The sequence below is a fragment of the Solea senegalensis genome, linkage group LG10 (genome assembly GCF_019176455.1).
Source record: "Solea senegalensis isolate Sse05_10M linkage group LG10, IFAPA_SoseM_1, whole genome shotgun sequence".
In the NCBI taxonomy this organism is placed as follows: Eukaryota; Metazoa; Chordata; class Actinopteri; order Pleuronectiformes; family Soleidae; genus Solea; species Solea senegalensis.
In genome coordinates, this window is record NC_058030.1 from 19,462,821 (window position 1) to 19,605,282 (window position 142,462).

The 142,462-nt window shown below is 41.0% G+C and overlaps 9 protein-coding genes and 2 long non-coding RNA genes across 17 annotated transcripts; 5 read left to right on the top strand and 6 right to left on the bottom strand.

Annotated features, from left to right (window-relative positions):
* Positions 1-3,105: 3,105 nt before the first annotated feature.
* Positions 3,106-4,344, bottom strand: LOC122775557. The gene is made up of 3 exons (XR_006361118.1): positions 4,289-4,344; positions 3,645-3,709; positions 3,106-3,135 (listed from the first exon to the last, which is right to left on the bottom strand). It is a non-coding gene; the product is annotated as an uncharacterized LOC122775557 (long non-coding RNA).
* A 12,766-nt stretch (positions 4,345-17,110) lies between these two features.
* Positions 17,111-18,758, bottom strand: ascl1b (achaete-scute family bHLH transcription factor 1b). The gene has a single exon (XM_044036496.1). The coding sequence runs from the start codon at positions 18,557-18,559 to the stop codon at positions 17,948-17,950; it is 612 nt and encodes a 203-aa protein (XP_043892431.1). The 5' UTR covers positions 18,560-18,758; the 3' UTR covers positions 17,111-17,947.
* Positions 18,759-24,661: 5,903 nt separating this feature from the next.
* Positions 24,662-28,733, top strand: irf7 (interferon regulatory factor 7). The gene is made up of 10 exons (XM_044035817.1): positions 24,662-24,692; positions 24,993-25,146; positions 25,877-26,048; positions 26,135-26,235; positions 26,359-26,410; positions 26,522-26,623; positions 26,733-26,947; positions 27,226-27,427; positions 27,517-27,632; positions 27,723-28,733. Exons 1-10 carry the CDS (start codon positions 24,685-24,687, stop codon positions 27,885-27,887), a joined length of 1,287 nt encoding a protein of 428 aa, XP_043891752.1. The 5' UTR covers positions 24,662-24,684; the 3' UTR covers positions 27,888-28,733.
* A 977-nt stretch (positions 28,734-29,710) lies between these two features.
* Positions 29,711-43,291, bottom strand: phrf1 (PHD and ring finger domains 1). Of its 2 annotated transcripts, none has more exons than XM_044035816.1 (19): positions 43,221-43,291; positions 42,323-42,452; positions 42,073-42,198; positions 40,977-41,173; positions 40,777-40,860; positions 40,522-40,655; positions 38,993-39,084; positions 38,589-38,773; positions 38,120-38,252; positions 37,888-38,012; positions 37,607-37,800; positions 36,977-37,099; positions 36,477-36,643; positions 34,321-36,205; positions 33,009-34,219; positions 32,820-32,896; positions 32,166-32,264; positions 31,368-31,499; positions 29,711-31,286 (listed from the first exon to the last, which is right to left on the bottom strand). In XM_044035816.1, the coding sequence occupies exons 2-19, from the start codon at positions 42,396-42,398 to the stop codon at positions 31,122-31,124; spliced, it is 5,205 nt and encodes a 1,734-aa protein (XP_043891751.1). In that variant the 5' UTR covers positions 42,399-42,452; positions 43,221-43,291; the 3' UTR covers positions 29,711-31,121. The 2 variants fall into 2 exon arrangements, with proteins under 2 accessions (XP_043891751.1, XP_043891750.1); XM_044035815.1 differs by having other exon boundaries at positions 34,321-36,208.
* Positions 43,292-45,005: 1,714 nt separating this feature from the next.
* LOC122775930 lies at positions 45,006-46,444 on the top strand. The gene is made up of 2 exons (XR_006361147.1): positions 45,006-45,243; positions 45,603-46,444. It is a non-coding gene; the product is annotated as an uncharacterized LOC122775930 (long non-coding RNA).
* Positions 46,445-48,195: 1,751 nt separating this feature from the next.
* rassf7a (Ras association domain family member 7a) lies at positions 48,196-83,537 on the bottom strand. 3 transcript variants are annotated; one of them, XM_044036168.1, is made up of 7 exons: positions 83,464-83,537; positions 79,179-79,309; positions 54,968-55,166; positions 52,901-53,820; positions 50,716-50,890; positions 50,513-50,620; positions 48,196-48,482 (listed from the first exon to the last, which is right to left on the bottom strand). In XM_044036168.1, the coding sequence occupies exons 3-7, from the start codon at positions 55,068-55,070 to the stop codon at positions 48,451-48,453; spliced, it is 1,338 nt and encodes a 445-aa protein (XP_043892103.1). In that variant the 5' UTR covers positions 55,071-55,166; positions 79,179-79,309; positions 83,464-83,537; the 3' UTR covers positions 48,196-48,450. The 3 variants fall into 3 exon arrangements, with proteins under 3 accessions (XP_043892103.1, XP_043892102.1, XP_043892104.1); XM_044036167.1 differs by lacking the exons at positions 79,179-79,309; positions 83,464-83,537 and adding an exon at positions 68,729-69,124; XM_044036169.1 differs by lacking the exons at positions 79,179-79,309; positions 83,464-83,537 and adding an exon at positions 58,035-58,098.
* A 4,627-nt stretch (positions 83,538-88,164) lies between these two features.
* Positions 88,165-99,195, bottom strand: lrrc56 (leucine rich repeat containing 56). 3 transcript variants are annotated; one of them, XM_044035266.1, is made up of 13 exons: positions 99,074-99,195; positions 98,659-98,833; positions 97,521-97,608; positions 96,880-96,940; positions 95,752-95,848; positions 95,057-95,254; positions 92,406-92,586; positions 92,080-92,289; positions 91,765-91,832; positions 90,639-90,781; positions 90,286-90,494; positions 89,638-89,965; positions 88,165-88,533 (listed from the first exon to the last, which is right to left on the bottom strand). In XM_044035266.1, exons 2-13 carry the CDS (start codon positions 98,821-98,823, stop codon positions 88,356-88,358), a joined length of 1,926 nt encoding a protein of 641 aa, XP_043891201.1. In that variant the 5' UTR covers positions 98,824-98,833; positions 99,074-99,195; the 3' UTR covers positions 88,165-88,355. The 3 variants fall into 3 exon arrangements, with proteins under 3 accessions (XP_043891201.1, XP_043891202.1, XP_043891200.1); XM_044035267.1 differs by having other exon boundaries at positions 92,409-92,586; positions 99,016-99,194; XM_044035265.1 differs by having other exon boundaries at positions 99,016-99,194.
* Positions 99,196-100,063: 868 nt separating this feature from the next.
* On the top strand, positions 100,064-117,036 carry LOC122775945 (GTPase HRas). Of its 2 annotated transcripts, none has more exons than XM_044036199.1 (6): positions 100,064-100,388; positions 109,614-109,775; positions 111,235-111,413; positions 112,887-113,046; positions 113,652-113,776; positions 114,243-117,036. In XM_044036199.1, exons 2-5 carry the CDS (start codon positions 109,665-109,667, stop codon positions 113,769-113,771), a joined length of 570 nt encoding a protein of 189 aa, XP_043892134.1. In that variant the 5' UTR covers positions 100,064-100,388; positions 109,614-109,664; the 3' UTR covers positions 113,772-113,776; positions 114,243-117,036. The 2 variants fall into 2 exon arrangements, with proteins under 2 accessions (XP_043892134.1, XP_043892133.1); XM_044036198.1 differs by having other exon boundaries at positions 100,065-100,388; positions 114,240-117,036.
* Positions 117,037-118,116: 1,080 nt separating this feature from the next.
* On the top strand, positions 118,117-121,723 carry zgc:123278 (uncharacterized protein LOC641569 homolog). The gene is made up of 6 exons (XM_044037002.1): positions 118,117-118,278; positions 118,384-118,468; positions 118,567-118,632; positions 118,722-118,885; positions 120,991-121,093; positions 121,360-121,723. The coding sequence occupies exons 1-6, from the start codon at positions 118,237-118,239 to the stop codon at positions 121,476-121,478; spliced, it is 579 nt and encodes a 192-aa protein (XP_043892937.1). The 5' UTR covers positions 118,117-118,236; the 3' UTR covers positions 121,479-121,723.
* Positions 121,724-123,736: 2,013 nt separating this feature from the next.
* On the top strand, positions 123,737-129,889 carry tsg101a (tumor susceptibility 101a). The gene is made up of 10 exons (XM_044037001.1): positions 123,737-124,123; positions 125,166-125,253; positions 125,361-125,426; positions 125,674-125,837; positions 126,018-126,144; positions 126,398-126,455; positions 126,685-126,779; positions 128,399-128,601; positions 128,718-128,957; positions 129,448-129,889. Exons 1-10 carry the CDS (start codon positions 124,082-124,084, stop codon positions 129,535-129,537), a joined length of 1,173 nt encoding a protein of 390 aa, XP_043892936.1. The 5' UTR covers positions 123,737-124,081; the 3' UTR covers positions 129,538-129,889.
* A 1,840-nt stretch (positions 129,890-131,729) lies between these two features.
* ldha (lactate dehydrogenase A4) lies at positions 131,730-138,056 on the bottom strand. The gene is made up of 8 exons (XM_044035926.1): positions 137,963-138,056; positions 135,694-135,819; positions 134,779-134,896; positions 134,507-134,680; positions 134,236-134,409; positions 133,982-134,099; positions 133,187-133,310; positions 131,730-133,064 (listed from the first exon to the last, which is right to left on the bottom strand). The coding sequence occupies exons 2-8, from the start codon at positions 135,817-135,819 to the stop codon at positions 132,900-132,902; spliced, it is 999 nt and encodes a 332-aa protein (XP_043891861.1). The 5' UTR covers positions 137,963-138,056; the 3' UTR covers positions 131,730-132,899.
* Positions 138,057-142,462: the final 4,406 nt, after the last annotated feature.

The window sequence follows — 142,462 nt, forward strand, 5'->3', positions numbered from 1 at the left end:
CCCTGTATTATCTTATTGGTTTAACATTAAGCAAACTGTGGCAGCACACCAGACCACCAGCAATTGGTTCCGCTTTACCTTATCATATTTGTATTTACTCTCCTTTACTTCTGCTATCTGGAAGGCAGCTATTAAAGAGGCATCTCTCTTATTTACAAGCAAACAGAGCATGTGTGTGTCTGCGTGTGTTCACATACGTATTTTTACTTAATTGAGATCAGAAGGAATGGAAGTAAGGAGACATAATAACAAGGAATTTTGTTTTTATACGTATGTCATGTACAGAAATTACAGAAACAGAGTTTTTGTGATCAGTGCCACCTGTGCTTTGCCTGCTAAAACATAAGAAAAACAAATCAAAATGCCTGCTGTGCAAAAGGCACATAGGAAGAGGCAATAAAGCTCTCGAAGTGAGCATTCCTAAACAAGGTAAAATGTGAATCAAGTTAGAATATTTGCCTTAATATAGCAACAATGCCTGGTTAGATGGGCGTTATTTGGACTATTAGCCGACTAAACTGCCCAGTGGGCAGCAGATGTGGAATAACCCCCCCACCACGTAACAATAGTTCCCAATCCATGCTGTCCATCAATCTGTATTTGTCTAATACAGTAAAGAATCCCAGCAGGGAAACCAACTGGCATTCTCTTGTTGTCCATTGTGATGAACCTGCAACTGGAATTGATCAATACAAGCTAATTCTATGATCCCAAACCAAAATGAAGGCGAGGGGATGGACTTTGATTGATCAGGAAACAAATGGACCAGATTCTCCCTGCCAGCATTTCCCTGCACAGACCTGCATTTGAATGGCTAACTTCGTTAATTTCCGCGGCCTGTGGTTTTGTTCCTGTCAGAGTCTGATGGAGTGTCTGTGTTCAGTAGTTGACTCTCGTAATGAGCAGGAGGTTCATACATGCTACTGCGACTGCTGTAGGTCTTTGCTGCTGTCTCCCGACATGAGTGAATGTTGACCCCCGAGTAGAGGTGAAAGCAAATCACACATTCCTGTGTCTCTAAAGGAGATTACGTGTCACCTCAGTTCCATTGAAGTGACACCGGACCCCTCTAAGTCAAACATGCCCATGTGACCTCATGCATTGATATTTATTGGTCCTGTAGCAACCAGAACAAGGCAACATCTCAGCATATAATCGTAGTACTGTAATGACTGTATGTGATTTTTATCTGTATATGTTTGTGATGTGATAATTCACCACCCAACAATATCTAATCATCAATTGAAAACATTTTGGTGTGTAGACCTGGTCAAAACAACCTCTTGAAGTTCAAACTGAGCACCAGAATGAGAAAGAAAAAGGAGGGAAAAAAACAAGAAAGTAATATGGTTCTTTTACTACTCCTTTGTGATGCACATTACAAGTATTTATTTTTTTCTGTTTTCACAACTGTGGCTTACAGTGCTGTTTTTGTAAATGTGCCATATTTCTCAATAAAAATATTTAAAACAAAAAAAAGAATGAGAAAGAAAAGTGATGCGAGAGAATTTGAATGTCATGGCATTAAAAAAAGAAAATATCCAGAGAGATGCCAGAGGTCAGACTGGTTCAAGATGATAGAAAGTTCACGGTAACTTAGCCTGTTACAACCAAGGCCTCACTGTGACTCACTCCTGCCACAAAAAAGGTGTGAGTTTACAGTTTCTAAGTTAAAACTTGTCAGAGAATGAAAAACTGTTCATGAGCTGACAAGTCTCAAAACGTAGGTAAGTAGGTAGGATAGGTAGGTAAGCACAGATTGAAGTTCTCTCTGATTGTGTGCAGGATGTTAACGGCAAAGGCTGGACTCTGTGCTTCTAGTTTCAGGCATGAAATGATCTGCCCTTCACAAGTTTGATGAGCTAACATGTCTCAAAATGTAGGTAGGTAGGTAGGTAACCACAGATTGATGTTCCCTCTGATTGTGTGCAGGATGTTAAAGGCTGGACTATGGCCAGAGAACACGACTGGGGAGCGTATAGACGGCTGGGGGAGAAAAAAAAAAGGTACATCCTTTATTGGTCATAAAGATCCCGGAGTGGAGTCACTTGTGTGCAGTAAAAAGTGCTCGACACCTGCTGGGATGTTGACTTAAAATCTTTATCACCAATATCTAATCGCTTGTCTTCTGCAGCTGATAAATCGCCTAATGTCGGAATTTTCTCCCTCCAACAAAAAGATATGCTGAACACAGGTGTATGTGTGCGTTTGGCAGATAGAGAGGATCTGTGAGGGCCTCTTTGCATTTACTCACTTATGGGTGATGTGGTTAATGCTTAAGCAGGTGGAGGTGTGTGTGTGTGTTATACTGTCGGTGTGTTTACCAGTGGACACTTTACATCTGAGGGGGGAAATTAACCTGGACAGGCCATGAAGTGTAGATTGAGGTTATTAAAATGAACAGTGAACAGATTCTCTCCTCTGCAGTACTACAGATGAGGAAAAAAGTAAGAGCAGGGTGTCTGTTATAAAACCAATATTAAAGTTAATCGTCACATTGTGGCCAGTAACAACTGATCAGGAAGTAAATGTGAGTAACTGTATAATTGTTTCCAAGGGGCTCTGTTGCTGCCCATCCAGACTAAAATGCAGCCCCAGAGTTTTCCACCTTTTTCATCAGGTTAGTATGGAAGTCAGGTGTATCTGCATTTTCTTAAAAAACATAAAGGATGTGGATGGAACTGGGGATGTTGTCTCTGTCTTAATCTAAACATTGGTTTTAAGTCTGTGTATGCATCCAGATATGCAATGTGAATAATGATAGAATTGCTGCACTTCAAAAGCATTTCAAAAGAGACACTGCTCTAGTGCTGGTCTTCCTCAGGTCAAAATAGTTTTTTCAAAGGTCAAGGTCCCTCCTTTAGCACCTTTTGTGTTCTGCGAAACTTGTTCCTTCAACAAAAAAGGGGGTGATGTGCGTATAATCCTCTGTTGTCAACGCTGTCAACTAAATTATTTTTTTTTTCATTTATAATGAATACGAAGGGGCCACACGGTTGGTGTAGTGGTTAGCACTCTTGCCTTTGAGGAAAGAAGACCTGGGTTCACAACCTGGACGGAAGAAGGGCCCTTCTGCATGGAGTTTGCATGTTCTCCCTTGGGGGTGCGTGGGTTTTCTCTGGGTTCTCCGGTTTCCTACCAAAGTCCAAAAACATGCAATATGAGGATTAGGTAAATTGGACACTCTAAATTGACTGTAGGTGTGAGAGTGAGAATGTGAGCTGAGATTGGCACCAGCACTGGTTCTCTAACGCATAAGCGCGGTAGAAAACGAGATGAGAGACAAAGTCACAATAACAAACACCAGTAAGAAACGCTGAGAGACACAATCCGCCAATTGCAGGTACAGACTGGGATTTGTTTTGTCAGTGGAACAGAAGCATGGCAACATCATGTGGCAGAAGGACTCCAGGATACCCTGGAGGTCTAGTGTGTGTGTGTGTGTGAGTGTGTGTATGTAGGTCTGACTGTCAGTCAAACTAAAGTGTTGTCACGCCCCAGAGGTGCACAAGACGGTGGCACAAATGCAATGTGATAAGAGAAACAACAAACACACACAACAAATCACACATAGGTGAACTCCACTGTCTCTGAAAAAGTCTAGTTATGAAATGATGAAATGGGATGTAACAAAGTACATTTACCTGAGTGCTGAACTTGAGTATAGTTCTAAGGTGATGGATGTGTTAGAGGCCTCAAGACGAGTCACCTGTTTACAGAAGAAATAAACTGTTTACACAGGAAAAGAAGGGACAGGAGTCATCAGTCGTGTTTCTCATAGCAGGCTGTTAGCTGTCTTTATTAGACAGATTCCACTCTTCATGTGCTCAGTTCTCTATTGATGGTCTATTGAGGGTTTTAATCAGCGTTTTGGTTTGTGCAGTTTTAACACCTTTAACTTCTTTTGTACAGTTTTTACTATACTACTGTCTATTAAACACATCCTTTATATGTAAACCATCATGTAAACAACGTTTCAACATACTCTTTTAACCTGAACGAATAACTGTGGCATGAGCATTCAAACACAACACACATTCATGCACTCTCAAACAACTGCCTATGTACTACTTGTAAAAAATGAAGCCACTCATATAAAATGAAATGAAAATATCGACAGACCGCCATTTTCTATTGTTGTTCCCCACGGGAGAGAGTGAACTTCCTTCCACTTCATCTCTCACAGTTTACAACAGAATTCCTACATCCACCAACTTCATTCATACATCCAAAGGGGTTTTAACACTATTTATACATGGACTGTGGCCAGTTAACACACTTTACTAACCTGTTTCCACAGGAAAAGAAGGGACAGGAGTCGTCAGTCGCGTTTCTCATAGCAGGCTGTTAGCTGTCTGAGGAACGTCAACCTGACGCTGCGTATCACAATTAGCGCTCACTGAAGGCGATACTCCCCCTTGTGGTAGAATTAGAGACGTACTCTCTGCTAAAAGCCATAGAAAACACATAAAATACAATAACTCAAATATGTGTGACCATACATATTTGTGGGTGTCACGGATGTTTTCCATTTTCCATTTCCTTTGATGTTTGTTCCAAATCCACTACTGAATGCATTAGTCGCCTCAAAGCAAGAAGGTTGCGGGTTCGCATCCTGGTCTGGGCCTTCCTGTGTGGAGTTTGCATGTTCTCCCTGTGTGTGTGTTTCTCTGATTGTTCGTCTCTATATGTTGGCCCTGCAATGGTGGACAGGGTCTACCCCACCTTTCACCCTGTGTGAGCTGGGACTGGCACCGGCAACACCGCAACCCTCATGTGGAGGATTGAGCAGTAGACGATGGTGAATGATTATTAGATAGATCATTTTTTATTTATAATAAGTACCTTTACTTTTGTTAAATGGGTAAATGTACTGAGAATACTTCATTACACCCCCTCCAATCACACTGTAATGATATTAAAATGCTGATGTGGCTACTTTTAATCAAATAATGTAGACATTATTTAAAGTTTAAATGTGCAGTGTGTAAGATTTAGCAACACCTGTTGGTGAAGTTGCGCGTTGCAGCTGATAGGCTCTCGCCTCACCCTTCCACCCACCGTTCAATGTGAGTAGGAGAAGCTATAATAGCCTTCAGTTATCTTTAAGACTGTTTAGTCTGTCCATTAAAAACATAGTGGTGGAACATTATCTGCAATAAACGGTCATCTCCAAGTGAAAGTGAGGTCATAATGTATAAATTAAAAAGCAGCCTCGCCACAGAGCAGGTGAGTACACACACACGGACACACACGTTACAAAATGGTCAGCAGATAGGAGCCGTCGGTGAACAATGGAAGCACCGCTGAGGCCGAGCCACTGCTGGAGAGCAGAGAGTCCACAGACTTAAACAGATAGTGGTTGACCTGATAAAAACAGAGAGAGTGAGTGAGAGGGAGAGGAGGAAGACCACCTACCAGCAGGGCCACACATAGGATCAGCCAAGTTATACACATTTATCTGACCCCCAGGCAGCTCCAACTTTGTGTTTGTTTGCTTATTTGTTTGTTTTGTCGGGGGGTGGAGGGGAAAACACATTTTAATGCCAGTGATAGGAGTGAACTGGCACTCTGCTTTCTCTGCGAAGATTGTCTAGTTTCACTTATTTCAAATACTGGGCAAGGAAGTTGCTCACTCCCCTGGCACCAATGAATACGGCTGAAATAGGATTACACAGTGACTTGTCTTCATCTCCTTCCTCTAAACTTTCTCTCTTTTTTTTTGTCTTTTTAGAGTCCTGCTCTGGACCCAGCCCTTGTCTCAGGTCTACAAAGCCACACTGATGAGCCTGACTGGCCCAAGCTCTTAGGGCCAGTAATAATCTCTCTTTAGGAGGCTGAGAGGGTGAAGTGAGCCATAAGAACCCTCTCTGTCAGCTTTAACCGGCCAGGAGAAAGAAAAAGTCATAATTATAGTGCTCTTTCTGGCTGGATTTAAATAAAGCTCATTGGATGGGCCCCTATAGACACACACACTCTCTTGCACACACACACGCATGCACTTCAATAAAGAGGCACTAATCAATCAGGGGTTCCCCTGCCATGGCTTCATTGGAGCCTCGGGCTGAAAGAGGGACTGACAGCCCTCAACCTCCCAGCATTGTGAGACGAGACTGATTAGGCTTCTGACTGACTACCTCAGCCACCAGCTAGAAAAGCACAGAGGTTAAAGGGTCTCCATTTGAAATGGACGAGCACTGAAAAGTTCTGGACACCTGCTTTTTAAAGTGATGCTTGTCTCTGTGCTCCTATCCTCCTGTTTTGTTATTTGCAATTTAAGGGCAGTACAGGAAAGAGAGGAGGGTGAGAGTTGTTAAAGAGAGTAAAAAAAAAGAAAAAGGGGTGAGTATAGAGTTCTCTGTGTGTGTATGTGTGTGTGTGTGGCTTAAGTTTTTGAAGGGGGAGCTTGGCTCTGGGCCCAACGCTGGAACAAAGAGGGGACACTCTTTACATGCATAGCCAGACAGAGCAAACTGGCCAGCGGCACTGCAAGAAAATACAAGGCACAAAAACAGACTTAACACAGAGAAGGGGACAGAAAGAGGAAAACATGAATATCAGAATAACCCGAGCATCGGTTCTGTGCCACCTCTGAAACTTGTTGTCCGTCCTGTTTGGGATAAAATAGCTGTGATAATAGTCGGTGGCATGCTCGTGGGGCATTTGGTGGCACAAGCTGCTCGGCTTTTATTGTGTTTGCTTTCAATATGGAGCTGTGTGGCCACGGGTAAACGGAAGCTATCCCTTCTCAAACACCCACAGGATGAACAAATACAGGCAATTAGTGGAGCACAGCAACAGGGGGACAGGTGGATGGAGAGGAGAGGAGAGGAGAGGAGAAAAGTATTATTTTTATGGATAAAAGCAGCTAAAACAATGTTAAAACCACCATCTATTAGTCAGATACAATTATTTTGTTTTGTGTGTGTGCATGTAGTGCGAGTGTCCTCTTCTTGTTACACAAAACATAACTCCTCAAACATCACAACACTGCATCTCCAGCCTGTGAATGTCCCTGCAGCAGCTGAACAATTCCTCAGTGTCACTACACTTCAACTGGGTTTTTCTGAAGCACAGCTTTTTTTTCCATCACTGTTATTTTTAAGGAGGTGCGGTGGATTCCTTTCCCTTTTATTCACTCCTTTTTTTTTTGCAGCTCAGAAATCAGCTTAAAGCTGTGCAACGATTTCGCCCCTTATAAAGGGGAGCCTCTCCATCAGTGAGGGACAATAGTATATTCTGACAAAAAGTCTGAAGGCGTTACGCCACCCTGCCATCACCGGCTTCCCCTCCATAGAACCTCTGCTGGTGACTGGTAAATGCCACTTTCAATCTTTCTCTTTTCTCCCTTCTTCCCTTTTCACTCCTCCTATTCCTTGCCCTCAATGGGTGTGTTAAGTATTGTGCGTTGTGATGGGGGTGGTGAGTCAGTCAGGATCATTAAAAGCAGCCCAAGCCTTTGGCCAGATCAAAATAATTAACTCAAGAGGTCACAAGCTAATGAAATGAAATGGGGGACTGAAAGGAGCCCCTAAATGGTGCTCACTAATCCTCCCTTTACCTTGTTTTAGGGAGGGGGCAGGACTCTGCATCTATGCTGATAATAGGTTGTGGGGTGCAGGGGACATGGTACTATGGATCTGCATGTGTGTTAGTGTGTGTTAGTGTGTGTGTGTGTGTGTACTCATTCTTGATACCTCTTTGGGACCTCATCTCTTATAAACACTGACTTTTCCTCATACGGACCAAAAGACCTAATCCAGTGACTAAACCAGTCATCCTCATGGAGACTAAAGTTTTGGTTGGCTTGTGGTTAGGTCAAGGTTATGGTTAGGTATTAACTGGTTATGGTTAAGGTTAGGGATAACGATTGAGTTGCGAAACCTGCAAACCTGTGTGTGTGTGTCACATACTGCGCTAGAAAAAAAGAAATCTACAAAACAAGTGAAGTGAAGCAGGATGATGAGATATTTTCGGTTACTCTGATGCAAATGAGCTTTGGATATCCATCGTTTAGGCATCACTGAGGTGTGGAGCATGACAATGCATTCTTCTCATTTCATGAACTGTTTAAACTAAAATAGGAAGAGAAGTAAAAAGTTGCTATAAAGATTGAATATTCTGTTTTAAGGGTTTAATAGTCCAAACTGAGAAAATCTTACCTTTTCTACTGTATATACAGGTTCCAACAGAACTTCATATGGGTAATCCATTTTATATTATTATCCATATCAATTACAAAAGACCCAAACTGCCCACCAAAAAGGTTTCCGTTGTTTTATCAACCAATTATAAGAGATAGTGTTTATTCCAGTGTGAATATGAGGGTGTCAACTAATCCACTGACACCTGTTATAAAAATATTTAGTCCCATGGCTAAATATTATCAATACTGATAGCTTTTCAAAAAGTCACGGCCAACTTTAGAAAACCCTGAACAAAGCAAACAAACTAACAAAAACATGAAAGCACAAGAAAATGATTCATTGCCATCCTTGAATCAAACTAGTTGTTTGTAAGCTAAGTAATTGGAGAAGTTTAGTTAAATGTGGACTGAGGAACAAGTTCAGAGTAGTGCAAAATACAATTCAGTATACAGTATCAATTCTGTTGATCCACTGCCTGAGAGGAAAACAAAAAGAGCTCAAAGAGGTTAAGAAATCAGTGTGTTTATGTCACTTGCTGATTCAAATGGAGCCTTAAGATCAAGGCACAAAAACATGACAAATCAGAAAAAAAAAGAAAAGAAAATCAGTGGCGGTTTAACGTTTCAAAACCCCCGTCGTTGAAAATGCTTTTTTTCTTTTTAATTCTAATCTGCATGTGCTTTCATGTTTCCATTCAGAGTCCTTTACACACAACCCTTTCATGACCAGAGGGCAAGTGTACACTAAGCTTTGATACCAAAATGAAGGCACGTCTATTGTGTCAGGCCGGGATATTTACAAGACATAAAAAAGAAAATGTCTAAGTGTTCCACTGTCTGTTTGAATCCAACAATAGAAGACTGAAGTTTAAAGCTGAGGGCGAAGGCGTGTCAGAGGCTGATGGAGCCGTGGTGTGTCACTGTGAACAGGTTATTCAGGGGCATGCTGCAACCTGCTGAAGACCCCACGACTCTGTGTGTGTGTGTGTGTGTGTGAGTGTGAGTGTGAGTGCGGTTTTTTAAGGTTACAGGTGAGACCTCTGACACATAGAGTATCATCAAATGTGCACACCGGCCCACACAAACGCCATCTTTAAGACGTGACAATGTATTGTTGAGTGAAGGAATGCACCTGATCTCCGTGGAAGAATGGATGAAAGCTATTTGAACAAACACACACACACACACACACAAAGACTGGAGCGCACACCCCCCCACACACACACACAGCAAGCCCACACATAACATGTTTTTGGACAGTTAAAGGGAGTGACCCTTTTTTTCATGTCACAAAAGTGAGGGTAGAAGAGGACAGAGGAGCCGAGGAGACCAGCAGAGCGTCAAACATGTCGAACGTGAAAGTCAAGCAAATTGTAGCTACTGTATAGGCTACGATATATATATAATATATATTTATATATATATATATATGTATATATATACATATATAAGTAATATAGTAACACAATATAGTAACACACAGTTCTGAGTTTGACTTTAGAAGTGTCAACCCACAGTCACATCATCCATTAGATCAAGTTCAGGATTTGGCCAGTGCCATGATCCAGATATAGTCTGTGGTGAGGAGGACCGTTGCCAGAGCGCTGCAAAAGATGAAGAGGACGAGGAAGAAGAGGATAAAAGAAGGAGGATCAAAGAAGAGAGAAGAGAAAAGTGAAGGGGCAGGCCGTGGTGCAGCATTGTGGATGCCAAAAAAAAAGGAATTCAATTGGAAAGAAGGCAGTATTGCAACAACTAATGCCAACTGCTGTAAAACACAGAAGAATTTCTAAACTAAAAATCTCACTTTATTGAGAAGGAAGGACCTAAAATGTGAATGAAACCACAAACTCAGCGATGAGTCATTTTCAGACTTCTTTTAGCAACCTGTGGAGTCGCCACCTGATGGTAGAATACATGTTTTAGACACTTCCTGCTTGACTTCAGTCATTTAAGGACTAAACCAACCCTTTTTGATCTAAATTTGAATGCTGATGGTTTGGGGGATTGATATATTAAAAGACACATTTTGGTGAGTATAATTAAAAGGTCACAGGACACATGCTCCACTGGTCTGAGATGGTGAAAAGCGACATAAGAGAAGAAACGGAACCAACTTTCTCTTGACCAGTGTCACTGTGACAACCATCCCACATCCACCTGCTGTTAGAACACTTTCCCCGGTACCAGGGGCATTAAAACGCACTGAAACACACATTTATCAAAGGCACATTTACCTTTGATCAATATTGACACGATGCGTACCCACAGAAAGCTCAGAATAAACCATGCTTATGTTCACCAAACACAGACTGAACAACAAGTAATCTAACCAACACGAGCCAAAAACACCATAACAGTGTAAACATTTAAAAGCGGCACCGGTGGAATCAAAAAAACAACATGTCTACAATGGTACCATTTATATCACTCTATGATCAAAACTCATGGATCCAGCTGCAAAATAAGCAAAACAAGCTGTTTTCACCGCAACAAAACCGCTACGGAGAAGTAGACTTCCCAGCATGCTTTGGGGCCTGTTCCTGGTCTGATTAGTCATTCCAGACGGCCATTAGCTTGCATTGATTGGAGAAGGGCGAATGTCCGTCAAACTACGTCATACGCATTTGCGTCCTTCTGACGTGTGAACAGAGGAAGCCTAATTCTATTGGTTTAGAGGATTCAAATGAGCTGTCAATCACCCAGATTGGCCAATGCTAGCCAGAGCTATGGCCCTGAACAGGCTGAGTCTCAGAGTTGTCTATGTTCATCGAGACCAAGTGTTTCAGCATCTAGAAAATGTTGTAAATACACTGGACAAGCACGTGTCAGCTCCAACAGGAAGCTGTTTGTTTAGGCGCTTGTTTAGTTCAGACGTATGACAGTGACACAGCAATGGTGAAAAGTAAAAACGAGGAGTGTTAACAGAGGTTTTTAGAATCAATTAGGACGTGAATGCAGGTCACTTTGTCACTGCTCAGCCAAGCTAAAAATGTAGTCCCAATCTTCAGATTCAGATTCTTTGAGGTAGTGTGGATATATCTGCAGCAGAATCTTTGTTTTTTAAAAACACTCAGATCTAGTCCTCTCTACTAATCTGCCCAAACAAGTTTAACAAAAATTAAGAGAAAAAAACATCTCTTGCTCGTCTTAAGTAGACCCCTCCAGGCTGCAATCCCTCAGAACCATCATTACAGTCATTAGGCAAGAATAAGCTCTGTATCACAGAAGTCCACCAGCATCCAGTTTAACCCGGCACAATTAGCACGTCCATTGGAGTTGAATTACCCTGTAAAACGAGAATGCTCTGGACAAAAGAGGCAGGAGAGTTGGAGTTGAAAAAAAAAGAGTGTAAGTGTGAGGGAGAGGGGGAGAGAGGAGAAATAAGGGAGGACGGGGAGAGTTAAAATTGTTTGAATTAAGTCCACGCTCGCCTCTTTCATTTAGTATTCTGTTCAAATCAGGGCTTTTGTTCGGCCTGGCGTAAAGTAGTGTCAATCATCTCGACCCGGTTGTGAAGAATGGGGAAATTTATTATGAATTTGCTCCTGCAAATAATGAGGACTACCCCCTGCCTGCTCTCCCCTTTTTTCCCCTTCCTCCTCCTCCTCCTCCCCGTGAGCCACCTCTCCTCACACCCTCTTGCCTCTACACCCATATCAATGCTGCAGAATAGGCAATAGAGAGTGAAGTTAGCAATCTCAGGGCCACTCGCACTCTGGACCCACATCAAAGTGACAGAGACGTCCAATCAGATTTGTCTTACAGGCATTACATGATGAATATGGTGCGGCTGTAGCACAAAAGCGCCTTTGTGTCTCCTCCTAGCAGAGACTATTCACAGCCCGCCACAGCCAGCCAGAGTGGAAGTAAATGGCCAAAAGGGCCCAGGCCAGAAAAAAAGCACCCAAACTTGTGCAGCACAATGGCCCATGCAAATCACAGCCCCCACCGCCTCCACCCCAGCACACATCCCCACTTCTTGCATCCCTCCACCCATCAGGCCAGAGTTTGGTTCCTCCTCTGCTGGGTCGTCTGAAGTTTAGGAGCCTATTCACACACTTACAGAGGTGTCAGTTAAAAGTGCCGAGCTGCACGTATTCAAACTTCTTTTTATAACGTTCATTTGAAAAGAGAAAGATTTCTCTCTCTTCTTTTTAGAGAAATAAAAGAAAAACATGAGCCGGATGACTTTTTTTGTTAGTCGGTAGAAGTGACTTGGCGGCTGCGAGCAAAACTCCTATTTAGCAGCCTAATCCTCTTGGTGTAGGAAAGAGGTTTTCCAGCACAGCTGGAGTGGTCAAACGATAATGGCCTGCAATGGGAATTACGATGCATCCAACACATGTGTTGTTGTGGTGTTATTTTGACCCACTTAAACCAATGATGAACAACACAGCATTAAGTGGAGTGTTGACTCTCACCCGTTAATAGTTTTACATAATCAGTACAAAGGTTAAAAGCATAGTTTAGGTTGTTTTGAAGTGTGATTGTATGAGTTGTTGATATAATATAATAACACAAATAAAACTAACAAATTAGTCCAACTAAAACCAGACTGAAATGGTACTGAATCAATTTTAGCTTGATTCAACTAGTCTGCACTTTTCTGTGGACCCAGTCTCACCGTTAACTGCGGAGGGGAAAGAAAAAAAAAACAGGTTTTTATCATAAAATCTCTGTCTGCATTAGGTCTATGATATCTTAACACTATGTTTGCCAGTCCATCTTGCAGTGAGACAGCCATTCCAGCTGGAAAGTGAAGTTTGTTTACTATTCAATCTCCCACACCAAACCCCATTGAAAGAAATCTGCGCTTTTAACTCATGGGGACACAGGTGCTGCTTGTCTGCTGCTGCCTTCTTTGTTAAGGCTGTGCCACTGAAGTTAATTTGAACAAAGGATTTGAAACACCAAAGTCACAAGATAACATATTTGAACTTACTGATTGAGGCCCGAGTGGATCAACAACTCCTGTGTGTCAAGATGTAAAATTGATGTTTTTTCTCTTTGGGCTTTGGTGCAGGAGTTTGAGACGTTTATAAACGTAGGTTTCCAGCTGGAAAAGGCTTTGTAATGGCCAAATAATACAGAATACACATTTTTAAAAGAGACTTAAGCAGGTATATAGTTTGTGATGCGAAAAAAAAAAAGAATAGGGAAAATCAGAGTGTGTTTGACCTTTCTCAATCAATAGCCAAGAGGTCACCAGATTTGTCTCTGAACCACCTGCACAGTGTGTGTGTGTGTGTTCAGTAGGTCTTCTGTCTGTGTTGAATATAAACATGTCTGTGCCTCTGCTTAAAAATTAACACTTCTGTAAGCAGTGCTCAAGGTTGTGCTCTATCTCTTCATCTATACACCTCACTGAGCTCCCTCTCTCTCACCCTCTCTGCATCCGTGTCAATGTTTACTATGTTCGCAGATAATGTTATACTGACTCATTAGATGGAACATTGATTGGATTTGTAATTATTGCAATTAATATTATTATTACAGTACATGTCATTTAGCAGACGCTTTTATCCAAAGCGACTTACAATAAGTGTATTTAAACATTTGGGTACAAATAAGAGCTAGAAGTAAATAAGTATATAAACTATGAAGTGCTAGTCATAAGTGCAATGTATAAGTTTTTTTTTTTGGGTTTTTTTGTCGTCGCCGTCGTCTTAGTCGAGGTAGAGAAGGAAGAAATGTGTTTTTAGTCGGCGGCGATAACACTTATAATAAAGAAGCTCTGTGCAGGTTGTGACTGCAGTCTAAATACATTTCCCTGCGCATACTTCACAGTTCAACTGGACAACTGCCACGAGTGGGGAGTGAATTTTTTTGAATGAAGTGTGCCCGCCTCCACTAAGCTGGGTGGCAATGCGCCTCCCTCGCAGCATGTTAGTATTAGGCACTTTCCGGGTTTAGCTGGCGGCTAGTTGTTAGCATGTTGGGCGCCACTCCAAGCCCTCCTACCATCCATGAACTTTAATCATGTTCAATTCTTTCACTTGACTGAGCTTAAAATCAGTCTCCTCGTCTGTCCAACAGATGTACTGGCCTCTGTGCACTGGCTTCTTGTGTTATTTCCAGGTTTAAGCCTGTAGCACATACACAGAACGCCCAGGTCAGCTTGAGTCTGACTCTGGTCCAACAGAAGGTTTATGTACATGCAGAGATCTGAGCTCTTTGGGAGATTCGTGTATTTTAAAAGTACAATTTCAGACTAACAGACATTGGAGCAGAAGAGACCTGACATGTGCTATGCCCAACAAAAACTCAAGCAAGGCATTAAGCATTCTGGCCTTCCCTGCACACGTCCTTGCAGGAGAATGTTCTCCTTTGCCATCTGGCCGTGGTTATGTACCTGCTGTCAAAACAAACTATCACACCAATCTTTTGTCCCTTGGCTCATTGGATTTTTAAATTCACTGTGGGTCTTTCTTATCAACCACTGGCACCTTATTTTGTACTTGGCTCTTGGAGCAGTTGTCTGGTTGTTGACACCTCTCTGCGTGCGGTCTTCTGTGCGTTTGTTGGTTTTACCCTGCTGCTTTTAACTAATTGCCCCTAGAACCTTGATTTTCAAACTGTGGTACGTGTCGCAGTGGTGCGGGAGTTTCCTTTGGTGGTCCTTGGAGGAAAACAGCAAACTGTATAAACCAGGGTTTGTGATCGGAGTGGAGCAGAGTGGAACCCTAACCCTAACCCAACAAATCGCCTTATCTTTCGCTCCATCTTACTCTACTTTCACTATACCAGTATCTGAAGTATATGTGAGGAAGAGGAGGACGATGTGAGAGCAAATCTGCCTCCTGTGAAAAGTCCGTAGCTGACTTTGCTCGATTATATTTACACCACTGTATTTGGATGTTGTTACTATGAGAGCTTAATATTTTCTCAGGTGGTGCTCGGTATAAAAAGAACCACTGCTAAAGTTGTGCCAAAGTTAGGATTCCTTAAAGACTGAACCTCGGGTCTGTACCTGTCACTAAAGTTGTGGGTAACTTACAATGACTTCAGTGAATTGTCTGTCTTAGATATGAGGGATGAACCATAAACGTACTGCATGTATCCACTTCAGCACAAACGTTGAGTCAGATTTACTCAGGTACTCTTTATATAACACAGGAAGGACAAACCCATTTCAGAATTAGGTCACTTATCTTGCATTGTATATGGAAACAAAGCCATATATACAAACAGCTAAGCTAAACTGTTTTGTAAATGTCTAAATGATTTATGCTGTGAGACATATATATTGCACACGGGTCAAAACACAAGCAATAAAGGTAGTTCAGCAATTTAAGTGCATGATGCTCCTGTTCATGCAGAAATGGCAAAGCAGTCATTGTGATGAGTGCCTTCAGAGCAACAGATCTCATCTCTCATCGAGCAACGATTCCCTTATTTTGGTTTATAGCCTATATTATAGTGGATTACACAGCCAACGTCATGACTATGCGTCAAGGGACTTCACTTCACCACTGGAGGGGGGAAACACAATTAACATCAGCAATAAAAGTGAAAATGACCTCTGCATAAAATGACATGAATAAATTTCGTTTTACCCCCTGCTCGTCTCCATATAGCGTTGGAGAGAATTGCATATCCATCTTCTGAGGACAAGAGACAAGCGCTTGTTTTCACTCTGTGCCCTAACCTCTGCCTGACACTGAAGGACATCACACAGATTTCATTCTGATAATAATGGAGCAGCGGGGTGTTTTGCGACCAACATTCATGTGTCTTTTTGTGTCCCGGTGACGTAGGAGGTTATAATTAATGTCATTTATCACTCGTTTGATTTTTTTTTTTTTTGTCACCGCCTGACTCACATACGCGAGCCGTCGGCCAATGGGAGCGCAGCAGTCTTTGTCGCGAGTGCAGGCACGTGGCTTACACCTGCAGGCCTGTGTGTGTGCGCGCGCGCGCGCGCGTGTGTGTGTATGTGTGTGCATGCGACACACTTGCAAACACACACACACATACAATATAACCACATTACAATTACAACTTTTCCTGAAACAAAATGTTCTTCAGACTTAAGTGCCAAATTAATTCACTCAGTATTGGATGTAAAGCACCAGGTGATTTCGAACTATTTCTCCTCCTTCCTTGCTGAATTTGGCATCGTTCTTTACGTACAATGGACGATCTTCCATAATTCGCATAATGAGGCGCAAAGGCGCACACAATGGTGCGCACAATAGGGTGTTATGCTCCCCATTTCGCGAGGAGATGGGCTTTTTGATTGGGCTGTGTGTGCGCCAAGAAAAACACAGTCGGGGATACAACTCGTCTACAAGCCCAGGTTTTTATTTAGATTGATCTCATTCGGGCAATAAGAATTTTGACCCGCCTCATTGTCTTGCTGACTTTACCCGGGCCGTATTTCAAAGTGTCTCTATCCTTTGAGTGAACTGAATTGCACCCCCCACCTCTCTCTCTCCCTCTCTCTCTCTCTCTCTCTCTCTCCCTCCCTCTCTCTCCCAGGCCCCAGGCCCTCCGGGCTATTTGGTAAAAGCAGAGTATGCAAAGAGAAACAATGCAATGCATGAAACGTAATATTAATCTCCCCGTCATGAATGCAGACAAAGCGCAGTCGAAGGTGCACGTCTATAATGGTTATTGAGTGCTCACCCAGCTGCGCAATTTTCCCCCGTGCGCCCAACCAAAGCAAGAAAAGGGTCACGCAGGGGCTTTGAATAGAAGAGGGGCTCTCTAGTTTGCTCAATTACCGCCGACACATACACACACACACACGCACACACATGGTTTTAACCTTTAAACAGGTGTCACGGAGAGTGAGGACCAGCCAAAATGTCCTCACTTCCTATGGTTTTTAAGTTTGTTTTGGTCCTCAGATTCACTATATAAGCACACGCATGCACACACACACACACACACACACACAAACATCAAGTGAAGAATCAGACCAACTGCAGAAGCATGTTATATAAATAGATCCATCTTTATTTATAAAAATTGTATTACACAAAAATATATCTGTTAAAATCAATTATTTACACTTTAGGCTACTGGAAATGGAGAACAAGTGCATACATTAATTAAGGTCTCCTCACCACCTATCGCTATTTGAACTAAAAACAAAACAAACAAACAAAAAACTAGTCTGTCACAGGTAGTAGCCTCCAGTCACTTAAATCCAACTCTCCAAACTCACTGTCTTTGTCTAAAACACTGTCAGGGAAAGTGTCAGTAACTGTTGTTCACTCTCAAAGTACAAAAATATGTCTTCATGTTAAAACAGGTCAGTGTATCATACAGGTTTGTTATGAAAAGAAAAAGGTTGGGGAATGAAAACACCTCGAACAAGAGACAAGTCTGTCGATGCTTCATCTTTGTTGTGTGTCATCCCACAGACATAAGGCAGTCCTGCTCTGATGAAAACACTCATAGAACAAGTTCACGTGGAGCCACAGCACCGTCTCCACAGAACAGAGCCTGCTGCTGCTGCTGCTGCTGCTGTGTCACCTTTTAATTGCACTTATTCAAACATCAACACTTCTCTTCACCTCCAGTGAATCCAGCTCCCTCCTTGTGGGACTTCAGGGTGATTTTAATGCAACAACAGGCTCTCGATCTCTCGCTCTCCCCCTCCCTCTCTTACTATCTCTCACTCTGAGGTAGCAGAGGTAGCCCCGGGTGAGGGAGGGAGGCACTGCATCACGTCCAAGGACGCGGGGCGAGACTGATCCGACGCCTTCATCAAGTCTTTGTCAGCATTTCTTGGAGAAGTCAGCTGCTTTTACGCACAGGCGCCGCCGCCTGCCTTTGACGCGCACAGCCTCAGTACCTGTCGAACCAGGTTGTAAAGTCCAACAGCTCCTGCTCCTCGGAGCTCAGAGGCTCGTAGCCGCCTTCATCTGACGAGTAGGTGGAGTGCGGAGACTCCGGGTCTGCAGAGTAGCTGTTGGAAAGTGTTGGAGATGGCAACCCGCACTGGAAAGCGGCCGAGACCGCGTCATGTTCGTCCAGGAGTTGCTGTAAAGCCCTGATGTACTCCACCGCAGACCTCAGCGTCTCCACTTTGCTCATCTTCTTATTGGCGGCGCCGTTTGGCACATGCTGACGCAGCGTCTGGAAGCCCATGTTCACCTGTTTCACCCGGTTCCTCTCCCTTTCGTTGCGCCGGGCCACGGCCACGGGCTGCTGCTGCGGGATGGAGTAGCCGAGGCCGTTGAAGCTCAGGCGTCGCTTGCAGCGGAGCAGCTCCGGGGAGCTGGAGCGCTGTCTCTTCAGCACCTTGGTTTTGCTTTGGTAGCCTGCAGCGCCGGTGTCGTGGCGCACGACGGGGGCGGCGCAATCCTGTGCCGGTGCGTGCAGGCTGAGGCTGGCGTGTCTTTCTGTAAGTCCAAAGGTGAATGCAGTCTGCGTGGTGGTGATGGTTGTAGTTTCCATCTCGTTGACAGCTCGTGTGAAGTGATGGATGCAGGGGGCGAGTGCAGACCCAAACTGTGGCACAAGAAGAGGAGGAGGAAGAAGAGCGCACAGGGTTTGGCAGTGTACCGCTCTCGTGTCCTTCGCGTGGGGGACCGTGTGGCCAACTCTAGTCCAAGTCTCACCGCTGCTTTACTACACGAGCCGATCTGACCCAAACGTTGGCAGCACTCCTCTTTTTCAACACGCGCCCCCAACACACACCCCACCCACCCCTTTCTGAAGACGCACGCTTCGTGGCGAGGCCCCGCCCCCGCTGTGTGATTCTTCTGCACGTCGACTCCCCCCCGGGCCAGGCGCGTGGCTCCGGGAGCTCAATAAACAATCCCGAGCTTTCACTTCGCCGGGAGCACGCGCTGGGCTCATTTACATTCCAATGTCTCTAAGTTGAAGGCCCATTGGTCGATTCAAACGGCCTGCAACCGTGCGAAAAGAAAGAAAGGAGGGGAGAAAAAAAGTCAGAGAAAGAAGTAGAAAAAAGCCTAGAGAGAGAGAGAGAGAGAATGAAAAAGTGAATGGTTTGGTTCTTTGAAATGCCTTTTGAATTTGACAATGTAACCCTGGCAAGTCTTCAATTTATCAGTCTTCCCCCTCAGCCATCTTTCTCCTCTGGCTCTTTTACACTCACAAATACCAAGGACGCTCTCTCCTGTTTCCAGGCTACAGCTTTACACAACTAAATAAACTGCAAGCGCGTCTCTGGGCTCAGTGAGAGGCGATTATGAAGCTCGTGTATTTAGAGTCACTACAAAGTAAAGCATCATGTTTATGACATTAATCCAACAGGCGTCCCAAAGCCCGAATCCCAAAAAAAAAAAAACATGTTGCAGTGATGCACTGAACCTCAGTGTCCCGAAGGTCCACTCATCACGGGTTAACTCCAAAACCCATAAGTCATTTTAGTCTTATTCTATCGAATCCAACAGATTCCCTATGGTTTTCTTGGGGACCATAATGTGCAGGCGCACGGATGCAGTGTTTCAGCACCACAGCTGACCGGACAGTTAAACAGCATCCTCCAGTTTAGGGTCTGAAGTGATTTCATTTACACATTTTACTGAATCATTCACGCCCATTCACTCAGGTTTGTTTGGATTCGATATTACTAAAAGCCCCGATCCTGGAAAAGTCTGCTGCCAAACTCTGCCAGTCAGAGAAAGAGTGTGTGTTGATTCTGGTTGAATCTTGAAGGCAGAGCAACAAAAAAGAAAGGAAAAAAAAAAGAGAGAAGGAATATAGGACACTTGCGACCTCTGGTGGTGTTAGAAAGCTACTACCTCCTGATGCCCCTATAGTTTGACTTGATCTGTCAAGGGCAGAGGGGATTTCCTCAGTGTCCCATGGTGAGGATACACTCAAAATGTCATGTATCTGGATCATCTAACATTTTGGGCTATAACCTCACATCTCCAGAGTTAAAGCATAAACAACCATTTCAGCGTGTCATCCTCATCATCTGTTGGCAATATTTGAGTCACACTCACTTTCCACATTTACAGAATCACACAGTTCATCATAAAATGTTCCACTTGGAAATGTTCAAACCAAACCAGTGGCTCGAGTTTTAGGTTCTGCAGGACGCAGCATGCGGCGCATGATTCATGTGCATATATGTTATTCCCCTCATTTTGACTGAGCCAAGCATTCTTTAACCACACAATTAAATAACAGACAATTGCATCAGCATGTGTGCTTTTCATTAGTTTGCCTGAAAGCTTGTGTGTGTGTATGGGGGCGGGGGGAATTCCCACTTTTCATCTTGATAAAGAAAGTTCCTCTTCCTCTCCTCCTCTGTCTTGTCAACAGCAGAGGGCGCTGAGTGAAAACACTGTGACAAATCATTTCCTCCTGAGGCTGTGTAATAAAACGTCATGTGACCTGATGTTACACCTGATCTTAGTGATCAAAGTGTTCATGTGATGAAGAAGATAATCTACCCTGATTACGGACGTCTTGTTAACCTGCATTGTCGTGTTTGTGTGTAATATTTTTCCCTGTGAGACTCTGAAGTACAGTGACCGCGTGGAGTCATGTGACTGTGTTAAGGAGCCTGGTTTCAGTTTCGCTTTTCAATTTCTGCAGCAGCCTGAGAGAAAACCACTTTCCGGGATAGTAGTGATTCATTAGACTTTGTTATGAAAATGTTTCCAGATGAGACGCCCTTGAGCCAAGGTCATTAAACACTCAGAGAGCGGCTGTGGTCAGATGTGCAACCTCCTTACATTATATTATGGGCTATGCACAGGAAACTGCAATAATGCTTAACTAACATTGGAACCGGTGTCATAAGCTTACCTCCATGCAGTTTGATGCAGGGTAAGTAAGTAAGTAAAGTGTATTTGTGTAGCACCTTTCACAGAAAGAATTCATTCGTTCAAGTGCTTCACAGTACAAACAGCAAAAAGTAATACACAGCAAATACAACACTCACAGCTACAAGCACACACATAAGACGATAAAAACCCATAAACACCTCACTAAAAGCCTGTCTGAACAACAGGGTCTTAAGCTGCTCTTTGAAAGATGCCACAGAATATAAAGTGCGCAGACACGGAGGCAACTCAATCCATAGTCTGGGGGCCACTGCTTGAAAGGCCTCTCGTTTTGAAGCGGGTGTGGGGAATGACCAGCAAGCATTGATTAGACAATCTAAGAGAACGTGCAGGATTATGCACATGCAGCAGATCAGAACCAGAATCTTGACCATTCACTAAAAGTGAGAACTCATTTTTTAAAACAAAAGGGGGAAGGGGCCCCGTCGGTTCCTATTGCCTGTTGCCTGGGCCCCCCAAAGTCTCCTGAAGCCCTACTGGCTGTGGTTGGTCAAACCTGGAACATGAATGAAACAGAAACGGTTTCACCTGTCTCATGTCTCACAAACAATTCAAATCTTAGACCGAGGTCAGTGTTTATGCCCGAAAAGTTCTTAACAAGGTGAGGAATACAAGTATACACACACACACACACACACACACACACACACTGTCTGGATTCTGTCTCAATCACAGTCCTATTCTCAGTTAAGGGTGTGACTGTTAGAAACCCACATGTACAACCTGAAAAACTGGTGCCGTAACACAGACTATAGTTTACTGTAAGTGTGTGTGCATGTGTGTGTGTGTGTATGTGTGTATGTGTGTGTGTGCATGTGTGTGTGTGTGTGTGTGCGTGTGTGTGTGTGTGTGCTGGGTTGATAAGGAGACAGCGATATTAAAAAAAAGCTGTAATTTCAGTGCTGAAGAATTCTGTGTTGGTGTTGGACCAGCTGACGAATGTCCGCTTTTGTGTTGTGAGTTAGAGCGTGAAATGAGATGTGATCCCACCGTGTGGTCAGTGAGTAACCAGGCTCCATCCTTCCTTTGTGGCGTTTTCGAAGCCTGCATTGTCGACAGGGGCAGCCGACGAAGACTCAGCTTCTACTTGCAGTGTTCAGGAAAAGAGAAGTGATTCATCAGTGCCTGTATCGCTTCTCTATTCAGAACATACACTCTGAAGCTGGGCTTCAATATATGGTGATTGCATTATTGTCACTAACACAGGCTGTGGTCAGCAGTTCTTCCCTGACAGACAGTCTGACCTTATGTTCCGTTACTGTGTGTAAACGGTCGAATAAGAGCCAAGTGAGGAGAAGGAAATAATGATATTTCTCACTTGTGCTTTCCTGTGCAGTGAAGATATGAAATTCTAAAGGTGGAAAGAGGAAATGAGGCTTGCATCGGTGGAAGTGTGTTACTAATAAAAAAAAAAGTAATACATGCTAAAATTGTCTTGTCACTGAGATGAGGGGGATACCCATCGCACTCTCAGCCACCGATTGCGTATTAATGTTCTTTCACAATTCACTGACACTCTCACTCGCAGGATTGTGACTCCGAAAGTCCCACATCTCTGCACATGTACGACAACGTAGAGTCAAATATGTGGTGGATTCAGTTTTCCAAATTCGCTGGAACTGGGTGGTTTCACAGGGAGATATTTTAGTGCACGATACCCACAACGTACAACTCCTGCATCTACTAATATAGCCACATGTCTGTTGTCACACAAAACGTCGTTTGATCTTCAAAACTGTATCATCGGTTTATCAAACCGCTTCAAGATGAAACTCCAGTGGCACGCTGATGATCGTAGAATATACATTTAAACTAAATAAATGTTTTAATGAAATCTCTGAAACTCTGGAATTCATAGTATAGTGTGTTTTCCTTTTGTAATTACTCAATAAAACCTCCATAATACGATATTCACAGAAACAGACCGGTCTTAATATTTGGGTTTAATGTCTACCGAACATCTAGAAAACCATCTATAGTGTTCTACCATCTATACCAGGGGTGTCAAACTCAAATGACCTGGGGGCCAATGAGCATCTAGTCTGGTCAAGCAGGGGCCGACATAGAGGAAAAAAGTGGAAAAAACAACTATTTAGTAGCCGGTGGGCAATATAAGATATTCATTATGATATTAGAAAGAATTGCAAAGTAAAATTGCTTGTTTTGATATAAATTGATTCACAATAAAAACATATTTATGATGCACAAAAACAGAGAATTCAATTGAAAATTTAGCAAATAATGACGGGGATAATTGTGATTAAAACAGCTTAAAAATATGTAATTTCATGTTGAGTGTAATTGAGTGTAACATTTAATAAAGCAATGATTACAACTGAATGTCTTATTACTATTATAAAGAATATTGCCGGCAAATACATTTAGTCTTATATTCTGTCTCTATTCCATGGGAGGGCCGCATTTAATTGATTGGAGGGCCACATGTGGCCCCCGGGCCAACAGTTTGACACATGTGATCTATACTGACACTGTTCAATGTTTTAAATTCAACATTTAATTATGTATAAGCTTGTCTAGTGTTTGTACTACAAGAGTCTACATGTGATTATCAATTTAATCGTTTGATTCTATTGTATTCGTGTCTGTTTTTGTTATTTACAGATGCATTTTGCATCATTCATCTGTTCTTTTTTTCGCGAACTATGTATTAAAACAATTTTTACTTTTCAATAATTTCACTTTTACTTTTACTTAAATTGTGTTGTGCAATATCATGCTGGATATTTTTAATTTTGCAATATCACGATGCATTATCAAGTTACAATTTCAAATTAAAATCACTGAACAGTTCATGGAAATGTTGGTGCCTGGCCACCTCTCCTGTACAGCCTAGAAGTGCACTGGCCCCAAATGGTCAATTGAGTTTGGGGCCCCTGTTCTGGGCACATTTAACATCTTGTTCTATGTAATTAATAATTACTAGACAAGAAAACTCTGGAAGAACTGGTCCATAGCAATACAAATGCTTTCATAATTGTTGGTGTGATGAACCTTTAGTGCTAATGGTAATTTGCCGTGGGAATGTTACACAACTCCTTTTTATGGACATCCTGGGGGTGTGTTTATAGGCCACATATTCAGGCTTTTTCCATCTTCTTATGTGTTGTTAAGTCAAAATGATGATTCATTTTAAATCACATTTCTAGTAGTGATATAAAGTAGCAATAATTGTGCAGGCGTTACAAAATTAGACCGTTTTGTCTTTTTGTTCATAAAAACGAGCCAAGTGAACTTTGAACTGTGACGTATTTCCAAATTGCGATTGTAAACATTTTGAGGCAGGATTTTTCCGGTGTGTTTACATAGTTGGTGAAAATGACCTTTTTTTCTCATCAGATTGTCTAGGTTGTGCTTAAAAAAGGATATAAGACGCTCTATTTTGCACCTTCTTATACCCTCTGTATATAGTGTATGCTAAAAAGGGTTAAGTACACGTTTGAATTGAGTGATGAAATGGATGAAGTGATGAGACAAGATGAGACATGAAACTACAACAACCGGTGCAAGCGACTTTCACTTTCTCTCCATAATTGGCTTGACTGAGAAATCCCTTTCCCTCATGGAAACACCCTCCTAACGCCTGTGTGCCCTCCCCTTCCCTCCCCTTCCCTCCCCTACATGATGTCACAGGCTGTGTGTGTATATACTGTGGCAAGGCTTAGTGACAGAGCAAATGAGCAGCTGAAGTGAGAGCAGACACACACACACACACACACACACACCTGCTGAGATATGCAAAGGTAGGGAGAGAAACATCCTTCTTCCCTCTGCTGATTTATCATCGTGTGTCTTGGCTTTGATTTACTGGGAGTCATGTTCATGTCAACTCGTTTGTTATTACTTGTAATTTAAAGCCTGTGTTGAATGTTGATCCTTTTTTGCTCTTTTTGTGTAACGTGTGATGCTGTGTAGTCAAGAATGTTTGTTGTCATTCTTTCCGAAAGTCTGCATAAGAATCAGGAAAGTGTGTGTGTGTGTGTGTGACTTTGCTCCATTTCCTCTCTTTCTCTCTCTGATTTGTCATGTTTTTTTCTCTTTAGCCTTCAAAAGCCTCAGTTTGCCAACTGGCTCATAAAGCAGGTGGAGACAGGCCAGTACACGGGTCTGTGCTACGTGGGCGAGAACAAGTTCCGAGTCCCTTGGAAGCACAACTCCAGAAGGGACTGCAGAGACGAGGACAGCAAAATATTCCGGGTAAGTTTCAATGAACTTTGTTGCCGTAGTGATAGATCGTTTAATGGGCTCGGTTTCTGGCTGTACAAAGAAAGAAGGTGAAACATGAAAGTATCTTCCATGTGCCTCAAGTTCATAGACCGATTTAGTTAAAAACAAAAATACTGTCAGATTCTTGGCACCAGCTAAAGCTGCACTTCCACAACAAGTGAAACCACACAGATAATGGTTTGAATGCTCTATTACTGCAGACAGGGAAACATGTTTCTACATAATCACTTTAGTGTCTTAGTAACTTTGTACTGGCTTTAAAAGTGGAGGCAGCTACATGATAAATAGAATTAAAAAAACAAGTCTCTTTGTTTAAGGCACTGCCATTGAACTCTGACTCCAGTCACAGCACGTCGTCAACAGTGTCATTAAATCACAGATAAATCAATGTCTCAGCATTAAAAAAAAGTGCTATTACAAATAAATACTGTATCAAAGCAATGGTGAGTGGAGAAAGCTGAATTAATCATGATTGTGTGTGTTGCAGTAAAACAGACTCCCTGCAGACAATGTGTTCCCTGCTGCTGTTGTATTTATTTTTGCAATGAATTTCATGGAAAATGACTAATTGAATTGTAAAAACAAGCAACAGGTTGGCAACCACTGATTTTAAAGCACAGTATTTATCATCTGACATGAAGTTTCACAAAATATGTCAAATCCAAATTCCTCCCTGTGTTTACTCGTGCACGACTCACAGGCATGGGCAGTTGCGAGTGGCAAAATCAGCGAGTTCCCCAACGACAAGGCCAGGTGGAAGACCAACTTCCGCTGCGCTCTCAACAACCTGTCCGTGCGCTTCAAGATGGTGCAGGACAATTCCAAGAACTCCATCGACCCTCACAAAATCTACGAAATCATCAACACTGAGTGTAAGACGAGTTTGAGGGTTTGAATCCAAAGCTTTCACAGGCGACACGCAATATTAAATGTGGCTGTGTTGTCTTGGTTTGTGCAGACAGACATGAAAGTCTTCCAAAACAAGCGTCACGTCCTGATTCTCCTATGACCCTGGACATCTACAGCTCTCCCACAGAGTACTTCCCCATGGGACAGGAGGTGCAGTATTGCCTGTAGCACAGTTTCACTTCTCTCTGTTCATTTGCTCAGTGTTATTACTGAAGTTTTACCTTATGCTGCATTTCAATCATGCTTACGTTCCTTTTCTCCTCCTCTGAACAGCAAAATCTGGTTAACTATTTCACAGCTTTGGGTATCGAAAAGCGACCAACAGGTACGGCGTCACTGCTGCGTCATAATGAGTTATTAATGTCATTCTTATCTGTTTATGACTTTATATGTGTCATAATAAAAGTGTAAATGGAGTTATATCTGACGTCTTTAGAGGCTCAACTGTGGGTGGAGAATCAGGCTGTTCTTGGAAGTTATCCTGCTGTGGGCGAGAACCTCCCACAGGTTATTCCAGATCAGCCGTCTTACTGTGAAGGTATGTTCCCCCAAATAAACTCCTTTTATGGCGCTCTTGAACAAGAATATGTTCAAATTATACTGTGGAAAAATGTGATTGCTTATGGCTTTTTTTTTTTTAATTACAGTGAATCCTCAACCAGTCCTTCATTCAGTCGTCGAGTCATCGATACAGCCAAGTATCAACGACCTGGAGATCTCCATCTACTACAGGAAAATGGAAATGTTTAAGACCACGTTGAACACTGTCCGTCTCCAGCTCCACTACCAGCACGAAGCCCCCGAGCTCAATGCCCATCACCTGTGCTTCCCCTCAACTGACGGCCTTCTAGACCACAAACAGGTACACGATCACTGTTCCACCGTAATCTGTGTAATCTGTCATTGTTTGTGTCCTGTTGCATTTAAGCGAGACGTGAAATCTGGACTTTTGATGTTATAATCGTGGCTAAATGAATGTTTATACGGTTATAAACACTGTCCTCATATAATACACAGCTAATACTTTGAAGGTCTAGTGTGTGGCAAATATGACAGCTATCAGAACAAACCATCATACAGAGTTGGGCGACAACAAAGCTTTTAAGTTTGTTCTAACCACATCCCTCTTTGTGTTGCCAGATTGAGTACACCAACCGCATCCTGAACAGCATCCAGAGAGGTTTACTCCTGGAGGTCCAGGAGACCGGTATCTATGCCTGGAGGCAGGACAGGTGCCATGTGTTCGCCAGCACCAGTGACCCCAGTGTTGCTCACCCAGACCCAAGAAAGCTTCCGCAGAACACCATGGTAGAGCTCCTCAGTTTTGAGAAGTATATAAACGGTAGGTGTGATTTTTTTCTTTTACATGATCACAAGATTTTCATGCTATTATTTGATGCCTGTATTCATTTTCTACTGTATTTTAATCAGACCTGAAAAAGTTTAAGGAGAACAACGGTGGCTCTCCTGACTACACCATCAACATGTGCTTTGGAGAGAAGTTTCCCGACGGAAAACCCTTAGAGAAGAAACTCATCATCGTCAAGGTAACACTTTCTCCACACACACCATATTTGGCTTCAGTTCCCTTCACTATTGCAGCGGCCCTGTAAAATCTCCCTCTCTGCCCCATGTAGGTAGTTCCTCTGATCTGTCGATACTTTCACGAGATGGCGCAGATGGAAGGCGCTTCGTCACTCCACAGCACCAACGTCAGTCTACAGATGTCACACAACAGCCTCTATGATCTCATCAGCTCTGTGTTCAGTCTGCCAACAGTCGATGCATCTTTTCTACATTAGATCTCTCCTTCACTTGCCTCTAATGGCGACTACTCTAACTTCCTATGGGACCCGCTTAATGCACCACATCCGGTTTCTTTATCCAAAGCTCTGCTATGAAACAAAGCCAGTCAGGTGACCTGTTGAATGTGTGACAGTAGGTGAAGCAGGAGTGCCAGTCATTTTTAATGGTTTGCTATAATTACCTCTATCAATCTATTTTTGGCTGTGTTATTTTAATGTTTTTAATGACATTTTCCAGGGATGTTGGTTATGGGCCAATGAGGAAATTGACCAGTTTTGGTGTTGATCCAAATGCGGGAACAAATGATGCAATAGCAATAGTATCATGTATACAAGGCTTAATGTTAATGTGCAGTTGGGTCAAAGTTTGGATCTTGATCTGTACTGACACAGTGACAAACTGAGCTGTCTTGTCAGAGGTTCGTGCTCTCCGAGTGCTTTCTCTAGTCACATCACCTGCTGTTCACGTTCAATGAGTCACTAATTGGCGCAAAAAAGCTGTTCTTCTATCACTACAAATTAGAAATCATCTCTTTCAATCGTGGGACTGTTACTCAAGACAAAGGCCTCAGGTCTAATAACTTATAAAGGATCACTGTAAATATCAAAATGATGTAGTTTGGAAGATAAACATAGTTAATGTATTGTAACATATCATTTGTGATTACTGATATTTATGAGCTACTGTATGTTTTTTTTGTGTGTCAAACAGCCACCGGCTACAGCACATACATGTCTGTGGCGAATGTCATGCACTTTTTTTTTTAATTCTGCTGGTCATTTTGTACCAATAAAAACCAGCTGGGTGTATTGGGACTTGATATAAATGATTTAACCTAAAAAGCTTCCTTGTTTGTCCACGTTTGTCACTGAATAACCCGAGAAAAAAAGGCAACCCCGCCTCCCAAAAAACTAGGACTGCGAGCCGTCATGACAGGGCCATCACATCCCCCACACAAGTTGGGGAGAGCAGTACTTCCCTGACCTCACTGTCTCCCTCACTCAACAGTCTTCACTATTATTCGTTAATCTCCTCAAAAATGACTGCAAGGCCACAGAATAATAATAAAAGTAACGTGTTCAGGGCCGGCCTCGTTTCGTGGCCAAATGGCAGCTAAATTGATAACGGCCGACTTCCTGTTGAGTTGAGGCCATGGTTACAATTGACTTTCTTTGTCTGTCTTGGTCTATAACATCTTCCCACCAAGTTTTGGGAAATTCAGTGGCCTTGACCAACGCACGGGTCTGGGAACTACCCCGGCACTTTCTGGTTAACCCTCTCAAAAATGACCGCAATGGCACAGAATAATAATAATAATAATCTGAAGGATAAGAGGCCATTATCTGTTGTAGGTCAGTTTAACATGTAGCACCTTGTTTCTTGGTGATTACAGACAGGAAGGCATCTAAATCAATACTATGTGAATCATAGGGCTGTTTATTTTTATGCTAGGCAGACTATGAATTGGTAATTAAATCTAATTTGGACAAAACCATATATGTATAACTATAAACGTATTGTTGGGTTCCTACATTGAAACAAGCATTTGATCAAGTAAATGCAGAAAAATAAAGAGAGAAAAAAGGAAAAAGAAAAGGCAGTATGGGTTTCTTTCACAGTGGCATTATAAAGTCCAACCACCCACCTGCAGAAGGCAAACGAGTTCAAAATGGTGAAAAGCTTTTTCAAGGACATCAGTTATTCTTGCTTAACATAACACCAGTGAAAGAAAAGCTCACTGCACTGAACATAATCTTATCTCTATCAGAGACAATAAATTGATCTCACAAACACACGAAATGATGCCAGTACATTTAGCTTAATATTTAACATTTTAATAAGTATCATTGTGGACATGAAAACAGCAGGTTGGACAGAGACAAACTTTTGTTTTGCAAAATTAAAAGGTGGTTGGAACTTAATTGCTTACAGACAAATTAAATCTCAATCGGGGAAATTTTGCAATTTGTTTGTCACTGTTATTAATTTGGCACAAAAAACAAATTCTTGATTCTCTACATTTCAGTCCAAGGTTGAAAAAAATGATGGCATTCAGTTTTGTTGAAAGAAAGCAGACGTTTAAGAAGAGTGACTCCACTGTTCTATTTGATCTACTCAGCCAAAATTCACCTGTGATGCACCAACTATTTTTAAGTATTAAGCACAGCTATTAGAAATGTGGAAGACAGGTGAGACTTTTTAATTAAATAAAAAAAAACATTTGTCATGTGACAGACAGAAACAAAAGTAGATGTATCAAATCTATATTATTTACAAACAATCTAAAATTGCATAAGTGTTTTCTTATTAGAATATGCACACACTGCATACTTGTATGCCACTTACTGACAAAATTAGTTCTTTGTTGACCAACAAAAGCTAATAAATACCCCGGCTGTCGCACATAACAAAAATGCCATAGAAAACTGAAAAACCCACGCCACATCCTTCCACACTTGCGATATGCCTGTGGAGAAAGCTACCTGGTTTTCCACCTATTGGAGGGTGTTTGGAGATTTGCCTCTTTAAGGCACATCCTCAGTTTCCTATAAGTGTCTGAGCTTTCCTACACAAAAAAAAAAGGTTCTTGGCAGTGACTGTCCAAGCACAAGACGGCGACAGGGGCTTTTCAAGTGATCAAAGTTTGTCCTCCAGAAATTCCATCAAGACAAAAAGGTTGAGGTTACAGTAAAGGTTCCATCCTGAAGCTGTGAGGAAATCTTAAATCAACTCATTTACATTGGTGAGATCATAACCATGAGTAGGACACAGAGAGGGCGGGTCCACACAGGGTGTGTGAGCAGCGCATCCGTGTTTCCATCGCAAAATGGACAGTGACTATTTGTCAATCATGTCATCGACACACTTTCTGTTAAACGTAAAAGCACTGTAGTGTTGTCGCTCCCTGAATCAAAACTCTTTTGCAACAAGGCCTTTATTGTGAAGTATTTGAACGACCGGCTTAATACTAAAGAGTTCTGGCATTTAGTTGAGTGCAAAGGCATATTTGAAAGTACATTATTTAAGGCCAATTTGAAGGCAAACCCCTTTGTGAAACTTAAAGGTCCAGAGAGGACACACTCCCTGTGTAAACACCAAAAGGTACAGCAGATCAACAACACGGCCCATCACACACTGCGCACACATCCAGCGCGGCCTCAGCATAAGACTCTAGCATACGAGTACGTTTGCTGTGCGTGCAGCTGTTCTTGCCTGCGGGTCACGCCTCCTCACGGGCTGTCGGACATTTTCATGGCCTCGGTTTGGGCGTCTGGCGCCTTGTCCGACTCCTCTCCTTTCTTAAATTTGCGAGCGTGTTTGTATTTGTCCACGTAGGCTTTGACGAGATTGCCCACCTTCACAGGGTTGATCTCACCGCTCTTGCTGTGACACACCTGACGACCAGGGGGGGAAAAAAGGTAACTAGAGTAAACTCTCTGGAAAAATGACAACAGATAACAAAATGTTGAACCCACCTTCTGAACGGCTTTGCGTAAAATCTCTTTGTATTCTTCCTTGTTGATGTCTCTCCTCTGATAGAAAGGTTTGATGGCTAGCTTCACCTCCTCTACAGCTCTCTCTTGCATGTGCAGCTTTTTCAAATATTGCTGGAGAGTGTAAAACATCGATTATGTCACAACTGAATGAAAGCACAACCTCCCACACGAGATGCATAATCTTTACCTCGTGCACATCTCTTAAATAGCGTTTCACGTTGCTCTTATTTTCACACATTAGGTGAGACTCAAGACTCAATAAACTCAAGAGTTTATTCTAGGTCAAATACAAGCTAATCAAATGAATGCATCCATATTTATGGTGGGGTTTTTTCCCCCTTATGCTTAGACTCGAACACAAATGTATCACCATTGTGTGTATTGAAAGTATTGACATATTTTCTCCAGCAAGTCAATGCTGTCCAGGTTTGATTTGGTCATAATCTTTGTTTTGCTGGTTCAACAGTGGTTCTGGTGTATTTCTTCAGATCCTAACACTATATTCGTTGTATTACTCATCTAAACTAACCCTACACCAAAGTGCAAAGAACAAAAGTCATGACAATCATGAGCTATTTGTTTGCACAACTGATCTTAAAAAGCTATTAATTGCCTTCATTCATTACCCAATCACTTAATAATTAGACAAAAATAACTTTTGCTGCAGCACACTGTAATGTCTGACGTTGTTGTCATCTCCATCTCCTGTGTGAAGCACTTTGTAGCTTGTGATTATGAGAAGAGCCAAACAGACAAATCAAATCAAAGCACATTCACCTTGTCTTTCATCGACTTATCCCCCTCCTCTGCCTCGCCTTTGTCAGTCACTGACAAACCCTCTGGATGTTGGTCATCACCGACCGCACCAGTCATTTCCTGTAAAGAGAGATTATATAAAGGATTTACACAGGGTTGGGTAGATTATCAAACGATGATACAGATAATGTTGGCAAGTGGCAAATGTTTTGTATTTTATATATAAAAGTTAAGATTTAAAAAAATGGCATAACAATTTTACACAGATTAAGGTGTCTCCTGTCAGTATTGCCAACTGTCCTCAACCCAAAGATAATCATTTTACAAACAAAAGACAAAGAAACAAATCAAATCCTGAAATTAGTGAAACTATAACCCTGCAAATACAAACTTCCAAACTGTTTATATAACAAATAAAAGAACAAGGTGGTTGAGACTGAGATTTCACAGTATTGTTTTCAGTTTCGTTTAGTCTGAAAACACCTTAGAAGCAGTTGCAGTTTCAGTTCTGAAACCTAACACCACATTTCCTCCTTCAGACAAACACTGCCACCCTGTGGTTACCATTCACATTACATGATGAATGCAATGTGAATTTCTAGTAAAAAAAAACAAAAAACTTAATGCACTAAAACTACAATATTAACTGTGCAGTGACACAAAGCTCTGTCGTACCTGACCGGATGTATGGACCATAGAGGAAGGTCTGCGAGCTCCTTCCTGCCTCCGCTTCAATTTATACAGAGCCACTTCTACAGAAGAAAGAATTCAAACACATTTTTGCTAAGAGCCATGTATAAAACATTCTGATCTCTTTGAAGCAAAGTCAATAGCAAATTAAAAGAGATGCGGAGCAACACTTACTGCTTGCAGATTTGTCTGATTGAGACGCCTCCGGCTCCTGTATATTCCACGTAACCCTCTTCACTTGAGTCTTTGATTTGACTCCAACTGCAGCCAATGCCTGTGCTCCTTCACTTTTCCCCTCCTCCACTTCCTTCTCTTGTTTGACAAATGTGTCGCCTGCGTCCGTGCGCTCAGACTTCACATCGTCCAGGTTGTCGAGAATCACGTCGACATTGAAGTCGTCGTCGTCGGAGTCTGAGGGCTGCAGAACTTCCTGCTTTACAGGGTTCGTTCGTTCTTCTGAGGCCATAAACCCAGAGTGAGTTTGAGAGGCTGCATCCTGGAGACACTCTGCTGTAACAGGTGTGGATGATATAGACAATGAGGTGAAAGAGGGTGAGTGGCTCAATTTTGGTGAACTTGGCTCCGACTTAATTGCAATTTCACAAGTCTCAGTCTTGATTTCACACATTTGAGTCTTGATGGGGTCTCCTTTTATGTCTTCCCTATCCGTGCTTTTGGTTTCTGGCAAAGAAAAAATGTCACTTTCTTCTTTTTTAACTAATTTAGTAATAGGAGATTCTTCAAACCTATCAAGAGACGATTTCTTTTCTTTTTTAATTTCAATTTTCCCCTCTCTTGTTAAGTCAGCTGCTGTGGGTTTGACATCAGCCTTGAGGTCTTTTCCTTCCTTTTTAACTTTAGAGAAGGAAGAACTACAGGAGGGGAACTCGTGTTTATTCCCCTTTGCAATATTTTCCTCTTTGACAGAACTGTGAACGCCTTCCTTCTCTGTTTTCTTGTCCTTTAGCTGCGTTTTGTCTTTTGAGGATGAAACATGTGAGCCTGAAGGTTTCTGTGAACTCTTGGACTCTTCTTTCCTTCGCTCTCTTGAGCTCGATCTAGACCTGAATCTTCTCTTGTCTTTTCCTTGTGACCCGACTTTGTCTCTGTGAGAGAGAGATGGTTTTTGTGTGAGATCTTTCCTCCTTTCCTTCGATCTGGATCTGGATCGTGATTTTGAATGAGACCGACCACGTTTAACGTCCTTCGATCTAGATGTAGACCTAGACCTGGAACGTGACTTCGACCGAGACCGCCCACGTCTCTTGTCCTTTGACATGCATCCTTTCTTGTGGTCCGTCTCTCTGTTATCATTTCTCTCCTTGCTCCTTTGTGTATTCTTCTTCCGCCTTGAATGCTCTCTACTGCTCGAACGGGAACCAGACCTAAAAATTGGCGATTACAGATAAAACAAACGTGTAAAAGTCAAACACATGGTTTTTTACACAGTTGAACAAAATATTGAGAAAAACTTTTAAATATATACCTGGATTGCTTCCTGTCTTTGGAGCGGGATCGTGACCGACGTCTCTTTTTGTGACCCCTACCAGGAGAGCTAGACAGAGAGCTTTGTGAGGTTGAGCGCGCTCTCCTCCTCTCTCTGGATCTTGACCTCCTAGAACTCCTTTCCTTGTCCTTATCCTTATCCTTTTCTTTCTGACTGCTGCCCTGGTCAGAGGTATGGTGATCTCCTCTCCTGCCTCTCCCCATCGCTGAGCTGCTTGAGTGTTGCTCCTTTGAAGCTTTGGAGGTTTTCTTCTTGTGGCCCAAATCTCTTGACGGGGACTTGGAAGCTGGTTTAGACTCTGTCATGTGTTTCTTCTTCGAGTGAACAGAGCTGGACGCTGATGAATCATTCTTACAGGTGGAGGACGACACACGCGTTTCCTCACTCTGTACACGCTCCTCTACTTGAGTGTCTCTCTCAGTCTTTACAGGAGCCAGGCTGTGATGAGCAGGCTGTGTGGCATCTGGTGTCCCTGAATTTGGATACATATTTACACCGTGACCACACCTTTCTGCGTCCCTTGTATCATCTAGTCCTGGCTCTTTTTTAATTATCATGTCAAGTGGTGATAGTTTCTCGACATTAGTGTGGACTTCTGTTGATTCTTTTTCAACCTTAACATACTCCTCTGCACACCTGACCTCCTGTGATATGTTTTCCAAAGACCTAGCCCTTCTTGGCTGTTCCTGTGAAACCTCAGTCTCCTGCATTTCCATTTTCACATGAATCAAGTCCTGCTCATTTTGGACTAAATCCGGCTCGTTTCCTAAACTAGGAACCTCGCGTTTGACTTGACGGAAGCACTTATCTCGGCTTGAGCTCTCAGTTTCGTCATCGGAGCTGCTTGAATCTGACGCAGTGGGATTAAAGGGGTCATAGATACTATTACTGTCTTGTTCCTTTTTGACTGGTGTCCGTGATGCCAGTAGCTTCTGCTTATCCCTGTGCAATTGTCTCTTTCTAGCTTCATCTTGCCTTCTTTTCCATATATCCTGCACGTTTCCCCCACTCTCAGAAGACGGTGATGCTATGTTTAACCGCCTTGACTGCCAAGAGTTCCCGCTGGAGTTAATGCGGAAGCTCACTGAGGATGAGGATGAGGAAGAGCAGTGAGGCTGGCCAGCAGGTGAGTCAGTAGAGGAAGAGGAGGAGGAGGAAGAGGAGGCAAAGGAGTTGGAGAAGGCTGGAGATGAGCTCGCTCCACCAGATCTATGTCTCGGGGTTTGACCATCAACTCTACCTTTTTGCTGGTCTACACCTTGCTGCCGACCCTTATCTCCAGCGAGGCTGTTCATGCCCATGTTAGGCATGCCATAATCATTATTTCTACACGTAGAGTCACTGCCATTTCCCTTACTGCCATGTATTCTACTGCTGCCATCTTGACTAGTGCCATCATTTGTGACACTGCTACTCTCCCTTCTTATTTTTGGTATCCTTGGCAGTACTGATACATCTACCCACATTGGTTTTGTAGGTGCTTTTTTAGGTTGGGTCTGGTGGATGGATGAGGAGAACATATCTCTGGGGGATCCCACTTGGTTGGTTTCATGATGACCAGAAGAGATGGGGGGTCTGACTGGACGTGGAGGCTGCAATCTTGGGTGACCTCTTGGTGGCAAATCAGTGTATGGAGGTGGTTTGGTGTGGACTAATGAGGAGGATGTATGTGGAGGTGAAAAAGCAGTGCTCTGGGACAAAGGTCTGTGAATGGCGCTATGGGAGGACCCTGGTAGGTCTCTGTTGTAGTGAAGAGACAGAGAAGTGTCTCCTTCAACTGGCGACATCTCTGGGATGATCTGGGCGTCAGCATCTCCTGAGCTGCTGCTTTTGCTGCTACTTGGCTGTACTGCGGATGGCGTCACTGCTAACACAAAATAAGAAACAGAAGACTAACTCAGTACTAAGGGGTCAAATGTCGAAACCTTATGTCCCTGAATTTAAGTTCATTTTAAATTGACTTGCTTTTTCAATAAAATAAAAATGAAGTTTCTCTGAAGTTGTTTGATTACGCAACAGATGACTTTTGACCTCTAATGTGACCTGAATCAATTATTTTCAATACAAGTAAACACCTCAAACAATCACACAATACAGCTTAATTAAATCTCACAACTTTAAGGAGATACACTTACTTGACTTTGTAGCTTTAAGAGAACCATCTCGATTAATTATGACATCAGAGCTATCCATCAAGAGCATGCTCTGCCCTGATAGGATACTGCCAAGCAGGTCAGGCACAGGAGCTGCCTCCACAACACCACCACCACCACCACCTGATCGGGGGACATCCATAGCTCCCCTGGTATGGCATAGCAAACCTTTAATTAAATTTCCAAAGTATTTATCAAGCTAGATACCATTGTGACCACAAACCCTAAGAATAATAAATCTAAAATGTCATTTCAGCTTCTGGTTATGGTTATTTGCTTTAAAAAAACAAAATGTTGCAGATTAATGCCATAAATTTGTCTTTGGTCATATAGAGCTATGATGGATGAATCGAGGTAGCTGCAGTTTCACAGTGCTGGCGCTGTAGAACATTGTTAAGGTTATGAGTGACAACTGTGCTTTCCTTACAGTGATATTTTGAAAATGCCCAACACGATACATCATAACAAAGCGGTGATGTTACCTGGAAAGGCTTGCAGTAACTGGTCGAGCTACAGGCTGGTGAGAGCGAAGAGCAGAACGAGAGATGCCTCGTCTCTTGGCCTCCAACAGTGACGTAACATGGATCTGGCGCTCGTTCTCCTCGCTGGTCAAATGATTACAATAGTACAGTCAGTACAGTGCACACTGTGTACTAGTGTCAGTAGTGAGGTCGCCATGTCCTCCTACATTTTTGAGCCAATTTTAATAATTCATACATGATAAAGGTTCGGCTCCTTCAGGACATTAGAATTTTCTTTTTAGCTTTTGATACTTTTTTCACTTTTACTTTGTACTTTTTCCTATACAAAATAAAGGGCTGATCAATGCATTCAACATAAAACTGCACGTTTATGAACAGAGTTGTTAAACACACACAGAATTGCTGACTCAGCATTCCCAACGAAGTTAAATGTATATATTACATTACATTACATTACATTACATTACATGTCATTTAGAAGACGCTTTTATCCAAAGCGACTTACAATAAGTGCATTTAAACATTTGGGTACAAACAAGAGCTAGAAGTAAGTGAGAGCTTCAAGTAAGCCAAACTATAAAGTGCTAGTCATACGTGCATTGGCCCTAAAATAGGAGATTGTGCTTTTACCGTTCAACAAATGGATCCAGGTCAAATGGATCCCCATAGATGGAGAGGGAAGCAGCTCCTATGTCAGCACGCATATTGCTGAGTGTGTGTTCCGAGGGCCGGTAAACTGTAGGAAGAGAAGAGCTCTTCTTGTCTTTTACAATTCCAAGATTACTAGCAATCCGGCCTCGAGGACCAGCTGTCTTTTTTACCATCTAGTGGAAAAACAAAGACAATTAATTAAGTAACTTAACGACACAAATGAAACATTTAAATCCCACAAGTGTTGCTGATACACTCACCAGCTTTCTTCTGGATTTAGTCCTTCTTACTCTCCTCCTTCTCCTCTTGACGCCAGTAGTTGCAGATTTTCCAGTTTTACCCTTAGCAAAGGACGTCTTCTTGCTTTTGACTCTTCTGCGCTTTACTGTTGAGTCAATCAGAAAAGTAACAAACGCATTACTACTTAGGTGATCTCCAATACCTATCAACCCTCTTCCCAGTCTCATTTGTACTGTATGTGTGCTTGCTTACCAGTCCTGCGTACACGCCTTGATGGGGCACGAGGTGTTAGGTCCCGTACATACACTGCTGTATTGAGCCCAGCCACCACAGCATTAATAGTCTCATCTAGCCATGAGGACTGGATCAGATATGTAGGGGCCAACTGGTAAAAAAAAAAAAACAAAAAAAAAACAACTCTCATCACTTTGCAGGTTTGCTTTCAGAAAACCACTGCTGGCTAAACTCAAACACATGCACTGCTCCTTTAATACAAGCATCTAAATCACTAAATAAAACTATGATATACACATTAAATTATCATCTGTTGTCAGTAGCAGTAAATATTACATTACACCGAGTCATAAATATTATCAGTTAGTTTAATCTGCACAACAAACTGTGTAAAATCAAAACACTTCAGCTTCAACCAAACTTTTGTATGTTGTGGTAGTGGGTTAGAGAAATAGCCAAGACGGAAGCATCACGCCTCATGCCAAACCTGCGATGAGCGTGCCTGGGTGATGCGATGTCTGTTGACATTAGCTCGAACCCTCTCACTCTGCTGAGTTCGAGCAATAGCTCTGGTGGGACCTGGAGTACGGCTCTGGTGGTGGCGGCGACTGGTGGCAGCCCGGGCAGTAGAGGGCAGACTTTCTGCATCGCCGACTTCCTCCGCCATATCCCCTGAAACCGAAGATTTACACAACTTATAAGTTAGCATATAAGTGTCTCCCGGTCCTATGTTTAGAGGGACTTTAAATAATTAATACTAAGGCTTTGAAATGAATCAACTTTTATGGGAAGTCGTTTGGCAAAACTTTCAACTTTTAACTTTCAACAAAAGTTAGATACAGTCAACACAGTCAAATATATGATCAAGTACAGAGGGTAAATAAGTTTTACTTGAGTGACGATTGCTGACTTCACACTCGGGGCAGAACCACTCTTCTACTGGAACAGCGTCAAGGGGTGGTGTCAGACACTCCATGTGATACCTATGGAATAAAAAGGCTTAAAAAATGCATTGACAATATGTTTTCTGTCAAAGAGGTTTCCAAGAATTTAAAGTGGGCAAAAACTGGCGGCTATGGCGTCGTGCTGACCGGCAGCACTTCTCCCCGCTCGGTCGCTGAAATCCAGGTAATTGCTGCAAAACCGCTACTACTAATTACTATCCTATAACTACTCAATCTGATGTCATTATAAGTTCAACATGCCCAAAGGGAACAAGTCTAAGAAAACTGCTCATCTATCTGGACTTTCATCTAGCGAGGACAGTGTTCCTGAACCAGTGAAGAGACGCCATGTGGATGGACTCGGACAGCGCGTAGGTGAACGACGTAACCAGCGCCAATATTATGCAAGCTTTTCAATCCCTCAAACATGACTCCCATACAGAAATAGCGGTGTGTTAACTGCTATCAAGGATGTTCAAGCGAACCTATGTGAATGCAACAGGCGCATCACACAGGCTGAAGAACAGGTATCCTTGGCTGAGGATTCAATTAGCGTTCTGCAAACAAAAGTCATCAACAAATGTTATTAACAATTCAGGGTGGAGAACATATGAGGAAGCCAATAACCAAAGTTTATAGAATCATTGCTTCAATGATAAAAGATAATTCATTTTATGAGAAAGACAAGTGGAGTAGGGAGCTACGGCTCAAAATAAGTGAGGAAGTTTGGTTGGATACATGCACTCAGGCTCACAAAGTCACAAACGCCAATTTGTGGAAGGAATTCCAATGGAAGATAAATAACAGATTCTTCAGAACACCACAAGCTGTGGCTAAAATTAATCCGCATCAATCAAGTCAATGCTGGAGGGGGTGTGGAGAGAAGATGGCTACTCACTCACATATTCTTTGCCAATGCCCATTGTTGGATAACTTTTGGAAGTCAATTTTTACATATTAATAAGGTATTGAATGTTGAATTGAGACCCTCTGATAGCAATTCTAGAGATGAAAGCAGCTATGATACACTGTAGGAAAAAGATGCATCTATTACAGATATTACTGGTAGCAGCAAAGAAAACAGTTACAATAAAGTGGCTTAAAAAAGAGTCGCCAAACCAAGCTGAATGGCTAACAAGCTTAAGAAATATTTACACTATGGAAAACAAAAATGACATATTCACTGAGATTGCAGAGGGAACTTTTCATTGAGCACCATTAATGACAGTGATGAACGACCAGGTAAACCTGTATACAACCCGTGTTTTGCTTTAAGTTGATGTTTGTTCTGTTTACATTGTTTATTTTCAATGCTGTCAAATTTTTTTTGTTTCTTATCTTCCTCTTGTACCAATAGACATATTCTCCTGTGGACTTTCTGAGTGGATGCAATGGAATGTAAAAGGAGATCTGAAGAATACACAAAAAAAGTAAATAAATAAATAAATACTTATACACCAACATTATTTGTCTCACCCAGCATCACAGCCATCACAAAGCAACAGGCGGTCCTCACGGTCACTGCCCCCACACACTTCACAGTTGGTCTGCTCCAGGTCCAGATCTACTGTTTCTTCTTGACCTTCCTTCACAGGCTTTTGGACTGTGATCTTTATCATATAAGTGAGTATTAACCAAATCATTAGTCCACACAATATAAATGTACATCCTTGTATCCATAGTTGACTTGAATTTATACAAGTAATTTAAATTTGGATGGACCAAACTTACCATTTTCATCACTTTGCCTCCATAACATTTCCTGAGGTATATGCTATTAAAAGCAATGCGATCTACAGGACAAGAGTTAGCATTCTAAACAGAGGAGAACACGAACACAACAATTAGGTAATTCAGCTTCCGCTACCACAGATGTGTTTTAAATAAAGTGCTTATACTAATAACTGAAAAAGATATGAAGCACTCCTAACCGTGGCCCATTCAAGGATGCAGTCAAGACAGAAGTAGTGCTCACAGGTCTCTGGGGTTGCCACAGGCTGGCTGCTGAATGAGTTCAGGCAGATGGGACATTTATCCGAGTCCTCATCTGAGCTCAACCCTGCAAGATCAGCAGAGGTACCCACTACAGCACCATCCTCAGGCTTAGCATCTTCATCCTCTTCGTCATCTGAGAAAATGGAGTTGAAACCTCTTGAAATCTACAACACAGTCTAAATGTTTAGAAATATTATAAACTTATAGCATTGCAAAATATGGTGGAAAACTATTCAAGTTAAATCAAAGAAACAGGGACAAAAACTCCACTGTTACAGAGAAAAAGACAGGGCTGGTAAGTAAATTGATTGGCACAGCTGTAGAGAGCTGTCTAATTACACTCTGCTCAGCTGTGATTCTCAGAGCTGGAGAGAAAAGCCCACAGACTGAGTTGAGTTGTGTGGGGAAACTAAAAAAGTGACAATTGTGTGGGATCTTTGCTGAGAGAGCATAGCTGGATAACTACATGTTGCAATTGATTTGCCGTGGAGGACTGGTTGATGTCACACTTTTATCAGTCTGGAAATGAGACAGACAATTAAATAACAATTAGTGCATGTGTGTGCGTCAGGTGTGGGTGGCTTGGCATAGCAATGCAATAGTGGCTCCACATTGTGATTTCTGACTGCTATCAGCAACCCTTAAGACTATTGCACAATAGAGCTGAGTTTAAGCCTATTAAATATATTAGACACATATACAATTGCTAACAACTTCTTTCTTTTTGAACCCTGAAACAAATGCTCTAAAAGAAAGTTTAATGCTAAATCAATTAAGCCTTACTTTCAATTTGATATGAACCAACAAATAGGACAAGTGAGATGTGTAACAGTTCATGTTTTGTGGAATTAGCCTTTTTTGTGCTATTTCTTGGCCTCTTAGGTCAGCACCTGAAGAGTAAAGAGCTTAAAATTAAAGAATATAATGTAGGATATTATGGAGAAATAAGGCAGATCTCCATTAATCAAAAATGATTTAATAAAAGATTATATACTTTTCTAGCATTAAAACATTTTTCACAGTCACTCCTACCATCTTCCTCTTCACTGCCTTCTTCTTCTTCCTCCTCCTCCTCCACTTCCTCATTGTCTTCTCCATCTAGTTGATCTTCATCAGATTCTCCCTCCTCAGACACCTCTTCAACATCATCATCCGAGTCTAAGAGTACAATCACATTAAAACTGCATATTCCTTTTGAAGCATATGCAGTCCGACTGCATAATTTGACTTAGTCATCAGAAACTATCAATTTCATACACAACAAACATGTTGCACATGGTACCTGAGATGACCCACTGAGCAGCCCTTTTCCCCTTGCTGCGATTGATCGGCTCATCTTGGTTGTCATCTTCATCCATGGCTGATCATCTGCAGTACCGTCGAGCCTCTTGACAGTTACTCAAAATTAATTCCTAGAAAGAAGCAGAGCTTAGCAGTGTTCAAATGTCTGGATCATTCTTCTGTGCTAATTGACTTCGATTAGCGGTCTGAATGTTGTTAAGACTTAAGTGAAATATTAATTATGGAAGCTACAGTATCAAAAAGACAGAAGATGAAGGACGAGCAATGCAGAAAGAGCTAATGATTTAACAAGAGTGAACTATTGACCTGAGTGATGTAATAAAACCGCAGCGAACAGACACATGCTGTAGATAGATGAGATGTTCCTCATATAAGTGATATGTAAGAGTTTGTAGGTCGTAACCAAACTAAAAGGCGGTGGTAGTAAGGGTCAGATCCTTGACTCACTTTTTCTTTTTGTTTGCAGACCAAACAGCAAAATGTTACTTAACACCAGCTAGCTAACCTGCAAAATATGCTAAAGCTACATTGTAAACAACAGGAAAACATGGCTCTTGACAGTGGTTTCATAGTGCATTCTTTAAAATATGCACATATCGTAAATGTGCATGAGTATATTTTAGATATGCAGACCGATTACGACGTGAAACAAATTTGTAACGCCGATCTCGCAGAGCAAAAGGCGCTAGCTGGTGACATTAGCATCAATGTAGCATGTTAGCTAGCCTCAGCTTCGGAAAGGCTAATTATAGCGAACGTTAACTACATGCTCGTTTCAGGCTTTGTCGTAAAAGCGTGGAGTTACGCGAAATTTAAAGTACACACACAACTAAAATGTATTTTCCAAATATTTACTATTCAAGTCATTTCAAACCTACCCTGTCGTGCAGTGGTAGGTGTGTTTGAAGTGATTTGAAGACTCCACGGTTGTTGAGTGACACCACCGGCTGGCCAGAGACGGAAATGGCCGAATACACACGCGAACGTGACTTAAAGAGACAGTATCAGTTTCCGAGAGGGAAACAGGTGAGCTGTTGTAAAATGTGACATTCTCACTAAGTTTTCCCAGGTTGTATACGTTGAAATATTTCTCTCTTTCTACAATGTATCATTCACAAGAAATGAATGAAGAGGGCAGATATATGACAGGAGTAAAACTCAACATTGACATACTGACTACAGTCTTTCTTTGTGTTTGAATTGTGTTCATGTTGTTTATGACACCCTCGAAAAAAGATTTCACGTCTCAATAAATAATTTATACAAACACGGACTGAATACTGTTCAAATGCCAGGAGATAGTCATTTTCAGTTTACCTTGGTTGATCAACCTTTCACAGTCAAACTCAAAGTTGTTGTTTTTTCCACATTCTGATGTTTGATAAGACGATTATCTGGTGACTGTGACTTGTACTGTGTTCCCTAGTAAAACTAGTTAATTTTAACTGTTCAAAGTGTCCAGGTTAGTTTAAATATGTGTTTATATTTGACAGACAATAGTTCTCAATCGAATCCTGTGCTAACATTTCAGATTATTATTTCCTAGGAGCTGCCAATTGCCAGAAAACCAAGTAACACTGTCGCCCCCTCGTGGCAGCTTTAACTAGCTGGTACATGATGCACTGTATTCCCGTTCAGTCACCTTTTGTCATGAAGGGATATGTCTGTGTATTTTCGCTGAACAAAAAAATAAACAAACAAAAACAAAGATTTATAATAGTATAAGGTGTTAAGGCTGAGGAATAGCTAAACTGTAAACACTTTTTAGAATGATAACATCCTGGGAACAACGAGAGAACATTGTGTTCCATCAAAGTAAAAAATATTATTATTTATATATGTTCCTAATAACGTAGACAACATTGACAATGTATTTAAGATGTTATGTTGTCGTTTATCATGGCGTTTGTTTCATGTATCGATCAAATTCAAAGGAATTCAACATGAGACGTTAAAAGTACCTTACAAGTCATTGTGTTTTGGATTAACAGAGTAAACAGACAGCATTAAAGTTGAAATTATGAGAATCATTTCCAGGTGGGGGTGGGTAAAGAAAACAAACAGAGATTTTTAATTTTCAAATAACTTTTAAAATCAAAGAACAAATGGGAATTATTTGCATTATTCACACCATCCTCATCATCATGGTCATGGTCCTCCTCCGCCTCCTCCCGGCCTTCATCATCAGATCAAACTGTCATGCTGCATCCTTGGTACGTGCACAGCCTCACTCTGCTCATGGCAACGCTGTACACAAACGAGCCGAGTTCAACTACTTCACACTGTAGGGGTAGCAGCGTCCTCTGACAAAGCCGCTCTGGAGCGCTTTCCCCGCCGCGACTGACAGCTGTCTTATCACACTGCGACTATTTTGAGGCTAAATAAACTCGTGTCGCACTGATACTTGTAATAAATAGCCTGCCGTGGCGGGAAACTGTGACAGGAGAATGGTTCATTCCTAATGTACGACGTGCAAAACTGAACGCACCGCACCCCAACTATAACTCCATCAAGCAGCTGAACGTGCTGACCTCACACGCTCCGCCCCTAAGACGTTATCATTTGGCAGTTTTCTCCTGTAGGCGGGTCTTTTGACTCAAACACGGCCGCTCATTGGCTGAACGTGATGCCTCTTTGGGGTTCATTTGCATAACCAGGTCGGGTTGTAGATGCAGGGGAGTGGGCAGGGAAGGGGTAGTTCTAGTGAACTGAACTTCTGCGTCGGTGTAGGCTACACTGTATTCTTAGAGAGGCACCTAACTTTAGTCATGCTGTGTGACTTATTTCAGGAGGTGGGAAAAACTATTTGGATTTTTTTTCATAGATAAATTACAATTTCCTGCAAGTGGAGTAGAAATATTCTCGCTTTAAAAAAATATTACAGAAGAAAACTTGGCACTGGTAAGTATCTGCCTTCATCTGCCACTCTTTATTCTGTCTGTATGTTGAGAATGAAGTGACCATGTCTTGTACAATGTGTGCACTTTTTCTGTATTTTATCACACGATTGTCAGATTATTATTATTTATTTTTTAATACTTCTTTTTTTTGTATTAATCAAGATGGGAACAATCCTGGTCCATTTGGACAGTTAAAGACACAGATTGTAGTTTATTATTCTTTTGTACATTTTGTTACACACATCATTTTACGATGGCATGGAGGGTAAAACATGTCATGCAATATCTACGTCGCTCCTTCCCTAATGTCTAATTCATTGATGTGTTATTACACAGCCCTTTGTCTGTGCTCCTCCACAGATTGTGCGTCCCTCTTTCTGAGGCCGTCGGTGAAACGTTTGACATCTAAAAGCAGGTAAGCCACTGACTAACGCACATTGTGCCAGTTGCCAGTTCCACTGTGCGTGTGACAGCGGCTAACCTGGTTTTGGGAGAGCCACTCGTCCGTTTCCCACCGCCAGACAGTGTCTACGAGCAGGGAAGAGACCATGTGGGCAATGTGCACTCAACATGAGCTGTGTGCTCCCTGTGCACTATACTGTCACATACTGTACTTATTGTATATACTGTATCTCTGCCTGTAGTAACCAGCAGATCATCGTCTACTCTGGCGCGTATATGTTTTACTGCCACCTACTGTCAAGATTAAGGGTAATGTTGTGTGAAGTTTCTGTTTCATTTGTGGCTTTGAACAATGTAACCAAACAAGGACAAGATGTGAAAAGAGCTAAAATGTGCATAATATGACCTTTCTGTATTTTGATGATATTATATTTGATGAATAAATTCCAACATCCTTTTATGTAGGTGTTTTGTTATAATTAAAAAGTAAAAAGTAAAATGATGAGGAAAAAACCACCAACACTCATACAACTGGTTTAGACCAGATGTATGTTCTCATGAAGACTGGTTTCCAGTTTAAGGTCAGGCGTCTGCGGGTGTTCTTGAAGTGATTCCAGGGTGCCATTCAGCAAAAGGTTTACTATCTATAGACGGTGAAGACTCAACTTTGTTCAAGATGGATCTAGAAAACAAAATGATCATTTTGGGGTGGTTTTCCAATCGTTAAATGAGCCGTGCCAAACATTGTTGTCGCTCGTAGTGTCCGTGGGGCGTGTGAATAAAAGTTTCTACTGAAATAATCTGTGATATCATGTATCTTACTTTAAACGTGCAATGTAAAGCAATTCCTTGGTATCAGTTAGGGAGAGTTGCATTCCCTATCCATCATGACTCATTGTGACACAGAGGAATAGATGAGAGCAGTGTGTCAGACTCATTAACTTGTGGCCCCATTAATCATCACAGAGTAATGTGGATGTGCAGACGCTCACTCGCAACCAGTTTCTTTCTCGGTCACCTGCTGCCTCTGTTGCGTCTTCCATATAGGAGTCACATGTTTGATAATCACCAGAAGTACAGTATAGAGTTTGTGACAAGGGTTTGTGGCGGCGCGCCTCTGTATGAGCAAAAATAATTCCTTTGGCATTGCTTCCATAAACATCATCATAATCTGTTAATGTCCCGTTTATGAGATTGGAGTTCAGATATGAAGTGGGCGAGGTTGGACTCATGTGGCAATAACTGGAAATTGCATGATACAAAAAATGTACAACACTGAGGATCAGAAAATAAAACTTTTGAAGCATCATGGTTCAATGCATTGATTTTCTCAACCTGTAACCTTAATTCATCGCACTCTAATTCAAAAGCTATCTCCATTGTAACTTGTTTGTAGTGTCCCTCCTGTTTGGCACCGAGGCCGGGGCCCATCCAGACAGTGGGACCCAAACAAGGATTTGAAGCTTATCCAACTTATCCAGCTCTAAATCTTCTTAAGTATAATCCAATTCCACGCAATTAATCACAATGTCTAAACGGCCCATCTCACATATTTCTAATACTTAAGACATTGCACAAAGTGGCAGTGATTGATATTACGGCACTGAAATGGAAAGAAACAATTGTGTTTTGCCTGGGAGTTTACCTGGCAAGTATCACCAGATAAGGGTATTAATAGAAATCCACAGGGTTTATGTGTGAGGTTAGCCAGAGCACTGGGGAAACGTCACGTCACTCAGTGTGTGACAGCCGGCATGAGTACTCTCCAGGGTAAACAAACAGGAAAGGGGTGGAGGACAACAGTGTTGTGCAGACGCCTGTAGCTGACCAGTGCTGTTGTTTATCCCATGCAAGGGACTTTTTTTTCCCCAATCAAAAATGACCGAAACATGTTTAAACACTGAGTGGTTAAGACTAAACTAACATTTACAACTAATTAGATTGGTATTCATCCTCCTCAAATGCTCACAGGTCTGCAGTGTTTTCCTGTGTCAAGTACGCGTTGAGCAATTGTGATTTGCCGTATATTTTAAATGTGTTACTACAAATCACCATTAAAAGAAATACTCTTATTATATTATACTGCAACTTGAAGTTATGAATGGTTTCCAACATGTAGGAGTAGGAGTAGTCACATTTTCTAGTTTGCATAGACGATGGAACAGTCAAAAATAGAAGAATTCGAATTGCAGCCTTTGTGATTTGCTAATTAGGATTGTCTCAAATTGCATATATTCTTTCACATTACCCATGACAGCAGTAGCTGTGTCAGTAATGCCAAAATGTCATCTCTGCATCACAGGATGCACTTGGTGAAACCAGATATAAAATGCCCAGAATCACACTGTGCATCATTACTGGATGCGTTCCTCCTCATATGGAAATCATGCATAATACATCACCTATAATATATTTATAATGCCTGTGCCACAGTGGCTTTGCCGCACTGTAATTGCACGTGTACGACGTGTATGACTCCAGAAACAGTGCATTTTAAAAAGAAAAAAAACAAACATTCACTCCACAATATTTATCTAAAACACAATACATATTTTTATTATATTTAAATACATAGTAATAGTAATAATCTCTCTACATAAAAGGGTTTCTAAATTATTTTACATTTCATACAGATACATTGCAGTGTTTAGAGTAAGAAAAACTCTGTAAATATATTTTTGTCTTATGTATATACAGTATGTATAGACTGAATAATGACAAAGAGCTACAAAGAAATGTGGTCAAACGAGAGGTGACGGTGAAAGAACAGGGGACAAGTTTCCCTGTGGCCAATGCGATCCATGTTTTATCTCCATGACGACTCTCGGGATGTCAGGACTGCAAGACACAAACATAAGTGGGGATGATGATCCCTTTGTTGGGAAAACACTTTTGTGCTAAGACACAGCAGGAGAGAGAAACCTGGCTTCATTCAGTAAGGTATTATGCACACATGCCAATGAGGAAACACAAGCTGATGTAAAGAGCAGTTATTAGCAGGTCTCACACCCAGAGAAGGTGCAGAGAGGATGACTAAAGTCCTCAAGTCAACACACACATTTTGGGACAGAGCACTTAGATGTAGGTCATTGCTAAAAGCAAGAAGGAGTTTCATGATCTCACAAAGAAAACCACCACACCTCAAATGACAAGGAGAAACACACTTCACATTGACCTGTGAGCATCGTACAAAGACGTACAATGTAAGGTAAGAGCTACGACATCGTAAAGTAAATATTGGTTAAAGTGGATTGGCTGGTCAAATTGTGACAAAGACAACAGCATTCAGTGGGTTTGTTATCAGATCTTAGGTTAAGTAGTCAACGCTGAAGAACAGTGTTACGACAGGTCAAATGTGAGGTGTGACGACAGCAAAAGAACCAGATGCATCTATCCCCAATGAAGGAAAAGAAAAATACTGGAACAAACCATAGCCCCATGTCACTACGTCTGAAATGCATCTCTCCTTGGAGCACAGAATTTGACAAAAATAGATCAATAAAAGTTATAGGCTCCTAAAAATAATTTGCATCTTCTCAAAGCAAGGCAAAAAAAAAACAGAAGAGAAAGATGCATTTCTGTGTAGGAGAACACGGGGCCCAGGCTTCACACCGGAGGAGAATGGGACAGTGCAATACATACTTGCAGAGCCCTTTAAGAAAAGGCTCTTGCTCTTTGGAAGTACAAGTGTCACCAAAGTACAAGGCATTATAGAGATACAATCCCATGACACATAAACCGCATCCATACATAAAAAAAAGTCTGAATTGACATTGATCTCATATCTTTCCCTTGTCACAGTATAAAAAAATGGCAATCAGAATGTGTGCCACAGTCACTTCCAGGGTGATCAATGTGTTACATTAGGAAACAGGGGAGAGCAGCTGTCAGCAATCAGATGATTGTTGAGTTAATGATAGGAAGGCAACTCTGTCTTAAAGAGGAGGGGGAGGGATTAAGAGCAAGTTCCCAGATGAAGTGAAGTATTAAAGTATCACAGAAGCAGCTTGTGTTAGTCCAGAAGCAAACAGAAGAGGAGGAGGAGGAGGAGGAGGAGGAGGAGGACGGGAAGTGAGAGGCAATACCAAAGGACAGACAGACCCAGAGCATTATAGGGGGCTATATGTAAGACATGTATTATGCTAAATCATTAAATGACCATTGACTGACAGACGTTACCAGGTTTCCTGTTGGACAATGCCAGCGGTTAATCACACTAGTATCCACTAATGTGTCGTACTTTAACATCTTTTTTCCTCGAAAAAGGAATATAATTCACAAAAATCAACATTATGTGCAACTGGAGAAGAGCCTAAAATGTCTTCTTTTTGATACTGGTGCAGATACTTTGATGGAAACACAAAGCTACAGCTAAAGATAGCTTGTGTTCTCCAGTTCCCTCTCTCTGATTCATGTGGTGGGTTAATATTATACAAATGTAACGTTTTAGTATTGCGTTGTTTTGAATATGGATTGCACCAACCATAACGACAAAGGTCACTGTTGTATATCTATTTACATATTTCCCCTTTAAAAGGACACGGGTGTATGTGATAAAATAGAAAGCGGATGTGGAAGCTTAAACACAGAATAACTCAACTATGGAACGTGGGAACACGAATCAGCAGAAGACGGAGAGTTATGCACAAAGACAGGTTGGACTGGAGTCAGCAGAAACAGCAGGGGCCCTCCACCATAAAGAATGCTTCCACTACCCAACACCAAAAAAACTGCAGCTATAGCTTTAAACCCAATCAAGACGGGGTGAGTAAAAGGGGCAAAGGGCACTGGGACCAGGAGACGGCCAGGGCAGGAGAGTAGTAGAGCAGGACGGACTTGGGAAGCAGCAGAGTCTCACACATACACACCCTCAGGGTTGAGACTGGACACGAGAGGGTTTTGCAGGTTGCGTGGATGTCCTAAGAACTGTTTGGCTGTGGGACGTGGTGGCGATTCCACCAGAGTTGCACCGTGGCCTGAGGGAGACGGGAGAGACAACATTGTGACTATGACTTTTTCAGCAGCCTAGCATGCAACACCTTTTTTTTATTTCCGTTTTTGTTTTCCATACTTTCATTCCTGTATCCTTCCTGCAGGAGATGTGCGAGTTCTAATTGTTCCAGTTGCTCCTGCAGCTCTGTGCGCGAGTTGGTGTGCACAGGCAGGACGCCTGCCTGCTGAATGAACTGCTGCAGGTTGCACTGCCTCAGCTCCTTATTCAGGTCCTCCAGCTCCTCCTGTTTGTCCTTAGATGGAAAAAGAACACTCATCAGTAATTAAAAAGACAACACGTGAGAAATCAGAGACACTGCTGACTTGCTGAACACCGGGACCTGTAAACAGAAGTGAGCACAAAATATGGATATGTGTTCTGCTTTCATCATTTATCTTGCCTTTAGGTCACATTACTTCCACTCACCACAAGGGAGCAGCAGAGCCCACAAGTCTATTCTCAAATTACTTGTTACTTTCAAACCATTAAGCCACAATGAGTCATCGAAGTTGCACAACTTTTAGATTCCAGTTGCCTGAGGTGTTCCTGCAGATGGATGCACAACAATGCTCGTTTGCCTGGAGCATTTAAAAGATGCATCGACAGACCACACGTCGCAGGGAAATCCACTCCGCAGCCACTTTATTAGATACACCTCTTCAACTGCTTGTTTATGCAAATATCCTAACAGCCAATCACACGGCAGTAACTCAATGCTTTTAGGTATGTAGACACGGTCAAAACAACCTACTGGGAGTCCAAACTGAGCCTCAGAATGGAGAAGAAGTGACGAAAGTGAATTTGAGCGTGGTGTGGTTGTTGGTTTGAGAAAATGCTGGGGTTTTCACACACGACCGTCTCTAGGGCTTTACAGAGAATGGTGCAAAAAAAAAGAGAAAATATGCCTTGTTGATGCCAGAGGTCAGAGGAGAACGATCAGACTGGTTTGACAAAGAGTAACTAAAACAACCACGTGTTCAAACCGAGGTTTGCTGAAGGCCATTTATGAACACTCCGAAGACGTCACTAGCTGCCTCTCCTGCTACTTTGTCGGGGTGTCCTCTGTATCTAATAAATTGGCAGGTGACTGGAGAACCATTAGTGGCAATAATTGAGAGGGTGGAGATCAGCGATTGTCCACAGAGACGGTGACAGATCTCAACTCTGTGCCCGCACATTAAACTGATGTTCACAAACCAGGTCAGTTAATCAGGCTTAATTGACTCTCCATGTGTGCTTAAATCAATGTGTCTGCAGAGCTCAGGAAGCAGAGGCAGAGGGTTATGTGTGTGTGTGTGTGTGAGAATGATGTTGGACTGAGGCGGTGTGCTGAGGCAGGTCACACCTGCAGCTCTGCCTCCATTAACCTAATGACAGGAATGCTGTGCTCATCACCACCTACACTTACACACTCGTCTGGCAGCTTCAAATGCTCAGCTCCCTAATGACTGACAGTGCAAACCAGCACTTTGTCACCAACACTATGGACTGAATGTTACTAGTGTATAATATTACTGTTAACGCCTAAAACTTTGAAGCAGATTGCTACATTCTGTTTTGCTGTCAGTTTGCCATTATTTAAAACTTTGAGGAGACCGGTGGTCTCTCACTCCAGTTCAATTTTGTGCGACTGCACTCATTTTCACAGTGCAATCTGTGGCAAAACATTCAAAACATCTACCATACTGCAATTACAGAGACATTACGGCAGTTTTCTTCAGTTCCCCTGACTGAGACTAGTCTGCATTAGTTCCATAAAGTAGACACCGGAGTCCCTGGAAAGTCACAATAGTTTGACCACAAACTATCAAAAGTTGGAGCTGAGTAGATCCAATAAAAGGAGCTTTTGTTCTACCAGTAAATCCTCTTTAATCTCTTTTTACAAGACATATGTCACTGTAACACAAACAGAACGAGTAACCATATTTTCATAACATGCATACAAGATCATACCTGCCAAACCACTTCAGCTAATCAGACAATAAAACATTTCATACAAGGTAAGAGTATACAGTGTCCATGATATTATAATTCCTTTAATGTCAAAATGCCACATAAATCATGTTTCGTTCACATTGTTGTTCTTTTCTTTTTAGGAGTGTCTCTGCACTGTTGTGTGTGTCTGCTGCAGTGTGCAGGTAGGAGAGGGATACAGGTTTACACTATTGCTACTAGAGGGTCTGTGCAACACACCTCAAATGGCAGAACATGGGCTGATGTGGATTTACAGCCCTCGCTCTAGAACTGTGACCTCTCTCCTTACCTGCAGCAGAGACTCTGCCTTCCCCAGAGCCTCGTCAGTCTCAGATAGCTGCTCCTCTAGCTCAGTCCTCTGCCTCTCCTGGCTCTGGAGCTCAACCTTTACAATGCCCAGGGACTCCTCAGGCCCGTTGGCTCCCACTTCTGCCTGACTCTCCCGCTGGATCTCTTGTTCGAGCTGGGCAGAGCGGACCGAGAAGTCGTGAAGCCGCCGTCCACAGTCATCCAGCTTGGCATGGAGATCCCCGAGTTTCCTCCTCATCCCTCGCTCTATTTCCACCTCTGCTTGAAGCTCCTCCTCCCAGTACTGCTCGTGTGCTAGCTCGGCCTGGTTCCTCCGCATCACTTGCTCTAAGGTGTCCAACTCTTCTTGCAGACGAATATCAGGGACTGGTGAGGGACAGGGAGAATTATCCCAGGAATGCGAGTCCCTCTCTAGGGCTTCAAGCTGCGTCTCAATGGCCCTTAATCTCTCCTGTTGCTGAAGAACTTTCCTAAAGACCTCATCTTTGGATGGGCCTATAGTTGGTGAAGGAGAGGGAGATGGCACATGAGATGATACAGGGCTGGGCGAGGGGGATGGAGAAGCTCTCTGTTCTGGAGAGTCCCGAGGAGAGCTCTTAATCTGTTTGGCTTTGGTTCTAGGAGAGGTGGATGGCCCGAGGTTAAAGGTCAGTGCTTTCTTAGGCTGGTTTCGTTTTGAGGGCTCTGGCTCAGAATGTTTGGGCAGCGGAAGAGGAGTTGGTCTGTCTTGTTTTGAGCCAGGTCCGTCACTGCTGCTCGGGCCAGTGCGCCGCAGAAAAAATTGAACTTCACTGCCATGCTGGCCTAACTTAGCTAGAGACTCCAGTGGCTTTTCTGTGGCCAAAAGCTGCCTCTCTGTATCCCTTAGACGCTGGATGAGAACGTAACGGCCTGTTTGACCTAGAAGAACCAGAAACAGAGAGACACAGAGTGAGTGCAAGTAAACATGGATCGAAAAACCCAGCTTTTTTTTTTTTTGTAAAATGATATTAAACATATTAAGCAAATCTATTATGGAGTTACTTGTAAAAGACACCTCAGACCTTGTTTTTACTCCTCCCACTGGTTCTATGCAAGTTATAATATGCGAACATATGACATCAGATGCATTACAATGATGCCTTATTCCTCTAAATCTCTGCCCCTGTGGACTGGAATGAAAGGCTGTTGCGTAAGACTCACACAACATGTAACAAATGTTCAAATAACTTCAAGTTTCCACAAGGACCTTGAAATTAGGACAAATCCTCCCTGATGGCTTGGCAGACAGCTCCCTGATAGAAGGAGGGAGTGCTAAATCTGGAGTTATGTTGTTAAATGCTACTGCATCATATGGCTCGAACAAAGCCACAGGACACAGGGGCAGAGAGCCAACTCCAATCTAAACTGACCACCAGGAAAAGGTCAGTGTAGAACAGGACTACTCTAACCTTGGCATGTCCTTTTGTTTTGTCTGTGTTGAAAACTCATTGTTTGGGATGTTATCTGATCACTTAAGGTGTTTCGATAAACTGTCAAGCAGACGGATGACAAATAACAACTGAGGCCCCTTTCAGAATGGGTACTGACATCCATGCGTCCTTGATGTGTCTCCTGTGATCAGAACTGGTGTCTCCACACCCGTTATTCAAATACCCACTGTCGTCGTGTCTGTTTGCAAAAACAAAATCCTGCCTTTACTGAGTCTGAACGTACCGATGTGTTTAAGTTGACGTGCGTGCGTGTGACTAACATAGAGAGAGGAGGGAACTAGTTGCGCTGCTGTAACATTAAAGAAGTTTTAACAGAAAAAATAAATCCTAGAAATGATCAGTGTTAATATTGTTGTAGTGATTATAAAAAAATGATTTGAATTGTAAAACCACCTCAAAAAGTTTCTGTGTTCAAATCTGAAGACAAACTCAGGACAGATTGGGAGTTCTCAGAACAGTACATAGTGCAATCTTGATCTGACTAGATCATTGTGGAATGATATAAACTATCTAGGTTAGACACTGCTATGACAAAGGGATGACACAATTATTCCAGATATTTTTCAGATACTTACCAATGGCCTGTGCCAAAGCAATGACCACATCCTGGCAGGATGTCTCCTCAGATAAGCCGCACACCACTCGCACCACTCCATCCACCCACACTTTGAGCTCCATCTGGGACCAGGAAGGGCGGGAAAGATGGAAAGAAGGGTTTCAAAACAGGTCACTTCAGCTTGGCGCGACTCAGATCAACACTGCATGGCATCAGCTCTGTAAAAGATAAACAGAGACCCAGGGCTCAGAGGTGTGTGCTCATGTGATTGATGATTAATCCAGAGGTCTCACTTCCTAGTTGGGGCAAAGGAATAACAAATAATCTGCTTTTAAAAAGAACTGCAAACACCCAGTGTGATCTCACTGACTTGATGCTGATGACATCAGCCAACCCTCAAAGAGAGTATGACACAACTTTATGTAAACAAGAGACACTGGAGGCGATCATATACAGCAGGCACACAGTGTTCCTGTTAGTAGGATTCTTGAAATGCCAGCTTCTGCACCAAAACACTGACGTCACAAATGTGTTGTGCTGACTGACAACATCATTGTATTGTACATTTCAACACTAGCAGCCAACAGGTAGAGAAGAGGAGCATTTTGTAAAAATCCTAGTGGTTGGTTAAAACCCACAGTGGTATCTGGTGGACCTGGGAGCATAAACGCCAATCTGTAACCCAATTAAGCGCTCTGCTGCCCTCCTTCAAAGCTGTTATGATAGCTTACTGCCGATGGGAACGGACAGAGAAAGTGGAGCAACTCAAGTGTGTCTATGTTTGGGGAAAGTGTGTTTGTGCAGGACGACAGAACAAGTGTTTGATCCGCCTCAGCAGGACCAAAACTGGGTCTCATCAGACCTTAGAGAGCAGAGCAGCAGGTAATTCAACATGCATCCAGACGGCAGGTTTAATCTAAAATAATATCATTATGTTCAGTCAGCTCAGTCTGCATGTCTGTACTTTTACAGTCAGGCTTCAAAAACAAGGCAATAAAATACCGCAGTGCGAAGAAAAAGTGAACTGCCTCGGGCCGTGGTAGAATTGTCTGTGCAGCTTGCCACAGCAAATGAAACTTTGTAGCCTAAGTGGGCAAAAGACAACGCTTCACCTAGTGTAAGACAGATGGTGTTCTCTTTCTGACCGTCTCTGCTTCTCCATGGGAGGTGTTTAAAAATGAGCCCTTCCATTATCTTGCCCCTTATTCAGTGCCTGGCTCTGCTCCACTGGCTGCCTATAGGGAGCTGCTTTGGAGGAATGCACTGACTTCATCTGCCAGCCGGAAGAATTCCTGCTTTTCTTAACAAAGCCCTCGCCCTGCCCCTGCTGACCTGGCTGCCCCACACCACCATTACTCCACCGCTGTTTGAACGCAAAACACAGGCAGTGCTGGGGAGCAACAGCCACATGTGATGTGGCAACAGTGGCACAAAGCAACAGATCAACAACACCACCACCACATACTGAGGGCATGACGACACCGCTCACACTCCGGACCTGCGGAACGAGACAGATAACGCAAAACTTTTCTATCTAAAGTTGGAGATAGATAATGGATGATCACATGTCTGAAAAATGTGTTGGCACAATCTGAACAGAAAGTAACTGCATATGAAAACGGAGAGCTGCTTCAAGAAAAAGAACAAAAAAAAGAAATTTCAACAGAGAAGACTGGTCAAGGTTTTTTTTCACAGGGCACAAAGTTTGAGTAGTACTTGGTAAAGTACTTTACCAAATAATTCTGTAACTCCCAATTTCAATGTGGCACCTGATCTTTCACATAAAAAAAATGGTTTTAGTATAAAATGAATTTATACCTGTATTTACATATATACTGTATGTATATTGATTAGGAAGTTGATCTATTTCTTTTCCTTGTATTGTGTATTAAATATTGCTTATTTGCTTTCATGATCACAAAAGAAAGTGTGCTTCATTTATCTAATTTCTTCATATATATGTATTCTTTTCTCTGTACAAAAACAAAATATTTACAAAATCTAGGAATGCTATCTTACAGGCCAGTGCTAACATACATAGTATCTCTACAAAGCATCTTCACACCATTGAGGAATAAAAGTATGTGGAAGGAAAGTGTTTCCAGATCTCAAACAAAGGTTTAACTCTTGACATATTTGGTAAAATATGTGCCTATGTGCAAAATAAGGTCAAATGAAGTTAATGTACAAGGTGTTTTTTTGAATATTTGTCCAAGTAAAGTACCGACTAGATCACACACAAACGCACAAACATCTTCCAGCTTGGAATGTCACTCTCCCATGCTAATTCTTGTCCCTTATGGCTCTTGAAATACGATAATCTGCACTAACAGGAAACAAACAGGTCATGTGAGTCTCAGGTTGCTGTCTCTTCTCTGTGTTGCAGGCACAGCAGCACCGACAACCAGACATCCGCCTGACCCGGCTCTTGTGTCACTTCTCACTGAAATACAGACACTGGAGAAGGACTTGTATAATGTTTGTGAAAGATAGCCTCAGATGCATAAAGCGTTCCATTTTTACATAGCCTGAGAAGAATTATACAAATTTTAGTGCTGAAAGTTAACAAACAAATTGTTTTCATATTTTCTCCTTTAGTCACTGAGCGGTTTAGTCCATAAACAGTCAGAAAATGCTGATTGGTGTTTCCCAAACCTTAAAATGATGGTGTTCTCAAATGTCTTGTTTTGTCCACAAACCAAAAATACTTAATTTAATGTCACATTTAAGAAGCTGAAACCAGAAAAGGTGTTTTTATCCATCCCCTATTATGCCCCCCGTAATAGATATCATTCACAATAGTGTAGAAGTCAAATAGTGTGCAAATCAATACACAAGTTATCTAGAATGTAGGCTCCAGCTACTGTAAAACATTGGTGTCAGAGTCAACATGCAAATGCTGTGAACAAATGCAGGCTGCGGACTGTTGTGCGTATATATTCAGTCACTGTGTGAACACATACCTATTCTAAACCAACCCACAAAAATTATCCAAGACTCCCCACATGTCAACATTCCGTAAACATTCCCAACCACACCCCTTCTTCCCCCTCCCCAACAACAACAACAACAGCAAAAGGTCTCACCTCGACTTTCACCCTTGCTCCACCCAACTTAACAACTCAGGCCACAGTTTCAGATGAAACTCGGAAATCTCGACTGTCACATTCTCTCAAAAGAAGAAAAACAGACTTGGTGAGTCAAATGGAAACATAATTATCTCCCACTCCAAGCAACCACACAAAACACATGCAACATTCAGTCCTACTGTACAGCACTGGCAGTGTGAGAGGTAGACAGTGAGGGGGGGGGGAGTAAACATAGAGAAAAGAGCAGTGATTGGAGTCATGTGCCATTGCTTCTTCCTCTTTCCCCTCGTCATCATTCATCCATCCTGCTAACCCGCTTTGCGTCTTTCATCACCCTGTCTGTCTATCATCAACAGCCTCCAAACTCCTCTGTGAATTTGACTCAAGGCAGAATCAGTTAGCATCACGGCACTGCAGACACACGGGGCATGATTCGGCTTGTCTCTGTGCCACTCTCTGAGCAAACAGTGTCACTCTGTGAAGTGATGGAGGACAGGCTGGGTACATAGAAGCTTCCTGATGCCAAAAACTACCACTGTTTATTTGAAATACATGACAAAATGTTTGGGGGGAAAAAAGAAAAAAAAAGTTGCTGTGCATTGTGGTTTGATTTTTTTTTCCCTTCTAGAGCTTGACGCCTTGATATGATTTCTTTTTATTACAATTTAATAACACACATCAGACTGTGGAGATACATAAAACACATGCTCCCCTCTTATTTTTGTATTTCTTTCATGAGAGTTCAAAAATGTACACTACGCCTGCACAAACACAGTACAGACAAAAAAGAAGAAGAAAGAACAAAAAGCATAAGCATTCCTGCAGCTGGACAGACACACCCTTAACTTCCTTTGCAAAGGTCAAAATGATTTATTAGCGTGAGTTAATTTCATCAAAAAAATGTACTGTAGTTTCTCAACACCGGAGCCTTTACGCTACATGAAGAGTGTGCTTACTGGTGTGTGTACTATGTGTGCGCGTGCACTGCAATGGTCAAGGGTTGGGTATCTATTGTACAAGCTTTTATGTTAACGTACATTTGTAAGCAGATACCGTTTATCTATGAGAGTTGGTTCCAGCTCCAGCGCTGACGGTGCTATCTCTGCCATAGCAGAGATCTGAGGAACAATGGCAGGGGTAAAGCATCACACACTACACTGCCTCAGATCTGAACCCCAGTTACGTACAAACACTACACACCATACACCGAGTGGACAAACAACAACCAGTATCGGTATCAGCAGAGGAAAGACGCCCCTGGCCCAGGGTGGTTCAAGTGTACATAATAGGTTTGACATCACTGTTGGAGGACAATGGACAGTGCTGAGAGAGGCTGTGGCCTCTGTGCCACTCCGCTCCAGGTTGGCAGGGACATACAAACACTCAAAGAGCCACTAATACGCTGGCACCAAGCAGCTTGGTCTCATCTATACTGCAGACTGAGACACTATTATTGTTCTTATTCCACACTCAGCAGACAGCATTGTCTCTTTTGTGGTCTCTGGCATCGCCGTGTCGCCTGCCATGATGCGCTACAGCAATGTTTACTGTAATTCAACTGTCCACACATTACCACCGATAAAACCAACAAAAGACAAAACAGATACTTTCTTTTTGTCCTCCCTCGCCTCCTACTTTGCATTTTTTCCATCCTCCTCCTCCTTCATTGTGCAGTGTTTGAATCTACGAAGCGAGTATTTGAAGACCAAAAACACACAGTCCACAATGTGCCCATGGAGCAGCACAGTATTTATTCATCATGACAGAAAATCATCCTTCAGCTTTGGTAATTATAATAAGCTCTCAGTGGAAATCTGGTGTTGAATCACATGGGTATTCAAAGTCACTTATTTATAATACAGCAAGGAAAAGTTTGTAATGTGTGAAGCCAGCTTGTAGCTCTTAAGAACACACACGTGTACATGAGCATGCACACACACACACAAAACATACTTATGTGTAAAGTAAGTATCCGGGTGGTGTAGTAAAAAAAGAGAGTGTTAATCAGAGCATAATCAACCCCACGAAGAAAAGATGAAGGAAACTGAACTTATCCCCACTCATTTTTCCCACTCATTTTTTAAATAGTTTAAAGTTTGATATGGTTTGTTTTCACAAATGTTCCATTACCTTCAGAGTTGCCCAACTCCATGTCTCATTTCCAAAGATCTGAATTGTTGATAAAAGTAAGAGTTGCCTCAAGGACTGAACTGAATTAATCAAAAACATCTGCACAAATAATGTCTTTGGGCTCATTCAGAAGATGTTAGGGAGATGATTCATAGGACATAATACCACCGAGGGGCCTGGCCTTATCATTTAGTCTTTTTATGATCATATCTCACACAGACAGACCTTTCAGATCTATGGCAGCGAAGGCAAACCTTTCTAAATTCTTCAATAGTCACCAGCAGCTCCCAAAACACGATGAACCCCATGCAGAACTCACCATCAGTGGGGGCTCCTGTGTTTGCAGTCAGACTGTGGGGAGTGGTCCACTGAGGACTATATAAATCTAAGATCTGAGGGTATGTACTGGGGGATGTTATATTAAACTTTAATAAGTCTCCAATGTTGTCTCAGCCCGTCACAAACAAGACAATTTGCTTTTATAGCATTTGACAAGGCAGTAAAATGCAGGGAAAATCGTCACAGCTGGATGATTTAGTTTGTCTGGGAGGCAGTCTTTTCACTTTGTGGTAGATGCACTGATGAACTTCTTTCGCTCAGCTTTAAAAAAAAAAAAAACCCAAAAAACGGGGTGTTTTTATTTGTGCAGGCAAAACAATTCTCACGGCGCGGCACTGTCAGGCATTAGTGTTCTCTTATATATCTTATGAATAATGCATTTCTCACAGCCCATTAATTTGGCGAATATTTCTCAGAACAAAGTCCAAATGCATGTGACCGACTCGCTCTTTGAAATTGCGTGCCCCCACCATGAATGCATCCCTGCTCTATTGACATGTTAATGACTCAGCGCAAGGGAATCAGCAACAGTACTAATAAGCTTTGGTCGTCATACTCTCATCCAGGGATCTGTTGCTGCAGCCGTCAGCCATCTCCATTATAATGATTGGCCTCTCCAAGTGTGAAATCTCAATGAGAGTGAATCGGAGTTCATTAATCCAGCAAACATCTTTGCCTCCAAATCAAGGGCAAATATTGGCAGTGTTGCTCAGTATTTACAAAATCAAACTTCTCACTTCAAGGTTGCAAACTCAAATCTCCAAAAAGTTGCATGAAAAATGATGTTATTCTTCTATTTGCTGATAGATCTCATGTACAGTTCCTAATCAAACATGCCGCGTAATCTCTGTGCATGTAATCGATGATTGATGAGATGAGTCGTCGTCTCCAGTTGATCTGACGCAGACCTCAAAATGGTCATTCAGGAGTCTGGTCATCACCTGTGCCTGTCACTACCCACTACAGTCACAGTGTGTAAAAAACAGCACTTGGTGTGAAATCCCAGACATCATAAATCACAAGCAGCACTCGCACAGACAGATGGTTAACTGGCTTGAACCACAAGAGAGAATAAAAAAAGAAGGTGAGTAGAAAATAAGCATCTTTGTTTCATGTTAATCCTTAAAAAAACACAAAGTATGTTTTGTGTTCATTATTCTGCTTTGGAAACATTAAGTAACCATGGCACACTTTCAATAAAAGACACTCAAAAGCTTGAGGGCACTGGCCACAATAGTTTACACAGTCCAAACACTCCCGGATAATTAAGTTGCTCATACCTGGGCTTGGTGCTAGTCCTGCACTTGCTTGCTCTAACCCCGGAAACCTAGCGGAGGCAAGGAATGCATTTGCGCTGACTCATCCACCCACTGAACAAGCAACTAATAGTGAGAATGCTAACGCAGGGTTGTACATAGCCTTCGGATAGGACCAGACAAAGCTGGCCTCCGCTGAGAGCTCAGCTCAGGATCAGTGGCATGGTTGCCTGCAGTCTTGAACCCTGTGAGCACAGGAGTTGGCATTGTTGAGTGAAGAAGAGAGGAAGAAGGTTCTCAGACTGTTAATGAGCGCCCATGTGAAATCATATACTCTCAAACTAACTCAGCAATGCTTGTGGGGAAGGAGGACATTACTGTGTTCCCAGTCAAATTTGTACACACATAGTATTTATGACATGATATATACTATTATAACCAAAATCATATGTTAAGCATAGATTGCGGACAGGCAGACTAAATCTAAATGACGATGCTTAATTTTGGACTCACGCAACATGCAACTAAAAGCGAACCAGCTAATTTAAAAGGGTGCATTTAACACAGCACATTAGAGCAAATGAGTGAGCTTAAATATACCAACATATGCCATTTATAGCCTTTGAGTTTGCAGGTGCATGTGTGGCCACTCCATTAACACGTCCTGCGTGCATACATGTGTCATAGATGAATCAGGAATGCCATGGCCTCCACTTTAGCAAGTTTCAAGCTAAATTCATGAGTAATTTAAAAGGTGCTCTCCATGTCTGCTGTTATCAATTATGCACTCATATATTTGTTTTCTCCTTTTTGCACAACTCAAACATTTTGAAAAGTGGCTAAAACTATGCAATCATAATAAATCAAACTAATTGTTCCAACACAAACATGAAGGAATACTAAAAACACTGCTCAATTATTCACTCCAAGTATCCACATGTGATGCAATTGACATAACTGTGACTTCAGTGGAAGGATTGAAGGATGGCTATTTTGTCAGTGACAGACTAGTGTCAGTCTTACATCATACTTAATTTCATACAACACATGATGCAATGTGCACTTGCCAGTCCTCATCTGAGCTGAAGGGAATATTGCCATTAGCATGCCCAAGGAAAAAAAAAATCAATGTGTTGCTGCACAGAAAAAAATGCATATAAGCGAGCTCAGAGCATCACACTTGCATCACCCACACAGCTCAGTCTGTCACATCATATACTACTGCAATATACAAGTCAAGAGATATAGGTTTGGTCTTCATTAAGGCCGTTATCAATCAAGGACAGAGCAGGTGCACATTGCTCTGTAGGGTTGTAATGATAATATTACACAAGAAAAATAAAATAAATACAAGACTCTAAGAATAAGAAAACACAGAACCATCAGCTGAGTGAATGTTTACACAGATGAAAGTCAAGAGCTCCACCCGACTCCCTACCAAGACATCAGTCTGAGGCCATGAACAGCATCTGGCGAGTTCACCAACTACTACTGTGGCTAATCCAATTCATTCACTGCTCATTCAAAATTAGTTTTGACTTTGAAACTGAGACCCATAGTTCCTGGATGCGTAACTCCTTGAACAACTGCTAGAGGATTTGACAGAAACCCTGAGGCTGTACAGATTAACACACTCTACAGCTAGGGTCAGTTGTGTCTTCTCAGATCCTGAAAAATATTTACTAAGGGAGACCCAGCATACCTTGGACCTTGGGCAGAGAATACAGGTAAACATGACCATGGAGCGAGAGACATTGAGTATCGGTGTGTGCTTGTCGACCATATCTCAGCACAACTGCATAAAATGTTGCAACAGATGGATAAAATATAATCTCTTCATTGCGGTAAAGTAGTATCATTGCACAAAAAAGGCTATTGTGTAAACTGAGATACAGTCAGTATTGGGGGTGTAGCAGGTTGACACTGGAATGTACTAAACACAATGAAATTACGACATCATTCACAATAAAGCTTTTGTATTGTGACCACAATTTCCACCATTACATATGACAATGCTCACTTGTAGGTAAAAGCTTTCTATTCATCGTCTCATTGGTTGAATATAGGTTCCAAAGCTGATCACACATTTGATTTAAGTTTTTTTTTTAAATGTTAATCTTAAATGTACCCATGTGAAACACTAAAAACATAAAAGGTGGATCACAAGACTCAGGGTGGGCCTCTCAATAGGCCTGATTTATAGTTTGATAGGGAGGTGTGCCTCACAACTCTCTCTCCCTGTCATTATTGAGAGTAGGAGTAACCATCATGTCTATCAGAACAGTGTGGGGGAAAGGATGCATTGACAGTCCAGATGAGTAAGGAACAGGTAGGAGGGCAGGGTACAGATTTATAGACGTTTTCCCAGTATCCCAGGAGCACCACTGGGACTAAAGACAATATATCTGTCTGGCACTTCCAGAAAGCTGCCTTTCAACCCTTTGACTCAAAAATCACCGTGGTGATCTCTGGCATGGATACACATGTGTAAACACACAGAGCAATGCTGATACGGCTGCTGTTGCTGCTGAGTTTACATACAAGAGATAAGTCACCTCTTTGGAACAGCAAAAAAGTGGGGGGAGGGGAGGAGTTTGGACAAAGCCGTGTGGGACAGACCAACAGAAATAGGTCAAATGTAAGTCAAAATAAAACTGACAATTAATATGGGAGGTGTAGCACAGAAGACCACTAAGGCTTTTCATAAAGGCACACTTTTGTAAAGTAGGTTTACTGCATTGCCTGGATGATATTGCAAGGTAAAACCTTGAGGGAGGGTACATTAGAGGGGGTTCCAGATTTTACTCCAGGCAGTTCAATAAATCTGCATCCTGGAGTAGGGCCAAGGTCTGAGTCAAAAATTGTACCTTAAATCACAGAAAAAAATGATAACTTAACACTTACAAGCAGACTTGTCTGTTCTATCAATGCTTTTGGTCTCCGTTTTTGACTATAATCTAAGGCCAGATTCATATTTTTCCTGTCAGCGCGTCTGCAGAGGTCCACCAGTCGCAATCGTCAGCCAATGTTCGTGGCGGTACACATGGTAAGCTAGCACTCCAAGAATTTGGGACCACTACATGCTGCCTGTACATGCTTTTTCAGTCCAATTGGTAAAACACTATAGTTATGGTCGAAGAAGACAACAATGAAGATGATGACCAAAGGAGTAATGTGAGGAGGTCTTTTGTTCAAAAACAACCCATCGCTCATACAAATGGGTGTGACCTCCTTGTGAGAAATTGCCGCTACAGGAATGGAATGCGAGATCCAGCAAGCTTTCGTAGAATGCAAGACTGGCATACAACCTTATTTAAGTATCAACAGAATTGTGTAGCTCCTCTCTGTGTCATAAAATCAAAAGAGGCATGTAAAATAATGGCTAAAATTACTCCCTTGTACTTTAAGTAGTTTTACCAAGCTCTACTTCTCATCAGTGTGCATTTGTTCACCAGGAGATGACATCTACATGTGCTTGTTTTGCTCCTAATATGCTTGATCAAACACATCTACATTCAATGACAGCACCAACGTCAAGCCTCTGAGCTTGAGGGATGAGTCTGTCAAATCCACCTGCCTCCCTCCTCTCCTGTCTGTTGTTTTATATTAGTAGTTGTGAGCCCTGAGGCAGACATTTTCTCTTTCTTACTGGCATCTTGACCCCCCCTTGCTGGACACAGAATGTGGCCCTTGGCAGAGTCACCCTGTTATTTACTGCACAGAGAGCTCTGGGAGGAGAGTCCACAAAATATGGCTGGTTGGATAAGGGAGCAACCTGCTGCTCACTCTCACACAAACACATCCATGGACACGCACTCAGTCACATGACCATCCCCAGGGCTTTGGCAGAGATGTTTACTACTCCATGATCACGACAGAGTAGAAGTGAGAACCATGGATACTCAGACGGTCCATAATCACAGCAACACACCTGAGAACTGCGAATGCTTTAAATTACAGTAAGACAGGAAATGAAATGCCACTGGTTTGATGACATGACAGCAAACACCTATGAAGGCTACAGGAAGTTCACCCTGACAGGATATGACCACATACACTTATGTGGACTTCATGATTAGCTGGATCACTTCAGAACATGGTGGACAAAACCCCGTAAGGACATTCTGTGAGTACGACCTGCACATGTTGGATAAATAAAAAAGAGATTCAGAGAAAGACAAACAGTTGGCAACAAGACATTACAGGTTGGATTCAAAAGGTATGCACTTGTTTCTGATCAGTGCAGAATTTTGTACAGCTCAAAAAATGTGCTTGCATGTCATCTTAAAAAACTTGTCTTAAGATAATAAAAGCAAAGCCACAGAAAAAATTCCTTCTCCAAATCCCCTTCTTCCTCTCAGTAATTATAGCCTTCTAGTTGACAAACTGCAGGTCTACTGTGTTTGTCTTTGAATCTGCAGATACAACAGGTAAAGTAAGCTCGGTGTGTGCTGGGCTGGATGCCAGTCTGTTACTGGTTCTGCTAGCCAAGAACATACCTTCCTGTTACAAAAACACCTGAGGAGAGATGGAGGGAGAAAGCTATTCTTTGAAACATAACCTGGGCCTTTCATAGGAAGGTTACTTTCTTTGTGCCACCAAGTGCTTGAATAAAGCAACTTCTACAAGAAACACAGAAAGTGCCCATTATAGATTAATGTGAGGGAAAAGTTTGCTCGAGCAAACTTGGTGGAGATGATTTATTTAAAGTCGTACAGATGATTTGATAAATTGAAAACTGGGTTGACTTTAGATTGGAAATAGGGGTATGAGGCAAAGTGAGGGAGCAGGGTGTGAAGGATGTGAATGTGATGCAAGGAAGACTGGATCAATCTTTTATCACTGCAGTGTGCTTTCATCCCTAATGGATCTGACATGAGCAGTGCTGAGCACTACCTTCCGTCACATTGCACAGGCAGGGGAAGGACACACGTATATAACGGAGAAGTAGATGAAGCAACACATAGGAAGGAAAGACTGTTACAGAGGGGGAGACGAGAAAGACGGGCGAGAAAATGGTGCAAACCACCTTCCCAGAAATAATCACAGCCCGAAACATGCAAACATATTATTTCACTCACATGCTGTTTTGGCATTTTCAATTACCCCTGGCTCTGAGTACATCTGCAGGAGTTGGGGAAACACTCCTGATAAGGACTGCAAGAAATTAAGTCATCAAGGCATGAAAAATTACTTTGAAAATTCCCATCATGAATCCCAAGAGAGATCTTGCTGTGCATGGCTGGACTTTTTTCCTCCCTGTCATGCAAGCTGTTTGACGAACAGACACACTGACAGATGCAAACGGATGGACAGACGGGTGACTCTAAGGGGTGGTGGGGGTGTGTGTGTGTGTGTGTGTATATCTGTGTGGAGAACAAGGCACAATGAATCTCAGAGGACACACGGCTTGTCCCATGCTAAACAGGCTCATTCGTGTGACAGAACATAAGAAATGTCTTAGCAGTGAGAGAGAAGAGAGAAAAAGTGAAAACTACAAAAGGCTGCAAAGAAGGTTCAAAGTTTAATAGTGCAGTCTGACTGCCCGCAACCACATCATTATCCTGCTATGTGGTTTTCACTGAAGATAGAGCACCCATGGTACTTAAAATAAGAAGAGCACATTTTGCAGTACATCTCTGTTCTTCACACCAAGCAGAGTAAAGCTCTTACATTTTACTTGTTGAATATAAGGTTATGGAAACATCTTCAAATCAATAGATTCGATCAATCAATTATCATGACAAATGTCAAATAATCAAAGACTTTTGCTTTTGAGCGAAAGTTGACAAAACCTCAAAATGTTTGTGTGATGCATTATTATATCGATATGGAACCTTTGTTAAGCTGCAACTGAAGAAACCTATATCATGATACTATATTGTTAATGAATTATATCAGTTATCACAGTTATTAAAATAAACAAAGTAAAATACAATTAATAAATTAGTTTATACAACATATACAATATAAAGCTACACAACTAAAAACTAGAACATATGCTAGAGTCAAACTTTGTGGTTTGGATCTTTTCCTTGCAACCATCTAGTATGCTGACATTATCACTGTGGAACCAAGTTCACTGTGTGCAACACACACACACTGATAAAACGCGAGGTATAACTGTTGGTCAGGAGGGAAAAAAGAAGAATCACCTCCCTTAGGGAGAGTAGAGTGGGGGTGTTCCAATCAATGGCCCTGATTGGACAACAAATACAGCAAGCTAATGAGCCCCGAGGTCCACTATCTTGACACACATACCATGCTGAGAAAATGTTAAGTAAGTCTCCAGCCTCGCATAACGATGAGTCAGTGTTTGAATAGTCTAAGAGAGGTTTGGTGCGTTTGAGATGTGCGGCACGTTAACAGTAAAATGCAGCAAAAACACGTAGTGAGTGAGCTGAACTCTACCCATGCCCTCCATAAATGAATCTTAAATCCTAGAGTGGTGAAACGAGCAGCCAGTGTGACAGGAGAGCCGTGTAAGTGAGAGACTGCACTGGGCTCACACAGTCCTCCAAACTCTGTAAATGATTTCACAAACAAAAATGTACATGTAGCTCTGAGTCTGAGTCACACAGAGAGCATTTAAACACACACACACACACACACACACACACACACACACAAAGAAGTAAACCAAAAAAACAAACATGTGCCCCAAGAGTGAAGTTTAACCAAACAGGTTTGAGTCCTTTTTCCTCATAAAGGAATACTTGGGTGTCGGGTCTAGTGTCAACAGGTACATGTGAAGACACAACTCACCCTGAAGTCAAAACACAGGACTGCTTTTGTGTCAAAACACAAACACAAGCTCACACTTATTATTAATCATAATAGCTCTCTGTATGTGCATACTGGAACAAACAGATAAGCAACAAACAGATCCAACTTCAAAGCAACGTCCGACAGTGAACTAGGCAAAGTCACATTCAATCAGTCTCTGAAAGAAGCTCATACACTCACCAAATGAGAGGATCTTTTCCTTCTCTTGCTCTTCAGTGACTTTCAATTTCCTCTCTCTGTTTTTATGCTCTCTGTCTCTCTTCCTCGCTCGTGGAAATCCTGACTTCTGACAGAGCAGCAGAGCCGGTTGTTCAGCTGGTGCGCGAGGCAGCAAGTCACTTACGTTTGTGTGTGTGTGTGTGTCAGTGAGGAGTGTGCAAGTCCAGCTGAGGTCACGGGCAGTCCGATGTGGTTGCGGGAGGAGATTCAAGTGATGACGTGACTTCTGCTCTGTTCTATCTCGCCGTTTTCTCTTCTTGCTGCCTTGTAAACGCACTTCTCCTGGGTGTCTTCACCACAGCCAAGATCTGAGAGACTGCTGGCTCCCTCTCTCTGTCTCTCTCTCTCTCTCTCTATACCCCTCCTCCTCCTCTTGGTGTCTTTCACCCACACAGAAACACACCCTCCCTGTCACTACTCTCTCTCTCTCTCTCCCCACCCTTTCTCACTATGCTGACAGATCAGGTACCTCCCTCTTTCCAGGTAGTTGAAAGCATTTTTTCAGCTCTGTCGTTCTTTCTCCATATCAATTTACTCACTTTTTTCTTCTACTATTCTACTTTGTCCAATGGCACAAAGGAGTGCTTGTAAGAAAACCCGGCGGTGGGTGCAAAATACCCTAAAATCTCTTTGCATGCACATGTATTTACACAAGAGTCTCTACTATTTGTACAATGTATAACCTGAGGCATGCATACGCCACCTTCCCTCTGGCCTCCAGTCACATGAACAGCTGGTTACACAAATGAACGCATCAGGTGATCTCTTCCTTTTCCTGGAATGAGGTCATAGTCCAGCACACCAGGTGCAATTACAGTGTGTAGGTGTGTGATATCTGTCATAGGCAAACTTTGAGATAAAAATTTCAGACTAAAAGCCAGTCTATTGTGGATGTATTGTCCAACTGGGGACACAAATTGTGTCCCTAATTGGGGGTGGGGGGGGGGGATTTTTTGTGGTTTTGGTTATAAGGTCAAGTCTCCAGGAAATGAATTTAAGCCTAGGTAAAGTCCCCGAAGAAATGTTATGACACAGTGTGTGTGTGTGTTTGACCTAGACAACATCCAGCATAAAGATGAGATGGCAGTGACCCAAATTATAACTCTGGCTAAAAGAGAAACACAAACAAAATAAAACAAAGTTGAAAACAATGTCTCCGTCTCCACCTCGGACATATTAGAAAACACAAACAGACCAAAACTAGTGTGACCTTCAGCAGCCACTCCACATGAGTCAGACCCCACCCTCCATCTTTACAACTCCCTCAAGCTTACATTTAAACTATTATTAGACTTTTTCATGTCATTCTTCTTTACCATCCCCCACCAACCTGAAACTTAAAAGATGAGACATGATACTGGGCAACTTTCCTAAAAGTGCAAGTCTGACTATTATTACTAATGACATCTTAATATTAAACATAAATGTGCTATTATCACATAAAGAAATGTTTTGGTAAGGATACTAAATTTCAAAGATAACAAATACATTTGTTATTTTAATTTATGAAATCACTGCTACATTTATGTACTGTACATTTTTATTGTTAATAAGCACATATTAAAACAAGTACAAATATATCAGTGAATCAGATCGGTTAGGTTTTAATTCTTGTTCTAATCTTATTTCTTATAAAAAGGAATTTTACATCTCTTTCTGGTCAATACTGGCAAAATCTTTTTGGATTTCGAAAAAACATTTATGTGGTTGCGTATTTTCCATTAATGTTAAATAATAACATTTTTAACAAATGCTTGACATTTTTAACATTTTTAAACACCTCCAGGGCAGCAAGCTGGAGGTGTATATGTATATATATATATATATATATACATACATATACACACACACACATACATACATACACACATACATATATATATTTATACATACATACATATATATTCTTTTTTTTAAATTACATTTTACTTCCTACTCCGCAAAACCACAGTAGTCATGGAACTCAGGTGACAATACGTTCTTCACCTCTATGTTTACTTTGTTTTAATTCAACATCATATTGTAAATTCATGCACAAACAATGACATGGAGTCACAGTGTCTGATAACCAGTGATCACACTGTATAGTGCAGATCATCCAAAAATAGAGGTCTTAGACTAATTACATCAATTTCATGAATGAAATCATGCAAACAAAACCCCACAATGACGAATGATGTGGCTTTCTGCTGGTTGAGTCACAGAGTCCCATAGAGAGTCAGTTCACATCTATGTGAACTGATCGGTCTATCAAGCAAAGCTTTTGGCACATGTAAGAGCTGTGCTGTCAGACAAATCACTTAAACCACACTCTAGGAAAAGGGGGGAGGGGGGAGTCCTGAGACCAGAGGCCACAGTGAGAAAAGGATGTGCAGGGAAGTTAAGTACAATTCACGGATCCTGACAGTATCACCCTTTAGCTGTGCATCATGAATTGGTGAAGATTACCAGGTAAAGGTTAACAGGGGGCAATTCGTCCTTATTGCAGGGTATGACAAAACAGATGACCTGGGGCCTGTGAAAGTGTCTGTTGAACAAGTTGTTAAAAATTGCACATGAAATCCCATATCAACAGTGTGGTATGTTGAAGGTAAATCATTAAAAACATCCCCTTACACAGCAGTTTTTATATGTGGGGGAAAAAAATTAATAGCAATACATTGTGATTGTTTGATCATTCCCTCCCCCAGAAGAAACTAGGTTGACAAGCAGAAACTGATTTAAGTAGCAGTTGCCAGTTTACCCCCAAAAGTATTGTAAGTCCTGTTTATCAGTGTTATCTGCAAAGATCTTTCAATTTCATTGGAAGCATGTTTATGTGAAGGCTCACATTAAGTTTTGCAATACTAGGCCCCTGTGATTGTGAATTTATGGAGAAGGGAATTTTCATTTTTGTCTGTCAGGACCAAGAAAGTATACAGGGTGGCTGATAGAACTCTGATCCCCAGGCCAAGTGGTCCAGTGGTGAGTGAGGGTATTATAATGTGATGTGGAGGATTATCAGTCCAGAGCCTTCCAGACCTCCCTGACACCTTCCTGGCATTCCTGAGGGCACCTCCCACTGCTGTGCCTCCATCGTCCATCCTCCCCTGTCAAACCCCCACATATCATCCCCTCTTTCTCTGTGTGACTCAAACATTCTTGCAATCCCATTACCCCCTCCTCTTCCAACCCTCCCTCTGCATTCAGCAAAGAAGCTAAAGAAAACAAGGATGAGGTGTAAAATACTTGAAAAACTGGCATTTTAAGAATCCATTTACCAATTTTACTTATTGCAGAAAATGTTTAAATGCACTCAGCTTCATTGTCTGTGCAGCTACGCAACTGTTTTCTCTTGTTATATCTACTAATGAGTTAATATTCAACAGATGATGTGGGTATTTATCTGTCCAAAGTGTGGCTAGCCTGCCATAACAGAGCCCCAAGAAGACAAGAGGATAGCTCTCGGGCTAAGAAATGGACTGGTTGGGCCTGGCAACAGTAAAATAGGTTCTGTGGAGAGTAGAGAGAGGGTAATACATGCTGATGGTGTCTTTGTTGGCCATTATTCACCAACAATGAGTAGCACACTGTTGCTACTATGGCTTGTCTCATCAAATCTTCGTCTGCCCCTTCTTCTCACCCCGTTTATTCAGCCTTCCACTAAAAACAGCTTTCAACAGGTGGACAACAGGTTGGTCAAGGCGAGAGCCTCAGTGGTCAGTGGTCTGGCACTCTATTTTCAGAGGTCAAAACAACTTACAAAATCCTGAACTTTTGTTGACATTGGTTTTCATTCTCATGGCAAGCGATGGAAGGTAGTAATGCGTTTGTGCCAAACATGCCTAAGTATAGTATTGCTATCTTATTATGGTCAGGCAAGTGCTGTTGCTCCAGTAGTGTAGCTCTGCCTTGTGTATCATTATGACAGTGGAGATAGCTTTTGCCAGTGAAGGTAATTGCACTGCTGAGACATAAATATAGCACATCCCACACCAAGAACAGACAAAGCCTTTTGTTTTCTTCCCAGAAACATGGCTCAGAAGGTGATTCATGTTTTGGAAGCAAATGCCTGTCACTATATCATTCTCAAATAACAGCGGCTGAGTTAAAAATGCACAGAAGTGAGGACAAAGAGGAGACAGTAGAGTACAAAGTGAAAATGACAGGAAGAGCCTTTGAACTGGATCAACATGCAGGGTGCTAGTAAACAAATTTTGTGTTACTCCAAAAACAGGATAGAAGAGCAGCGAGGAAAAAAAACAAACAGGCAGCCTAATTGCCTTCTCTCTGAAGAATATTTTCAGGTTGGACGAACATAGCAAGCAAAGAATCTTAGCTGGCTTTTAGCAGCTTAAGTTGTCAGGACAGTGGCCAAACTCTGGCACCCTTTGTCTATCACACACCTTTCCCCCCCAGTTTATTCAAAACCAGTCCACACTGGCTACTGGACATGACCAGCATTATTTAGAAATGAATTCAACCCTCTATTGCTTCCAGACGGTACTGTCAAAAAATATCTAACCAGTGTTTTAAAATGTCACCTTCATGCCCTGTGGCTAAGCAAGTTTGTTTTCCATCCTGCCTCTAGATATATACTTGCTCTGTGTCTCTTGAGATAAAGCTGTAGCATGTGTCACACTCTGCTGTTTGGCTCTCCTATCAGTTAGTGGATATAGGTTACAGCCAGCCTGATTGGTACAGGAAAAAAAGACGGAACTGTTGTAAAGCCATAAACTTTGCCTAATCACTCAGCTGTAAGGTATGTTGGTAATGAACATGGATATCTTGTTCAACCATATTATCACAACAAGAGGAAAAAGAAAGTTAAAATGAACTCTCCAAGGTGTTCCACCAAGTGCCTATCCTCCATACAAGCCTCAGGAGCCAACAAGAGGGGGCATGGATGTGGGGGGCAGTCAGTGGACAGGAATATAGGTTAGTAACAAGGGAGGTATGAGGTGGGTGCAGGTCAGGTGTCAGAGGTGAAGAAAAGCTTTGCAAGCCCCACACAGAGCAAGGGAAATGCCTCCTGGTGACACTTACTGGCGTCCAGTCATTGTGCGTACACATTTCCACAGGCAGTGCCTCAGGCTTCAATTTGCTTGTCTAACAATGTTGTCTTACAGATGTTTGTCTAGTCAAGTCTATTCAAGTCAATTTTGTCTTCCTCATAGAAGTAGGACGTACCCTTAACCCTCCTTTGTCCGATTATTAGAAAAAAAACTTTTCGCAATGAATTCTATTACACTGAGTCTCTGTTGGGAAAAAAAAAAACAAAACCAAAAGAACAACCCAAACACCTGCATGAACAACAGCATTTAAAAGCTTTCACTCCACTAGGCCTGTCATCTCTTTCTCTCTGTGGCTTTACTGGATCAAAGGAAAACAGCAGTAGTGTTAGACTAAGAAAACCTTTTGCGGCTACAATCATGCTCTAAAAGCACACAAACACGCAAGCAGAAATGCATGCTCAAAGTAGGGCTTGTCAAGATGGAAAAAAATCTTACCGCAATATACATTTAATATCGATATATATATATATATATATATATGTCACACCAATATTTATGCTAAGCTTAAAGGTTCCCTTTTACTCTGAAGTGAAATGTAAAGCAAGGAATGTAGCACACATTCTGAAAATGAATTTAGATAGATAAAACAGGTATATATTAAATACAATCTTTACAGAAGAACGAAATAAATTCATGATCAGTTCTAAATAAAGTTAATTAAATAACATGCCGTGACTTTTTCTTTGAAGAGCACAAAATAGGTTAAATTGCTGGCAAACAAACCCAGCAAAAAAACAAACAAACACATGCAAGGAGACAAAGTAAAACACACTTCAGAGCTCTCCTTCTATTCCCTCTCTGCAGTCCGTATATAGCAAGAGAAGTGCTGTCCGAGAGAAATATTTGTGGCCAGGGAGTTGGTGACAAGGTTCAATTACTTTCATCAGCCGCTTAAATCGTTGATTTTCAACCATAATTTTGCACCATGACTTTAGCAAAAAAAGTCAGTCACTGCGATTTTGTCATATGGCAGGGGGCGCTAGTCAGAGAACACTATGGTCTACTGTTCTGCAGACATCACAACAGCCACCAGCACATACTTTGGGTTTCAGACTGTAAAAATCTTGCATTATATATTCTCCAGGGGATGGCAATGCTTCAGATGTCTTCTTTTATGTCTTCTTTGGTAACACTGTGGCTTGAGGTTTCGTGAGGATTTTCTGTCATAATTTTCTCTTTTGACTGGCCCTTACTTCATGTCTTACACTGTGTATCAACCTAACAGGATGTGGCTGCAGCTATTCCAACCACATGACTGGTTTAAAACACTGTTTCGCTCATTGTCATCTCACTAGTTAAACACAATTGTACAGAAGGCAGGTACAGAAGGGTTTGTTTTTTTGGGGTGGGAAGCATTATTGATCAATAATTCTATAATAATCTTCTTCATAACATAAATCAAGTGACCTGGGAGAAACAACAACACTTTTGCACCTCCTCCAGGCTCTGTTTACAGCCTCACAAATAGGGTTGGATGTGGATAAAATATCATTATCACGATTTTTTAATGATTTTTAACAATAGATTTTTTTTTACTATATTGTTACTGAGCAGTGCACCCAAACTACTTGCCAATGTAAAAATAAAGAAAAAACGACAAACAACAGAGCATTTAGGCCAATTCTGTGCGAGCCAGCATACAGAGCATTTTGTACACTCAGTCTCAGACTGTTTTGGTTATTTTGAAAAATGCATTTTAATACAGTACAGTACACCTTTACGCATGTTACGCATAAGAGTGCTGCGGTGCCTTTAGGAGTAAGAGTGTCAGCCGAAGCAGCTACAGATCCTGTCCTGGAGGAAATATGTCCCTGTGCTTTCTGACCACGGTCTATAATCTAAACAGGAAAGTTAACACAAGCAAAAGTCTTGTTACACTTCAGACAAAGACTATTATCAGCTTATGAACATTTAACATTCTCCACTGTGACCACTCTGTGTCTCTGTGTGAGTTGGCCCCGCCCCCTCCACAGACACATCTCAGGATTCGGCAATAATCCGTTGTACAAACAGCTCCATTGACGTCATCACTGCAAATAACTGTTGTTTGTGCCGAAAAGCATATTCCATATGACAAAAAAATAACTCCATTAGTTCGTTTTAGGGACCAACAGATAGTGTGATTTGGCAAACTGATGCTTCCATACAAGAGCATTGAACAGCAATGGATAGAATGTGACACCACACATTTCACGATCTAGTATCCTCATATCGCACGACAACTGCATTTTTAGTGTAATGAGAGGATTAGACCAGTCACAAGATAATTCAGAAAGAGAATGGGCCTTTCTATAGGCTGTTCCAGTACACCCACTTGGCATAGTTGCTACCCCAGCAACACCTGCCTACACCTGTCTAAATGAAAGTCAGACAATTAACTTGATTTAACATGTGTCTGAAAAATAAAGTCAACAAAACGTATAGACGAAGAGTTTCAGAGAATGAGAAATTGCCTTTGGGCATCTGTTGAATAAGAAAGAGTGTTTGTTAATTCTCATCCTATGAGAGGATCACAAAACAAGAGTATTTTAATAACCTGCAGATTAGACATGGCGACGACTTGTTTTTCCAGCACTCCCGTCTACTGCAGCTTTAACAACAGACAGCTCATCTTGAAGAAGAGGACATAGGCACAACTGATTTACCAGGCTCTCGAGTAGACACTTAAAGAACTGTTGAATTTTAAAAAGGCTGATGAGGCTGCCATCTCAATCTTTATGCGGATGGTTGGGGGTTTGAGTGTGTGCTGGAGTAGCCATGTACATGGCACTGAATTAATGACATTGTGCGTGCGTGCGTGCGTGCGTGCGTGCGTGCGTGTGTGTGTGATGTGTGGGTAGATGGGTGGATATGCCAGATTACTAATTTGTGTTTAGACAAAGGCCATATGTGTGCATATGTGTATCTCTCCCACACATCTCCCACATACTCTCCTTAATGTCCGTGTAAAGCCCTATCAGCAAGAATGTCAGGACTGTCGGGTCAGCAGTGGTGACATCATGGTAACCCCGTCAGAAGCAACAACAAGGCATCAGCACTAGTTTCCTCCTGGTTGCATCAGCTAGACAATACTAGACTATGGATCGATGACGCCCACTCCAGCCCTGCTTCCGCCTCACATAATGATTCTTAAAACACTGAATTTTGACAAGCAAGTGATACGTCTAGAACACCAAAGACATAATTTGTTTTGAATTTCAATACAAAATAGAGCCTCAAATCAAATCTACTTCTCTACACTTAAGATGGCGAATGATGATGACGCACAACAGTTCAGTTCTTCAAGTTGATGGAAAGATTGGCAGGTCATGGAAATCTGTGCAACTTTGACAAGGGTTCAATTGTGATGGCTTAACAACTGCTCAGAGCTTTTCAAAATAGCAGGTCTTATAAACCATGATTAGTACTGACCAAAATTCCCTCAACGGAGGACAAGCAGTGAACCAGCTAAAAGATCTGGGATGCCCAAGGCTCACTGATGCATGTAGAGAGTGATGGCTGCCCAGTATGGTGTATAGGCAGGAGGCACACAGAAAAAAGTGGATGGAATACAAAATGCATCACAGCTTGCAGCATATGGAGATGTTTAGCTGTAGACTGGACAAAGTGCATATGCTGACCTCTCTAAACCCCTGAAAGCTCTAGAATGGACAAACCCAGTGACAAAACTGGGCCATGAAGCAAAGTAACTAGTCAGTTGGTGGCATATTTTACCACATACCACCAAGTACACACCTTGATTACAGTGGTATCACTCTGAAGGCAGTGGATTAAGCATTCTATTTCACTGCAAAAAGTTGTCGACTTGGCTTCCAAACAGAAGAGATCTCAATCTGATTGAGCATCTGTGGGATGTGCTACCAAAATATTCCCTCCATGGAAGGCCCATCTAGAAAGAGTCTTGCTGACTGATACCACATGCAAACTTCACAAATCTTGTCTTGTCTTAAGAGACAGGCTCTTGTCCCCACAACAGTGGGAACCTACACAATTATGTGGGTGGTTTTAATGGTGTGGCTAATCAGCAAAAGATGGTTAGGTCATTTTAGCAAGTCAGGATGAAAGATGTTATACAGCATTAGACCTTTCCTACTTACAAAAAAAGGCTCACCTGCCTAAGGTGGTCTAAGGTCAACAGTCAGACAATAATGGTTTGACAGAGAGAAAAGTGTGCAGCCTGAGGGGAGGCTGACATGGATTTGACATGGACATTATTTACGTCATCTTATATAAGCAACAAATATCTGTGAACCTAACCAGTCCAAAACATACAATAATATCATTACCTCCATCAAGGAGTGATATTTTTCCGTTTGTTTGTCTGTGAGCAGCATAACTCAAATAGTAAAAGGTTAAGTGAAGTAAATATGGTTTAAAAATAACCTGGGGTTATGCAGGTTATGACCCAAGGAAGAAATTGATAAATTTTGGATCTGATCTGCATCTGGATTCAGATCCAGATGCAGGACTGTTTTTTTAAAAAAAACAACGGTATATGCTTTTGGTTAGGAGAGTGCTTTCTCCAGTTCCATTTATTTCTACCTTTTACAAACAATTCTTTGATCCATCCCTTGCCTATGTGAAGGGTTAAGTGTCAGCAAACAGATGCTAGTGTGTGTTTGTGTAAGCAAGGTGAGTGTGTATGTGCAAGGGATCCTCCAGGTCATCAGATAGAGTGCATCTGAGGGAGGGGCAGGGAGCCAGTTTTCAGCATTGCCATGGTAACCAAACACAGACATAACCACCTGGTCAGTGCAGCCCAAGAAGGGGAGCTCAGGGCACACTTCAGGACGGTGACCATGCCAGAAAATCCTAACAGAGTGGTTCGCTTCCCAAACACAACCCATATTGTGTTAGAGCCATGATGAGACCAGCAGAGCAGAGAGTGCACACAGCTGTTGAATCTTTCATGGAGCATAAGAACTAAGCCTACCGGACTGCTCTCATTACAGCAGAGTAATAACTTTAGTCCATCATGTTATGTCTGCGTTATCCTTACATGGTTTTAAACACAGATAGTTCTGTTGTTAAGGTTGGACACCATAACAAATATGTCTTAGACAAACACACACACTTACATTAATACACAGCAAAGTACATGGTCATAATACTGAAAAGTAAAACTGGATCATAATCAGCCTGACCTATTGTCTAAGAGCATTTCAGTCAGTTTATTAGCCTCTGTCAAATAAACTGTGACTCACTTGGTTTTAATTTATCAATTAGTCATTAATCAATGACTAATCTAATCTGGCATTTGTAGGATCAAGAACAAGTTAAGCAATGTGGTGAATGAAAGTTAAAAAACAAACAAAAGTGAACACTGACATTACAACAAAATCTTGTGTGTTACTCACCTGTTGCAGTCAAAAAGCACTCTGTGATGCCTGATGAACAAGAAGGCGGCGTAATGGAGGAAGAGTGAGACAGTCCTGTCACTGTCTGTGTGTGTGTCGTGTTCACAGGCTACCTGACCCTCCACCACAGCCTGTGGAAGAGACAGCGACTGAGTGAGACAGACTCAGAGCAATGCCAAAGGGGAGGGCTGGCCCGGGTGAGTAGGGGAGGTGGCAGTGTGGAAGGGGGTGGGCGGGGTGTAGCTGAAGAGAAAAGTGAAGTGGTGCCGCCATTCCCCATCACCCGGGAAACCAACGCTCTTTCAAAGACAATCGGCCAATGGCAAACACCGGCAATTGTGTTCAGACAAAAAGTCACATGACTGCTCAAACACCACTCCCTGTGCACTGACTAGAGTGAGAGGAAAAAAAAACAACAAAGTTCAGCGTGGGGGGGTGGAGGGTGTTGGGGCTGAAGGCTGAGGGCAAGTACACAGTAAGAAAAAGAAAGGAGGGAAAAGGAGGAGAATTAAAGTATACAGAGGCTGGGATTTTGAACTGAGTTGTAGAAAAAATCTGTTTATATCATACCTATAATTTACATACATACATCTCCTCAAGAGCTTCCCCATAACCCCAACCATAGAATTATAATTGTTTATTCATTAATAATCAAGTTAATAACCAAATACATTTCTAAAACGACCCTCCAAACGTTTCACCGTCCAAACAACCTGTTGCCAGTTAAATCAAAGTGCAAATACAATGGTTAGAATAACCTTATAAGACATACGGTGAATTTTAAAAGCACACAATCGTTAACAATGTTGCATAAAACTCAGAAATACTGAGCAGATCTACCCCAGACCCAGAGTTTCCTCAAGTTCTTCAGGTGTCCTTTATGATCAATGTGGAACTACTCACTGGTTTTCAAACGGCTACAGCAGCTTTAGATGGATGAGATGCTGATTCTAATTCTGAACTTTTTTTTTATTCAGACACCAATGAAGCCAGAACTCCAACATCATCTACATAAATCAGCGATGCAGAAATGATTCATTAGGACATCAGCAGACCCCTGAAGAGAATGCATTGGCATACAAACAATTTGGCCATTTTTACTATTTAAAACACATTCATCTTGCTGTGCTAAAAATCATACAAGCCTCAGGCTTAGGCATCTCAATTTTGAGAATCTCAAACCTGTGTTGTAACCTGCATAAATAAGGTTTATCTTACATCCTAAACCAAAGACAACAACTATATTGTAACTATAAATACATGTTTATGCTTTAATCATACCCTTCAATATCAAACTATCTGTTTGATAAGTGTATCATGTTTTTACTATGCACACTGGCATCTGCCCAGGGCTGTAAACTAAATTGCAGCGAGGTTCTCTGCGTGAATTCCACAACAGAACAGGGAAGACACTACATTCTGTGAATGTTTGGCAGCAGGTTTAATACCCAGACTGAAATCACACACCTATCACTTTCTCAGCAATGTACGTTACACTTGGACACAATCATCCGTCTTGTAATACATCGCCTCCGCGCCAGACAATTACGCTACTTCAGCTACAGCAGTCTCTCATTTTCAGAAACGCAGTTACCATGTAAAAAGTGGCTCAATTACCTCTCCACTGTGTGAATGTGACAGGGTGCTGTAGCTGATGGGCCACAATAAGAGAAGAGACAATGTGGACAGTACTTGTCCACATTGTCAAAAAAAACATGTTTAATGCCAGGTTTAAACATTTTATTTATTTAATTAGAATTCACCCCCGGGTCAAATGACTCTGAACAATTTCTTTTTATCTGCTTCAGCTCTGAGCAGCAAGAGTGAAGACACCAGTGAAAGAACAGATTTGTCCTTCATCTGCTCTATTTTGCCAGCAACATTATTTCCAGCACAAGGCTACACATTAGCATTAATATTTGTAGTGACGTTTTTAAAACGGAGGACAGGGCTGAATATGATTTATTACATTTAATTTGTCCACCATCAAGTTTCTTTCTTACTTTCTTTATTTCCTACAGTTTTTTGTTTTGTTTTTTAAAACGATGAAGTTGCAAATTTCAAACAGCTTTGACGTCTCAACTGTTGCTATTCTTCCCCATTCTGCTCGAGATCTATTGTGTTAAAAAAAAATCACGTGGGGGTATTTTTACACTTCCATGATGTTAAAACTGCAAATTGATTCTTGGCAGATTGTTAAGAATGATGGGGAACTATCCCAGACAAGTTCCTGACAGTCAACAAAGTAATAGAAAGAGCAATGGTGATGGCACTGCGATGATTTAGTGTCTGCAAGATGAACACTGGTAACAGGGGGGGTGGTAATTCTCAGCTGGTAGACGAGCAGCTGGACAGATGAGTCATCATGTCCACATTTCATAGTGTGCAGGGGGCTGAGAGCAACTAAAAACAATCCTATAAACTTTACCCCCTCTGACTTTTCAATTTATTTGAGCATTGTGCACAGAGTGTACCACTAATTTATCAAAGGAAAACACTGAAGGCGAAATACTAAATCGATTCGACTGCATCACAAAGTGTCGTGTATATCCATTCACAGAATCAGAACAATTTGGCTGTTTAAATTAAATTTTGCCCTTATGTATTATCTTCTACGGGTTCAGCATAATGAACAGTGAGAACAGCGAGACAGAGAAGTAGAAAAATTGTGCCACACACTCATACTGTTTCGGTAGTGAACACAGAACATTAACTTCTAACAATAAAACCCAGCAATGATTACTCCAGAAACTAATCAAGGCATACCACAATACACATAATGGCTTCTGTATTTTAAAACTCAGCTGTTTACAAAAATGAGCAATTCACTTTTGGTCAGTACATGAAACAGAAAAGATAAAGAAAAGGGAAGAAAACAATGCTGTATTTAAATACAGGGAACTAAGATTAGGAAGAAGAGAAAAATACATGTTCTGTCAGGTGAAATAAGAAAAAACAGGATGGTAGTCAAACTGATTAACATAAATCCTTTCTGTACACGTTTAATGTTTAATTAGACATTAAACACAAAGTTTTGACCGGGGTGTTTTATGAGCAAATTTGTAAATAATCAGGTTAGTCAGGTTTGGTGATTATGCAACGTTAAAAGAAAAATGTGAGTAGAGCGGTAATGTAATTTAAGCTATGTACCTATATATATATACATACATATACATATTGTAGAATATGATTCTGTTTTCGGTTGTGGTTAGGCGTTTTGGTCTGTTACACCAGTAATAAATAGGACTTCAATACACAGAATGCAGTGACAGTGAGGATTTCCTAACATAAAAAGCCTCATTCTTCCTCCCACAAACATCTTGACCAGAGGAGAAGAAAAATGAGGGTCTGCAGTGGCAATGCATTACACAGAAATCTAAAATATACACAGTTAAAAGCGGAGAGGAAGCTGATAAACACAGCAATATGGATACTTTTCTCCCAGGTAAAGGCAAAAACAGAAAAACCTTCGTCAAGGTTAGCTAGTCAAGATATTTAATGTGTAAAAAGTTTTTTTATGGGCTGTTATTGATACCTTTTTGTCTCCTCTTATCATGTGATGATTCTCAGTAGGACGTAACATTTCACTGTATACTGTAAATGACATGTAATATACATGTACAGATATGAACACAGTTTAATAAACAAGCAGTGAGGCAGTTTCACTGTATGTGCATGCACATTAACTGTGTATAAGTACATCTCTGTTTTTCATATTTCAGAAGATATGGCAGACCACGCTCGTGCAATGTTTGGACTTGGGGTTGCAGGAACCATTTTAACAGTTCCCCTTTAAATCTAAAGTATCTTGCACTGATTTAAAAGACAACTCATTATGACCTTGTGGACCTCTTTATCACAAAATATTCACTTTCTGGACCTCTCTGAATATTATTGGAATACAATGACCTACATTTTTGTTGATAGTTGTGTCTTTAGCAACTTTAACGCACAGTTACTGACTGTAGTTTAGCAGCGTTGTTCACGCTAGCACAAGTTTAACTGTTTGCTGTTCAACTTAAAGTTAAACTGTAAATCACACTGGTGGAAAAACGAGCCAAGCCACTTAAACCCAGTGACACGTAGTATATAACTTCATCTGAAACTAATGTCAACGAGCGGGGAAAGTTTGTTTTTTTTGTCTGAGTTCATCTTTGTTAGCCTGACATCAGCGTGCAGGTGCAGCGATCACAGCTCACTTTATTTCACCTGTTGCAGCCTTCGTCAAAGTTCAAAACAGTTCACTTACACTTTATTCTAAAAGAAAAAGGTTAAAACAACTTACATGAGATTAGTCAGTCGATAAGACCGAGGGCTTCATCCTCCGGTCTGACAGTCCACTTGGTCAGAAATCCGCTTTTGTCAAGTAAGTCACCCCCGGATGTAGCAAAAATACTACTTCCGGTCAGCACTTTCAAATTAAAGGTATCAATGGTCGAGAAAATACACTGAGTCGTTATGTAAGGATGTTTTTGGTTTCATTTTCAGTCATTCGTGTGATTTTAGACACAATGGCATAGAAGAGACAACAGTTTCTCAGGAACAGGCAATATCATACAAATATGTTGCAGGGCTGACTTCTTTGGAATTAGGTCCTTGTCTGTTTTGATAAACTAAAGCTTGGCTTGAGAAAGTCCCAGACTTACAGAACAGACTGCAAGACTTAATCTGACTCTAAAGTATGAGGAGGTACTATTGGGTAGCTGAGATGGCACCAAGGCATGGGACAATATGAACATTTCTTGTTGTGATTATCCTCAACTGAAATAAGTAGGATTCAAAATAATTTTAGGATAATTGTGCAAGCATGTATATGTTTTTTATAGATTCTTAAATGTAAGCCTTCTATCCTTCTGCATATTCATACTTATAAACTTACATATAATTAAAACCTGTTCTGAAACAAATATAACGGAAGCAATGTTAGAAATGTTACATGAGGTCATGACGTCCCAGAATGACACAGGCTTCCCCTTATGGCACTTCAAAATAAATCATGAAGACTGTATGTTGGTGAGCGAGACACCATTTTCAAATGTGAAATATTAATAATTTCCCCCATTCACCAGTAAATAATCTCCTTTTTTTTGCTTTTTAATGTGATGTGCTTGTCCCACCCCTAATGGCGGTAGATATATTATACTGCAGTTCAGCAACAGATAATCTAATTGGAAACTGCCTCTGAAGACAGATCTGAGATTATGAAAGTCATTTGCAGAGGCCATGAGGAGATGTCTAACAAAATACTGCACAGATACACCGCATTCCACCTTTAAAATGTGTGAGCGACTGTACGATGAGGAGGAAGTGTATAAATGAAAAGGGGAAATTGTGTCTGTAATAACCTTTTCATTGCGTTTAAACAAAAGGAAAGGAAATGTGCAACCAGCCATCTGCTTGATACTCAAATGCAAGTGTTTTTCACTTTTATTTTTGTGGCCCAAATGTTGCTTTAAAATCAAAAATGTATGAGTGGCATGACATGTGACTTTGAGGACATGTCAAAACTGAAAGCAGTATAAACACTGACCCCACAACAGGCGTTTCTGACAAAGCAGAAACCTACAACAGCTGTTCGTGGCTTTCTTCTGTCGGAATAGATTATTAAACAGACTTTGTTAAGACTGGAGCGTTTTCTAAACTCATGCCAAGAAACTATTGTTAAAAATTGATGATGTGCGCAATAAAAGAAGGCCAGAAAACAGCCGTCTATTGTAGTCCTAATGCATTTCTTTTCTTCTCCTCTCTTCTTTTGAAGTACAGGTTATCCCCAGAGCCTCTGCTCATAGCCACTGAACACATGACCTTGAAGCAGAATGAGCAGTAAATGCAGTATTAGCCCTGGTGTATTGATTCAGCATTGCAAAACAATGAGAGAAAGGAAAGTCATGGGTGTAAATGCTTCTCTGGGGCGTGAAGTCGCTCCTTTAAGATCTCCATCTGATATCTTACATCATCATCATCATCATCTAACCGCTTTATCCTCCACCAGAGGGTCGCGGGGGGTGCTGTGCCAATCTCAGCTACATCGGGCGATAGGCGGGGTACACCCTGGACAGTTCGCCAGTCCATCGCAGGGCCACACACAGATAGAGACAAACAACCATTCACTCTCACACTCACTCCTATGGTCAATTTAGAGTGTCCAATTTACCTAATCCCCCTGATATCTTACATTTCAAACACAATTCCAACAGCTTAAACCTACATTTTTCATGAAGGGTTTAATGTGTTTAACCTACTTGTCATTGTCATGCCAACAATGACCTCAACAGAAGTTCCTCCTATAGGGAAGAGTACCTGTTACCTTCAACAACTCAGGTACATCAGGAGATGTATAAACACAGAAACAGTTGCTATATACATTAGATGGCTTGTCTTTTCAAGCAGGTGTAACAATTCCATGTCATAAAGATGATTAAAAATCATTTAACTTTGTTCAGGGAGCTTTAATGCGCTGAAGTAATTACAAATAATGTGCCTTTTGTATATCATTAAAGATTGCGTGTCTGCCTTTGATTATGAAGGTGTCAACAGAAAATGAGTTATCTTGAAGTGAAGTGAATGGAATGTTCCTTCCGGCAGGAACCTGTGGTCTCAGGTGGACTGTACAAACAGCTTCTGCCGGGCTTGTCTGAACTCATACTGTAGATAATTGCAGGTACAGTATTGGATCGGAAAAAATGTGACCTATGCTAAGTCAATATTAATATTACCCTTGCCAGTGTTTTTACCTGTGTTTGTCTGGTGTCTGTCTGGTGTTTGTCTGGCATAGAATTCAAAAAGTAAAAGCGAGATTTGGATGAAATTTCCCGCTTTTTCAGTAGTGGTGTAAACATGGATCCAGATTTAGAATCTGCTTAAATGAAATGTCAAATTGTTGTTACGAGATAGGAGAGAGAGGCCTTGGATTTAGATGGGATGTACAATTATTTCTTATAAATACATACCCTTTCCATGATAATGTTAGGTGTTGGTGTGTGTTTTACCACTTTAACTGTAAATGATTCATATATCCAATCCAGCTTTATTTGTAAAGCACTTTAAAACAACCATATCTTGCTCAGTGCACATTGTATGATGGTACTAATACATGTCATGTCTTTGACTGATTTGGTTGTGTCTTTGTTGTCACTGCAATCCAACTGAGTTGATCATGAATTTAACTCAAATATTATCAGTTGGTATTATTTTTCATTGTAGACAAAGCAAATGTTGACACACTTCTATTAATTTCAATGTGGCTTAAATGTCTGTTTGTTTCTATGTAGAGGTTGGCCAATAATTGCCATTTTAGTAGCATTAGCCATGATTATATATCTATATATATATATATGTATATAATATATATATATATATATATAATGATTTTAAAAACCAAATTCATGAAGCCCTGCAGTGTATTTTTATTATTGGGAGCATTACTAAGGACCCTACCTTTTTTTAGATGCATGACCTTTAAAGGACACCATGCCTTCTTCTCAAAATAAGGATAAATTGAAATGGTTTGAGGAAAATACACTGTTCCAAAAACCTTTACTTTACTCACAATGTTATTTCGCGACATTATCAAACACATTTGAAGAATTGGTCTTCTTGGCAATTAATTTTTCATCATTTATCACAATATTCACTGTCTGTTATTAGCAGATAAAAGCACTGTTGGTCTGTAGCATCTGGTAATGAGGTTCTAAGAGGCTGAAAACTGTCCCCCGTCCAGATGTGAGGAATGTGATCCGTTTCTAAGAAATTATAGGACTGTTCAGAAAGAGTAGGTGGACACACCTTTCCAGAAAAATACCTCACTTTTTCTTTTCCATTCTCCCAATAGCACCACTAGGATGGGAGCACGGCTGAAAACACCTGACAGGGAGTGAGGGGGAGAAAAAATCCCACAAGTGGAGCAGCTGTGCGAGGGAGATGTTCGAAGGTGGTCCAGTTATACATGATGACAGGAGTTACTGAAGAATAACACGTTACATAAGAGCTGTCTCATGGTTAATGGTGGGTTTTTGCTCTTATATGTGTACACACACACACACACACCATACATTCCTATGTCTAACATGTGTACACATCTTAATCCAACCCTGTGGACAGCTGTCACTGAACCAGATAGAAGAAGGAGTATTAGCAGCACTGTTTGATGACTCCCTGTGCTTTATTACTACTTTGACTCATGTATTTATGTCCTGTTGCTGTGAACAGATGGGATAGATAACGGCGGTGTATCTGTGTGTGTGTGTCACATCAGATATTCATACATAACAGCAGACAAGCTAAGAAACATCAGCATTCTGTGTGTTGGGGATGGTTCCACCTGAAATGGATTTCCATGTAAAAAAAAATCAATGGGACGCCTTCGAAACAAATGACTACTATCAACACTTTATAAGCCAAAGAAGTATTAAAAGTTACTGCCTATCAGAGCCTCATCCACCCAAATACTGCTCATCTTAAAGTGTGTCTCAGGACGAAATCAGCCTGAGGTTCGTCCTTCACACAACAGTGGACAAGTCGTTTGCAGATCCTTCTGGAAAACAACGGTGTTTGTCACAGTTTGAACATATAAAGTCTAAGTTTGTGTTTGTTCCAGTCCATTACTCCATCGCTTACTGTCATGAATACCAAATATTCTCCTGTACTAAGTCTGTGCATGCAGAGTCACACTCTCTTTCATGTGGACATGGAAGGAGAGAAAGAATGAAAAGAATGAACGCAGTGTTTCATGGAGGTGAATTTGAGGTATTGTTTGCTCAGGGGAGTGGAAGTGATTGATAGTTTTTTGATTTAATGTTTAGAAATTGCGCCATCCTGTGGCAAAATGACTTCATTACATTATGGATATCAGGACAATCACTGTCAGTACAGTTTGTTTTTGCCTCACAACTCTTAAAAAAGAACCACAAAAGTCTAAATTAGTCTACTTTTTTTAATTGTTAAAATAAAAGGTAGCACTTGAGTTATAATGAAGAAAACACTTCAACCTGAGAAATAAAAATGTGAGGTTTTAATTTCATTTCATATTCATTTTTATCCAAAAGCCAATTGAGTTAGCAATGATCTCTTTTATGTTATTTACACAGTGACTTGTGTAGAATGCTGGTGCGTCAAACTCTTCTGAAATGGTGTCCATGTTGCGCTCTCATGTTAATTCATACTCATCACTGGTGTCAGTCAGTCTTTGTGTGAGGTTCCTCTGCAGGGCTGGAGGACGTGGTGCTGCTGATGTTTCTGTAGAGCCGCCCGCGCTGTGTGAGGTCGATTTATCGCCGGTCTGTCCAAGAGTTTGGACATTTGAGGAGTGGGACGTTGCTTGCTGCCAGACTGTGTATAGGATAAGTCCATCCCCATACTGAAAAGACAGAGAACATCTGTTTAGTACCGCTGTGTGTTTAATTCAAACTCTTACACGACGCTTATTACCGTCTATGTAAATCACAGTCACACTTGAAAAAGTGAAGAAGGTAGAGATTTAAGAAGGGGTTTGTGGTATAATTCAAGTCCCACTTCAGTTCAGTATTTACTGTTTAACATATTTTAAAAAAAAAAGATGGTGCACAATCACATTAGACAACATGAAATACGGATAAGGATAAGAATTTTAAATATGAATTGTTTCAAACATGTTTTAATTATTTAAAAAAGAAAAAAAAGGTATTCAAAACATTCAATGACCTTTGAGATTTGTTAACTGCATTGTTTCAAAATGTGTTTTTGTTTGCTTATTTCTGCAGTTTCAAATGAAAGGCACTGTGTGTAATATTGTTATATTTATTGCCTTAAATTTGAAACATTAAATTAAAACTACCCATAAGTTAAGTTGTATATGTGTATCACTTCCAAATAACCCATAAAAAGTGTTAAGAAGAATAAACCTTTTATATAACTTTAACCTGGGCCTTACATTTAGGCTGCCATCTTGTGCCGCTGTGTTTCTACAGCAAGCTGAATAGACAAGTCAGCAAGAGTGTTTTGCAGAAAATTGCATAAACCAGTAAAGAAGAGTGATTGATTAAAACGTCTGTATCTATAGAAACCTCCTCAGATGTCTGGTACGTGAGGGCCACCATAGCTCCCAGATGTGTTTGGGAAATGCAGCGGAGGTTGAATTCTATAGTCTCACCGTTAGATGGCAGTAGATAGAACACACAGAGTCTGATCAACAGATTCAACCCAGTCATTTTAGAGCAACACAATCCAATTTATAAAACTTTAATGGTCCTGAGGGAGCAATTCAAAGGCAAAGTGGTTGTCACTGTCATCGTCACTCCCACATTCCAAACAGACGTAGGTTACGTTTGGTTAACTGTCGACTCCAAAGTGACTGTCAGTGTGCTGTGTGTGTGTGTGTGTGTGTGTGTGTGTCAGCCCTGTGATAACTGCCTCTCACACAGAGTCAGCAGAGATTGGTGTTGCTAATTAACGAATATTAACACAAGCTTTGTTGATGCCATACCATGAATCCGCTTGTCCCGCTCTGGCTGGTGGCACATGGGGTATGTGAGCGGCTTTAGGCAACACGGGCACATTTGTCCTGGTCACAGGCTGGACCTTTGGGGATGTCAGGTCTGTGTCTCCAGCTGTTGCACCTGTCCCATGGGAGCAGCTTACTAAATGTTCTGAACTGGCCTGGCTGACTCGAAGCCTACGTGCACGTATCCCTTGTGGTTTCCGAACACCGGGAGCTGCTGCTGCACTGACAGGGGGACACGGGGACATTGTGGCGTCTGGGGACCGACGCAGTTGTGCCACATCAGGGGGAAAGGCTTCTCTGTGACACAGGTCTGAAAAAAAGAATTGTGACAGAAGATTCAGGTGCTGTCATTGTTTGTTAGCGTTGGGATGGAAAGACAATTATCTGATTCCGAGAACCATGTCTTCGCTTGTAATTTAAGAAGTAAGCCATATTTTCATCTTCACAACTTCACATCACACATTTCCTCCCTCACATTTATATTTTTCCCTCAAATGTCACCCATACATATACACACTGTATTTATATTTGTAGTTATTCCTCTTCTGTGCAGTAATAAAAAAAAACAAAAAAAGGTTTAAAAAGTCTCATATTCTCAACAGCGACCTCATTCATTCAGTAAGCATTCACCTGCAGAAAGAGACTGAAATGAAGAATCTGGTGCAGTATCAAGGTTGTCAAGGTGCTTATCCTCTCCATCACTACTGTCATTCCTCCTACCACCAGACACTTCATCATCATCATCATCATCATCATCATCATCTACTTCCTCTGCTTCATCACTGTGCTGAATAGTCAGGACCTGAGGTCGTCTTTCTGTCTCAATGGCCCGGAGACGCCTGAAAAATACAGGAGGAGAGACATTTGTTGTACAAAAGGTCTGTCATTGCACGACAGAAGTTAAGAATTATCTTTTACATCATTTAGTACATAATGGAATGAAGCAGACAGACAGACAGACAGAAAGAGAGAGTAATAAATACCTGCTGTGTTGCTCCCTCCAAGCTCTAAGCTCGGCAATCACATCACCACGTTCTACGACGTTCAGCTCCTCGAGGTCATACGTGTGCTCGGGAACATGGATGGGCAGGTCGCGCGGGGTGAAAGTGGACCGAGTGGGTGCAGTCTGTTGGACAGAGGAGGGGGAGAAAGTATGAGCGTGACAGAAGAAGCTGGGAAACAGTAGCACAGAGGCCTAAGAGATAAGAATATCAATTATGGATATACCACAATTAAAAGGCCCAGGGTGTAAGAATTAGCTGCAGTGGGCAGGTTTTTAGTGATTTTGTGTTGCTGTTGCTGATGTTATTATTCTGTTTAGTCTTCAATGACAGAAAAGATTAACCTTTTCACACCTAAGCCTGAAACATGTCTGCCTGGACTTTGGACAGGAAAATGTCCTGTGAATAAGTGCTTTTTTTCCAGAATAACTTTCAATATCTGGCAGTTATTTAAACTTTACTGCATGTTTAAATGTGTTAACAATTTAAAATGAAGGAAAATAAAATGTTTTATTTAGAGAAAACACTGTTGTTGTACACAAACACCAGATTTTGCGTAAAATTTGAAAATGTAACAGTATAAAACATATTTAAAATAACATTTGTTTGAGTCTTTGTCTCAATGTCCAGAAACAGGACAAAAACATTGAAACTATGTACAGGTGTTTTTTCAACTCTCTCCCGAGTAAACAGGAGGCGAGGGAAATGAAAGGTGAAGACAGTGTCAGCAGCAGTGTGTAGAGTATACTGTATGTCAACGTGACAGATCACATGGCGTTGGCAGTGAGGGTTCCATCTGCCGTGTCCCTGTGTCACTGCGGCACCCTTCACACATCTCCAGTGCCTGTGTCCTCCCACCTGTCCTCTCAGGTTCCTGTCCTACCTGCTAATAATTAGCTCCTTCTGTTTATACTGACAAGACGTTCATGACAGATGAGCGGCTGATGGTGAACAGTGATAATGGCCTGTCAAAGCCCAGAAAACGTGTTCTTTTCAATGGACACAAAATGCCCATGTGGAAGAAATGATAGATCGGTCCACATTAACTAACAGAGAATCTGCTTTTTCTAATGACAAGTGTTTTAAATGATAAACACACGACACCTACCCTCAACTTCTCGCGCTTGGCTCGAATGGCCTGGACTGGGTTTCCACAGAACAGGATCTTACCAGCTCCTTCAAAAATCAAAACATGAGAGTGGGAAATGAGAAAATCAGAGTCATTTATGACAAATTATAACTTGTGTTAACACTGCTGATGCATTTTGCCTGTGTGGGTGATGGGTGAATCTACAACAATGGTAAACATAGAAGTGGTTTTCATGGGTCAGTAGTTTTTCCACCACAGATCAGGTTATTTAAAGAACATAAAAGTTAAGACACTCTGGCTGGCAGTAAAGTAAACATGACTGGAGTGTCTAACCATGTGTCAAGGTGCTGCGTTCTGCTTCCACTGTTGATAGATCTGAGTCTGCAGAACCAGGTCTAGAGTCAAGAGGGGAGAGTACACCAGGTCTTGTCGCTGACATGGGTCTGGAGCCAGTGTGGGGTCTGGAGTGGATCGGCCAGACACAGGAGAAGCTGGAGGCAGGGCGCCGCGCCGAGCTGGGTCTGGTATCTGCTGTCTCCTCCTCTACAGAGAGAGAGAAAAGTGAGTGATCCATTAAATACACTACTGTGAATAACAGCCTGTGCTTTGACTAAACCAAAACAATATGCACACACACACACACACACACACACACACACCACCACCCTCAGTAGCACTCTGAGAGGAGCTGCGGTCTCTGATGACGTCTCGGAGAATGGCCCATTCCTCTCCCATGGCACTGCTGCAGCTCAGCCCGTCCTCCTCCACCCTCACATTGTCTAGGTAATGCAGCTGAGGGAGCAACTCCCGCACCGCTGCCCGATATCTGTAGTCTGCCGTCTGGGTAGACGAGAGGGAGCATAGATAGGAAAGAGAGACAGGTACAGGAGGACAGACGGATGAAAGGGGGACAAAATAGAGAAGAAGCAGACTGTGACTTTACTCCACACACTGGCTGATTCATAGATTCATGCAGAGCAATGGTGCATTCCTAATAGTGTGTTTTGGATTTTTTTAGTTTGTGAAAAACATCTCTGATGTATGTATTCCTGGTTTCCTGGTTTGTGTGCTGAGCAGGAAACTGAGCAGCCATGGCAAAGATTTGCACTCACTAATTAAAATAATATAAAAGACTAATGTAATGAACAGACTAAGATTTACGGCTAATCATTGTACTTCTAAAATTATATTCCATTTTAGCTACAGTACTAGAGTGATAAATAATGCATAACTACATATTATACCGGAGACTACATGATGCCCAACACGATACAGAACTAGGATATGTTGTCAAGGAGATATCAGGTGACTCTGACATCACCCTCTTGGCCCGCATTAAAGGATGAGTACACATATTTACAGTACATTCAAGCAAACTTGTGGCATTCAAGAAGGTCAAACATAGGATGGTGCAAAATACTTACCAGCCTAAGAAAATGTACAAAGTGGATCATGTAAATAATCTTTTTTCTTTTCTTTTTTTTGACAATAATGATATTCATCTGTGAAATCTAACCTAACACTGAGTACAGAGAGAGAGTGAGAGTGAGCACAGACTATCCAGTGATGAAATTAGAGTGTGGCACTCCTGCCCGTCTCCAAACCACACAGATGCGGTGAATGAAAAAGCGAGAGAAAAGCTGGCACGGAGGAAATGAAAGAGAAAAGAGGAGGAGAATAATGGCTGAGTAAGAGGAAGTGAGCAGATGTGTGTATGTGTGTGTGTGTGGTGGAGAGAGAAAGTGAGAGAAGTGGCAAAGAGAGTCAAATCCAAGACCCCCTCAGTCTCTACAAAGCAAAGGCCTAATGCATATTCTGCTCAGCTTCTCCCTTCATTGCCCTAGTTTCCTAATTAATGCTCTGCTGGTGGGTGTAAATAAACACATTCACATTGGCCACCAAAAAAATAAAAGCACCCTGTGTCTCCGATCCATGGGGAGTGGAAAATGCAGCTCCTTCCCTATATGTTGCTGTGCCGGTCTGCGGCGAGCTGCTCCGCGTACTTCATGCATTCAGAGACACCCAATAAGTAATGTAATGCTCCAAGTAAAACAATATGTCTGTGTCATGAAATCTCCACGGCACAGTGTGTTCCCAGTGTCCTTCCTGCCGTGTGGAACACCCAGACACAGAGTGGTACTTTTTCCTGATACTTCCATCAACACACACTAATGACATTTTTGGCCATTATCTGACAATGCCGTGAAGGCTAACGATGCGCTAGCACAGCACACAGAGCAGCAAAGTGAATGAAATCGACAGTAGAATCACTACCAAACAGTTCTCTTTGTGTTTTTCCAAATCACCGCGAATATGAACCTGACGCAGCACTTGATATTAGTTTCCTCGAGTGGTGTGAACCTACACCTTTTTAAAGGTCAAGTGTGCGACATTTATGAGGGTTTAATTGGTAGATAGTGAATAGTATAAGTATGATTGTAGAAGTGTAGAATCACTTCAAAACGGAGGTGTCAAACTCAATTGTCCTGGGGGTCAATGGGTGTCAAGTCTAGTCAAGAGGGGGCGGGACTAGAGAAAAAAAAAAGTGGAGAAAAAAAAGCTGTTCAGTAGTGTGGGCAATATAAGATATTCATGATGATATTTGACAGAATTTCAAAGTAAAAGTGCTTGTTTTAAAATGGAATGATTAGGAATGAAGAAATAAATCAGATGTTAAATAATGACGTGGATATCTGTAATTAAAACAGCTTAAACATATGTAATTTAATGTTGACTGTAATATATCTAATAATCTGATATTTACAGCCGAATATCTTACATTTAGTATTATGTTCTATCGCCTCGCAGCCTCAGCCACACACGCTGTGTTTAAAGGAAGAGGAGGTCGCGGGCCATGTTTTCATTATAACATGATATTGAGTTTGACACCCCTGCTTTAAAATAAATATCCATTGTTTTTTATGGCCTTAGAATAAACCTTCTGATGTTTCTACAGTAGCCAGAATAGAAATGGAAGCTTTCTTTGCAAACACAGAAAAAGAAAGACTCTGCCAACACAAACTTGATGCATAAAGAAAATTTTAAATCAACTGGACATCTTGACAAGCTTTCTGGTATGTGAAGGCCACTGTGGTCCCCTGTTGTGCTTGGGGGTGAGTGTGAGGAGTTTGATTGTTGCAATCAACAGTCATTAGATGTCACTAGTTCTTACACAGTGGATCTTCACAATCATAATTCATAATCATAATTCATAACTACTTGTTTTAATCTCTTTTTGCCGGTGGTTACAAAAGAATATTGTGTAGTTCTTATTGTTGGGCATAAAAACATGAGCAGAAGATCACCCTACCTTAGGAGCAGTAGGGGTCGGGCGGACACACACTGGATTTCCCTCCAAGGTGAGTCTTTGGAGTTTGCTACACAAGCCCAGATACTGGACCTGGACTAAGTCATCCACATCATTGCCTTCCAGATCGAGCAGCTGCAGATTCTCCAGCATGCCAACATGATTCAGGTCTGACACACTGTTGAAGGCCACATACAACTCCTGAAAAGAGAGGAAAAGATACGGTGAGACAAACAGAGAAAAAAGCAGTAAACACAAGTAGTTTTCGGAGATGCATGTATGGGATTTAATATTTAGGTTATTATTTGGGTTAATGATGATTACAACACAACAACTGGCATTTATAATGTTATGAAACAAAATAAAACACTGAAATATGACCAAGCACTACTGGGTTTTTTTGGCATCAGTCCATCCTAAAACTTAAAATCAAGGTCATACGAATGGTGAAAGAATTTCACAATCAGAAATACATTAATAATCCCAGAGGTAAATTGGGTTTCATTACAACTATTCCTACTAAGAATAGAAGAATATCAGAGATTCACAGACACATAACTCTAAAAGACCTTGCACACGAAGCCACTATGCCAAAAACATATAAGAATACAATAAAAGTAGTTCTTTCCCTTGATATTTCTACTGAGTTAATAAACGGTCTCTGCACACACACCTGCAGCCTACAACACAATGTCTACCTTGATAGAAGAGAAATTAAAAATGCCATCGAGATCACGCAGACAGCAGCGAGACATCCACAGCACCTGCAGGTGGGAGAAGGAAGGTCCCAGGTCTCTGTAAAGACACAAAATAGGGCAAACTTGATTTAGAGGTGTATAGAGAAGAGGCTAGAACAACACTGTGGATTACAACATTGACAATTTGATTGCTTGACCACAGAAGCCAGAAGCACATTACTCATTCCCTGCTCTGCCTCCCACTTGTCCCCATAGCACAACCCTGCTCTGACCCTATCACCAGAGACTCGGTCAGTATAATCCACACCGCTGTTACACCCTCTCCACTACAGCTCCCATAGCCCAGAGCAGGAAATGCTATCAGAGGCAGTGCATGTCCGGCTGGCTGTGCTCTGCTACTCTTAGGGTGGAGCAGACTGCACCCTATCTCTACGTTGTACTCTCTTATCCCTCCGCGAGTCTCTTGGGGAAAATTTCTCCACCTGTCCTCTTTGTGTCTTTTTCCATCTGGTGACACAACTATCGCTGCAACCAAACTAGCAGAATCTTGGAAAGGCTGTGCATATTTCTTTCTTTCTTTTCTTTTTTTTTCCAGGAGGAATCTGAAAGCTGATATTCCACAAGCCCTGTGTATCTTATTGTGAGACAGACGGGTGAACCTGTTCTCCACGTGTATCTATCTCTACGACAGATCACCACATCTGTTGGCGTCGGGTTTACAAGCTTCAACACGCATCTGCCCGACACTAACATTTCCCTGTTGAAACAACTTTGGCTGAAGCAGAGTCCCACTGCTACACCTTTTCTGACCTCACTTTTGTAAGTGCAGTGTTTTTAATGTCTTATCAGTCCATGTACATTGTGTAGAATGTGACCAGTGAATAAAGAATGACTGTAATCGCTGTGTGGACAGACTAGAGATGCTGGCTCAAAAGCGAAACATGATGTGATGTTAACACTATACATTCAACAAAAGCTTAAATCAACATTTCACTCCTGGAAACGTTCCTTGGCGTAATATCAACATGAATTTGTTTCTGTGTGTGTTTGTGTGTCCCATAATAAGTTGCCAATCAAGGCTACAGGAAGAAAACAAGGATACACTTTGTGATGCAACTTCACACTAACCTTACTGACATGACCACACTGTTGTTCAGTTTCAGTTGCACGAGGTTGGGCAAGGAGGAACCTGAAGGGGAGACAAAGCAAACCACCTCATTTTATTTACGTCACAGTGCAGTGATTATTTGGTTTCATTTTTATATCAACTTCCTGGTTCAGGTCCAAACGCTCTTTATCGTGTGTTTGAACATGATTAGTTAAAAGGACATGACTCACACACACGTACAGACGATAGTGTGTCATTGGTGCTCACCTTGTGCAATTTAAGAAGAACAATCATGGATGTCTGTAATAAAGATGTTCTTTCACCATGATTAGTTCATTCTTGCACACACACCTGACAGGAAATCTAGTGTGAACATGGTGTCCATCACAGCAACGCCTGTTTCTCTTTCATCTAGTTCTGCTTAAGTCTTGGCAATTGTAAATCCTATTTGGACAATGAACTTAAAAAAGAGTTACTGACTGAGTGGTTAGCATATTTGTATAATTATTGCATTTCATATAATGCTGTTGTTTTTATTTTTATTTGCAAGTGCACTTAAATGTTCTGATTCTGGCAAAGAACCACAGGCATAAACCTGAAAATAAATCTGAGCTTGTGAATTTCCTTTATAAATACCCTAATGTACAAGAGTATGTCTTACCGATGTTACCCAGTGAGTTTTCTTGTGTGTCTATGCAGAGCTCCAGTGAGGTCACGCGAGACAGGTCCCAGGTTCCACATAGTGATTCCTATGAGGAATATAAATGAACAGAATGTAAATTAACAGTAGAACAGTCAACCTCTGCCTTCCCTTCAGTTATTTTTAATTGTTAAGTATTTACCTTAACTTACATACTTGACTTACTTGACATACACCTGACTCTGATGTAACAAATCATGTAGTTGAAATTGAGAGAATATTTGAAACAAATTTCTTGGGGGTGATTATAGATCATAAATGCTTTTGAAAACCACTAGAATATATCAAATGGGAAAATGCTGAAATATATTACCATTATTTACAAAATAAAAGGGTTCTATTTCATTACTGTATGCCCCACAGACATTACAGAGGCCCGTGCTTGACTCATGGTGTTTTTTATTATCATTATTTTAGTATTCATCATGAGTGTGGGTGTGTACAATATGTGTAAGGTGTATTTGCACTTTTCACTTTGAGTGTTATATTTTAGAATATGTTGTTTGTATTGTATCCGTGAAGGCATCATCTCGCCCAAGACGAATGTCCCCACGGTAACAATAAGAGTATATCGTATCATATTCATAAAATACTATAATAAACAAATTCCTAGTTGTAAGTTAAGGGAAGGAAAAAGCAATTTAAGTGTACAGGGTATCGCTGGAAAGTATAAAGAGAGAATCAATGTAAAATAAGTTTTTAGGGTCAAACTATAGAAGTAACTACCTGATTATTTGAGACAGTGTATATGCGTAAAATAATCATTTTTTATATTTTAAAAATGTAATATATTTTTAATTAAATGTAATATTTTTTATATTTCTTTCTCTTGCATATTACTGATACTCTGGATTATTTAATAGAGGCAAAATAGCATTATTCCATGTTTGCATATGTACACACATTGCTATTCTTTGCTCTTTTGTAATGTATAAACAAAAACAGATTGATGTAATCACAACTTAGTACTTTGAAATACTGCACTTTAGCTGCACTTTAATACACTTCTAACTTCTAACAGAAAACCCAATACACATGAAGCACAATAATACAGTACTGTAAACAGTACAATAATACACATGCACTGCTGCTGACTCACCAGCTGCTCTGGAGAGAGACAAAGCCCCAGTGCTGCCTCGAAGTCCACCATGGGTTTTGTGGCAGGAGTGGGGTTAATATGACCCGATCCACTCAGCTCAGTCACCAGGACCCGTGCTGACCCAGGCCGGACCTTCTGGGCCACAGGCAAATGAAAACAACTCATCTTTCTTCACCTGAAACAAACAATGTACACATTTCTCAATGATAAACAATGAACGGTCTATGTCGTTTGTTGTTAGCATTAAATTAGCTATAAAGGAGTTGTTAACATAAAGAAGTTGTAAAATCGTCATAAAGCAACAGAAAGCACCGAAGGATAAACATTATATAATGGTTTGGATTAGAATACATTTACCTGTCACAGTCTATACAGAGAGTTTACACATTTTACAGACTGAAAACACTCTGCTTACAGTGAAAAGTTTGCTTGACAACCGGACACGACTTCCTGGATACGGGAACCCGTGGCATCCTGGGAAATGAAGTGCATTTATATTGTGAAACAGGTAATGTCGACCAAAACGCTTTCACTGCAATACCTGCGGAGATACTATACCGCTAATAGTTACTCTATATCGCTGTTGTTATTAAATATTAATTTTTAAACCTCTGTTCAACTACTTTAACCGCATCCCGCCCACTGTGGTCTGCTGCTGCCTTCATGGGCTCCATGAAAAATACTGTTTTTTTTTTAAATGTGAAATTTTTGAATTCAATTAATATCTAAATAGCACACTGGAGCTGTTTTGATACAATGTAAGAGTTTACTGACTCGATGTAACTACGAACATAAAATCTCCACTATCTTAGAGGCCTTTAGTATTCATACAAGCCCAAATGCTCCTCCTCTGCAGGTCTGATGACACTCATGATTCTAGATTCTTGATTGTCATGTACTAAGTAACAATGCATTGCAATTTTTATCAGTGTCTTTTCAACTTTACAAAAGAAAAATAGAAAAAATAACATTAAAAACCAAATACAAAATAATAAATAGAAATATACCACCAAAGCTCAATAGTTTCAAAAGATATTTCCATTGTGAGCTATAGCAAAAGCATGGTGAACATTTATCACAGATGAATGTTGCTACATTATACAAAATCTAACAATCTCAAAATTTAATTTGGACTGTTACTATCTTGTTATTTATCTAATAAAAAAACGATATGAAAGCTTTTTTTTACAATGATAGCAATAATATCGTAAACCGCGATAATTTTGGTCGTAATAATTGTGACAGATTTGTTTTCATATCGCCCCCCCGCCTGGTGATGTGTATTTCAGGGGGCTTCAGGTTGCCTCTGCCGTGCAGTGGTCATAATTCCGGCAGCGCGTGAAGGCAGCAGGAACATGCATGGTAACCGGGGCGGTTCTATGTTTGATCGAGCTGGGCGTGGGCTCCCTCCACTCCTCATCCCCTCTCCTCTCTCCGTCTCTCCGTCTGTGTGTGGAAGCACATTGTCTTACGCGGGCTCGTTTTACCCACAGCCAATGAATGCTTTGGTGCATTTCACCGACTGAAAATTAAACACTGTGGGAGAAGAAGAAGCTGCAGATATCTATCACAAAGACGGCGGGAACCAGACCAGGGACATTTTGTTTCGTTTCGTTCACAGCTGAGAGGCAACTGAGTTAAAAGATTTTTCCTCCTCTTCTTCTTCTTCTTCTTCTTCATACCCAGTGGAAGAAACGTTGCTCTTCTCGCTAATTAGACCCCTGCTTGTTGTAAGTATGCAGTGCACATTCCTGTGTCCCAAATGTGTCGACAGTGACTGCATTTGTACACTGATATGTTTTTATTTGTTTTTTAAATGCTTTGAGTGTTTATTTGGACTGCGGTCTACTGTTAAAACGTGTTAGCTAGCTATCACAACATTTGAATTGAATTCAACCGGTGAGCTCTAACGGTTATCTGTCGCGCTCATGCTCGCTGTTATTTCTGGCTTCATGGACTTAAAATGCACATTTATTAAAAAAGTGCCTGTACAAACGCGTTTAAAAAACATTTTTTATATTGATATTTATCAATATATATGCCTGTTTGAGTTTGGGTGTTGAAACTTGGTCATGGAGGAATCTCAGTACCGTCATTTTCCCTACCCGTGTGACATTTTGAAAGAGAAACCAGTGAAATGAGCAAAGTAGTGAAGTAATGACTTTATAAGTGATGTATTTTTGTCCAGCGTGAGGACAGCTCAGCAGAGTACAGTCGGCTGCTGCTGACAACAGTGGCCGCACAGACGAGCAGGGTGACGCCCCGTCACACTGAGTAAAACCGAATGTATCACTGCGGAAGTTAGATTCCATTACAAGGCATTCATGAGGCTGACCGGCTGTAGTTTTCGTCTCTGGAAGATGCTCAGGCTGATTAGAAATATCACGAAAAGGCAAAACGCAGCAGTGGCGTCTGAATCACTCGTGCTGTAGACGAGGAGAAGCCATTCACTCATCCCAAGCTGACACCAGTCTTTGTCAGAATCCATTGTATTCACTATGAACGTCTAAATGAGTGTGCTCATCAAAACCACAGTGTTTCACTCTGTGTTGTCTTTTGCAAACAATTGCCACTTGGTGGGTTTCCATTAGACAGTTTTATGCAAATTTTCCTATTCATGCATCAAGCAAACTCAATGAAAATGCAGAAAATTAAATGAAAGTTTTTACGCACAAGGGAGGTAGAAAAGTTTGTGTTTTTCGATAAAAGTGCAACTGCATGACACCAGCGTCACACCAGCCACCTTTGGAAAAACAACAGAAACAGTGGTTATGTATGTTTCGATGGTGATGGAAACCATGACATTTGTAGAATTAGTGGAAGTAGCCCATATACTACATCACACCTTAGTTCCAGTGTGACTGATTTGACCAGAATTCTCACTATATGGCTGTCTATTTACTTTTCTTGGCAAACTAACTCCCAATATTTGCTTATAGGTTCAGTGTGTGATATTTGGCAGGGTTTATTGAATGTACTGTATGTTTGTACACATGTATATTCTCTTTAAAAGAATAATTGTTTGGCTGTGTTGCCTTAGAATGAGCACCTCCATTAAGGAGAATGGAGAAACTTGTGAGATATTGTTTTTGCCCTTTCCTTCTGTTGCTATAATCTGTAGTCTCACCATTAGAAGTCGCTAATTATTACGAACTGGACCTTTTAACAACAGTGAATGGAAATGCACTTATATGCACATTCACCACATTTTTGACAAATGAAGACCGGGCCATTGACTCGTGTAAGCGTCTCATTTCATTTACCAAAAACATGACTGTGGCTGATAAAAGGTGGAATGAAACAATATGGAGTGTTACAGAGAATTGTGATGAAAAGCACTCCGAATAATTTGATTGTGGCGAATGTCCATTATCATAACTGTGAATGAGGAAGATTGTATAATGTGAGTGGCTTGAAAAATGCCAGCCCATCTAGCTCGCCAACATACAGTCATAGTGATTTATTTTAAAGTGGAGCCTTTATTTTACCAAGTCATCCCAGGCCCTTGTGATTTTTAACAATCTTATTTAAAATGTTGTCCACAAATATTTATATCTGTATCGTTGTCAGGTGTGTCAGGCTATTTGAAGTAATTACCAAGTTGTCCAGCAGAAGGTGTTGTGAGCACAGCCTGGCCTTCATCTGTGTCCTCTCTGCTCATCAGAAGAAGACAACAGTAATGTTGTTGTTGTTTTTGTTGTTGTTTTCACTTGTAATGGACACAAATAAGATAAATATTCATGAGCAGACACCAATGCATCTGAAAAGTATTTTTTAGTTTCTACACCAAGGTAGTTAGTTAGTAACATGTTTTGTAACTTGGCAACATTTTGTGACATTCTTTGTCCCGAAAGTCATGTTTTGTAACATTAGTTCATACATTTCCTCTTTTTTTCCTTTACATATTTTTCAGAAAATGTGCACAAATATGGACTTACTACCAAATAATGGTATCACAGTACAGCAGGCTCCACCCATTTACACATTGTTGGAATTACAAGCATCATGTATGAACACTGTTCCACCCACAGTAATGTTTGTTAGTGCGTATCAAAATCCATCAAGAAGGATAAGTGGTTGTTTGAGTTTGATGTCAGTGTGTGTAGTCAGGGTTGAGGCAGCTGGAAAACAGCTGGAGTTTGTCCATCCAGTGATGGAGGTGTGATGTTAATGTTTGTGTCCCTTTCTCTGCACAGCTGTAGCCTGGGATCTTCCCAGGCTTATTCTTTTTTGATTATTCTTTGGTATCTTACAGGTTTACTGTCGGTGTTATTTACGTCACCCACAATATGCTTTCTGTTCCTTCCTGTTACTTTAACATGTTCTCGGACACAAACTAATACAACTGGACAAGATAAACTCATTCCTTTCCTTTCGTGTGTTTTGTGGTGTTTGTTCTCTAATGATAACAATTCATGGCTCCTCTCACTGCCAGCCTTTTGTGTGGAGATCATTGGCCTTTTCATCTCTGCTGCTGCCTCCTCTGTCTCACCCAACACAGCAAACTGAAAGGATGACCCAGTCTGGAAAAGGTCACCAAGCTTTTAAGGATAGCTGGTTGAAACATGCACACGCGCACGGAAAAATTTGGAAAGTCTTAGTGTTCAACCATCGAAATCACATAGACTTTATGCCTAATCATTACATCACTTACTTGTGTTTCATTGGCCTCTGAGAGCTGTGTAGTGATTCCTCAGCTGCTCATCAATACTTCTGCTTGCTTGGATGCTGTTTAGGAGGATGATGTCATTGTTGAGCAGTGGTGGTGGAGGTGGGGGTGTATCGGGGCTCTAGGATGGGTCTTGGAGTCTGAGTATTCAACCATGATACCTCCCTAGAGAGGGTCTCTTTACCATCATAGCTCCATTAAAAATCTATTATCTCTGTAGTCAGTGGGCATGTGGCTCTGCCAATATGGATTCTTTAACCAATTAAGCACTTTAATGGGCAACAGAACGCTTGTCCATGCGTCCTCTTTTCTTGCATCATGTCTGAAGTGATGCAGTTGTTTTCGAAGGTTACAAGGAGTCGTTAAAAAAAAAAAAGGAGTCAAGAGATGTTTGTTGACATTTTCATTATTGACTTCTTTATTTTGCAGTTTCCATGTCGACACCCCCTCCCTCCTCTGTTTGGATGTGCCCTTGGCATACAGTAAGAGTAGCTCCTTCACCCGCACCCACCTCTCCTCCCATCACCCCTCTCGCTGCTGTGTACTTGCACCCTCCGTAAGCTGTCATGTAAGATTATCCTCTCGGTCCAGGCAGGGCTCTAGGGTTTCAAAACGAACTGTTAATTTCCCAGGCTGGAGGTGGAGTGCTATAAATAACCTTAAACACAGACGTAGTTTGTAGTTCTCTGTGATTGAGAGCAGCCATGCAATGATTTTTGTGGACTTTTTGTAGATTGGAAAGAATAGGCCACCAACTTTCACACAAGTCTGTGGTGATGATGTCTCCTAATCTAAATCTATCAATATTTTGTCATGGGAGTGGAATTATTTATTTTGTCAGACAGATGGGGAAGAACATTGAGTGTCTGCCGATATTTTGCGTCCAATTCAGTCTTTGTGCAACTTACACAGTTGCGTTGATCTATTACCACCTTGCCATAGGCAAAAAAATGGTGTAACACATTTTTTATTCCCATAAATGAAGGAATACATCACAACAATCAGCTAAAATGTCGCTTTTTTTATTTATTTATGTTTTAATCAACAAAATTACAGTGGGCTTCTTTCCTGTTTCCTTCTTTTAGATCTAAAAAAGCTCCACACAGATGACATTATTACTGCAGTGTGGCAGACATGCAACTCTCACTAATGCTCTGATCACATAACTGCAATGGCCTCTCTTTCAACTGGACCTGATTGATATGATATTTATGGTTAACTGGATTTATTAAAGTTTTTTTTCAATACCCAATTCAGTAATTTTGACCAATATTGCACAGATTCTGAATACTGTATCAGTGCATTACTTGAGTGGTGTGATATAGTATATGGGGTCTTTGGATCTGCTATAGGGCAGCGATATGCTTACACTTGGAATATTCAAAAAAAGATTGATATGCACCGATTTCCAGCTCATTATTAGCTGTTACTGACAACATGTGTCTGTAATAAAGTGACAGCATCTCTGTCAATGATTATTTTTCACATTCATCACCATATGGGTATGTGTGTTTTATTAATCAGCTGCTGACATGACCTAGATTGAGAGGCGATGGCACGGCTGTCTGTTTTCCTCTCTGCAGTCTCATGGTAGCAGACGTGGGTCGGGTCGGACCAGGTGTGTTGAATTTGGAATTTTTAGCTGTTAATTTGTGTTTTCCAGTTGTGTAATGGAGATCTGATCATGAAACGGTAAAAGTCATGTCATGAGAGTGGTGGGTGTTAAGGGAAGTGCAGGTGTTCATTTCATTTTGTTGTCATTTGTGTGTGTCCTACACTTTCCGTCCCTCCTATAATTCAGTGAGATCACAGTTCACCAGCCCTTCATAAAAAGCTTCTGTTTTTGGAAAAACAGATTGATAAGTATGTGTTTTTTTTGTTTCATTGGGACAAATACAGTCACACAGACAATCTCGGTCGGTTGTCGAAAAGAGGAATAATAAGGGATAGATTAAATCACACAAAAGTCTATGTGACATCATTCCCATCAGGCCAGACAAAGCATTTAGGAGACAGCTCATGAATCTTCATGTCATCTATGCTCATATTGTAAACTTCACCTGATTTATTGCACTTTTGGAACAGTACACTAAATAAACTACAGCACAGCCTGGTGAGTCTAGATTTGAGTTCTTGCCCTCTGTCTTGAGCTTGTAGCCTTCGGTGGGCAAAGCTGCCCTCAGCATCTGTCCGTCCTGTGCAAGTCTCGCCTTTTGGCACAGCTGCTGTTTATTTGGTTAGAGCAGGTTCTGAGCAGCGGTGGCGGCGGCGGCTCGGTCACTTTGACTGTGTACTCCAGCCAGGGAAAGCTCTGTGTACCAGGTTGATTTAGTATTTACAGTGAGGGAGAAGGAAGCTAAATGTTTGGCCTCAGGATTGGGGAGTTAGGATAATTCTATCCCTGTTGTGCAAACCCAGGAATCACAGCAGGGATTCCTGGGTTTGCAAAGAGACTGTTGCGTTACATTAATAAGGGTATTTGAAGCTACCTGTTCTTTTAAGGCAAGCAGTGGTTTACGCAATCAATGATGTGTTGCTGGAACATGCATGCATGCATGTGTGTGTGTGTCTTTGTGTATTCAATGAAAGCAGCTAAATGGCTGTGTCTTCACTTAGCAAGTCCCTGCGTTTCTGTCAATTATTAACATCACTGAGCCAGTCGGAGTCTTGGCTAATTTTAGTCCCCCACACGTCAGAAACTCTAGTAAGAAAAAGGGGAACATGCAGATTTTGCAAACACCACACCCACAGACAAACTGGGAGCATGTTTTGTTTCTTCCACCACTGGATTAGCATTAGGGATTAAGTTTGCACATTTTTCCATTAAATGAAACTTTCCAGAGGCATGTTCAAGATTAGGACGGGTGACGATGACAACGATGATGAGTTAAGGAAACCAGATAATTGTTGTTTTAAACTTCTTCAGGGACAGACAGTTAGACAAATCAAATTTTACGTCATAGTGCGTTTGGGCAATTCATAAGCATTTTGTGTTATTGCAATTGATGTAAATTATATTGCGATAATTATTGTCACATATCACCCAGCCCTAGTTCAGGAAGCCCATTCCTCCCTTTTTTGCACAAGTTCAGTTCAAAATTCACTCCAGCTGCTTGGAGAGATGAAGCCCATGAGAGAGGGTGTAGCTGTGTTCTGCTCAGGACACCTCAAACTCAGTGTTCGCCGTTCGTCAGTGAGTGAGTGAGTGACTGAGCAAAATCTTGTGCTGAAGTCCAGAAATTCTCAGGAGATTGTTGGGAAGGACTCTGTGAGACCACAGTTGACCAATAAAGTTGCTCAGGGCATTCTCAGGAAATTCTCCTGCCATCTCCCCAGTCAAACCTCTGGATATTCACTGAGGACTGAGAATACAGCAGCAGAGACGGCTAGTAAATGGTGCGAGTGTCCTCCCTCCTGCATGATCAAGCCAGGAGTCACTCCTTTATCTCCACTGATTCTCCTCCTTCTATAGTGACGAGTCTCAAAATCTCCCACTGCATGTGTAAATGGAAAAGTCTGGATAATGTCCTGAGAGCTGGGGTCAGTTATTGTCCAGAGGCGCATGTCTTAAAAGAAATTAACAGAGTCACACACAGAGTACTTTTTTACGATTGGGATGACAGTTTGTGCCCTCCTGAAAGATTGATTATACCCTGCAGCAGGTGGTGCAGGTCAGGGATTTTCTTTTTTGAGCAAAGTGAGACACTTTCAATGAGCAGACGTGGATGTTTAACCCCACGTGACATGAACTGCTCTGTCTGAACAATAAGACACGTGTCAAGTGTGCTTTCAGGAATTTGGGCTATGCTGGATGTTGGTGTTTATCTAACAGGGTATGATATAATGCTAGTTCTCATTGAATGTATGACCGTGTGAACAAAACATCTGGAGCTGAGTTTTTTTTCTTTCTCACCACTATAAAAACAAAAATTGGCACAGAAATGTTGAGGGTGTTGAGAAATGTTCCTGTCCCTGATTGGAAATATGATCAAAATCGTTATATGATGACTTCATGATAAAGCCCCAGTGCGTGACACGATTGTGATACTGAACATTAATGGTGAAGATAACCACTCCGACTAAAGTATTGCAATGGCCATATCTGTCAAAACAATCTCAATATGAGATTATTTCCTTTTTAATATTCAGCCCGAGGTGACATCACTGTGATGACATCATCTTATTATGGCCTCTATGACATCAAACCCAAGCTGTAACCATGGCAGGTTTATGTGGTTGCTATGGGTTTCCAGCTGACTTATAGGTTTGGTCACACCAGTCCTGACTTGTGTTTGACTCACCATGTCTTACACTGGGCTTCTATCAGGTCATTGGAAGGTCATGGGTTCTGTCCTTTCCCCCTCCCCCCCCTTTTTTTTCTAAATCTGCAATAAGTTGAGTCACACTTTGCCACTGTAGTTATTACAAACACCCATATGACTGCTCTCTATCAATTAACACAACATGCCTGGAATTTCACTGGCGGGAGGATCATGATCTGTGTGTGTGTGCGTGTGGGATACTATAGTATCTTTTGTGGTTGTTTTGTGGTTTTAACAACTTGACTCAATTACCTAACGTATAACCCTTTTATGTGGAATTTACCGCTTCTAAATTCCACCAAGCATCTTTTTCTGTGTGATGTAAAAAAAATCCTAGATGAAATCATAAATGCTGATACCTAAGAAATACTTTCTTATTATCAAGTTTTTTATATATGTTATATATCTACCCACATTTCCCACATTATTTTAGCAATGAAATATAAGTTTGTCCACTTACTATCTAAAATGTTTATTTTTTTAAACTTATAATTGTCTAAAAATGCACTCACTTTGTATTTCCTTCTATGTTAATATTCTGCTGTAGAATTTACATGGCAGTCTATTTGTTTTCAAATACCACATGTCTGCACAGTCTTGTTAAGTTGCATTTGAAAGTCTTAGCCTTCAGAAAATGGACATCACTTATGTTTCCTGGGAAGACTAACATGTTTCTATGATAATAATAATAATGCCTTGATTTATAGTCAAAGAGTTTTGACTAGACCTGTTAAATGAGTTCAATGGGTCCATAGGGTGGAACTGAAAGCACACCTGGAGTCATAAAATCCTCTTTTAGGCCTCTTGGTCTGTTGCTATGGATTGATCTCTGTGGGTTAACCGGGGCAAACCAACAAAAACAGTACATGTCTACATGACGATGAGCTTCGACAGAAATGCAGAACTTCTTTTTTATTACATCTTTCAAGGAGGTTATGGTTTTGCTTTTGTTTTTTTTTTCTGTCTGTCTGCTTTTATGTGAACAGTTGTGACGACATTTTGTGGGGAAGTAAGTTATGGCTCGGGCTGAGCAGTAATTCAGGAACTATATATGTATATACACAATAGAATTTTCAAAATAAATATAACATGCTGTTGGAGATGACACATTATTGCTATTAAATGTTTTCTATTCATAAAGAATGTATTGGTTTCTTCAACTTTCACTCAGTCAGGAGCAAAACTTAATCTTTAATTATCTGATGGTTTATCTTAATAATTATTGATATCTACTGATCTAAAACATTTTTTTATCATGATTTCGATTTGGCCATATTGCTCAGCCCTTGTTACGGTCTGGGGAAGATTAGATTTTTTTGATTTTCCATTTTAAACCTTGTCACACTGTGGGAACTCTTTCTCAGGTTGTTTGATCCGTCAAAGTGATTTGTCTGGTTTTTAATTATTCCTTTAATGCTGCTTTACCCATTGTTGTATTTATTTATTTTTTTATTATCTGATAATTCTGGCTGTCATGTCTATTACCTTGGGTTCAAAAGAGACACAAGTAATGTGAAGCCTGAGTGATGAGGCTCAGTCTGCCAGTGTCATGCTCCTCCCTCCTTTCCCTCCTTGTACACACTCTTGTCTGCTGCTGCTGCTGCTGCTGCTGCTCACACTGAGCTGAAGAGGATTGGAACATTGAGTACCTTCAGCACATTTTTCACATTCCCCTTTGAGGGTCTCAACCACATCCCCCACTATACACACACACACACAAACACCAACACTTACACACAAACCACTAATGTTTTTCACCACTGGGCAGTAAAGGCAATAAGCATGTTGTGTCTCTTCCACTGGCTGTAAACCACATCATGCCAGTCCAATGGCAGATAATCTCTCCTCAAGGCTGTGTGTGTGTGTGTGTGTGTGTGTGTGTGGCACTAGCTTCAGTTATTATTATGCAAGTGTTCCACAGTGTGCTCACCTGCACCTTTCTCTGTTCCCCTTCTTCTCTGCAGCGGCGGTGTGTGTGGTGAGCAGCAGCGGCGGCGGCGGCGGCGGCGGCAAAGATGACAGAGTATAAGCTGGTGGTGGTGGGAGCTGGAGGCGTGGGCAAGAGTGCACTCACCATCCAGCTCATCCAGAACCACTTTGTGGATGAATATGACCCCACCATAGAGGTATGGCTGCCTCTTTGCATGTTCAACACATTATTCTTGAGGATGGCTTCTAAAAAGGATGCACATACAGGTTCTTGCATGCTACCACTTGCAGTCACCCATTAATGTACTTTCTTTTCTTCTTTTTTTACTTATGTCACTGCTGAAATTTATTGGCCAAACCCTGAGACGACAGTCGGTGTGAAGTGCTTTAATATGATTTAATTAATTGAATGCTGTGGCAATTCTTCAAATAGTCAGGGTTGGAAAAATGTTTTATTTTAATTTAAGAGGGAGTCTTTTTTTCCTCTGGCCATTTTTGTCATTTTATTTATTGTCATGAAAAAATAAAGGAGTTGCAAAAATAAGAGGGAAGCCAGTGAGACTGTTTTCACCTCTCTACTATCCTTTTCTCCCTCTTTCTTCGCTCTGTCCCTCTCTTTCTCACCACGCCTGCCTCTGGCCACACAATGTTCTTTTTGTGTATTTGCATTCCTGGCCCCTATGCTCTAACAAACAAAGGGACAGCAACTCCATGTTTTTGTGGCTGTGTGTTGGAAGGCTAAACATTGGCTCCGTTACCCTGCTCCTGTGATCCCTGTATGTCCGTTTGACCTGGAAGTGGACTGGGAATTAATAACAGTTATCAATACACGGTCAGGTGACATGATGTCCGTACTGAAGGTCTTGACGGCCTCAGTGATGGATCCACAGTTGCCATACATAATTCTCACTTTTTACCTGTTTTGTGTCTGATTTTTGACTCATTCACACAGTTCACTGGTGTTGGATTTTAGGGTTCGGATCTTTAGGACCCCCGATTATGCTTGATTACAATTTTGATGACAACAATTTGATTAGAAAAGTATTCTTAATGTATTTTGATGCATTCATTAGCGTATGTAATGACATGTGATTTAATAATTAGTTGTTTTTACCTCCATTATGTTTAATTAGTGAAAATGGGACAACCTAAGGAAAATAAACAGTGGTATGTCTGTAACGGCTGTGTTAGTTTTTTTTGCATCTGCAGAAAAATATTCAGAACACTAACATTTTTGCTTAGATATCAGCGTCTGCTGTCTGTGCTGTCAGAAAGCGATCTGCATCTATCCAAAATGATTTAAAATTATAATAATGAAAATTATTGGCTACGATTGCATGGCTGCTCGCATCTCGATTACTGAGAAGTACGAAGTAGGGCTGGACGATATGAAAACATAATCACAATATAAGATTTTCAAATCAGTTGATATCGATAACTGTTAAATGTCAGATTATTAAAGATCAGTTCCCACCCCTGAGTAAATGTTAAAGGAAACCTTTTTTGTGGTTTGAAACTTTTTCATGGACAGAATACGACAAAGACTAGTTAAACGTACACAATGCATAAACATTATGTTTGACTATATATATATATATATATATATATATATATATATATATATATAACACTTTTTTTTTTTTGATTTCTCTGCAGGACTCGTACAGAAAACAGGTGGTGATTGACGGGGAGACGTGCCTGCTGGACATCCTGGACACTGCAGGTCAGGAGGAGTACAGCGCCATGAGGGACCAGTACATGAGAACAGGGGAGGGTTTCCTCTGTGTCTTTGCCATCAACAACACCAAATCATTTGAAGACATTCACCAGTACAGGTGTGTATGTGTTCACGACAGATGTGGAGTAGAAACAAGTCATGATAGTGAGTATGAGGTCATGTGCTGTTGCAGATGTGAACATGTGTATTTAGTGGCCAGGTCACTGACAAGTCAGCGTGGAGCTGGGACACAAAAACCTTTCTGTTTTGTTTGCTCCCTTCTAAGGTTCATTCAGTGCACTGTGTGTGTGTTACGGGACTCCCACGGGGTCTGGAGGGAGAGGGTGTATATAGACAGTGTGTGTGTGTGTGTGCCAGCTCTCTGCAGTAGAGGGTTGATGTCATGCTGTAGTGTTTAACACAGCTTAGACCCCAACTGTAGGATTAGAGAACGATGCCAATGAAATCGATCCGGACTCAGTTAGAGGTGCGGGGAGAGGTAGCACTCCCAAGGACAGGCAAGGAGAAGGGTGGGGGTGGTGGGCGGCGCATAGTGTTCTTTATCTTTGCCATAATGTGTCGCTCTCATCACATTATGCACTAACTTGCCAGTCTTGCGCAGGGGCAAGTAAAGAACAGATTTGCAGGATTTGTCTTTGCTTGTTTATTACACTCACATTTGACTGTCCTGCCACTGTTGCAGGACACCCTTATTGCTTTAGTACAAGTTATGATATCACCATCAAACCATTGTGCGGCTTCTAAAAACCTACATGGAGCTTTGGCTGCTTGGTAGAATAGGCGGTGGCTCGGTTCGAGCTGTTGAGTGACTTGATTGTCTGTCATCAGTTTTACAAGCAAATTTAGTGAGAGGTGATTTTCTGAAATGTCTCCATCAGTGTTGGCGGACGTTGATATAACACTTCATTAGGCAGTGCACCTTCTTTTTTCTTCCTTGAATTTGAAAGAGCCAGCTATGTGATATCATACTTGGAAATCCACCTGATGTGTTTGGTTTTCAGGTTAGCTGTCCTTTTGCCTGTTAAACTTGAAGGAGATACTTGCCATACCCTAATCGGGATATTCATGTCAGTTGTGATGATCGTGGGGTCATGTACACCATTTTGACTGCAGATGGGTTGGGGTGACTGTTGTGGGTGTGTCCTGCTGTACTGTGGCTGAGCTGAAGAAAGCCTGACCCACTCCTCTCACTCAGTTTCCCCTTGACTGCCTGGCATTTGGCACTGGCCACTGTAATGATGAGGTAATGCTGTTCGCAGCCTGCCTGTTGTCCATCCCTCCCCCTCCCTCACTCCCTCCCCACCTCTCCACCTCCCTCCTTCAGCAGTGCAGCACAGCCCAGCACTGCTGGGCCCTGGCTTTTCCTCAGGGTCCTAGAGCTCCCATGGTGGCTCACTCTCTGTTGGCGGAGCTGTTGTTGTTTATAACACGAGCGTGTTTTCAAACAGGAGATGCCACTGTGATTTAAATACTGCTCTGAGTCGGGTCAATGAGGAAACCGCTTCGGGTTTTCTTTTTCTAGTGAAACGCCAGTTATTGCAATTTCCTGTTCTTGTTTTGCAATTCACAGAGAACAGATAAAACGTGTGAAGGACTCAGACGATGTTCCCATGGTGCTTGTGGGAAACAAGTGTGACCTCCCAGCACGTACGGTGGACACGAGGCAAGCCCAGGAACTTGCTCGCTCCTACGGCATCCCGTACATCGAGACGTCTGCCAAGACACGACAGGTAGGTAGTGAACAAGAAGCAACGTCAACCCCGTGGAAGTAACCTGCTATTTCTCTATCACATGTTAAACATGTGCCAACTTAAACATTTCTGTGATGAGATTCTTAACGTGTGACAGTACCTAGTACAGGCTCCGTTATATGTGTGCTGTGCTCATTTGAAATGTTGTATCCACACACATGAAGAGCAGTGAAAGGCCAGTGTTGTGATGTGATTTGTGTTGCTGGGAACATTTTATTATGGTGCAGGCAATGACTCATAGCCAGGTTACCTTGGCTTTATAACAGAGCTACAGTATTTGAAAGACATCATAAGGACAAGTCACTGCACAGCTTCCACTGTCTCTGACTCACTCTCACACGTTATGCAGGTACATACAGACGACCCACATTCATCACTGCACATTCACTCACATGGTAACGTGCAGTATGCAGAGATTTAAGTGATATTAAAAATCATTATGATTTCTTGATTAAGGGTCCCTAAAATGATCTGGGTTGCTATGGTAATGAAAACCTCTCAATGTTTAGTATACTCCACCTATAATTGATCATTGTAAGTGGTTGGTAACCTGTGTGTGTGTGTGTGTGTGTGTGTGTTCACAGGGAGTGGAGGATGCCTTCTACACACTGGTTAGGGAGATTAGACAGCATAAACTGAGGAAGCTGAACCCACCTGATGAAAGCGGTCAGGACTGTATGAGCTGTCGCTGTGTGGTATCGTGATCCAGGTGAGACATTTCTTCTTTACCTTTGAACATGTACAGAAATATGCAAATTCTCTGAATTCAAAAAGGAAAACCATGTTGCCAATTATAACTTTTAAGTCCCCATGACATTTTAGCGCTTGACTCGTGTATATGTTGCATAAAATGTAGCATACACGCCCGTTACAACCTGATAATGTCAAAAGAGCCATTTTTGCACTATTCCAATTGGATTTTAGAGATTGCTTTGCAACCCCGACATACCATTCACATGGAGGGATGTGTCTGTGTTACACAGACATAGGCAATTCACAACCAAGAGTAGGCTGTCTTCCATCTTTGTCTTTGTGCTGTGTTATTACTCTGTTGGCTACTCTAAACACTACTTTAGCTACTTGTGCTTCAAGAGCCATGTCATGAGGACTTCACGTATGTCTCAGTAACAGAAAATGTACACTAATGTCTGTCCACCTTTTTGTGTCCCCAGCAGACGGTTGCACGTTGAAGATAAATGCTACAGCGCATAACGGCAGCATGGACTTGAAAGATAGAAAGATTTAAACAACACAATGATGAAATATAAACTTTTTCAATAAGAGGATGATTGAAGCAAACGCACTCAAAGAAACCGTCAGAGCTGACTGAACCATAGACGTTTCATGAAATGGAAGATTTTTTGGATCGTTGCCTAAGTGGCTAAACTAAATTAGCCTGGTCTGGTCCCTTCTTTTGGTCCACACGTCGACCTGTGAGCAACACCACTAAAGACTCTGTCAACTCCAGTGTGGTTAGCTCCACAAGTTTTCTGCTAACTTATTTTTCTCAGTCTCAACACTGGTCTTAATGGGGGGGTGTCACCAGTCACCCTCCCACATTGAAAGCCCAATTCCACTCCCCTCACCTGACCACTGAAAGGACTGACTGGCTTAAATGGAAAGGACTGGAATGGACAATTATTTACCCCCAACACCTCATACATAAATATACATCTCCATCTGACTCCGCCTCTGGTTTCCCTCGATTGGCTCCATTATACTGAATTCAAAGGGTGGAGGCTAACACGGGATTGACTATTTTTGTTGTTGTTGCTTAGCAGTTAGCCTACCTTTAGCAAAAAAAAATATTTTTTTTGATATTCAACTTTTTTGTGATTGGAGGATTTTGGAAATCACTGAGCACTATGTGAGCGAGGTGTGTATTTCCGCTGGCACCTGGCTTTACATTTATTCTTGACCTGCCTGACGTACTTAAAATTCCTTTTCAGCGTTGATGTCTTGATTGCAGAATATCAAAGATGGATGAATTTCAAGGATTTAGCTGCCTTCTCTTCTTACATTTGTTTCTTTGTGAAGAGTTGTTATTGTGGAATAATAATAATAGTAATGGCTACTGTAAGTAGTTTCTGGTGCAATAGGATTCTTACCTGCCCAATTTACACAAAGTATTTAAAACAAACCATCTCTCATGATGACTTATTTTCCTGTTCTACTGTGGTTTGGAGTTACAGGGCATGAAAATGTAGTTGCCATCTTTATATTTGCTAAAGCTGGAAAAGTGACTCGGTTACCTCAAGAGGAGAAAGGAAAGCCTAATACTTGTACAGCTCACATCAGTTGTGTGTTTTTTCTCGATTTCATTTCAGTCATAGCGGAGTGTGTAAAAACTCTTATTTACTGGATGGTGATCACTTTTAGATTGCAAGGCTCGCTCCTTGTGGTTGATAAGGCTCAGGAACGGGGGGGGGCCAGGCGTTTTCTTCAGTTCTGGAACGGTCCTGGAAAATTAGGATTATGGATGTCACCTTTGTAGAGCGTAACACACAAGTCCTGCCTCAGAGTCGAACCTCAGTTTTCCCACACGCCGTGCTATCCTCAAACTACTCTTTCTCTGCCACCTCAGCTCTTCAAAGGAACAGGTCAGATGCTAATCATGTCAGAACCATGTATACTCTAAATGTGGGACTGTTGTGTGTAATAGATATTGGGTTATTGGAGTGCATTGCTTTGTTTCTTAACACTGACTAGCTTGTGCTATCCACGACTGCATTAATTTGCTGCCTAAATGGGAAAAAAAGAAAAGAAAAGACTGCTCTGTGTTTACTTGGCCTTATGTTAACTAGTTTGTACCTCATGTTAGCAGCAAGCTCCACCTGAGACTGTTGTGTTCTATTTGCTGCATTGTTTTGTTCATGTTTGATTGTGTGCAACTAAAAAAAAAATATAGAAGTATGTTGGGTTTAGATATGTGCTGTACAGGATGTGAACAACAGGACAAGCCCCTAAAAACACTACACTGATTTTATTTCCTTAAAAAGGGGGGAGGGGAGGGTCTTAAAAGGCATGTGAATGTGATTTTGTGTAACAAGACTGAAAAACAAAACAATTTAAAGAGAATTCTATCAACAATGTGTCTTGCTGTTATGGTCATATAAGGTTTCATTCCCATTACAGTTGGTGATTGGTAGACATTGTTACTTATAATTCAGATTATACTCGAGCAGTTAATGTGGATGACGTGTGAACCTCCAGGCATTAGAATCTGAATATCAAGATATATCAGACCTCCCCCATGAAAGACATCAAATGTTATTTTTTAATCTATGTGGATTTTGTACAGTTAATGGTTTACGCATTTGATTGGTCTAGTTACTGTGTGGATGATAGTGGTCAAGTTATTTCTTTTCTTTTTTTTATCAGTCACAACTGTTCATTCTTCTGCTTGTAGGACAGCGAATGTGTTCCAAAATCGTTAGTTATTATTTGAAAGAAGCCTCGTGTTTATAAAAGAAATTTTTGAAAGTGCTGAAATAATGCAGGTTCCACTCTGGGCTGTGTTGTTCCTAATGTTTTATTTTTCACTCATTGTACTCACATTTTTAAATGGAAAACGGAGTTTGTAGCTTGTAATTAAAGTCCTGGTAGTATGCTTGTCCTCTCCCGAGATTTCATTCATGAACATAGAATTCCCAAAAATCTATGCATTCAAATTCCCATTGCATTAGAATTTCACTGTCATGTTTCCACAGGGATAAACCCAGCCAGCAAACCACAAGTACACTGTACATGTCAGAAAACCTGGCGAGCATGACATAGACTGTATGGACCATTGGGAGTTTTGCACAAGGATACAGTGCTCAAGGGCTTGTTTCTCCCCTTGCAAACTGTGGAATGAAAGTGTGGAAGGAATTTGTGAAAAATGTCAACTGTTTAGCTATTTAAGATGTATTTACTCTTTGAAAATGTGGCAATGTATTGCAGGACAGGAATAAAGATGTCAAGATGAAACTGTGTGTCCTGACGTTCATGTCGTGTTCCTCACAAATGAGATTTTTCTGCCACCCACAGGCTGCTGTGTGAACTGTTTTTGAGTGTATGACGAGCATAGATAAAGGCCGTTTTCACCAGAACTATGAGTAAAGCTGAAATAAATGACACATGTTTTACTGTCTGCTTCCATCGTGGGGTCATAAAGAGCAGCCCAAGTGTTGGAAGTAAAGCAACAATGACGGTTCAAAGGACAGTCATAATCCTTGTGTTTACGCAAAAGGTTTGCCATCTGGGTCATCGTTTATGGGAAGCTTTGGGTTGTGAACTGAGCACACCTATTGTATTTTTTAATCAACTCCATTTGAAGCACTTCTTTGATGCACAAAGAAAAAAAAAACATGATCCACAAGAGTGTTCTCTTGTTTCCCCGAAAATGAATATATTTATTTTGTCCCAGTTAATCTGAGTCTTGATTTGCAGGGTGATATCTGGTAAAAAAAAAATGGTAATAAAAGGACTCAGTGAGACACCAGATTATATAATAATATGTAATGGGCGCTTTACACAGCAGCCATTTTGACTGGTCATAGTAGGAAAGTCACAGGTGTAAATAATCAAATTAACGATGGGTGCATCGTTATGTGGTCGGTAACACCTGTGCGTTCCCTGCTACAACCTGTCTAAATGGCTGCTGTGCCAAGGACCCACTTTACACATTTAGTTATCTACAGTATGAATACATCTTATATACTAACTACAGCAAACCTCTGTCAATATGTTTTTTTAAAAAAGAGATTATTAGAACAACAAAGCAAATCTAACTGTAAAGATATTGATGGTAGTATTTACTTGTGCTTTTCAAAGATGATTTTAAGAGATGATTAAAACAGAAATTAAGACTATGGTGCTAATAGATTAGCAGGGGGATTCTAATATGTTCCCTAACACAAGAGATTAGACTGTGTCACAACCAAAAAAATAATACTTACCATAATGAATACAACTGAGAACATGACAACTCTGCCATGTAGCCTAGTTAATAGTTTTTTAGGGCACATGACTTGCACAAATGTGAGGCAGTTGTGTTACTGGCTTTCAGGAGTCATAAAAGATAAAGCGCTTGCACTATAAACCCCACACAGACAGACAGTGACTCAAGATTTGTGTTGGTGTTTGAGAGATAAAAAGCGATATTTTACATTCGGACTAACTGTAATCATGTCGTACTATGAGGACACGATTGAGAAAATGCTCCCTAAGGTAAGAAATACGGAGAGAAATCAGCAATGAAGAACTAATTCGCTCTCAACATAAACCAGGAAATGTGTGCATACATTTGTTTTTTCGCACCTTGTTTTTTTAAAGACATATCTGCGCAAACATGTGGCTCATGAAGTGTTTGTTGTCATGGCCCACTTCAGAGCACTTGTGCCCACCATGGATAAATACAGTAAGATGCAAAACAAATAATGGCTCAGACTCATCTTATTGAACGTGTGGATACTTTGCTCTGAATAATGCAGTCGTTGTTGTCGTACATTTGCACAGTGTACAATGACGGAACCGCAAAGAACTTGATGAGTCTGACTGGAACCCTTCCTGTTGTGTTTAAAGGTAACTTTTCATTTCACTGCTTTGTTATGGGTTTTTTAAAAAGACAAAATATAGAAGATAAAAATAGACTTTTCTTGTTTTAATGCAAGACCAGACCTACCACATGCCAATATGCCTGTGGCTTGAGGAAAGCTACCCTCAGACTGCTCCCATCTGCTACGTCAGGCCCACACGTCAGATGATGATCGTCAGAGGGAAGCACGTCTCCAGCAGTGGCAGGGTTCACCTGCCTTACCTGGACGAGTGGAAGAATGTGAGGACTGGAACGTTGTTATTATTATTCTTCACCACAGCTAATGATGCAATGCAAAGGTTTTAGGCAACGGCTGTGATTTACAGAAATACATTCTGATTATTTTTGTTCATCGATTGAAAGAAATACACATGGTGGAGCATTGGCTAGCACTTTTGCCTCACAGCAGGAGTTTGTTTGCATGTTCTTCCCATGTGTGCATGGGTTTCCTTCGGGTTCCCACTGTCCAAAAAACATGCAGAGGATAGTTGGACACTAAATTGACCACAGGTGTGAGAGTGAATGGTTGTTTGTCTCTGTGTGTTGGCCCTGCGATGGATTGGTGACCCATAATACGAATGTAAATACGAGTGTGTGACCACTCTTTGCCTTCAAAACAGCATCAGTTCTTTTAGGTGGACTTTTGGGATTATAATGAAGTGTATGATTAAGCACTTATACCAAACAGGTGCTAATCATCATCATTTATAGGTGGAAACACAGTCATTAACTGAAACAGAAACAGCTGTGTTTGAAGCTTAAAACTGGGTGAGGAACAGCTAGACTCTGCCATTAAGGTGAGGTTGTGGATGACAGTTTCATGACACAGATCAAACACCGTGGCAGGACCAAGTACATCACCTAGACACAGGGTAGTTACACTACTGTAGATGGCATGGTCGGCCAAGGAAGCTTAGTGTGGCAACATTAGTTCCCTTTGAAATCCAAATATTGTCCAGTAATTGCCTACAGGCAAAAGTGATGCATGGTGGACATTTCCTGCGCATTTGGAGCAGTTTTTCTGCAAAAGGAGTTGGATTTGATCAGGATTAATGTTAATGGTGTCCTTCATGCTGAGAAATGCAAGCAGATAGTTCTCCACCGTGCAATACAATCAGGGAGGTGTTTGATTCTTTTCTATTCAATTTATTCTGCAGCAGGACACTGACCCTAAACATGTTCATTAAGGAATAGCCTCAGCATAAAAGAAGAACAAGGAGACCATGGAAGTGATGTTTTGGGCCATACAGAGCCCTGATCTCAACCAACGTTATTATAGTTAACGAAATAACGAACACTAAAATTGAAAAAAACATTTCATTTCATTAATAAAAACTAAAGTTAAGATAACTAACTGATTTGTGTGTTCATAAAAAAAAAACTAAAACTAACAAAAATTGTAGCGAAAATGCACTTAGTCTTTTTTTAAGTTTACGGTATTTCATAAATATTTCTTTTTGGGTTCATAAGAAGTGTGTTTATTTTTTTCTCTGCCAGCAATTTTGAAAGGTTGTATTTTCATTCAGAATGAAATGTTTTCAATTTGTTTTTGTTTACAATGTGGGACACAAGGGTATGCGAGTTAAACATAACATTTGTTATTGGGTTGAGTTGGTTCATCTAAGTGAATCAAACCTCTAGCCTTTTATTGGGTTTTTTATTTTTACAGTTTTTCCTCAAATTGGGCTCCTGAGACTCGTGGCTCACAAGCAATGTCATGTGTCTCCTGAGTTATTTATTATTATTTATGTTATGTTCATGTGTGTCTTTAGTCTGTTGGCTATTTGATTTTTTTTTACCTGACACACTAACTGCATCCAACCTCAGCACTATGATGCACATTTTGCACTTCAGTCTAATTTCTTGTAGACAGTTATGTTTGATACAGGGATGGTTATTCATCTGTTCTAATACATTTTTAAAATTTTGCTGGGTTTTTATGAACCAATACTTATGACAGTTTTGCATCATGCACTTGGCAAATACTCCTAAATTCCTAAAAGTAATCATTTTAAAAACAAAAAGTTTCTGGAATTACATGCAGCGATAGCTGGGTTTAAGAAAGCCTACATCCACTGAAGATCGATGGTTGGGTCTGCAAGATGTTTGGAACAACCAAGTGTACTAACTGTAAGAAGTGTAATGCTGATGATGCTGGTGTGAAGGCAAAGAGTGGTCACACCACATCATGATTTTCTTCTGAAGGCTCACTCTGCATTTTGTAAATGGACAAAAATAAACATTCATGAAAACATTCTTACTACTACTTTTGCACGGTACTGTACATCATGGTGTGGTTTGGCGATTCACCTGCAAAGTGACACCTTTTGTACCCCGTTTTCCAGGACAAGTGTGACCTAGTTAGTCTTCTGCAAGTGATGGCTGTGATGTTCGGAGACTTTCCTCCACTGTGTATGCGGCCTCATTCAGAGCCTGAACAGGCCTCATGTAAGTAATGCTCACAAGGGAGGACTCTGACATAACCATGTTGATTCATAATAATAAAACTCAATCTGTGTCCAGGATTATAAATCTATGTTCTGGATGAGCAGCGTAAATCATTGATTTGATAAGATGTCTGCTTATCTGTGCCACACCTGATGAAGCGTGAATCTATGGGCTCACTTTCACCACTCTTATGAATCTAACAACATTTTGTCACGACTGATGAAGACCAATCTTCACTGACTGAGTATATATATGTATGTTTTTAGGTCGGCTACAGTTCCACAGACAAGTCGAGGTGCTTTCACGGACAGATGGAAGTTTCTACATGTCTCTAACCAGAGAAGATGGTCAACCTTTCCAGCAGAATAATGAAACCAACTGTTAGTCTTTAATGTAAAGTGACAGTTAAAGTTTCTGTCAAAACAGTTTTGGTATTTGTTGTTAAATGTTTTATCCCATGTACGATGTCAGATGGTATCCATTTATTGTTATACAGTATTTCATGTCTCTTTTTTCAGTTGAGTGGTATTATAAATGTCAAAAACCATTGACTGTGTTTTGTGGCAATGTTTGGCACATTTACAAAAGGTATTTCAAAATGTTTTTTTCTTTGGTATTTGTGTACCAAGGTGGTGTTTCAATGGCTGTGTTCAAAGGCGAGAATTACTTTACAAGCAGCTCATAAAACTGTACAATGATTCCGTTTGCACTTACCGTAAGTGCACATCTTATGGACCTTTGACTAGAGAGAAGGAAAGGGTGGGATTTGGGATTGGGACTTGTTTTATTATGAAAATAGAATAAAGCAGAATTGTTTCCAACTTCTGTATGCCTCATACAATTGTTCAGCAAATGTCATGTTGTCTTTCACCTGAGACAACACAGCTTTACTTGTTTTTTCATTTAGGCCCCGTTGTTTACTGCAAGCCTGTTGTATTCCTCATTCAGTGACCATCTTTTTTACACTAGCAATTGTTATGACATGGAATTGATTTATCTGGAGTCATTGAACAATAGAAAACAATAAATATCATGTTCAGCAGGTGACATAATAGAAATTCACATTTAAAGTATGAGTGACCTTGGTGACTTTAGTTATTACAAACAAACAAAAAGTGGGACATAGGTCTACGTGTTCTTAGAGGAAATGATATCAGTGCTGTATAGAAAATGCTCATATCAGTGATAGAAATTAATGAAACAATAATGTGTAGATTGTGTATGTGTCCATATGAAACACAATCCCCAGGACTGGGCTGTCTTTGGCCCCAAGTCACAAGTCAAGTCAAGAAAAGTCTACTTTATTTCTAGAACACATTTAAAAACAACCAAGGCTGACCAAAGTGCTTTACAGAGTTAAAGACATAAGTAAAATAGTGACAAAATATAGTAAAAAGGTCAAATCTAGATAGAAGTATCTGGGTTGAAGTGAAGGCCATAGAGAAGAGGTGGGCGTAAAAGTGATTTCAAATATTCAATGGAAGGAGCAGTTCCAAATTATAAGGAGCAGATACGGGAAACACCCAGAGTTTTAGTCTGGATTTTTGGCACATCTAACAGCAGACTGTTATTAGACCTCAGAGCTCGGGCTGGGGTGTGAAAAAAAGAAGTTCAGAGAGGTAAGATGGTGCCAAAATGTGAAGAGAACAATACAATTTTAAAACAAAACCCAAAACTACTAGAAAGTGGAGGGAGAGCAACACAGGTGTGTTGTGGTCTATTTTCTTTTTTCCTGTCAAAAGGCGAGCGGCATGCAGCGTTCTGGGAGAGCTGTGTACAAGTGGCGCCTGCCTCAGTGGTTTTCACACCTAATAGTCGGTTCAATTGGTGGTTGCAACATTTAGCCGGTCCACGTTTGTGTTCACACTGCACTTTTAAGTGAAAACCCAAATGTTTTTAGTCTATGATAAAAATAAAGGAATTGGCCTCACTGTTCCAATACTTTTGGAGGGCACTGTATAAACATATGTGTATAGAACATACACATAGCTTTGCTGTACTGTGCTCGTGCACACCTGTGACGTCACTCTGGGAAATAAGATTTTTCTGGGCTTTTTATGGCCTTTGGGAAGGTTTTACAAATGTGAAACTCCATGAATTAAAAACATAGAATATAAAGATCTTTACATGCTTGTGTCCATGTCTCGAGGTGTGTTGTGGACAGTTTTACAGGCTTTTTACTATTGTGGTCAAAGAGAAAATTGCTTCTTGGGCCGCATGAGTATTTTTTGTTGCAGTACCATGAGTGGCCACAATGACAAAATTGTCTTCAAGGCAGAGGGGGCGGTGCTATATCCAGTTCTGCATAATATATTCATGGTTACAATACGTACCAACAGATTGTTCACGTCTGAACAATCTGTTATTACATTTTCTGCCTTTAATATTGATGCCATTTAATAAAATATTTGTCTTAAATATTCATTGATCGGTTGATACATTGCTCCCTTGTATCATCCTTGTGTTGCAGTTTGTGACATAATCTTTATCCATTTGATATTTCGGCCTTGAAAGGATTTTAGTATAGATAAATTATATAGTGACAGATATTGTGAATTCCATCAGAAAACACGTACAAAAGTATAAGATAATAAAGTATAATATCCTTCATAAGAAATTACGTCACACGCGGACCGGAAGCCGTCAGCTGCACAACCGGAAATTCCTTGTGTTGATCTTCGGGGTGTTTGTTTGTCGGCCTCTTTCTTTACTGTTTTCGTCTGTTTTCTGTTCTCACTTGGTTTATTGAATTTTGACACATCAACGCAAACACCACTGGTGTTCGACGGAAAGGTATCATATAGAAACGCGATTATTGTCTCAACTGTAGTCGGCCCCTAGTCTGGGCTAACGTTAGCCTAGCATTTAGTGAAGTCTCGCTAGCTAGCGTTAGCTTGCTTTAGCTGTCACCCTAGCTGGCCTGAAAAAGACAGCCGGTTACTCACACAAAACATTGACAAGAACGGTACAAACACACACGCAGAAACAATGGCAGTTGTCAATGAAGGTGCCCTGAAGAAAATGCTGAAGGTAAGCCTGCTGCTACTGCTGCTGTTGTGGCAACAATTTGCCAACAATAGCAAGTTAGCTAAAGTTACCGATACTTAACATGGCGCTAATAGCTAAGTGAACGCTTACGATTTCCTGCAATTGAGAATTCCGTAATTATCTTCCCGTTTCGCCGACAACATTGGTTTGCTCATAAATATATGATTTCGTTGTCAGGGCTGGCTAATGATACGTGTTAAGCTACTGTCACTTGTATTGTTACAATGTATTGTTATTGCTACTGCAAATATGACCAACTTAATGAAACCTGTGTTGAAAGTAAAATTTCAAGTTGTTATTAAAGGTTGATTTGCTCTTGTTTGGCTTGTACTTCACGAATGACACGATTCAAATAAGGAAAATAGAATGTTGTTGCCTGTTTATATGCTATGTTGCCTGTAAAATATAACAACAGTTTGTGTTATAATACAGTTGAAATGTTTCAAGTGTGGTTTGTACTGATTAAATTGACAATTATGTATAATATACATGTACTGTGAGTATATATATATGTGTGTGTGATAGTAGCTGATATTTTTATTTAAACAGTGAGCAATTTTGGGGCGTTTGTTGAAAGTACTACCTACAGTTATTATTATGGGTGTGTCAAAATATCAATTTGGTGATATATAATCACTATTCCAGGGCTAATATTTTAATTAATAAATTAAGGCATTCTAAATTAATCAGTCCCAGCCAGTTTTATTTGCTGGATGTGGCCAATTAATTTCTCCTTGTGGTGTTGCAGCTCAAATGAATGAGGGTAACTTGGCTAAATAAAAGGGAGTTTCCAGCAGGATAATGGCAGAAAAAGCTACTTTAAGAGATGCCCCTGCCACGTTCAATACATAGACTTTATCCACTTTGTTCTCTATATTGTGAATTAATAGAGAAAATATGTTTTGATTTCTTCAGTTAGGCAGATATTGTGATGTATTGTTATGATTGTCTTGCAATATGTTGTATCTTAATTTTAAATGTACTAATACAACACATTTCCCTTTTCTTTGTTGGCATTGTCCAGCAATACAAATACAGAGATCTTTCTGTACGTGAGTTAACCAATGTCATCTCACAGTACAAGGACTTGAAGCCAGTTATGGATGCTTATGGTGAGTTAAATGATGTAAAATGTTGTGTCTCGTGTTTCTTGTTAATACAATGATGGTATATTTTAAAGGCTATTTCCTTGTTGTCAGCATATCCTCTTGTATTTCAGTGTTTAATGATGGCTCCACAAGAGATCTGATGAGCTTGACTGGGACAGTACCAGTGAGCTACAGAGGTAAAGAATGTTATATTTGCGTTCTCCTGGACAGTTACGTTGTACATTGTTCCAACATGGATTTGCAAAATAATATGTCCCAAATACTATATCAAATGAAAAACCCAGCTGGGTTAGGATTATTAATCTTGCTTGTTATGGAGACAAAGTTGCTAAAGATGTATTTTTTCTGAAGATTTCCTCTGAAGATTTCCTTGATGTGCTTTTAAAAACAGAATATGATATTTTGTGTGTTTGTTTTCATCAGGCAATGTCTACAACATCCCAGTGTGTCTGTGGTTGCTAGACACATATCCCTTCAACCCCCCCATATGTTTTGTCAAACCTACCAGTGCCATGATGATCAAAACGGGCAAGCACATTGATGCAAATGGAAAGATCTACCTGCCTTATCTACATGAGTGGAAGCATGTAAGTTTGACATGATTGTCATGTTCTGAAACAAATATCAGCACAAAGGTTTCATGAACCATAGGTGTAACTATGTCTCAGTTTTTAAGTCAAACTGACTTGCCTGTTGATGTTTTAAGTTAATGATTTGCGTTTGTTGTATTGACTAGCTAACTGTATCCTTCACCGTTCGTCTTTCAGCCTCAGTCAGACCTATATGGCCTAATTCAGGTGATGATTGTGGTGTTTGGAGAGGAGCCCCCTGTGTTTTCGCGTCCCACTACACAAGCCCCCTACCAGTCCTTCCAAGCAACTGGACCGCCAAATCGTGAGTGACACAAGCTTTTATTGTAAACAGGGAAATCGTAGTGTAGTGAGATGTTGTCTTACAGTGTCAACTGGTTGAACAGCAGGGTCCACAGCCTGCATATGAAATCATAACAGAAATGTTAACTTATTGAGTCAGTTAAAAAGTGCACTGCTCATTTAAAATAATGTACTTTTTAAGATTCAGCACCAGATGGTGCTCACAGCAAAGCGATGTAATTGTTTCTCTCTCTCTCTCTCTCTCATGATCTCAGCTTCCTACATGCCTGGCATGCCTGCTGTGTCAACCTACGGCGCAAACCCTAACCCTGGGTAAGATGTTTGCCTAGCAGCTCTCAAACCTACAGACCTCTCTCTTTCACTTTGTGCACAGCGTTTCCCACCCGAAAAACTGTCCTGACTTTTCTTTGTGGTTTCTTTTGAAGCAGATAAGTGTATCCGTTGCTAAAATCCAGGACAGTTGTGTCAGCTGCATCTTATAAGTTTTCTAAGTAGAAAATATTAAGTGTTAGCTCTTCATTGATAATGCATGTTTTTACAGAGGCTATCCTGGATACCAGTACCCAGGGAGCAACTCTTACACAGCCGCTGGAGGCCCTGCACACTACCCCACCCAGACTCCAGTCTCCACAGTTGGTATGCGTTACTTTCACTGTCTAGATCAGTCATCCCCAGAGACTGGGTCAGAACCTACAAATGGGTTGCTAAGTACATTTGCAGAACGTTAGAAAGTAGTTGGAAATGTTAGACACAAATTAGCTCTCCCCATGTTATACACTGGGATTTGTGTCGTCTTTCATCTTTAAGAAGAACACAGATTTAAATTTGATTCAGATTCAAATTTGAACTTGAATAACGTGTAAATGTGGACGTTATATGTTTATAAAATTGTGTTTGTAAGAAGGCATTTACTTGTACAACCACTTCTGTTATATCAAGGTTTACAATACAGTGACTTGATTTCTGTGATTGTAATTTAACTTTGACCCAAGACACATGACCTTCTAACTCAAACTCCAACCTTCCTATGATATTCTTGGGGTTCATAGCAGACACTTAAAGGTCATCACTGTAACTAGATCATCAAGCATTAAAGGCCAAAAGGTAGGATGACCCTGCAGAGAAATGAACAGCCCCCACTCAGGCCCGCACACCCTACACCTCTGAAGCACACGCTGATATATTTAGGATGGGAACAGTAACTGCACACAAAGACAGAAGGATCATCGGGCCCCTGCTGCCGTCCCAGCACCAGTTGCCACCAATGAAAAGCTGGTGAAGGAGGAGGAGTTTAAACATATCCTATATTTAGCCGAGAAGAAGAAATGGGTTTGCCTGAAAACTACTGAGATCATAAGGCCTGATCAACTCTGACATTTGTAGCGCTGACTCCAGACTACACGTGAGGTGGTCATGACTCTGAAGACATCCACCACCACCATCAGTGCACTTTACACTTACATAACCTGCTGTTTGGCAGCTTTTGACACTGTACTTTGTGATGAAGTTTATATAAGATGATATTAGAAAGTCTTATTTTACAAATATGTTTGTAAATGCATTTCTTTGGTTTTAATGAGAAAGTTTCAAGATTATGCAATCCACCAAAAAGGCTTGATAAACTACAGTTTAAAAGTTCTGTTGAATTCAGGGTTGCAACAATAAGTCTGTTAATTGATTAACAATTGACAAGTAAATTAATAACCGTCTATTTTGGTAATTGTTTAATCGGTTTGAGTGCGATATCTGTTTGTAATATAAGTTCTGACATTTCAGCTTCTTTTTTACCATTTTATAGAAGAAACAACTAATAAATTGTGGAAATAAATAATATATGATTCGATTATTATATAATCTATTAATATTTTGGAAAGGGAACTTGACTTGGAACCAGAGGGTCGCCGGTTCAAATCCCCACCCGGCCAAAAAGGGCTGGGGTACCCCTGAGCAAGGTACCCAACCCCCCCAATGCTCCCCGGGCGCCACTCAGTGTGGCAGCCCACTGCTCCTAATTGTAGGATGGGTCAAAATGCAGAGGAATACTTTCCCTAAGGGGATTAATAAAAACTAACTAACTAACTTTAGATTATGAAAATAATAGTCAAAGCCTTATTTGGATTTTCACTGGTTTATGGGCTTTTTCATGCAAGATGTGTCACGAGTGATTACATGAATGAATATCAATTGTGATGAATTTAAGGTGTGACCTAAATGAGTTGACAATCATTTCTTTTCACTTTTTGCTCTCGCATAAGGTCCAAGTCGGGATGGCACCATTGGTGAGGACACCATCCGTGCATCTCTCATTTCAGCAGTCAGTGACAAGCTTCGCTGGAGGATGAAGGAGGAGATGGACAGAGCTCAGGCTGAGCTGGACGCTCTGAAGCGAACAGAGGAAGACCTGAAGAAAGGACATCAGAAATTAGAGGAGATGGTCTCAAGACTGGACCAAGAAGTGGTGAGCAATCCTCCTCTTTTTAATCTTACATCAGTGTATATTTTGTTAAGCCTTCTTTTATTATCTTTTCCATAATAAAATAAACTAAGGACCTTATGGTTTCTGTTATGTCATAGACTGAGGTGGACAGAAATATCGAGCTGCTCAAGAGAAAGGACGATGAGCTGAGCGAGGCTCTGGAGAAGATGGAGAACCAGTCGGAGAACAATGACATTGATGATGTCATTGTGCCAACCGCGCCGCTTTACAAACAGATCCTAAACCTGTATGCTGAGGAGAACGCCATTGAGGACACTATCTTCTACCTGGGAGAGGCTCTCCGCAGGGGCGTCATAGACCTGGAGGTTTTCCTTAAGGTGATTTAAGGATATAAGAATATAAGAAATGAGACTAAACACAACAACAAATAATTTGCAGCAGACATTAGGTCAATGTACTGTATATAAATAATCACACACAGACATTTAGAAGATATACTCATTTAAATGAATAGTGTCAACATAAAGGTTAACTCTTAAATTGTTAAAGACGTACAAGTTTAAAATAAGAGATGTAGTTTAAACAAGTATAAAACAAAATTAAAAAGTGAGACGAATATTCAATATAAATGATGTGTTAAAAGTGGCATTAAGTGAAGGCCATTTTTATAAGGTGTTTAAAAAGATGTTGTCATTGGGCAATGTCAGCCATAACTCACCCTTAATTATCATAGACTGCATATAAAAGCTGGATGTAATCCTCCGGTTTGCCAATTGAGGCAAAGAGGACTTGGTTCTGATCAGCTGATCAGCCTCTACATAACCCTGACGTTTCTTATTGACCAAATCTGATTCTCTGTCATTGCAGCACGTACGTCTTCTGTCCAGGAAGCAGTTCCAGCTTCGAGCCCTCATGCAGAAAGCCCGCAAGACTGCTGGCCTCAGTGATCTCTATTGACCTCCACACTGACTAACTGGAAGCTTTCATATCTCCATTCTCTCCTCTACTCCCTTTCAACTGTTTTACTCCCTTTTTAATTTCTTCTTGTATTTCAAACTGCTGCTCGTTTTCTTTTCTCTCTCTTTTTTTTTTTTTTTCTTTTCTTAAATCTCTGCGACTATAAATCTGAGCAGTCGGACCATCTCGTTCACCACAGGAACGTTTCATACTGAGTGGCCACAGTTGTAGTGTGACAATTTATATTTTGATGTGAACAAAAAATGTCTTTAAGATTATTATACATGAACAATCATCACCCAGACACAAAGAAACATTTTTTATATTTGTGGCCCTTTACAGTGTTCACATATATATATATATATATATATATATATATATATATATACATATACATATGTATATATGTATATATATGTATCTCTCTCTCTATATATATATATATACATATACATATACACATATATATATATATATATATATACATATATATATATATATATATATATATATATATATATATATATATATATATATATATATATATATATATATATATATATATATATATGGAAAAACACTTGTTTTGTGTAACAGGCACTGGGGTTGACATGAAAGCCTGCACATGCCATACTGGTGAAAGTGAGGTGTTGTGACTGTGTGGAATGAATGCGACATGTGGACTGAGCGTCTGTGGCGTCGCTGGGTTATGAGTTGGTGTGTGGACCTGTATATTGCTGCAGTGCAGGGTGGCCCCACAGGTTCTGTTCACAGCCCCCTTTTGTCAGACAAAGTAATTTGGTTAGTAAGCACAAATTGTCAGGGGTGAGTAGAGAGGGGCTTTGTAGAGAGCCTCATTTGTCCAGAGCTCCACATCCCTCAAAGTGAAAAGGTTAGGCTCTGATATAAATACCCAGAGTAACCTTTTGGTAAGGACAGGAGTTCAGACTCAGGATTAAATGCTGTGTGTGAGGTCTGAGTCATATTCAGTAGCCATGAATCTCAATTCATACAGTAGAAGTGAAGATAACCGTGGACCTGAACTGTGTCTGTGCTGGTCTGAGTTGGGTTTTGGGTTCCTGATCACTTTTATTTCCCCCCGATCCGTTTGTTTTCACAGCAGCGTGAATGAGGTGCTTTTATCTTGTATCAGCTGCTCAGGTTTACTCTCTGACTGCTCTCACCAGTCACGTACAGTGGTCGTTTAACTCTGTACACTCTCTAATTCATGCTGGTAGCAGTCTTGACATACTTGCATCTAAAAAGTATTACAAAGAAAAACAAATTCTTTTCTTTTTTTTACTTTTCTATTTTCCTTGTGCTGTCCACTTATGTCCAGTTTTCAGCAAAACGTTGTGAATAGAACCAGAGTGTTGGAGAAGGGAAAAATGAAATAAAGGACGATAGTACTAATCAAAAAAGGTTAACTTATGTAAAGTTTAAAACCAGGTCTCATTTAAATTAGCCTTTTACTAAATGCACTTTGAAATGTATGATAGGTTATCTGCTGTTTTTTTTTTTTCTTGTTTCCAAATCAACCACCTGTTCTTTTATATCTGTAGATTTATGTAAATCAGTGCAAATAAAGTAAATCTGATTTAATGGTTCATTTCTCCGACATCATTTCAATTGATAATTTAGTGTTCACTTTATTAGATACACAGGACACCTTATGGTGGCAGGTGTTGCTGCTGGAGCCCATCTGCTTCAGGGTTTGATATGTTGTGTGTTCAGATTGTTGAATAACTTGGTGTCTGAGTTACTGTTGCCGTTCTGTCATCTCCAGCCATTCGGGCCGTTCATCTCTGACCTTTGAGATAAACAATGCATTTTTTCCCTGATTGCTGCTGCTCACTGGATGTGTTTTCTCTTTTCCAGACCATTCTCTGTAAACCCTAGTACATCATTTGGCTCCAACAACCATTTTCTTTCTCTCAATTTGAACTTGAGCTGGTCCTGACCACGCCTACATGTAATGAGTTGCTGCCGTGTGATTGGCTGATTGGATATCTGTGTTAAAAAACAGTTTAACGGGTGAACGGTGAGTGTAATTTAAGTTTTTTACAATCCCTTTTGTTTTGACTCCAAACCAATATTTGATGTGATCTAACTGTATTTCATTCCTATGATCACTGTGAACACAAACTGCCTTCTACACGGTGGGATAAAAACACAGACTCAAACACGACTGGTATCATCATCATCCTGGCAGATTTATTCGATGTTAACGACAAATTCATTTTTGTCACATCTAGCTGCCATGACAGTGAGTCCATAACTGATTCATCAACCATATCTAATGTTGTAACATTAACACATGAATAGTTCTCAACAGCAGTAATGGTTATAAATATCCTCATTCATTTCTGTTACTGTTTTTATATCTTAAAATATCTTGAATAAATATAAGTCTTTTTCAGGGAATTTATTTTGTGTGCCAAAAAAACAAAACAAAAGTCAAGATTGTTACCCTCCGTATAAATTAAAATTAATAACCCAACATCAAGTTTATTTTCCTAGTTGACTCGTTCCGTTGGCTCTCTGTTATCTCTATGCTGGATTTAACCATGGCAAGTCACTATCTTAGCACCAGCTTAAAATCTCTTGTCATCAGCTTTCCCTTTCTTCCCTTCAATATAAGTTTCTTTTTTTCCCCCCATTAGTGCACTTGTGGTTTGGTTGTGTTAAAAAAAAAAAAGGCTTCAGTGCCAACCAGTTTCATTGCGTTTCTCGAGATACTTTGGTATCACAGGAGTTTGGCCCAGTGATAAACAGCAATGCTGCCACGACTTGACGTGGATTTTTTTTTCCTCATAGAGAATGGAATGTCTCTATTTTACTCCAAATAATAATAAAAAAATAATAAGCAGAGATAACCGTGTGGAAGTAAAACCAACTGGTAACAATCATGGCATACATACCGACTAGAACAAGGAGTGCACAGAAGTAACAGCAACAGTACAGAATTACATACAGTACATAGAATACACAGTATAACACATTCAATGCACAAAGGCCTTACAATTTGATGTAGAGACGGACAACACAGTAGATACTCTCTCTATGAAAGGCTGAGTCCAGATGCTGAAAGGTGTGAGATATATTATGGTTATTGAGTAATAAGAGTGAGGAAAGCAAGTGGGAGGCAACAATGGAAAATGATAACCCTTGTGTCAACATCTGAAACTAAAAATCTAGCTTCCGTTGATCTCGGGTACGGACTCTCAGCCTTTTTAAGATACTTGTCGGTCTAATTTGTCCATTGCAGTTGGGGGGACACACGCACACACAGGAGGTACAGCAGGCTGGGGGGGAGGCGGTAACCATACAGTGCTTGGTGTGGTTTCAGCGTGGATGCATCTTTACATGGTGAGGTCCTTCTGTACGTCCCACAGGGTCTCGGCGCTCTTCACCAGCTGCTTCTGCTCCTCGGGCTTCAGTGTCATGTTAATGACATCCGTCAGGCCGCTGTTGCCCAGCACGCATGGGATGCTAAGGAAGACCTCGTCCTTCACGCCATACATGCCCTAACAGACGGAGAGGAGGAGGAGGAAGAGGAGGTGAGCAGGGCAACACGTCGCTCATCGGCTAAATGTGCAACGGGTGTTAAGTGTTCAACAGTGGGGTGATGTGCGGGGGGGGCCCTCACCTTGACAAGTGTAGACACGGGGTGCACTTTGCGCATGTTCTTCACGATGCTTTCCACCAGATTGGCCACGGACATGCCAATGGCCCAGGAAGTGTAGCCCTTCAGCTTGATGACCTCATAGGCTCTGCAGTGCACACATACAGCACAATCAGAGAAAATACTCAAAAAGAAAACTGAAATTTGATGTTTTCATCCGGAAAATCCTGCCATTTGACATGACATGATATTCAAGTTATACACTGGTGACATGTACATGAAGACTGACTAAGGCAAGGAGGAATTACAAGACAGAATGACCAAGAAAAACCTTTGAACTAGGGAAAGCACAAAAATGCATTTCCCTAAATAATTATATTCCTCAAATAAGCATTTCCCCTTTCCTTCATCGAGACACGTGCTGTACATAACTGAGCTCCCTGACAACCTGGAAAACCACAAGTTAAGAGCAGAGCGTAGCTTTTATTATGGATGTGTAAACCTATGATACCACAGTGCTACACCGTATTAACGTGCCTCCGCCTGCCTTTGGCTCACTTCCATGGTCACATTCCTCACCCAGCTCCACTGGTTACAGTTGTGGCAGGTGGGATTTGTGACCACACAACACTAACTGTTTTACATTTAATCAGCAGCCACGATTGTGGGCCACTGAACCTGAAAAGATGTGTTCCACCATGTTTATGGCTGCAACCTTTGTGCCGGACACAAGGCCCACATGCAAAAAGGCAGAGTGTGAGAAAGTGTTGCAGAGGAGTTCCGGGAGTACTTTCAAATGATCCAGGGATGTGTACTCACCCGTCAACAACGCTCTTATGTACCGATTTCCAGTTCTCACTGTCGCCCTCGGCCCCGATTTGTGGGTTGAGGCTCTGCAGAGAAACTCCAGCAACATTCACGCCGCTCCACACAGGCACTAAGAGAAACAGATATAAAGTAAAATCATCATTAAATCACTCTTAAATGCTGAAAGTGTATTCAAAAAGATTCAAAAGAGACAGCGGTACAGTAGAAGACGAGACGAGGGTCTATTTATAGTCGGAGCTACATACCACTGGAGTCTCCGTGCTCCCCGACAATCCAGCCGTGGCAGCTTGAAGGGTGGATGCTGAGCCTCTCTCCCATGAGGTGGCGGAAACGGGCAGAGTCCAGGTTGGTGCCGGAGCCAATGACCCGGTGACGGGGGAGGCCGCTCAGCTTCCATGCCACGTAGGTCAGGATGTCCACTAAAGGAGGATGAAGAACAAGGGGAAATGAGCCTTGAAAATCAGTTTCATATCACTTCAACGTCCACTTTTCCATTCACATTCGCTCCAGCCTGACCTGGGTTGGAGACCACCATCAGGATGCAGTTGGGGCTGTACTTGACGATGTTGGGGATGATGAACTTAAAGATGTTGACGTTGCGCTGCACCAGGTTGAGGCGGCTCTCGCCCTCCTGCTGACGAGCACCAGCAGTCACAACCACCACCTTGGAGTTGGCCGTCACACTGTAGTCTGTGACAAAATAAATACAGAAATTAGTGTTCACACTTAAAGAATCGTAGTTTCTTTTCAGGTCGTTCAGCTATTTCTTTTTGTGTGTGCACTCTCACCTTTGTCAGCCACAATCTTGTGTGTCTTGAGGAAGAGGGATCCGTGTTGCAAGTCCATGGCCTCACCCTTCAGTTTGTCTTCCATCACGTCGACCAGAGCCAGCTCGTCACACAAGTCCTGATTACACAAGACAGGTCATTCTGACATCTCAGGGCCAGAGAAGTGAACATTTTCTAAAGGTATATGTTCAAAGGTTCAATAAATGCAAACGTCTTTAGGGTTGTTTTTCTGGCCCCATTTCCCTGCCTGGATTGTCTAGCAGCAGATGAATTGGAATACAGTTCTCCTGATGTGGAACAGAATGTGCATTCTGCATCACATGAGCCTTAAACTCCCACACAAGGGCAAAAATTCATTGTCTGAGATAAAATTGCAGCTGCATCTGCTATGGGACTGGACCTACAGAGTGTGTGCACAGTTTGGTTTATTTACACAAGGGAAGATGGAATTCCTTGCGGCCTGGCCCCTAAAGACCCCACTCTTTTGTTATTCCTCACTTTAAGATACTGAGAGAAGAGTAAAGAAAAACGAACACTGTTCATTTTAAAATCTGGTTTTTCTTTGCCTGTTAATTCTCAGCATAAGTGGAAGCTACATTTTTGTGAGTGGAGGAGGAACATATGAGGGGAAGTGAAGTGTTTCCTGGTCTTGTTCTGTGTAACAAAGTAACGCTTGCTTTCTCCACAAATGATGACACGAATGTGACTTCAACCCTTTGAGACTAAACCTTTTATTGCCTTATGACTGGATTTAGCCACAAATTACCTTTTGTTTATTGAACCAAATACTGCAATAACTGTGCAACTACAGTTCAACTTTCAATTACTTTTTTTCCCCCTTTTGCTCATGCTACACCACATATTTACATAACCAAATATCACAAATGTCCCTCTCTCTCTGTGTGTCTGTCTCACCTGGAGGAGAATGCTGATGGCGGAGGCCATGCCCACCATGCCAACGCCCACCACCGTCACCTTGTTCCTGCTCCCGACATGCTCCTCCTTCATCACATGACCAATCAGCTTTTCCTTGGTGGACATCTGTTGAAGGTGGAAAGACACACGGAGACAAGTGAGTGACACGATGGTCAAATAAAAAACAAAACATTTTCTATGACAAGAAAGCAGTGATAGAAAAAGACAGGTAAAAGGAGAAGAGGTGAGGGGAGAAGGGAGGGGCGTGAGGGGATTAAGAGCTGTTGTGTCTGGCAGGTAGCAGCAGGCCTTCACAGCTGCGGACGTGACTGCTTCCCTCCTGCTGATGGCGCCAGGCTTGAATTTCCCCTCTCTTTCGACAGCAGTACACAAATGAATATTCGCCCTTTCCCCATTGACTAAAAACCACATTTACATCAACCACAAGGTTCCTGTTTTAGCACTTCTCAGTCTGCCGCCCCATAAAATGGTCCACAGATGACACATGCTCGACAGCACTACTCCTCTAGGTCTCCATGGTAACCACTTTCAGGGAAAGTGCTGCAGGCTGCTGCGTTCGTGCAGGGAAGACCATGACGTCACCAGCGACTACTTAGGTTTTCCGTTTAGTCTGCAGTGGCCATGTGCTCGCCAGGCTTCACCAGCGTGATTAAGGGGTTTCTCTGGTAGATGCTGGTCCCATGGCGGACGTGACATCTGATAGATTGTAATAATACCTTCCCAGGGAGGGGGGGATACTTAATCTCTCTCTTAATCGTGAGGCTCCCTTTATCCAATTATCTGTCCCTTTAGAAGTGCACAGCATTCTGTAATCCTGAGGTTAGTCGGGTTTGTTACACACGCACACGAGGAAAAGGAATGCTTCATATATATATTTTCCACTCAGCCTAACTTTTTTATTTTTCACAACATGCCTAAAAAAAAACTGAATAACTATTTAGTAGCACACCTGAATGAGGATGACAGTAAGGGTTGAGGCTAAGAATTGAATGCAATATGGTTGGAAAGCGAGAATGAGAGGTTGATTCTACAGATTTCTGGGACGAACACTACTAATACTATGTCATTTACTTCTTTAGACCATCTAGTTGGCCTGAGCTCTGACAGGGAGTCAGGTCTGTTATATCTTGCAGGCGATAGCTAAATCTCAGATGCGATCAAACAAACTGTTATTTGCCTTCTGAATTGCAAAGTCTGGAGGAATTTAACAGCAGCACAGCTGAACTTTATTTCCACTGTGCAGTAGAAAGGATCAACAAGTTTAAGTTTATATTTCACAGGCTGAAACTGCCAAATGTTCCTCAACAACCCTGCATCCATAGCACTAGTTGAAAACAATTTAATTTATTTAATTTTATATTTTTATTATATATTGTATCATATCACCAACATTGCAGTAGTGTGATTCCTTAAAGATAGCAGCCATTTTGTTTTGTTTTCAAATCTGTAATTTAGGAAGAGACTTGTTGAGTAGGCCTGTAAAACCGTTGCATGAGTGTTTGGTTGCTGAGATAAATACTGTAAATGTATATTAATTATGAGGGGGGTTGGGGTGCCCCCTTTCCCCCCACTTGAGCCTGTGCCCCTGTAATTTCCCAGTATGCCACTGACATTCAGTCATATCTTGCCAGTCCATTACACAGCACATGCACATCAATAAGGGGGAAAGGGGTGTAAAATGAGATTAAGTCGAACATCAGTAGGTCATCAAGCGGTTAAAGTGAAACTTAATCATGAGCAGCATCAAGAGCACAGACTATAGAATGTATATACAGAGCATTTCCTGTTCCAGCTCGAGGCCATTACTGTGTAGCAGGTATCACGGGCAATGATGTAACCACCTCACATCACACTCACCGTTACATAGACCCTCATTGTTTAATATCACACATTACATACGCTCAAATCACACTAGAACTACTGTATATACATATAAAACATACATTCACACAATTACACTGACAGGCCTTCATTATTCTGCTCCAACTAACCCTGTTTTATACAAAACAACCCATCATTGCACCAAACGTAATCGTTTAAAGACAAACAAACAGCAACAGGAAGAGAAAGGTCCATCCAATCAATCGCAGTGATGTTATCTAAAGGAACTCCCCTTCACGTAAAGTGCGCAGCAGGTTGGTGAAGCCTGAGCTCGTCTGCTTTTCACCAGCAGTCAACAGTTACACGACGTGAAGGCGTCACATGATAATAAATAGTGTAAAGAGAGAAAATGGCGGCAAAGTTTTACCTTTAAGCGTCAGTTAAAAGTGTGTAAAGCGAAGCTGGAGTGTTCGGCTCTTCTTCTCCCTCAGTGCAGCTTTTGCGCAGAAGTGCAGAGGCTGCGGAAGGAGGACAGCCCCGCTATTTAAAGACAGCCTCCCTCCGTGGACGTGACGTCACAGCATTCATAACACGATTGGGCGGATCCAAGGCCGTGGAGCATGTTCTTGGTCACGTCCCCACGACAGGATGCGGCGGTGAGTCGGTGTTCTTGTTCAACGCGTGGGTCTGACACGAACTCGTTCATCTAATTGAGAAGGTCTTCATTTTACTGTCGAACCACAGACACGTTTACGACACTTTTGTCCGAGAACAGCGGTGTTACGTTACCACGGTGACCGCTGCGTGTCCTCCACACTAAAGTTAATAACAGAGGAGAAGAATGATGGAGCTGACACCCCGCGTGTGTATTACTAATTACACATAGGGAAGATACATACTGTTAAACATCCTGACGTCTCTCTTTGTACATTCACAGCAAACACTTTGTCCATACATTATTCATTTCACTCCTCTTTTATATGTCCCATATAAGAATGTCTTCCAGTCAGGACACAGCATTAAAAACACAAATATTCTGAAACAAACACAGAAAACAGTAATAGTATAGTACGACAAATTATACTAAATACTAAGTATTATACTATGATACAAAACAATAGACATTTTTTGCTTTAATGTGCAAATTAAGCAGAGTTTTTGCACTAAATTTTAGATTATATACTATCATACTAAACAAAAAAGTGTTTCATGTGTAAATTAAGATTTACTATAACAAAAAAGTTATCTTTTATGAGAAAAGTAAGCAGAGTTATTACATTAAATAACAGCTACTGTACTATAAAATAAAATAATATGTAAAAAACTTGAGGTTCATGTGCCATTATAGACAATGTCTCATAAATATGCACTGAAAAAAAAAAATAATAATAAATATACAAAATATATATACAGTCTATGACATAAATGAATCATCTCCACGTGGCTGCTGATGCCACCTCATGACAAACACACCTTGGTATGTTTTAGTTTTAGGGCACATAAAATGTGGCGGACGTTGCATCATAAGAAAATGGTGACTCTCCAGACAGAAGGATGAATTGCATTTTTTATGCGCCATCTACTGTTTAACTGGAGATATTACAACACAGCCCAGTTGACATTCAACAGGCAGCGCCTTTCTTGAGTCTCCTATCTGAGCTGTTTTCATATTATGAAATAAATGACTCACGTTACAAAAGGGGGAGGAATTGCATCATAGTTACAACATAACATTTACATTTCTGACATTGTCTGGAATCAATCTTTTGTCCAAAACTTCATGCTCCCTTACAATAACCAGTCCTAGATAAACTGCAGAAAACGGTTTACACAATGTGATTTTCTTTCTCCCCCTTTGCAGAGCTAATATGAAGTGGACCACAATTCACTTCACCGAAATACTGCCTGTGAATGCGGAGTCTGGACAAAGACAGACAGTGTCCAGTCCAGACTGGCTGCACTACAACTACTGTACATGAGGGTGTCAAGGACTGGTGAGTGATGTAAGGTGGTACTTTTTAAATCTCTATTAGACTTGGATAATTAATATCACAGTGAAACATCTTAGATTTCCATTCTGAAATCAAGAACATAAATATTGAATTGTTTATTATCATCTTCATCTAATTACTTCACGTGTTGGTCATCATGATGGCTGCTTTTATTAGATCTCTCTCTGTTGACACTGTTTATCAAAAGATTCTGATTAATAGACTTGGAGATGTGTTCGAGCTCTCAGGAGTGGTTTTGGAAAGGTTCTCCTCGTACCTCTCTGAGCAACAGTACATAATGAAAGGCGCTATATAGATAACAGCACCCCCACGACCCTCTGGTGGAGGATAGAGCAGTAGATGATGTAGATGATCCCAGTGATGTATATTTTTTGATAATTATCAAACAAATACAAAAAAATCTAAATAAATTTTAGACCGAAGCAAACAAAGGCAAATAGAAAATAAATAAACACCCTCCCTTCCAAGGTCACACCGCACAGTCTGCCGCCACAAACAAACATTAGCCTCCTGTATTCATGTCACGTTTTCTATTACGTGTTCAAATTAGTTAGTAAATTGATCACAACTAATCATGAAATACATGGATTTAAATGAGCCAGTCAATTAATAAATAAAACAGATAATAATGACAACATAAGCGTAAGAAAAATCAATGAAATCTAGATTAAAGTATAAACACAAACCAGGATTATAGTCCTAATTTTTTGCTTTTTCTTCTGGTGTGTGTTTAAACATCTATATCTGCTTGCTGTTGATTCCCGTCACCTGTTAATGGTTGGCAGCCTTTATCTGATCTTACGTAGAAAACCTTTTAGTGACATTTACCTACAGGTCCTATAGGTCCTATATACATGTGAAGTGATCTGATATTCGTTAAACTAACACCAGCACATTTCCTCATGCTGCTGGAAAGTAGCCTGAACAGGAGACATCGCCCACACGAGAGGACAGTGGTGCAGAATCAAGCTCTTAATAATGAGTTACGCTTCTAGAGAGTATATCACCAAAATCTCAACATTTTAGCCTTTACTCTTGCATACATGTGTACATTTACTGGATATACTGGATAAAGATTTATATACAATATTATGTCCAATTTCTGCCATGTGAGAGATTTCTGTCGTTGGAAAAAATTGCAGATGTTCTTGGACGTGTGTGCAATAATCAGGATTGATCAATAACCTGCTTGGTTTCAGGTAATCTAATCTGATCAAACCACACCCACGCTGTTCATCTGAGCATACAAATTTAATCTCTTAGTATCTTAAATTAATATCAAATAGTAACTTTACACTAAATGCATGTTTTAGAGTCAGTAAATGTAATATATTTTTCATTCATTCATTCATTAAGTCAACCATACAACATGAACCTGGAGGAAGACCTGAAAACAACACTGTAATTATCTTTTCAAATAAATGTAGTTGTTTTTGGGTTTTTTACAGTATATACTAGATAAAATACTTAAAGTGCACAAATTCATCAAGGCTGCTCTTATCTCACAAGGCTAACAATTATTTTTAGAAATAAACTGAATCCAAAATCTATTATTTCTTCCTTGGATCATAACATTCATCCCCAGATACTCTTTGACTTAATTAGACAGACAGACAGACAGACAGACAGACGACTTTATTGATCCCTTTGGGAGGTTCCCTCGGGGAAATTAATTAGTCCCACGTTTTAAAATTCAACAATAAAAACATGCGTAGAAGATAGATAGAATTTGAACAAGAGGAGCAAGAACAGAAAAAAGAGAGATAGAGGAGGAAATATAGCCATCACAGGAGGAGACTATTGGAAAGTAGGAAAAAGCTTGTCCAGCAGTCTGTGGTTGATGAAGCAAATGAGGGGAAAGAAACGGTAGAGAGACACAGAAGTCTGACGATGTGGATACAGAATACAGGCTGAGCCAAAAGGCGAGTTAAGGAAGAACTGTTTCCAGTAAATAATAATACTAGAGCGTGACAGAATCTTGATATGGTGGAGAAAAAGAAGTCAACAATCACTAGAGGTTTTGACTATAAGGAAGAGAGGAATCCATATTTTTGAAGGAAATATCTATTTTTGAAGGAAATATCTAAATGAGGAGAACATGGTTGCAACGCTATAGTAGTAATTTATAGTTATGATACTGTAGATAAAGACGGAGCTGAAGAGTAACTGGAGCAAGTAAGTAGATGCAGAACAAGTCCGACAGGTTGTTTCTTGAAGAACAAAACACAAAGGGCAGGTGTAAGCAGATGAAGTGGCAGAGAAACCAATGCTCCCTGTGGTGAACAACAGAATAAAAGAGGGTGATCCACTGAGAGTCACTGAAATGATGTCACCTCACTTTGGACTGTGTATTTCACCTTCAAGAGACTAATGTGCTGAGTGTCTCCACTCACTGATATTGTTATGATCCGGGGTTTTCCTGGTGTGTTTTTTGCCCAGATAATAATTTAGTTACTAAATTGGACTCATATTGAGATAATATGACTTCAAATATGACTACGACTGATGATACGAATGAAAATAACCTTACTTCACTATTTTCTCAGTTGTTTTTGCATTATTAATATTGCTGTTCTGGGATGACGTGAGGACATATTAAAATAATTTTACTTTGGAAACGTTACATTTGGTAATATTTTTTGATGATTTTAAAAATGGACCAAATAGTTTATCAAATCTGACAATTCTGATCTTGTCACACTAACACAATTCTTCTTCCTCATCAACACTCCTTTAGATTTCTATTGAGAGGAGTGTGCCACCTTCTGGACATTGCATGGTATTGCAATACTTACATAACATTATGATAATGTCCTCTTTAAGATAAGATTTACACAGCAGCACAGGAAGTAGCACCAAATTAAAATAAAATAAAAGATAAAGATAAATAAGACTTAATTTATTAATTTAAACAT

Bases quoted from the DNA above. Each gene is read 5' to 3' on its own strand.
- ascl1b (XM_044036496.1), bottom strand. From the start codon at position 18,559: ATGGAAACTACAACCATCACCACCACGCAGACTGCATTCACCTTTGGA.
- irf7 (XM_044035817.1), top strand. The intron at 26,236-26,358 runs GTGCAGTATTGC...TCCTCTGAACAG, and splicing joins ACTTCCCCATGGGACAGGAG to CAAAATCTGGTTAACTATTT. The intron at 27,428-27,516 runs GTAGGTGTGATT...TATTTTAATCAG, and splicing joins TTTTGAGAAGTATATAAACG to ACCTGAAAAAGTTTAAGGAG.
- phrf1 (XM_044035815.1), bottom strand. From the start codon at position 42,398: ATGGATGAAGATGACAACCAAGATGAGCCGATCAATCGCAGCAAGGGG. The intron at 41,174-42,072 runs GTAGGAGTGACT...CCATTTTCTCAG, and splicing joins AGGCAGTGAAGAGGAAGATG to ATGACGAAGAGGATGAAGAT. The intron at 32,265-32,819 runs GTACGACAGAGC...CTCTCTTTACAG, and splicing joins TGGTCCATACATCCGGTCAG to GAAATGACTGGTGCGGTCGG.
- rassf7a (XM_044036168.1), bottom strand. From the start codon at position 55,070: ATGGAGCTCAAAGTGTGGGTGGATGGAGTGGTGCGAGTGGTGTGCGGC. The intron at 53,821-54,967 runs GTAAGTATCTGA...TGGTTCTTCTAG, and splicing joins TGCTTTGGCACAGGCCATTG to GTCAAACAGGCCGTTACGTT. The intron at 50,891-52,900 runs GTAAGGAGAGAG...TTTCCATCTAAG, and splicing joins AGGCAGAGTCTCTGCTGCAG to GACAAACAGGAGGAGCTGGA.
- lrrc56 (XM_044035266.1), bottom strand. From the start codon at position 98,823: ATGAGTTGTTTTCATTTGCCTGTGGCCCAGAAGGTCCGGCCTGGGTCA. The intron at 92,290-92,405 runs GTGTGTGTGTGT...CTCTCTCTGTAG, and splicing joins GAGTGCTACTGAGGGTGGTG to AGGAGGAGACAGCAGATACC. The intron at 88,534-89,637 runs GTATGGCATCAA...CTGTCTTTTCAG, and splicing joins GCGGGACAAGCGGATTCATG to TATGGGGATGGACTTATCCT.
- LOC122775945 (XM_044036199.1), top strand. From the start codon at position 109,665: ATGACAGAGTATAAGCTGGTGGTGGTGGGAGCTGGAGGCGTGGGCAAG. The intron at 109,776-111,234 runs GTATGGCTGCCT...ATTTCTCTGCAG, and splicing joins AATATGACCCCACCATAGAG to GACTCGTACAGAAAACAGGT. The intron at 111,414-112,886 runs GTGTGTATGTGT...TGCAATTCACAG, and splicing joins GAAGACATTCACCAGTACAG to AGAACAGATAAAACGTGTGA.
- zgc:123278 (XM_044037002.1), top strand. From the start codon at position 118,237: ATGTCGTACTATGAGGACACGATTGAGAAAATGCTCCCTAAG. The intron at 118,469-118,566 runs GTAAGATGCAAA...ACATTTGCACAG, and splicing joins GCCCACCATGGATAAATACA to TGTACAATGACGGAACCGCA. The intron at 118,633-118,721 runs GTAACTTTTCAT...TTTTAATGCAAG, and splicing joins CCTTCCTGTTGTGTTTAAAG to ACCAGACCTACCACATGCCA.
- tsg101a (XM_044037001.1), top strand. From the start codon at position 124,082: ATGGCAGTTGTCAATGAAGGTGCCCTGAAGAAAATGCTGAAG. The intron at 125,427-125,673 runs GTAAAGAATGTT...TGTTTTCATCAG, and splicing joins AGTACCAGTGAGCTACAGAG to GCAATGTCTACAACATCCCA. The intron at 126,780-128,398 runs GTATGCGTTACT...CTCTCGCATAAG, and splicing joins GACTCCAGTCTCCACAGTTG to GTCCAAGTCGGGATGGCACC.
- ldha (XM_044035926.1), bottom strand. From the start codon at position 135,819: ATGTCCACCAAGGAAAAGCTGATTGGTCATGTGATGAAGGAGGAGCAT. The intron at 134,100-134,235 runs GTATGTAGCTCC...TGTTTCTCTTAG, and splicing joins GGAGCACGGAGACTCCAGTG to TGCCTGTGTGGAGCGGCGTG. The intron at 133,311-133,981 runs GTGAGTACACAT...TGTGCACTGCAG, and splicing joins CATAAGAGCGTTGTTGACGG to AGCCTATGAGGTCATCAAGC.